Source organism: Leopardus geoffroyi, chromosome E1, assembly GCF_018350155.1.
Source record: "Leopardus geoffroyi isolate Oge1 chromosome E1, O.geoffroyi_Oge1_pat1.0, whole genome shotgun sequence".
NCBI classification, from domain to species: Eukaryota; Metazoa; Chordata; class Mammalia; order Carnivora; family Felidae; genus Leopardus; species Leopardus geoffroyi.
This window is the reverse complement of record NC_059330.1, coordinates 21,997,113-22,140,815: the sequence shown is the minus strand read 5'-3', so window position 1 is coordinate 22,140,815 and position 143,703 is coordinate 21,997,113.

Below are 143,703 nucleotides of genomic sequence, written 5' to 3'. Positions count from 1 at the left end.
TGTTTTTTTTTTTTCCTTTTCCAAGAGAAGCTGAAAATCTGATGCTTATGGAAACCCAGATTTTCACATTTGACAACCAATTCAAAAATTGAAAAGCTCTGCGTGAATACAGTGTGTAGACCTTATTTGGATCCCGATTCAAACAAACCACCTGTAAAAAGACATTTTGAGACAATTAGGGACATTTAAATACAAATGAGGCACTAGCTGCTAATAAGGAGTTATTCTTCATTTTGTTAGGGTGATAAAGCTTGCGTGGCTCTGTTTTTAAAACGTCTTTATCTGCTAGAGAGATGTACCGAAGTATTTATGGGCGAAATAACAACGTGATGTCTGAATTTGCTTTAAAATACTTCAGAAAATACAATGTGTGTGGGAGATAGATGACGAGGGATAGACAACGTGGTGATCGTTACTGAGCTGAGGCTGGGTGATGGGTTCATGTGGGTTCATTGTTCTAGTATCTGCTTTGGGGTATGTCCTTTAAGAACAAACACTCTGTTTGGGCTGGACAAAATCTGCTGATGGGCTGCATGGGCCTTAGACCACCATTTTTCAACCTCTAGTTTGGGACTTTCTGCCAAACATAAGACACAGAATATCAGGGCATGAAAAAACCCTAAAGATCACAGAGGTTGGCAAACTACAGCTGGGGGGCCCAATCCAGCATGCCTCCCATTTTTGGGGGGGTCAACAAAGTTTTATTGGACCATGATCGTGTCTATTTTTCTTACATTTATTTATTTATTTTGAGAGTGAGAGGGAGAGAGGAAGGGAGAGAATGAGTGGATGAGGGGCAGAGAGAGAGGGAGAGAGAGAAACCCAAGCACGCTCCACGCCGTCAGCACAGAGCCCCACATGGGGCTCGAGCTCAAGAACCACAAGATCATGACCGAAATCAAGAGTCAGATGCTTAACTGAACCACTCAGGTGCCCCATGCTTTTTTTTTTTTTTATTGTTTTTCAATGTTTATTTGTTTTTGAGACAGAGAGAGACAGAGCATGAATGGGGGAAGGTCAGAGAGAGAGGGAGACGCAGAATCTGAAGCAGGCTCCAGGTTCTGAACTGTCAGCACAGAGCCGGACACGGGGCTCGAACTCACAGACCGTGAGATCATGACCTGAGCCGAAGTCTGACACTCAACTGACTGAGCCACGCAGGCACCATGCCCCATGTTTTTATATTAACTATGACTGCTTTGGTGCTGGGATAGCTGAGTGGAATAAATGAGATGGAAATCCTGTACCTTGGAGAGCCTGAAGTATTTACTGTCTTGTCCTTTACAGAAGAGAGGGGTCTGCAGACCCCCAATCCAGGTCAATAGCCATCCATCCTACACAGGCCCTTGTGCGCCATCTCCCAAGCCCAGGGCTGATGTGGGGCTGGAGTGAAAGTGGACCCTGCTGGGGGAGGGGAGAAGGAGACCCAAGAGACCTGGTCTCAGGGATGGAAGGTCAGTCGGGCAAAATGAAAACTTTGAGCTCCTGAGCCAGACCTGCTGACATTCCAATGTGAACCAAGGGCCACTCTGACTATGAGGCAATGTGGGGCAGGCAGAAAACCTGGGCTTTGGAGCCAGGCAGTTCTCACATCCAATCCTGACCCGTCCCTTAGTGCCATGGCCAAGTCTATGCCTTGGTTTCTTCTGGAAAATAGAAATGTAGTATAAGCTTGTGGTGCAGATTAGAGATGCTGATATTTGCATAGTGCAAACAGTAGGTATTTAATAAATGGTAGGTATTCTTCTTATTATGTCCCTGTGCTGTAATCGTTGAGCTTTTAGACCATAAAGACTCAGCCTTACTAAATTTTATTGTTAACCTGAGATATGTCCTCTAATAAAAGGAAATAAATGCGGATTATAGAGAATTTGCACCACTTTTGTTAAAGGCAAAACAAGATGTTTATCGATCTTTTAAGAGCAAACAAAGGAGAAAATTGTATTCTTTGCACATATAAAAATGCCGTGCCTCTATGTGAGTGAGAAACTCAAGGTTAAGATCAGATGCCAACTGTAAAGAAGGTTTTACATGTGAGCATAGCATGAAGCTATGTTCTGTATGTAACCTCGTTCAGAGGATAGCAGCAGGATTCTGAAAAGCTTCAAGATATATGATAGGGAGGCCATGGTTTAGCCCGGTCTCTCCGGACATTGCCCATGTGGGCATCAGCACACCTAGGGTTGTTATGGAGATAAATGCAAAAAACTATCCAGTGTAAAGTATCTAGCATGGTGCCTGGCTTTGTTAGGGGCTCACCAGATTTTAATTCCACCGGTCCATCCATCCTTCCATCATCCCTTGTTAGTCTGCCTTCTGTTTGCCCCAATCCCAGATGCCCTGCATTTGGCCTGTGTGGTTCATAGTTTGGTTTGCTGGCTATGGATCCTCTATTCGTGTCTTTTTAGATCATGTTTTCCAAACTTGACTATAAATACAGATTCTTATTCAGTAGCTCGGAGAAACAAGCTCCCGGGTGATGCTACATCTTTGTCACACATCAATATCAAGGGTGTCGATGTAGATCAGGGTCTCGGCCTTGGCACCTCTGACTTTTTGAGCCGGGTAACTCTTTGTTATGGGTCTGTCCTCTGCTTTGTAGGGTGTTTAACAGCATCCTTGGCCTTTGCTCACTAGTAAAGTGATCACTCCCCAGGCTGTGACAACCAAAAGTGTCTCTAGACATTGCCAGAGGTTCCTTGGGGGAAAAAAAATCATCCCCCCCCCCCAGTTGAGAACCACTGGTGTAGAGAATAATTTATTCCCTGCCACGGCAGGGTTCATGCCATTCTCTACAAATAGCCCCATCAATTGCGGTGTGCGGTCCGACATTTAGCACCACGGTTCCGATGACAATGACGATGGTGGCGATGGTGGTGATGATCATGACAGTGAAGATGGCTTCAAAGATTCCTCAAGCCCAGACCTGTTCTTCGCTTTCTCACCTCCTTAAGGCCCCAAAGGTCCTGCTTACTTTCATCATGCCGTCTCTTTCCCGGAATAACCACCAGTGCGTCTCCGAATGCTATCCTTTCGACTCTACGTGATGCTGTCGCTGCCATGACCTGCACAGAAGGGCAGGTGTTCTTACCTTTGCTCTGCAGATGAGAGAACTCTTCGGCGGGAAGAGAACTGTCCAGGGTCACAGGACATCTTGGAGCCAGAGCTGGGGTGCTACCTGAGATGTCATCGCTGTCCCCGCAGGAGGTAGGTTGAATCATTCTTCCCTGGAGCATGAAAGGTTGTCCCCTTTCCTCCTCGTCCCCACGGTCAAGGGTCACCGGAATAGTCATGGGTGGCAATTATGGAACATCGCTGAACGTATTTTACAAGTAATTATTCTGCTATTCTTTCACGACGATACCTCGGTGGTCATACAGATGAGGAAACCGAGGCACAGAGAGAGTTAAGCAACTTCCCCAAGGTCACAGAGCTGGTAAGCGTAAGAGGCAGTACTCAAACCCAGGCAGTGTGGCTCCAGAGCCCACATGCTATATTGCCAGTTGAGACTCGGAGATAACACCTGAAGTCTTGCCTCCGACGCTGTCATTTTGCCGCAGGGAGTTACCGAAATGAGGGTCACCAGTTGCCAGAGACACCCAGGGTGAGACCTCCCTGCCTGCGTGTGGCTGCCGCTGTACCCAGACCGCACCTTAAAATATCGGGGCACCTTCCGCCACTCCTGCCTGGCAGGAGACAGCCCCTCCGCGCCAGTCTTCAAAGCTTACTCAGGTGCTGTGACTGAGTGACAGATGTACAAGCTTGTTAGCCTTGTAATGAATGTCCCAGCCTCCTCTGGTGGGAGCCAGCCTGCCCAAGGATGATGGGGAACGGAGGGAGGCAGAGGAGCCTCCTTCAAAAGACTTCAGTCATTGTCAGAAAGCGAAGAGAACACACCTGTGCGGGCTGACAGAGCGAGAACACCAGCTGGCTGTGGGGTTTCCGCTAAAGAGAGGGAACAAAGCAAACGAGCATCCGAGTTTGACTTCGAACTTGAATCCCGGCTCAGCCATTTCATAGCTGTGTGACTTTGAGCAAATGATTTGACCTCTCTGAGCCTCAGTTTCTTGGTCAGTAAAGTGGGGGTGCTAACACCCAGCTGAAGCCCTGCTGTAAAGATTAGAGAAAACCCAGGGGAGGTGCTCAGCAGGGAGGGGTTGTTATAAGGAGACTGAGGCTGTGAAAATCACCTGAGTTGGGCACTGGGCAGTCTGTAATGCTTACTGAGAAAGTTGAAAATCATGTAACGGAGCACTGTTATGTCTGTCTTTTCAAGATCGCCTCCTAGGAGGGGCACCCGGGTGGCTCGGTCGGTTAAGCGTCTGACTCTTGATTTCGGCTCAGGTCATGATCTCCCAGTTCGAGAGTTCAAACCCTGCGTCAAGCCTGCTTAGGATTCTCTCTCTCCCTTCCTCTTTGCCCCTCCACCGCTTGTGTGCTCTGTTTCTCTCTCTCAAAATAGATAAATACACTTAAAAAAGAAAGATCCTCTTGGGGCGCCTGGGTGGCTCAGCCGGTTGAGCGTCCGACTTCGGCTCGGGTCATGATCTTGTGGTTCATGGGTTCGAGCCCCGTGTCGGGCTCTGTGCTGACAGCTCAGAGCCTGGAGCCTCCTTCGGATTCTGTGTCTCCCTCTCTCTCTCTACCCCTCCCCTGCTCACACTCGCTGTCTTTCAAAAATAAATAAACATTAAAAAAATAAAAAAATAAAAAAGATCCCCTTCTTGGGGACATAGTTTTCTACCTTTCCTTTGGAGAACCTCCTTCTTCCACCCCATGGGGTGCTGTTAGGACTGCCAATCCCAGCACTGCGATTCCCATTTAAACCTCAGAGTGGGCACACTCCTGGCTACAGACAATGGCTGAGAGGTGAGCACGTGCCCAAGCCAGGTATCAGAGTCTACCCCCTGGGATTTTATATACAGACAGTAGGGGACAAAGCTCTTTCCCTGTCTTCTGAGATTACTCAACTGCGTTTATTTAAGCCTAGAAATACCTGAGGCATGGCTCCTACCCCCACATCTCTGTCCTGCCTACCCCGCCCCATGGGGAGGCCCGTGTCCAGGACGAGAGGGTTGCGGACAGAGGCACACGTAAGAGAGAGAATGCTGACCTGGTGATTTCATGTACAAAGCCCCCGGCCCCGTCCAAGCTTCTCCCACTAAATAGAATCCCCTCTTAGCTCCAGCTCTCTTGGGTTGGGTCTTTGTAACTTCCAACCGCGAAACCTGGCTACTAAAAACGAAGCATTCCGAGAGACTTGGGGTGAGCTGTAGTGGGCATCCCGCTAAAGGTGTCAGGGTCCAGAGTCAGGAAAGGCTGTCTTGGGATTGATTTGCCATCCCAGTGTTCTTTTGCATGTCCTTTTATCTTGGAAGGTTTTACAGCCTCTTGTTGCATTGCAGGGAGCGGTAGGTAGTCAAGGCTAGAGTTCCGTACCTACATAGGCCCCGTTCCATCGGGCCTTATCTGCAGACACCGGATGTTGGGCAGGACGCATACGGTCTGAGTTGTAACCCGGTGCTGAACATCCGCAGATTCCAGACTCGGATGCGGGCTTCCGAGGGCACTTGGGCAATGCATCTGCACAAGACGCCGGGAACAGGAACAATAGTCACGAAGTGTGGCTAAGACAGAAGCTGACTGTTCCAGGCCTGTCGGAAGGACAGGCGAGCGAAGTGATGTGTGGGGCTCGTAGAATGCCCCTGGGTGCCTGGGGCGGGTTCCGTCGGAGGGACCGTTACCACACAAACGTGGCATCACTTGGAGGAAGAAACTCTGCTTTGGATTCAGAGCAAAGTCAGTGGGGGTGGCTTTCGGAAAATTTGGAGGTGCTGGGACATTGATATATTAATAAAGAAAGGGAAAGGGGAAGATGCTCTCTTTTCCCACTACTTGCCGGGCATCATAGCAGGTACCTCATAAACATCATCTCAGGACAACCTTGTAAGAACCACCCCGGGCCTCAGACCCTCAGCCAGGATTGTAAAGCAGTGTAGCTCCTTTATTATTTTTTTTAATTTTTAAAGTTTACTTATTTTGAGAGAGAGAAAGAGAGAGAGAGAGAGAGAGGGAACCAGTGGCGGAGGGACAGAGAGAAAGGGAGACAGAGGATCGGAAGTGGGTTCTGTGCTGACAGCAGAGAGCCCAGTGCGGGGCTCGAACCCACGAACCGTGAGATCATGACCTGAGCCGAAGTCGTACGACTAACCGACTGAGCCACCCAGGCGCCCCTGGGGCAACCACTTCAGAAAATAGTCTGGCAGCTCCTCAAATGGTTAAACAGAGAGTTACCCTATGATACAGCACTCCCAATCCCAGATACACACCCAAGAGGAACGAAAACACACGTCCACGCACAGATTCGTATACACACGCCCGTCCTGTGCCCTTCACGGAGGCTCCAAAATGGAAACAACCCAAATGTTCATCGCCTGATGAAGGGGTAAATAAGATGTGCCACAAACGGGATATCATTAGGCAAGAGGAGGACTGGAGTGCTGGCATCTGCCACAACATGAGTAAACCTCGAAAACGTGATGCTCGAGCAAAGGAGCCAAAGACCACATATCGCACGCTTCCGTCGTGTGAGACGTCTACAGCAGGCAGATCCATGGAGTCAGAAAGTAGATTAGTGGCTGCCTAGCGCTGGGGCTGGGGAGGCAGAGTGGATGGCTAAGGGGTGTGGGGGGATTTTTTGGGGGGGGGAGGTAATAAAAATGTTCTAAAATTAATCATGGTAATGGATGCACCCTCTGTGAATACACTAAAAGCCCTTGAATTGTACGCTTTAAAAGGGTGAATCGTGTGGTTGTGGATGATACCTCAATAAAGCTGTTAAAAGAGTTGAAAGTGTTTTCCTTAGGGAAGTGAGAAATGGAGGTAGAAATGGGGCCGGGGCTGCTGTTTTTCATAAAAGTCTTGTGTAATGACGTGAGGCGTAAGCTATGAGCACGTATAGCTTAGAATAAAATAAAAGCGAAACGAAAAATCATACACTGATCCTAAAAAAAAAAAAAAAAAAGAAGGAATCACCCTTGCTGTATCATTGTTTCCACTTTCCAGTGTCAGGAGCCGAGATTCCTGGAGGGAAAAATAATTTTACTCGTGGTCAAATGCTAATAAGGGGAGGAGCCAGAGTTAGAATTCATGTTACTTTGGTTTCTACTGCTGAACCGTTGCTGGGGGCTGGGGTAGGAAGAGTGAGCGGAGTGCTGCTCTGGAAAGTGGTTCTTTCTGGAGGATTCTGCCCGGCCACGGATGCCTGAGGCTGACCGCAGGCCTCCCGTCTGGATGAAAGGCTCTGTACCTCCAAGGGGGGTGTAAAAAAGGCGGCCTGATGGGGACTCCATTTCACCTCGTTTCAAACGCCCCCTTTCTGATTTCTGTTGCTACCACATTTCTGGCCTCAGTGGGGGACACTCTGGCCTTCCGTGACACTCTGGCCCTTACCGGACCAATGGCCCTTCTCTTTACACTCCAGAGCAGAGCCAAGGAGAGAGCAGATGACCTTTAATAAAGGCTATAGGGGGTCTTGACTTGAGAGGGTGGAAACAGGGTGACAAGGAGGCAGATTCAGCTGCTGGAATTTGAGCAAAGTCACTCCATTGTTCTGAGCCTCAGTTTTCTCATCTGTATAAGGGGGACAAGAATGCTCAGGTTTTAGGATCAGGAAGTCTTAACAAAGAGCTTGGGTAAAGCACCTGTGTGGTTGTGGGCACCTGATTTCCTTACGTCCTTATGCTTGTAGAGCTGGATCCTGGGGGCAAGAGGTGGAGGGGGGGTCAGGGTGTTTCCACATTTTGGTCCCTATGCTTGTCCGCTTCACATGCCCAACCCCGCTCTTGGAGGAGTAGCTCCTGTCATTTCCCAGAAACAGTTTGGATTCCATCTTGCCTGGGGTGGAGTGAGGGCCCTCTGGAGCTGCTGGCTCCTGCCGCTAAGTACTCACATTTACGGGGGGGACACCACACATGGCTGCATCTACCCCTCCCCAAGACGGAGGTCCCAAGACGCAGGGTGCAGGCTCGCCCGCCAGTCCTTCCCTACTGGCCAGGACTGCACGTACCTTGCAGGCGACACTCAAGAAATAGATTCAAGGATGGGAAGTAGAATGTCAAAGCTGAAAGAAATCTCAGAGGACATGCAATCCAGTAATTCTCAGTTTATTTTTAACCTCAAAACCCTTTCTTCAAAGGGAAAGTTTATGCAGAGTCCTAGTCTATATATAGATAAAAGCTGAGCTGTTCTGACCACGGTGATGTGGGCCGGTCCTCTCCGGGCTTGTGTCTCTTCTTTCCAGCCATCTCTGTGGAACCCTTACAACTGCAGGGAGCAGAGTTCGATGCCCACCGATGCCCTGTCAACTGTCCATTTCACAGATGGGAAACCCAAGACTCAGAAAGGAGAAGTGGGTTGGATCTTGCTGAGTGTCACAGAGAGCCCAGTGCCGCTTTGCAGCTGGGATTCCAGCTCTCAGCCTGGTCCCCCTTGCGTGCAAATCTCCCAGAACCCCCGGCTTCCAGTGTGGCTGGAGAGCTGCAGGTGTTTGTAAATGCCTTTTGCTCTCCAGCGGTGCCGACTGCCCTGGATTCACACAGAGCAGCAATGCTATCACGATCGCGTTCATCATTCGCTGGGGGAGGCATGGGGGCGGAGGAGAGAGGCAGAGGTTTGGGAACCTGCCAGAAGAAGTCAGGCTTTATTATCATCATAATAAACCGACACGACTCCCACCTCCTCAAAGGAGCAATTTCTCCCAGGTTTAAGGGATCTGTTGCATGCCCATTGTCTTTAATCCCTTCTTCCTTCCTGCCTGCCTTCCTACCTTTTCTTACTCAGCCATTCACCAACACAAGATGTCATGGGTCTTTGGTTATTTTGTTGTTTCTTTTTTTTTTTTTTTTTTAGCTGATTTATTTATTTTAGAGGTGAGGAGGGGCAGAGAGAGAGGGAGAGAGAATCCCCAAGCAGGCTCCACGTGGTCAGGGCAGAGCCCGACGCGGGGCTCAGTCCCACGAACCGTGAGATCATGACCTGAGCCGAAATCAAGAGTGGGATGCTTAACCCACTGAGCCACCCAGGTGCCCTGTCGTTTCTTGATTTCAAAGGGGGCTGCTGTGTCCCAGTCCCTGGGCACAGAGTCGACCAGTTATAAAAGACGCAGACCCAGCCTTCCAGAAGCATCCAACCTAGACCCACAGAGAGACAGGGGAACAGTTGGTGATGCTCTTCTGTGCTAGGTACTCCAAAGCAAGGCAGCGGGAATGCTTGACCATCCATTATTGCTACGGTGACCACATCTTCCCAGTCCCCAAAACGGGACAAGGTCTGCCAAGAACTGGTCTGCCAAGAACTCATAATGCCTTAGGAGACAATAGGAGATAGAATATATGAAATTGTGAGAGTCACCAAAACTCTGTGCTGTTTGGGTACTTTAATTATAACATCGGTCTAAATTTACTGGACATCAGAGTTATATGTATGGTGAGTTTATTTCCGGGGCATGCTCAGATACAGCTGATGCCTTGACGTTTTGATCAGATACCACTAAGAGTCTGTTTTTGTTTTCCACCTTAATAAAAATTTGGGAAGATGTCACCCTTTTCTAAGACAAATGGAATTGAATTTTGTCTTTCCAGTGAATGCCATGAACTTGTGACAGTTGTTTTGTGATTCTGAAAGCCGGATACAGTTGTCCCTCCTGGGGAGTAGGGTTCTGTATGGGTGTCTAGCTCCCTCTTTGCTGAGCCAGGAAGTTCCCTGAGAACAGGAACGGAGTCTTTATTTATCTTTATTTTTCTATCCCTTCCAGTGCCCAGGACAGTCCTTAGAATGAGGTAGGGCTTAACCAGGGCTTGTTGAATTGAATTATTGAGTAGACAGGCTTGCGATGGGAAATAAACAAACAAAAGAACCGACCCCCCTGTGATTCAGTACCGCTCAACCTGTCACTCGCGGGCAAAATTCCCAGCTCCCTCAGATGGATTGATGGAAGGGAGCACACAGACATAGGGAGCACCCCACTGGGCACACACAATCTCACTCACTCCTCCCTGCATCCCTCGGCAGGAAGTGCTCTTACTATGTTGTCACAGATGAGGAAACAGGCTCGGGGAGGTCCAGCCTCCCCTGCAAGGAAGCAGAGAGCTGGGCTGGGGGCCATGGCTTGCCTGTCCCCAGTGGGTGCTTTTCCTACCAGACGGTGCTGTCTGGGTCAATGTTGCTATGACTCCTCATGTCCTCTAGCCACTTGCGGTTCCTGGAAACAGCCTGCACCCCCCTGACTTCCTGATCAGGTGAAAACAGTGGCTCTGGACACCACAGCTGCTATGACCTCTGTAGGGGTGGCTTATTTCCTTATTGGTCCCAAGTTTCTGAAAGATAGCAAACATCAAGATCGGACTGAAAGCCAAGGTCAGCCAGCAAGACCTCTTTCACGGGAAAAATGCTTTCAGTTGCAGGAGGGGATTTTGTTCCTGCATCCTCCTGCCCATGTGTCGCATCTGGCACCTAGTGTGTCCTCAGTTCCTGTTTTGTCGAGTGATGACGGAATGGGTAGAATGACTGAATTGTCTTGGCTTAGGCCTTTCTCAGCTCTTCTCTGAGAATGCCTAATCTCACAGCAACCCCAAAGGCCAAAACGAAAGAAAATGGGAAGAAAGAAAGGAAGGACGGATGGAAGGAGGCAAGAGGGGGAGGAAGAAGAGGAAAAAGACCAGCGTCCTCTCTTTCCTCTGTCCTCCCCTCCACGTACACATTTTCTGGGAATAAATATGGCTGCCCAGTGCTACTCAAAGTGTGGTCCATGGGCCAGCAGCACCAGCCTCACTGGGAAGCCTGCTAGAAAAGCAGTCTCAGGCTCCACCTCATGCCTAAGGGTGCACAAAATGAGTGCGCACTCAGCAAGGTCTTCAGGAGATGTGCGTGCACGTTAACTGCCGAGAAGCACTGGGCCCCCGGAACCTTGTCTATTCCTTTACGAGGGGGGTGGGTGGGTTTCTTCCACATCATGGGAAAGGCACTGGAGAGGGTTTTCATGCAAGGACTTTAGGAATGGAGAGAGAAAACAGCGTGGCAGGAGACCAATAGTGATTATTACCTTCATGGCTAAAGTTGATTGAGCATTTACTGCTGCGTGCCGGACATTTGACACTCATGAGCTCATTTTATCCCCACATCAGCCCTCTCGGGGGTCCCTCATCCCTTATTCCCATTTCAGAGATGAGGAAACCCAGACTGGGGTGATGAACAGCCTGCCGGGATCACACAGGGAGACTTGAGTTCCCACTGTGACTCAGCTCCCCTTTGTTCTGTGACCTTGGCCAAACGACTTTGATCTCCAGGCCAGGCTGCTCCCTGCTTTCAGACCGGAGGGACGGCACAACGCCCAGAGCCTCCTAGGAAGCCGGCAAGGGGAGGAATAGCAAATACACAAGCCTGCAAGGTCCTTTGGAGCTGTGATGCCCTACTTCCAATGCACTAGAATCATTTAACTGATAAACATGGAAGCAATGTCAACATGGCAATAAATTGCCTCGCTATCCAGCTAGGCCTTTGTGTGGTGTTCAAAAGAAACTAATTAAAAGAATTTTTCTTTAAAGTATATTTGACCCAGACGTTTCCACATCGGGCTAGGAAGCCAATCCAGTTTGAAAACTTGGTGTGAAGCTTGAATTATTAACACACGCCTGAAAAATGGTACTGCGTGTTTGCCTTAGAACATTTTGGGGCTGGGGGGAGGATTAAATGCATCTCTTGAGGATTTGAGCGGGGATACGGCTGGGAGGTGAGGCAAAGCCCGAGAAGCCTGTGAGTGTGTGTGAGCGTGTGTATGCTTGTAAAACATACATCATGAAATGTGGCGCTTTATCGGCACTCCAGCGTTCGGATGCCTGAGACAAATTTTAAAGGGAACTTTTCACAGCTGATACATAAAACATGATCCCCCCCCCCCCAGTCTCCCTCTTTAAACAGCTTTGTTAAATAGTCGGTTGAATGACATCTCCCTTGCTGCAGTGAATCCATTAGGGAATCGTATTCATATGGGGACTTTCATCTGATCATCTACAACCCCTTAGAGAACGTCAGTCCGTTCAGCCTTCTGGTACCCTCGTGAGAACTCTGCGAACATGTCCTAGCTGATCTCTGCTCCCTCGATGCTGTGACAGTATTCTCCATGAGAAGTGGACTTGGAAGGACCAGCTTCCCGGCTAGTGCCTTCCAGGACAGCCGGCCCAGGGCCGCTCTGTCTCCTGCTGGCCAGGCTGCTGGGACCCGGGGGGACCGGGACTGAGATGGGGCCTGCTACGTCTCCTGCCATCACCCTCGCTCACTACTCCACTGTTCATCGAGCTGACAGGCTGACGTGGAAACTCCAACAAGCTGGCGGCCAAATAACGATGGTAATAACGCGAGTAGCTGACGTGTCTTGCTTAAATGTGCGGTAGGCGCCGTGTGAAACACGTGACATGGGGTGGCCCGGTGAAGCCTTGCGAGCCTTCCAGCATTACCCCACAGCACTGATGAGGACAGTGAGGTCTAGAGAGGTTAAATGACAGGCTTTGTCTGCTTCATTCCTCCCTCGTAGCCACCATTTTGATAGACCAAAGGGCACCAGAGTTAAAGGGGGCATTGACAGAGGGAGAGGATGGAACGTGATGTGTTGCATGTGTGGATATGTATGTATATGCAACGTGTGCCTTCAGTAAATGCCTCCAGTCTCGCTTCCTTTCATTCGGCATTGAGGCAGAAATAATGCTCTTTTCTTCTCTTTAAAATCATCTGTGGGGCGCCTGGGTGGCGCAGTCGGTTAAGCGTCCGACTTCAGCCAGGTCACGATCTCGCGGTCCGTGAGTTCGAGCCCCGCGTCAGGCTCTGGGCTGATGGCTCAGAGCCTGGAGCCTGTTTTGGATTCTGTGTCTCCCTCTCTCTCTGCCCCTCCCCCATTCATGCTCTGTCTCTCTATGTCCCAAAAATAAATAAACGTTGAAAAAAAAAATTAAAAAAAATAAAATAAAATCATCTGTACCTGGTTATGTGAAGCAGCTAGCGTGGTGGCCAAAAACACAATGGATGGTCAATGGTGTTCTTTCTCTTTTCTATTTACAGCCCACGCCTATGTGCTGACACTCTCTGATTTCATGAATCAATACATTTCTTGAACTCATACCGGAAGGAGAATCCTGAAAATATGGATTGGGCAGGACCATTGCAGTCATCAGTGCAAACATGGCTAACCTTATCAGCAGAAACCGTGAAAAGCTGAGTAGGGTATCTAGGAAGTAGAGGGGCCTATTAGGTAGTGTGGAACAAACAGAGTGGTGGGTGGGCAGCAGAGTGGTGAAAATGGGGACCAATCTACTATTTTGCCGGGGGAAGGCTGGCCCGGCTGACACTGAGAAGAATCATCACTCATGGCCCCAGGCTACCATGTACTGTTGTGCAGGCTGTGCACTGCAGAACTCCAGGGGGTGCTATTCTCACCCACCATCCAGGGAATGGCAGCCCTGAGCAGTGCACAGTCTGGCTATCGGCCTTGCAGGGACCGTTTACTGAGCCTTGATGAGGATAAAACCATGCAATGTGGGGAGGTAGAGAAAACACAGGTCAAAAATTGGGACTGGTTTGAGTTAAGGGGCTCAAGGAGGGGTTTTTAAGCTACGCCTTGCTGGTTAAGCAGAATCTCAACAAGTGGCAAAGAGGGAAGGGGAAAGTCCAGGTGGGTCTCTCTTATTCATCCCTCGAGACTGATCTCCTACCTCTCTGCTCTGGGATGACTTCTGACACCTCCCTTTTTCTCCTCCAGCACTGGGCTTTCTGTATCCTAACCTTTACCACACCTTTCTGAAACGGTTCATTCACAAGTCGGCCAACTCCCATGGTACCCCCACGACACCGTGAGCTCCTCAAACACGAACTACAGCCCTAGCATGAGTGTTCAGGCACACAGTAGATCCTGGCACATAGTAGGTGTGGAGTGAACCAAGTAACAAATATATGCATGAGGGAAACTCGTGCAGAAGAGATGACAACAGAGGCGGGGCGGGGGGTCAGTGTGCAGCTAAGAGATGCCGATGTCCTCAGCAGGGGCTGTGGACCAGGGTGAGAAAGGGCAGACCTTGGGGGCCACTCAGCCACGAGGCAGCGGGGAGAGTCAAAAGGAAGCTGAGTGATGCGAGCCACCCAGTGTGGAGTGGGGGCCTCGGCTTATGAACCTGACACACAGCCCGGGGCTCGGAGCCAGGGGACACGCTCCTGCCCGGCGCCCTGAGCCTCATTTGAAGGCTGATGATTTTTTAACGGCATCTGTTCCCCCAAGGGTCAGGATTCAGGATGTGCCTCTCTCCAACAGGGCAGAGAAGTGGCTTCAAGACAAACAGCTTTTATCAGATTGAAAAATTAATGTGTGAAGCAAGGCCAATGCTGCCGGGCATTGGCGGGCACAGAGAGGCCACAGACCCAGTGATGTTTGATGACTGACTGGCAGACAAAGCAGACAGTCCTCCAGGGCCAAAGGCAGGGCCTCCCTGCTCTCCAGCTGCTGCTTGGAAGGCCCCTTCCCGAGCCTCAGGATGAGCCCTGAGAGGCACCGACGGCCTGCTCTCCTCCTTCTCACTGTGGGAAATCAGAGCCTCCGGGCGATACTCCTCTCATGGCATCTGCCCTCTCTGTACCTAAAATCCCATTCACCCGTCCTCAGCAGAATCCTATAGACGGTGGGAAAAGCAGGCATTGGGAAGTAGACACATCTTTGTTCTTGCCAATTCCTGGCTGTGTGACCAGAGGCAAGTCACTTAACCTCTCTGAGTGCCTGTCACAAAGGAATAATGAGCTTTCCTCATAGAACTGTGCGGATTCAGTGAGCTACTGTCCATCAGTCAAATGCCTGGCACATAGCGAGTTCCCAGTAAAAGACAGCCGTTGTAAACGGTTCTAGCCTCTTGTCTACTCCGGACCTAGCTCAGCCCTGCTGTCTGCTGCCCGGGATGCCGCCTGCCCCCCCCCCCCCAACCTCCACGTCTTTCCAGGTCTAGCCAGAGGGGCTACTTACTCCCCGAGCCCTGAAATGCCTCTCCGTGTGAGGAGCGCCCCCTCCCAAGGTCTGAACACTCCAGCCTCTCCTTCTGGCCTCAGTGATCTACGCTGGATCCCGGAGTAACTAGTGGCTGAGAGCGTGAGTTCTGGAGTCAGATGGGCTTTCTGATTTCTCAGTGCCTCAGTTTCCTCATCCGTGCACTGGTAGAGTTGCATGAAGGCCTGTGAGACCCGGCCTCTCGGTCTGCAGGAGCAGGCAGAGGGCTGTGTGGTCCGGGAACGGTGGGTGCCTGCCTGTTGTGGGCACACAGTGAAGTCCCTCCTTTCTCGGAGACCCAGGCCGAGGGGCCGGGCGGGGCCACCCAAGCCCGCAGGAGGGGCGTGGGGCCGCATCTGTCTGGTGTCTGGTGTGGTCTCTTGACCCCACCCCCACCTCCGAGGTCCTCAGAGAGGCAGGAACCAGTTAGAGACGCCCGACTGGCCATTGCCTCCTTGTCTCAGCTTCCCCTCTGCTTTTCACATCCCCATGGGCCTCTCCTGAGGAAGGCCTGCTTTCCAGCTCCAAGGCCCTATCCAGGCGTCAGGAACAGCTTGCTTCGCATCCCTCTGGATCAGTCAGCGGCTTTCTCTCCTCCCGTCTCGGGAAGAACCCTCCAGATGCTCTATAGCCTCCTTTGCCCGCAGTATCGCTCTCGCCTGTTATCTCTCGCCCTGGAAGGCTGATGCTTCCCTGAGTCCCGAATCCCCTGCAGGACTGACGGCTCCTTATAGGAGCATTAATCCTCCCGTTAATCCTGTGTGCCTTTCTGAGGGGTGCGAGGTGCTTGGTGGGCTTGATCTTGGCCCTCCTCCCTCCCTGGGATGTGCAGAGGAGGAAGCAAGGGCAGGAGGAGCATCTTCCCATTTCACAATGGGGGAAACCGAGGCAAGAGTCACCTGGACTTTTCCCCTCTGCCGGGCACCCAGGGCTCATCCCAGGAGGGACCCATAGGCCCACTGTCCACCCTGGACCTGCCTCCGCCTCCCTGGCCTCTCTTCCCATCCCCACGGTTTCAGCTTCCAACCCAGAGACCCTTAATTCCTCCCACCAGGCTTCCCCCACTGCCTCTCCTGGCTTCCACCCTGCATTCAGGCAGACTTGGGAAAAGTTCCCCTTCCCCTGTTTGCCGGTCCCCGCATACCTATAAACCGTTTTTTTTTTGTTTGTTTGTTTGTTTGTTTTTGTTTTTTTGTTTTTGGTGCCCCGCCTAATTCTAGTGGTGCTGGAATCAGGGGATCCCACGCATTGGGCAAGAGGCTGCTTAGTACTTTTGTGCTTAGCTAGGGGTGCGATTCTGGGAGCTTCTGAAATGATAGGTCAGTGTGACAGGGCAGGTGCACATGGGACTGTTTCAAAGGGAGCGCCCGAAGCTCTCACAGAATCTCAAAGGGGTCTGTCACTGCCACAAAATTATAATGGAGCCGTTGCACCAGCCTGGGAGTGATGGAGGCCACCTAAACCCACTAAAGAACTGTTTCCTTGTACACAGGTGCACGCAGGGGGAGCCTTGTCCTGTTCAGGGGCCCTGAGGCCTCTGGAAAGGGTGCTCTGTCTGGCTGTTCTGTCCCTTCGACTGCAGCTCCAGACCCACGGCTCCTTCTCATCGCCTGCTCCGAACAGCTGCCATCTGCATTCTTTCGGGGACCAGATGCTGGCCCAAGGGCTGGCTTCTCCCTTGTGAAGTCAGCTTCTCCTTGTCTAGATGCCCTGACACTGAGCCACTTCGGGGCCATTCTCTGAAACCGGCGCTACTCAGAGTGTGGTCCCCGGACGGGCATGTTGAATGGCACTGCCTTAGCCTTTATCCAGACGGTTCCTTTTGTCTACCCGATTGCCCCTGTCCCCTCCATGTCCATCTGCTGGAATCCTATCCATCTTCCAGGGCCCGGCTCCAATGCCACTTCCTCCAGGAAGTCTCCCTGACTGGGAGCAGCCCTTCTGATTGCCCCAGTACCGGCTCCCTCCCTACCCGCCTCCCTCCCTCACAGACAGCACTGCCAGGCTTCCGTGCTTTGGGCATTTTCTGCACCTAGCCTGGCACAAAGGAGGGGCTCAACAAATGCTTGGTGCGTGCTCAGTCACTCTGGGTGAGGAAGATCTCATTCTTTTTTTTTTTTTTTTTATAATTTTTTTTTCAACGTTTATTTATTTTTGGGACAGAGAGAGACAGAGCATGAACGGGGGAGGGGCAGAGAGAGAGGGAGACACAGAATCGGAAACAGGCTCCAGGCTCTGAGCCATCAGCCCAGAGCCTGACGCGGGGCTCGAACTCACGGACCGCGAGATCGTGACCTGGCTGAAGTCGGACGCTTAACCGACTGCGCCACCCAGGCGCCCCAGGAAGATCTCATTCTTACACGGAGCTGTGCATTTCCCCCACAAGTGCGTACGTATCAGGCATTGTGCTGGAGACAGAGTAGTGAGAGAGGAGGAGTTGTCACCCGCACAGAACTCAAGGAAGAGGAACAGACGTGAAGACAGGCCACGGAGTGAGGAATCACTTCCCTTGGGGGGCGGAGTGGGGGGGGGAGGGTATCCTGAGAGCACACTGTGGAGATCAGGAAGGATTGCCCCCCAGGAAGTAGGGTCTAGGTGAGCGAGAGGTGGGGTCGGCCGGGACCCCTGAGGAGGAACCGACGTGCGGGCCATCAGGGAGGGCATGTGGGCCGTGTGGGAGCAAGCCGTGTTCTGGAAGTCAAGGCATTTCCATGTGGCGGAAGCAAGGCACGGGCCGGGTAGCAGGCAGGGCAGGTCACGGAGGCCTGGCAAGTCAGGGTAGAAAACTTGGACGTCGTCGTAAGGGCAGACGATGGGGGGCCGCCCTAGTTACTCTGCCGGTGTAACAAATTACACCAAAGTGTAGTAGTGTAAGACAGCTCTTTATTATGTCACGGGTTCTGTGGCTCGGGGAGTTGGGTCAGGGCACAGCAGGGATGACTTTTCTCTGCTCCCACGTCTGGGGCCTCAGCTGGAAAACTCAAAGGCCAGGGCTGGAATCTGCCTGGTGCTTCACGCTGGCAGTCACCCTGGGGGCCTCAGTTTCTCTCCACGTGGACCTGTCCATGTGGGCTGCTGGCTGAAAGTGGCTGGCAGGGTGGACTTGAGTCGAGGCCTTGGTCCTTCTGCGTGGCCTCAGGTCCGTGCCTGGGGTTCCCCTACTGTGTGTTGCTGCCTGTCCCGACTCCCTCCTCCTGCAGATGCTGGCTGACAGCCACCTCCCCTGGGAAGCCCTCCCTGATCTCCCTGGGTAGGGCTGTCCACTGGCTGGCTATGCCTGCAGTCATCTGCCTGCCCTGTCTCCCCTGCTAGCCTGGGACCGCCTTGAGTACTACATCTCACGCCTGTCTGATTCCCCACTGGCTGGTATACAGAAGGTACTCGATAAATGTTTGCTGACTTGTCAATGACACATGAGAAGGTTGCTCCGGCCGTTTCCTGGCAGGGATCGAGTGGCCTTGGCTCTTTGGATTATCTTTGCTGAGTCTGCCTTTTAAAGCTGCATTCTGCCGGCCTCCTTTCTAAGCTCGCTTTTGTCTCCCCACTCGCCCCTGTCCCTTCCATGTCCGTCTGCTGGAATCCCATCCATAATCATATCCATAATACGCATACCTGTTACGGGGCCTCCTTCCTTACCACACGCTTCCATTCCTGTCCCCTTCCACCCACTCTCTGCAAAGCAACTGGAGCGACTCTATCGGATGGAGGCCAGATCACGGCCCTGCCCAGCTCAGAACCTTCCAGGAGCTCCCACTGTAAGCGAAGTCCACACTCCTTACCACAGTTTCCGGCACGGGGATGCGGGCTTCCTTTCTACCTGAACGGGTCAGCTCCTTCCCACCTCAGGACTTTGCCTTTGCTGTTCCCTCTGCTTTGGAGACCTTTCCTTCAAGTCTTTACTTGGCTGTTGCTCCTTATCACTGGGGGACCTCAGCTCAGATGCCACTTCTTTGGACTTCCTGGAAGCCCTTGGCTTAAATGGTGTCCTCACCCCGGTCACTCTCTCTTCTGGCACCTTTTCGATTTTCTTCAGAGCCATTAGTGTCTGAAAGAGTCTGGTCTGTCTATGTTTACCTCGGCACTGTTGGTCTCCACTGGAGCGCAAGCTTGCTTGGGGCGGGGTCTTATCTTATTGATGGCTAGACACAGCATTCAGAACAGGGCGGACATGTAAATATTTGCTGACCAAAAGGAATGCAGACCCATTTTACAGATGGGAACATCGAGGCCAAAGCAGCCTTCTGGCTGAGGAGTCTGTGGCTCTGGGCCTCCAGCCCTGTTCACGTCTCCCTGCTGGGGCTCCCCTCCTTTCCTTCCCACCCACCCACCCTTCCTTCCTGGCAATGCTAGGAGCACTCCTTCTTCATGCAGGGAGCACTCCTTCCTCCTCTCCTCAGCAGCCCTGGGCTGGGAAGAGTTGATGAGCCAGAGAACACAGGCAGGCAGCCACAGAACTGTTCCAAGAAGTGAGAGAGATCCTGGTCCAGGGGGAGAATTCAGCTCCCAGCCTTGGGGAGAGGTGAAAAACAGGCGGTTGTCTCAGCCAGCGTGGAGCGGGAGGGAGGCTCCTCTCCCGGGGTTATTGATGGATCAGATGCAGAACTACAGATTATGCTCTGTGCGGGCTCCTGTGCCAGCCCAGTGCAGAGTCGCTGGGCCCCGGGAGGAAAGAGGCTCGCCAAGGAGCGGTTGGCTCGCCTGCTTGCTCGCTCCCACCCCGGGATTTATGGAGCTGCCCTTGAGCGGGAGGCTCTGACGGGAGATCTATCGGCCTGCTTATCTGCCGGGAGTGGGCCCTCCGATGAATCTGAGCAGCTACTGTTGCAGCCACCGGGCGGGAGGCAGGAGATCTACAACCCTCTCTCCTGGCCCCAATCCCTCTACTCTCCTGCCCACGGGCCGACAACCACTTAGCCGGGACAGAAAGGCCCCGACCTGCCAGGTCCCTGGATGGTAATAATAGCCGGTGGCTAAAAAGGATGGCCTAGCCCGTTCTCTCCCGCCGAGCTTCTGGGAGGACGGCTGGCGTCCGACTGTCTGGGGTGGCTCTGGGTAGCTGGACACTCCTGACGACAAATCCCGTGCTGAACCCTACGTGGCACTCCAGGCCCCGGAGAAGTGATGGGGCTGGGGACTGGTGTCCTGGGGGCTCTGCCGTCTCTTGGAGGCTCCCAGCAGCCCCAAGAGGGGAGCCCTCTGAGCCAGCTCTCAGAGAGGCAGGAGCTGAGACTCAGAGGGGAGCAAGGGGCCCCACGGATGGGCACCACATGTGATACGCTGCCTATTTGCTTTTTATAATCGTCCTAAGGGGCGGACATTGGGGCTGCATCTTAGAGATTAGGAACCTGAGCCTCAATGAGAAAGCAGCAGGGAGAAGGAAGGACAGGACGGCCGCGTCCTGCATCCTCCTGCGTGAAGACATGTGATTAAGTTCTGTGCGTGGGCCTTGCCATCATCACTGCGAGCCCGGGAGGTAGGTAGGTCCTACTGTCCCGATGGGATCAATGACACACTGGGGTCAGGGAGGCCTGGTAGCAGGAGGGGCCGGATGGAGCCAGTCTTTCCTGGTCTCCCGCCAGACAGAGATGCTTTTTTGGGGGACAACGGAATCACTTTCCGGCTCAACATCAGAGATAAGCCAGTGGGGGCGGAGCCATGGTCTTCACGTTAAAGATCAGGGCCCAGGACCCCATCCTCACCTGTCCTCCAGTGAGGGCCAGCACAGAGCCAGCAGGAGGCCTCCTTGGGATTCCTGCCCACACCCCCAACCCCCTCTGGAGCCTGTCAGGCTGGCTCCTCCCCTCCTCCCAGCCCAGCCAGCCCTGGGAGACTTCCGGTAAAGGCACTTTGATCACAGAAACCCTGGGGAGCTGAAGTGAGTGGGAAAGAGAGAGAGCATGTATGTGAGAGATTTACATCCAAAGCCAGATCAGAGATTCCCGTTCCGCTGCAGTTACACGGGGACTTGTCCCTGTCGGCGGCAGTGACCAGGCAGATAGAGCAGGAGTGGCAAGGCGTGAGCCTGTCATTAGGAGAAGTAATTGGGCTGCTGGGCAGGTCTCCCACGGCCTGGCTGTCATCCCTCTGACAAAGTCATCACTTTTTGGGTGGAGAACCAAACCTCCCCTTTATGCCAACTCATTAGAATCGGGGCACATCAGAGCCAGCAAGCCCTTAGAGATCATCCCCTTGTTACAGGTGGGGAAACTGAGGCTTGGGAGAGAGCAACGTGCCCAGGTCACCCAGTTTACCTGAGGCAGCGCTGAGGATCTGGAGCTCTGGGCAGTGTTTTTTCCATGAAGTTCAGAGAAGTAGTTAAGAGCACAAGCTTTGGAGCCAGGTAGGGCCCAATCCCAGGCTTGCTGCTGTGTGGCTCGGGGAAAGTATCCCAATGTCTCTGTTTCCTCCCAGGATACATATGGATGGGGACTGCTGTTACCGTTGGTGGTGGTGGTGGGAGCCAGAAGACGGGGGGGTGGTGTGGAGCGAATGGAGGGCAGGGTGTGCAGGCAGAGTTTGGCACATGCAGCAGTTTCCTCCCAGAGCCACGGGCCCCGATTTAGGGACTTCTTGGCCGTGCTGAGCTCCTCGGGGCAATCAGATACTCCCACTTAATGCTCGCTACAACCCTATGAGCTGAGGGGAACCATCCCCATTCTGCAGATGAAAAGAGAAAACTCAGGTGCAGAAAGAGTACGCATCCTGCCCCGTTACTCAGTTGGTAAGAGGCAGGACAGGATTCGAGCCCTGGTCTCTTTGGTTCTTTCCATTCGGCCAATGGCATCTGAGGCCAGCCTCACTTTCTGGGAGTGCAGTGCTTGCAGGGCACGGGATGGGCAGGCTGACCGCCTTTAGAACCTTCTAGGAGGTTCTGCCCTGGCCTGGATGGGGCCCCCATTCCCAGGGCTCCCTCCGAGGCTAAGCCATATCCTGCTTCATCCAACAGAGGGAGCCAGCGGCCCGGTTGTCTGGCTGCCACAGGGCCCACCTGTCCTGCCTTGTTTCCCTGGAGACAAGTGGGGTTGCCAGGCACAACCACCCCCTTTCCACTCCCCCACCCACCGGCCCCGGGCTTGGTCCTGAGAGAGGACAGTCTCCTTTCTTCCCCTGCCCCCGCCCACACTGTTGATGTTCTTGACTTAGGCTAGCTCCGCGGTTCTGACTGGGGAATAATAAAAAACAGGATGGCGTTTCATAGTAAATTACTTTAATTTTTATGGTGCTGTGTGCATTTCCTGACGAAGTAACTCTATTTAGCTTCCAAGTGGAATGTTTTCTTTGGGTGTTTCGGTTCTTCATCCCCCCAGACCCCTGCTTTATCCCTTCGTGCCGTCACCTCATGCCTGCTTCCACCCTTGTGACTTGATTACAGCCTCAGAGAGGGAGGTGGGAACCACTGAATTCCCCGCCAGCGTTACTGTGAGCAAACTGGGCCCCCTGTATGCCAGGCAGGTGGCGGCGGAACCCTTGGAACAAGGCAGAGTCCACACCCCAGGGCTGCAGGGAGGCCGTGAGCTCAGCTCAAATTGGAGGGGCACCCATTTTGAGAGCAAGCAAATGCTTGCGGGCCAGCCTTCAGAGCTGCGCCCCAAACTGCCCTTCCCTAATGCCAAGGCAAAGGGGGGGGTGTCGTGCCTCCCACTCTGCCCCTCAGGCTGCCCTTTTGAGGGCATCTCATCTCTTTTACCCTCAAAGCGAATATTTGTTGGGAAGGAGGTCCCTTTGTGGCCATCTTTGAGGTTCTCGGTGACTTGACTCGTATCGGAAGGCTGGGGTTGTGGAAGTGTGCCCTCTCATAAAATACTAGCACATTTAAAAATCTGCTGGGGTGGGTGGAAAGGAGGTGGAGCTTCAAAGCCCCCAGGGATATCGTGGGCCCCATACCCATGATCTAGCTGCACCCCTCCATTCCCCATGGCCAGGGAGCTAATGCTGTTTGCGGAGCATTAGGTGAGGCGTCTTAAGCCCACATTACGCTAAGCACACCAGCCTCGGCAGACCCCGGGAGCTTGTTAGCAATGCAGACACTCCGGCCCCACCCTGGATTTGCTGCATTAGAGTCTGCTGGATAACGAGATCTCCAGGTGACCACACGCACGCCAGAGTTTGCCAAGCCACGCTTAGAATCTCCACCAGCCCCGTTTCATGGAGGCAGACACTGGAGCCGGAAGGGTAAGTGGCCAGTGCAGGTGATGCTGTGGTTAAATCACGGGGTTGGGAATCAGACTTGGATCCTTTGGAGGATGGGTGGGAATTCAACAGGAGCAATGAGGGAGAAGGGCATTTGAGGACAAGGGATGGCTTGTCGCGGAGCTCCGGAAGCACATTGAAGTTACTTGGAAAGAGGCAGTGGGGAACCATGGGAGACGTGGGAACAGAGAGAGGTAGGCCCTGCAAAGCAAGAGAGGCCCCCAGGAGAGGCAAGAGGTGTTTGGGGGCCATGGGGCTGAGACACATCCTTGACCTTTCCTTGAGGGTCCTGGCTACAGCTCTGCTTCTCATACAGCTCTGGTCTCATATGTGGCTGATGGGCTGAATTCTCCAGCCCAGTGTGGAGTTGAGGGACAGGTGGGGAGGCTTCCAGGGTCTGGAACTGCAAGGGTTCAGGGGGGACACATCAAGTACCGTGGAAGCATCAGCTTCTCCAAAGCAGAAGCCTGACGTGCTTGTCCCAAGGGTCAGCTCAAACAGGGCCACTGCCCCTCTCCTGAACCTTCCTCCCAGGACCAGGAGGAGAGACTGGGCTGGGGGGAGGTAAAGTCCAGAGGAAGTTTCCAGTGAGATTTTCAAATGCTAGAGACTCATGGGATACTGGAGGCCTAGCTATGGTCAAGCTAAGGTTGTTTTTCCCTCTAGCAAAGCGTTAGCATTAAGACGGTAGGGAGTTCACGGAGAAAGGTTTGGCTCTGGCTGCCTCAACTTATTTGTCAATGGGCTGCAGGTTAGAAGGACAGCTGATTTTATCTGCCATTTCCTTCTGCCTTTGCTCCCCACATCACTTTGGAGGGGTGATGTTGGGGCTCCTGGAAATGGAGTCTATAGGTTTCTGGAGATTAGGCTATTGATAAGATTGCCCTTTTCTGGTAATTTACTAAGATATTTGTAAATAGATGGAGATGTAGGTCCTGCAGGACTATGATCTCTAGCACACGTCTCCCATCTGGGGCTGGGGGGGGGGGGGGATGCGGCCTGTCAGCTTGCTTTATGCTCCCTCATCACTTGTCACCCAGCGGCCACCATCCTCTCATGCGCCCCTCCTCGGCCCCCATCTTCTGGGGAGCTCATTTTCTTCTTTTTTTTTTTTTTTTAATTTTTTTTAAAAAATGTTTTTATTTATTTTTGAGACAGAGAGAGACAGAGCATGAGCAGGGGAGGGGCAGAGAAAGAGAGGGAGACACAGAATCTGAAGCAGGCTCCAGGCTCCGAGCTGTCAGCACAGAGCCTGACGCGGGGCTCGAACTCATGGAGTGTGAGATCATGACCTGAGCTGAAGTCGGACGCTCAACCGACTGAGCCACCCAGGCGCCCCTGGGGAGCTCATTTTCTATGCTCTCACTTCTCCCTGTTTCTAGAAGCTTCTTGTCCTCTTGCTGTGCCTTGTTCCCTTCCCTCAAGGCCTCCTCTTTTTGACCCAGAGCCATAAATCCCGAATTGGTGGGTACCGGGGTAATGGTGGGTGTCATGGGATGGGGCCACTCTGAGCTGTTCTCCAGGCCCCATTGGGGTTCAGGGGCCAGTCCGTCTTTCAGTGTGGGCCAGCCTGAGTGGAAGGAGTCCTGGCCGGTGGGTCCCCACTCCCAACACACAGGGTGACCTTGTCACCTGCTTCATAGGATTAAACCAGTCAATGCCCCAAGTGCTTAGAAACAGCTTAACAAACAACAGCTATTCTCTGGGCCTCAGTTTCCCCATCTGTAAAACCAAGGGGGGTTTGTGGTATGCGAGTTCTGCCGATTTCTCTCCCTTTGTGGAATTTCAGCAGTCATATGCAAGATTCATAAATAAATGGATAAATAAATAAATAACCTCTTATTTATGCGGCGTTGAATAGTTTTCAAAGTGCTTTCTCATCCATTAATTATCTCAGTCGAGCCTCATGCAGGCCGTGGGAAGCAGGCAGCCCAGGGATTATTCCTGCCGTTTTCAGAGGAGGAACGACAGCTTCCGAGAGGCAAAGTGACTTGTCCAAGGTCATGCTATTATTTGATGTCAAGATGAGAAGAGGTGGAAAAAGACAAGCTGAAAGAGAAAAGAAGGCATGTGGTGGTGGGGGTCTGGGTGGTGGGGAGCAGAAATAAAAATGGGTGAGAGAAAGAAGGATTTGCCAAAGGCAACCTCAGGGCTTTGGGGTTTCTCCTCCTGCTTTGGGGCTCCTCAAATATCTGACTTCCAGGCCATTTTCTTCTCTGACTATGACTAGATCAGTGGCTGGGGCTCAGTCTAACCTTTGGCTAAGAATTAGTAAAATCTTGGTCAGTATTAATACAGGTATGGTGCTCACATTAAGGGAGGTGATGATCTCCTCTGTGTGAGAACCTGGTGTCCACTCCCAGGCTCTGCACTTTGAGGTGGACTTCGACAAATTGGAGGTGAGTGGTGAAGAGTCTGAACACTGACCCATCCGGAGGAAAAGGCTGGGGAGTTCCAACACCGTCTCCACATATTAGAAAGAACCTAGATTTGGCTCTAGGAGGCCCCAGAGGGCAGAAGCAGGACTGGTGGGTGGATGGGACCAGGAGTAGTTTCAATTGCAAGGAGGGCGAGAACTGGCTAATCTCTGCTGTGAAACGGTCCTGACCACCCACCTTGCCCCCAGATATACTGAAGTTCAAGTCTCCTTGGTTTACCCCTTTCCCGTCCTCTCCCCTCCATGAAGCCCTTCCCAGGCTGCAGGTGTGGGGTGGGACCTTGCCCTTGTCACTCTTTCTGGGGACTGAGCTCCCTGAGGGCTGGGTGGGGTACGGGGAGGGGGGTCCCTGCTTTGGGTGTAGGCTACAGTTGAGGCTGCTGGCCTCTCTGAACAGCATTCTTTCAGGGCTCTGTGCAGGGAAGGCCGATGGGAAACAGGGCTTATTTCTGACAACAGCACCAGGCTGGTGGGGGCTTGAAACACTCTCCCCAGGCCTGGTGCAGCTGTTTGTCGAAGAGGCCCTGGCCTCCGGGACCAATGTGGGGGGAGGAGGGGCAGCGGGGGTCAGGGTGCGGTGTGTGGGTGGGGGTGCTGGGACCCTGGAAGGAGGTAGGGAAGGAGACCTGCGGGTCTGCCCCCCCCCCCCCCCCCCCCCCCGCCGGGCATCCTCTGTGCAGGACCAGGCTGAGCCTGGAGCCTGCTGCCCTCTGAGCCAAGCACTTATCCTCAGATGGAATGAAAACAAGGCAGTTATCATGGGTGCTGGGGAACCCTGAGCTCCCCCTTGGAGACCACACCGACTGGGGGCAGGGATGGATCTTTAAGAGAGAGGGAACAAGCCGAGTAAAGAAGCCCCAGCGTGTCCGTGGTAATCAGCCTCTGTTCCGCTCTCTCAGCTGGGGTCCGGGCTGCCTCATGGGGAGATCATTGCCCTCTAAGAAGCTTTATTGCTCCTGCTGCCTGTTCTCAGGGGCTGGGACACAGGGCCCATTGCCTGAACGGTGATCTGTGGTGCCTCCACCTCCCCCCACGCTCCCACCCTGCAAGGGCAGGTGATCTCCAGAAGCATCCTCTCTCTGATCCAATTTTTCTCTGTCTCTTTGTATTTCTCTCTTATTTTCCCACACCTTCCCACCTCAGCCATCGCTCTGGAGGCTCCCCATTTCTCCTCCCCTGCTCTTAGCCCCATGGCATGAGGACCGCAGGAGGCAGGGGTAGGACTGAGCAGGAAGGAGTAGGAAGATGGGGTGCAGCTCGGTGCTCAGGACTGGTGTCTTGCTCCCCCTCACCCAGGGGCCTGGCTCAGATTTAGTAGATAAAAATACAGGGTGGCCAGTTAATGTGAAGTTCATATAAACAAAAAATTAAAAAAAAATTTTTTTTTTTTTTGGAATAAGTATGTCCCATGCAGAATTTGGGATGCACTTATACTAAAATTTCAATTGTTGTTTATCTGAAATGCAGACTAACCCAGGGCTCGGTCTTTTGTCTGGTAGCCCCAGTCTTGACTGCTCCTTCCTATTGCCTCTGGAAGGGCCTTTGAGCATCTCCCTGGCTGTGGGGGGAACAGTCCTAAATCCTAGTCCTAACCATTGATAATTAGGAACAAAGGCCCCATCTCCCAACAAGGGACAGTCAGTGATAACCGATGGCCTTTAGGAAGCTTCAGGGTAGCCTCTGGCAATCAGGGATTGTTGTCAACATTGCGAACAATACGTGTGTATAAACCTGTACCCATCGGGTTTAGTGCTGCCAGGGTGACCTAGAGAGGCTGGTGGCTATACAGCTGTCCTGGGCTGAGGCTTCTCGACTCCTCACAGGGCTCTTCTCGCCCCATGCATTTCTCAAAGCAGCATTTAGCAGCCACATGTCACTTGGGAAAGGGTGAGAGCAGGTGCAGTGGCCAGGGCCAAGAAGAAAGGGGACCCCGCCTGGGATCGACCCAGGCTCACATTCTGGCCCTCGAAGCTTCCCTCCCTCCATCTGCCCACTCCTTACCCCCCTGCCCATCACAAGCCCCACACAGTTGAGGAACATCCTCTCTAGAGGGCTTCCCAGTGGAATCATTGGCTGCTGTGAAATTAATTTCAAACTGAGAGACACAGATCTGGAGGCTGCAGGTGGAAACTCATGCAAATGACTTTGGGGGGGCGTTGGGGGGGCTTGGTTCAACTTCTGCTCCTGTGATGGTGCCTTCGGGCTGCTGAGCCCAGAGTCCAGAGGATAGGAGGTGCTAATCCATTCTGTGCAAAGCTGGTATCCAGCCCTATGCCCTGTGCTTTGAGACAGGCTTTGACAAAGTGGAGGTGCGTGGGGAAGAGTCTGAACTCTGAGCCTTCTGGAGCCAATGGTAAAGCTGGACTTGGGGGAAAAATGGCTGAGGGGGTTCAACACCTTCTTCACATGTTAGAAAAAAGTTGGGTTTGTTCTGGGAGGCCTTGGGGGCAGAAACAGGACTAGAAGGTCCCAGGGGCAAAGCCATGGGCCCTTATCTGCACGGGCAGGGGGAGAGGCTGTGGTTCCAATCTCAGTTTTTCTGAGTGACCCTGTTTAAGTCACTTGCCCTTTCTGAACGTCAGGGTCCCAACTGTATCATTATGTGGTGCTCTAGATTATACCCAAGGCTCCTGCCAATGCAGGATCGAGGTGAGTCTAACCTGTGGTTGATTCCACAGCCAGCGAGCTGAAGTCAGAGGTCATGCCTCATTCTGCTTGGTGCGTCCCCTACCCTCTAGCTTGCTTAATAAAGACGTGTTCGTTGTTGGGAGAGAAAGAGGGAGGAGGGAGATGTACTCATCCAAAGCACAGCTCAAAGTCCTCTCCTCCATGAAGGCCTTCAGATTGCTCTCAAGGATGAGTCCTTTCTTATTTTGCTACACGAGGAACTCAAGCTTTACTTTGACCTGTGTATCCCTCAGGCCGGGTGCCTGTCAAAGCAGCAGCCAGGGCCTTATTGACTGTCCTGACTGACGAGGCCCCAGTGTCTGCTTGCAGGAGCTTCAGTCTTTCCCCAACATGCCTGATCTTCATCCCATGCTCCTTCTCCTCGCCAGTAATTCTCTCTCATTTGTGTCCTACCTTGTAGCTACTCTTGCTTTAAGACTCCGCTCAAATGTCTTCGTAAATCCTTCTAACCCCTCCCCGTGTTCACAGCACCAGCCACTTAGTTACTTCCCTCAGATGCCCCTCCCACTTAGTTACTTCCCTCAGATGCCCCAAGGGAGGGAGCTCCACGTAAGGAAGGTGGGGGTGTGTGTGTCTCCCATTCAGCCTGGGGCTCCTCCAGGACCAGGACACCACATTCAGCCCCCGGGGGCGCACCCGTGGGACACGCTACGGTTCTCAGCCTGCACGGCTCAGCTTTGACGCCGCCTCTGCACAGAGACCTCCCTGCCCACCCATTTCAAGAAGATTCTCCGGTTCTCTTACAGCGCCCTGTTTATTTGCTGCATGGGGAGTCAGGATCAGTAATTTAAATAAAAAAGCATTCTGGATGCCTCTGTTTTCAACTTCCAGCTCCAGAGTGCCAGTCTGTCTTGGCCAGAGCTGCATCTCTAGCACCTAGGACAGGGCCATCTACTCCTTCCCTGGGCCGGTAGCTATCCTCCCTTCTGGTGGCCACCCTGTGGTTATCCTTCAGGGAGGCTTTTGCTCTCTCCGTCTGTGTGGCTCAGCAGATCCGACCTCTTTCCCGGCTACAGAGCCAGACCCACAGCGCACTCCTGGCCCATCAGAACATTCCTCTCTCTGACTGGGGCTGGGCACCATGCCAAGCCACTCCAGGGACACCCAATCCCAGGACACTTGCTGCCAACGTGATAGAATAGAAGCCTGTTGCTGCCAGTGGGAAAGTCTGTCTGGGAACGATGTCTGCAGAGAGGGAAGAGATGGAGAAACAAGGATTTCTGGCAACGTTGTTGGAGCGCCTGGATCTCCATGTGCCTGAAGCTACCTCTAGACTTTCCAGCTACATGCCCATAAGTTGTCTTTTGTGCTTAAGCTGATTTGAATTGTCATGTATTATTACAACTAGAATAGTCTTTGCTTGTGCAGATTGTAAAAGTATCTTAAATCAACCTTTTGTTCTCATCCAGCATCTAACGGGCCCGGCTTGCAGTAGGCACTCAATAAACATTTTGAGCGAATCAATGACTGCAAGCTCTTTAAAGGGATGAAATTTACTTTAACAGTTTTTCCTCTTTCTATGCAGACAAATGTTCAGTATACATTATGCATGCCATGAATGTTATTTGATCCCAGTTGGATAAGATTCATCTCCCTTTATCTTCCTCCTCCTCTATTAACGTCCTGTTAATAGAATTCCTGCCTCTCGCCCCCACCTCCTTTATGGCTCCTGTGTTCTCCTTCTCTCCTTCTTCTTTCAGTTAATAATCGCGATGATTTGTAATCTGTTGTCCAGAATAGGTCTGCATCCTAGGTCTCAAAATAATGTGGGGAAAAAGTGAATACTAACAAATAAAAATCATAGGTGTTGCATACACAAGGGCTGATGGAGGGGTTCACCCACCAGGTTGCTCACACAGGCTGCTCAGTTTCACATTCCTCTCCAGGGAGGGAGAGGAACCAGAGCACCTAGAGAACTTCCCCCTGGTGCTGGCTCCCTGCTCATTTCCTTGGGAAGTAGGACATGATATCTTGGAAGCAGTAATGGTGCTGAGGGTCCTCTTGTCTTCCTTGGGTTCTAGTGTTAGAAGTAGACTAGCCATGAAAAAGGGAACTTGATATCATCAAAAATTTCAAGCACATAGGAAAGTAGAGATAATAATATAATAAGCCACCATATTCTCATCAACCAGCCTCAGTGAACTCACGGACAATCTTATTTCATCGCTACACCCACTCCTGCCCTCCCTCCCACCCCCCGATTACTTTGAAACATATGGGAATATTTTAATACTCATTTCCGGATGATAAACACTCTTTTAAAACCATAACCACTATCATGCTGTGGCAGCTTGTTATACTGGAGTATAACCCCCAATGAGGCATGCCTTTCGGTGATTACACCCTTGTGAAGACTTCCTTCTACATGCACCTAGGCTTGACCATGTGACCCTCTTGGCCAATGGGAAAATGACAAGCATTGTGCAAGGCAGAAGCTCAGAAAGCCCTTGTAGGGGCGCCTGGGTGGCTCAGTCGGTTAAGTGGCTGACTTCTGCTCAGGTCATGATCTTGCGGTCCGTGAGGGCTGTGAGTTCGAGCCCCGCATCGGGCTCTGTGCTGACAGCTCAGAGCCTGGAGCCTGTTTCAGATTCTGTGTCTCCCTCTCTCTGACCCTCCCCTGTTCATGCTCTGTCTCTCTCTGTCTCAAAAATAAATAAATGTTAAAAAAAAATTAAAAAAAAAAAAAAAAGAAAGCCCTTGTCCATTGGGCTTTCCCTTTCTTGCCACTTGCTGCAAATGTTTCTGCCACATGTAAAGAGCCCAAAGCCTCCTTGAGAATGAGAGACCACAGGGAGCTGGCAATAGAGAGGCACAACTGTTCTTGTTGAGTTGGCACATGAATGATCCAACCACACTGTGCAGGACAGACACGGGCCATGCCCATTGGCATCTACCCAAACCAGTGACTCACAGAATCACAAGAAAATAAGACAGTTGTTGATCTAAGCCATTGAGTGTTGGGGTGGCTTGTTACCTGGCAAGAACTGATTGATGCACATGCAAAAAAATGAACATTAAGTTCTTAATTTTATCAACTACATAATCGGTGCTGAAATTTCTTAAACTTATTTTTGGTTAGGGGGCACCTGGGTGGCTCCAGTCGGTTAAGCATCCAACTTTGGCCCAGGTCATGATCTCACGGTTCATGAGTTCGAGCCCCGTGTTGGGCTCTGTGCTGACAGCTCAGAGCCTGGAGCCTGACTCAGATTCTTTGTCTCCCTCTCTCTCTGCCCCTCCCCCACTCATGCTCTATCTCTCTCTGTCTCTCAAAAATAAATAAACGTTAAAAAAATTTTTTAATAAAAAAATATAAAAACCCTTATTTTTGGTTTACCCTTTGTTTATCTTTTATCAGGATCCAGGAAGGTTGACATATTTTGATTGACTGATACGTCCTCTTGCGTCTTGAAGTCTATAATTTCCACTTTCAATACATATATATTTTGTTCTCTTGGAATTTATTTTTCAAAGAAACCAGGTCCTTCGTCCCATAGACTTGCAAAATCTTAATTTGCTTAATGCTATGGTGCCATTTAGTGTGTTCTGCTGTCCCTAAATTTCCTGGAAACTGGCAGTTGGTTAGATCCGGAGGCTTGATCAGATCAGGCTTGGTTTATTTTGCTGTCCTGTTCTTCTGCGGGAGGGGTCGATATCTAGGTGTCTTTGGATCACATGACCCTTTCCCAGATCGACAATCCTATTAGTTTTCCCAGAAGATATCACACTCATTCACCCTGTTTGTCAGTCATAATATTTCTATGAAGATATATTTCTCCTCATAAAGTGTTTGGTTACCAATGGTACCACTTGTATAAGAAAAGGTAGGGTAAATGTTTGATTCTTTTCCCTTTATTTCAGTTTTCTAAAGAATGAGCTTATTTCCTTGACATCCCCTGGGGTGGCCAATGAGGTTTATTTTATTTTTTGGAGTATCATTATAAACTCATGGATTTAAAACATTTTCGTGTATTTTAATACAGTATATTGTCCTTACTGGTGCTTAAGTTGCATCAGCTTTGACCAGCAGGAGGCTATTCAAGTTGGCTCCCAAGTCATTTTGACACAAAGCCCGTAATCTTTGATAATGTTTGATAGCTTCCTTGTTTCTAGTAAAAAGATGTTCTGGCTTATCTTGTACTTTTTCCTGTGCTGGCCTCAGAATTAGCCTTTTCTCCAAGGATATTCGGTTTCCTTTTGACATAGTTTATGTATGATATTTCATAAGCAGGAAAAGCTTGGATGAGAGTTTCTTTTTTTTCCTCTCCCCTTAGAACAGAAAGGCCAGAAATCTTGGAGGTCAAGTTGCTTGGCACATGTAGGTGGCTTTCCCCGAGATAAGTCTGGAAAATTCTACCAGGTAAGAGTGTATCATTCTTGTGTTTGCAAAAAGCAATTGTCAAGAGAAATGACAATTTTTGCTGATCCACTGACTTCCATAATAAAGAAGAAACCTTACCTTGTAAACAAAGGAACAAAAGAGCTATTTCAGATCTGGTTGATTCTAAGAAGGGGAGGCTCTCAGAAGCAAGACTTGAGGCCTGAGTCCTGACTGGGGGCCTGGGATGGCATGTTCACAGCCAACTTGGAGAGTCTGAGCTGCACTGTGGGAGGCACTTACAAATCCTGGGTGGTTTGCTGGGGGCGGCTGGGTGGCTTCGTGGGTCGGGCGTCCGACTTCGGTTCAGGTCATGATCTCGCGGTCCGTGAGTTCGAGCCCCGCGTCGGGCTCTGTGCTGATGGCTCGGAGCCTGGAGCCTGCTTTGGATTCTGTGTCTCCCTCTCTTTCTCTGCCTTTCCCCCTCTCATGCTCTCTCTCTCTCTCTCTCTCTCTCTCTCTCTCTCTCTCTCTGTTTCTCTCTCTTGAAAATAAAGAAACATTAAGAAAAAAAAATTCTGGGCAGTTGCTTTGCTAAGGCCTGCTTTCTCATCTGAGGACTAGAGATTAACTACTTCCAAACACATTTTGTGGGTGCGATGAGTAGGTCATATAGAGACTTATGCGGCTCAGCCTGCCATCTCTCTTGCTTTCTTCATTCTTGAATCCCTCTATGCCCCCAGACTTTTTCCATCAGGTTCTGCCCCAAACACTAAGGAGTGTCCAGAACCTGCCACTTCTCTCAGGGAACAGATTGTGAGAGAGAGGCCGAGGGACAGTGGGACACCTTCGCCCAGAGGCTCTGGGTCCACTCAGCTCACACAGTCCTGTGTGGAGGTCCAGAAGGGTCTGATGTATGTTCCTGCTGGGACATGGGCTGTTTGGGGGCCTCCCTGACCTCCTACTCTCTGTTTCGGAAAGTTTATTTATTTATTTTGAGACAGAGAGAGAGAGAGAGAGAGCACCGGCATGAGCTGGGGAGGGGCAGAGAGAGAGGGAGAGAAAGAATCCCAAACAGGTTCCACATTGTCAGTGCAGAGCCCAACATGGGGCTCAAATTCACAAGCTGTGAGATCACAACCTGAGCCCAAAACAAGAGTCAGACACTTACTTAACCAATTGAGCCACACAGGCGGCCCCTACCTCCTATTCTTGATGATGATGAAGAAATTGATGATACCAGCAATAGCAATTATAGATAACAGTGAGCACTTTGCATATGCTGGGTTCTGTTCTAAGTATTATGTACTTGTTTCTGTTTGTTCGAGCCACCATCCACTCTTCTTTGGCAAGAGCTTCCTAACTGGGTTCTCTGCCTTTGCCCTTGCTGCTCGACACTCTATTTTTCACGAGAAAGAGCCTTTTCAAAAATTTTATTAAAAAAAAATTTTAATGTCTTTATTTATTTTTGAGAGACAGAGACAGAGACAGAGTATGAGCAGGGGAGGGGCAGAGACGGAGACACCGAATCCGAAGCAGGCTCCAGGCTCTGAGCTGTCAGCAGAGAGCCCGACGCGGGGCTTGAACTCATGAACCTCAAGATCGTGACCTGAGCCGAAGTAGGATGCTTAACTGACTGAGCTACCCAGGCGCCCCCAGAAACATTTAAAACATTAATCAGATCATGTCACTCCTCAATGAGTGACTTTCAATGTCTTCTTGCCTTACTCTAAATAAAAGATAAAGCACATGCCGTGCTTTCCCAGCCCCTCATCATCTGGTCCCTCACTACTTCTCTGAGCTCTTTTTACCCTTTCCCCTCCCCTGGAGCCACACTGGCACCCTGGCTATCCTTCAGCTCTGGCAAGCACACTCTGGTCTCTGAGTCTCCACCCATGCTGTTCCCTCCACGTGCAATGTTCCCCTCCCTGCCCTCCTCTCTCATTCCTCCAGGTCTCTGCTCAAACACCAACTCCTCGGTGAGCTTCACCTTCCCTGGCCGTTCTGTATAAAATAGCCCCTTTGTGCTGTCACTGTCTAGCCCCTTGTCTCTTGGCATTTCCACCACCTACTGGATTATATATTTTACTCGTTGTTACTGCCTCTGTGCCTACATTGCAAACCTCATGAAAATACGAATTTTTATGCACATAAGTCAGCGACAGGTACATGATAGATGAGCAATAAATATTTCTTCATTGAATAATTAAGTGAATTAAGTGAATAATTAAGTGAATATTCACTCACTTAATAATCTCATAACTTTTGAGTTTAGGTTGGTATACTATTATTTTTCCATTTTTACAGATGAGGAAGACAAAGAGAAGCTATAACCTACCTTATCCAGCAACCAACAATTTCCTTAAGATCACATAACAAGTGGGGCATCTGGGTGGCTCAGTCGGTTGAATGTCCGACTCTTGATTTTGGCCCAGTTTTGTGGGATCGAGCGCTGTGGACAGACTCCGTACTGAGCGTGGAGTCTGCTTGAGGTTCTCTCTCTCTCTCTCTCTCTCTCTCTCTCTTTCTCTCTCTGCACCCCCCCCCCAGCTCGCAGGTGTGTGCTCTCTCTCTCTAAAATAAAAAATGTTTAAAGATCACATAAACAAGTAAGTGGAAAGACGGACTTGGCTGATCAGGCTGGCAAAGGGACACCGATATCCCATGTCTGCCTCTCTGCCCTGGGCTTCACGCTGGGCAAAGCAGAAGGAAACCTGGACACTTGACCTCCAATGCCCGAGCAGGTGGTTCCGGTTCCATTGTATGCTGCCTCCCTGGCCACCCTGAGCCTGCTAGGGCTGCCCCAGCCGGCTTCTCCAGCCCTGCAGAGACCCACTTGCTTCAGCCTGACAACCAAAGACTCCATCAAGGGAAGATGAGAGGTACCCAAAGGGGAGAGGAGGCAGCCTTGGTCACTTCTTTGCTCTGAAAAATTTCCCATCTTCATCCCAGGGACCCGAGATGCACGGGGACGGAGGGAGGGAGGGTCTGTGGCGGGATGGTTTGACTGCACACCCTCGGTGCTGCTATCATAACAGAGCTCAGTCAACATGGCCTCGTTGATGCTTTTTTTTTTTTTTTTTTTGGCTTTTTGTTTTCACTTTCTAAAATGTATTTTTTAAATTTACACACAGAAAAGTTTGCTCTTTGTAGCCTACAGCTCTATTTGGGTTTTGACAAATGCAAAGTGTCACATCTCCACCATTGCAATCATGACACAGAGGACTTTAGTTACTCCCAAATTCCTGTGTGCTGTCCTCCCAAGGTCAGCCTCTCCCCGAGAGCCTCTGTCTGGCAATTGTTGATAGGCTATCCATCCCTATAGTTCCGTTTCCAGAAAGTCATAGAAATGGAAGCACATAGCACACAGGCTTTTGGACCAGGCTTCTCTCACTTACCAAAATGCATCTGAGATTCATCTGTGACATTGCTGCCTGTATCAATAGCACATTGTCTTTTATTGCTGAGTGGTATTCCATTGTATGGATACACTCCACTTTGTCCATTCACTCAATGGAGGGAGGCATTCACTCCGTTTCTGGTTCTGGTGATTACTAACAAAGCCGCTCTACCGTTCATATGTAGGTTTCTGGGTGAACGTGAGTTTTCTTTTTCTTGGGCAAGTTCCTGGTAGTAGGATTACTAGGTCATGTGATAAGTGTATGTTTAACTTGTTAAGAAACTGCCAAGATGTCCCCAGGGTGGCTGTGTATTTTGTACAAATGCTCCAATCCTCGCCAGCATTCATGTCAGTTTAAAACATTTTTTTTTAGCCATGCTAGCAGGTGCATTTTGGCATATGACCAGTGATGCGGAACATCTCTTTACAGGCTTCTTTGCCATCCCTCGATCTTCTTTAATGAGGTGTCCAAATGCCCCTTTATCAAAGTTGTTGCTAAATTGTCATGCAATCTAACAACTTGGATCCATCACCCGAGGGGTCTGGGGGAGGGCATTGTTTTCAGGTCTCTCCATCCAGAACCTTTGCCATATGTTGAAAAGGCGGGTGGGTGGGTGGGGGTGGTGGGTGTTATCCAGAACTAAGAACCACAGCAGCTCTATTCTATTTTTAGTAGCTGTGAAAATTCTTCAAGGCTATCTAGTTCAATCTTACTTCTCTGCTCTTCAGAAATAAGAAAACAGAGGCCTAAAGAGAAGAAGCTTTTGCCCAGATCCTACAACGGGAAGGTTCCTGACTGGATCAAGATTGTAGATCAACTAATTTCATTGCTAGACGTCCCAAGCTCTCTGCTCTGTCGACCTTTGGTGTTATGAGAGATGCTGAAGATATATATGTGGTCCCACCCCTGGGAAGGTTCTGGGAACAATGGAAACAATGCAGGATGATTCTAGGAAGACACATGTGGATGTGCATCTCCGGGTTGCTGATGTTTTGGAGGAAATGGAGACAAAAGGTGGAATTGGTTGAGGCCGGCTTCCTGGAAGAAGGGAGCTCTGGGCGCCAGTTTGGAAGGGAAGCTCAAAGCCCGTGTGTCTGTCGCTGTGGCTGTGTGTATCTCAGTCTCGTACGGGGTTGTGTATACTGGGTGTGCTCACAATGTACAAGGGACAGTGGTCCATACGAGCAGCTGTAAGGCTCAAAGCGAGTTTCTGCTTGGAATGCTTTTGTGGTGAGTTTTCAGTTCTTGTTTATGTCTTATCACTCCCATCTCCGTGGCCTCAGGTGGGGAGCACCTAGGTGACCCCCCCTTGCCATCCAAACTGCAGCTGCCAGCACTTAAATCCAGTGAGCAGTGAGCTTCTCGGATTTGCTTCTAGTTGAAATCAATATTTGCTGAGAAGGATGCATCTTAATTTCAGCGGCCAGTTCTCCGGGCGAGAATTGCTCTGAAACAAACCTCCAAACCCACAGACTTAATGCGTGCTAGTTCAGTTGTTTAGTAAATCTTTCTGCACAGAGAAAAACCCATTAGCTGACAGGGGCAGGGATGGGGTGGGGATGTGGGAGGGAGCACAAAGACCCAAGTGAAGCCTCAGCAGCAGATACTGGACCAAGAGCACAGGGGACCCGAGTGAGGCGTCCACCATGTCCCTGGGCCCAGTCCAGGACTTCCCTAGCCTGCCGCAAGCCGGGAGGCACAGCCAGTGTGTCACCACCAGAATGAATGGGATATGGAATGAGACCCCTTTCCCCAGTGCCTGCCTGGGGAAGTGTTTTCTAATTGCCAACTGTCCTGTTCTAAATCTACAAGGAGGCTATTGATTTTTCTTTTCAGCAGGATGGGGGGAAAGCAATCATTTACCCCAGAACACAGGCTTTAATGAATCCGTGAAACATAGGAGGTCACCCTGATTACATCTTCCCCCTGACAGCCCTGGATGGCTCCTCGCGAGCCACTCGGAAAACTTCCTGAATGAGAAGCTTTTCCAAATCCAGGTCCCTCCCTGCTCCTCTCGCTCTGCTGAGTCAGGGTGCGGCTCAGAGCTTTCTACCTGGAAGGCAGGAGGCCTCAGTTTAGGCCCCCAGCCTTGGACACATTGTGGAGAGAGGCAGCTGGAGCCAGAGGGATCAGCTGTGGGCTCCAGTGTTGCATCCCCAGAACCAGCGTCCAGCTTTGCCAAATTCCATTTGCGTGTCTAGGTGGCTGGGTTAAACTCCTGGAGCCTCAGTTTCCTCAAGAATCTCTTATAGGGCAGGGGTGCCTGGGTGGCTCAGTCGGTTAAGTGTCCGACTTTGGCTCGGGTCGTGATCTCACAACTCGTGAGTTCAAGCTCTGCTTTGGACTCTGTGCTGACAGCTCAGAGCCTGAAACCTGTTTCGGATTCTGTGTCTCCCTCTCTCTCTGCTCCTCCCCTGCTCATGCTCTGTCTCTTTCTCTCGCTCTTTCAAAAATAAATAAACATAAAAAAAATTTTTTTAATATTACAAAATGAGAATCCCTATAGGGCAGAATTGCTGTCAGGATACAAGTTCACATATTTAAAATATCAGGCATATGGGGTGCCAGTCAGTTAAGCGCCCGACTTCGGCTCAGGTCATGATCTCACGGCTCGTGAGTTCAAACCCCACGTTGGGCTCTGTGCTGACAGCTCGGAGCCTGGACCCTGCTTCGGATTCTGTGTCTCTGTCTCTCTCTGCTCCTCCCCTGCTTGTGCTCATGCTCTGTCTCTCTCTCAAGAATAAATAAACATTAAAAAATAAATAAATAAAATACCAGGCATATAGTGGTAGGCAAGACAAGGTGGCAATAATGACCACTTGGCATCCCAGTTTATCCTCTCTGTGTAATGGGTTGAATTTTATTTGTTTCACAATGATTTGAGAACAGAGAAGGAAAGGATGAACCTCCCACGGCCTGGAAACCATCCAGAAACAGTGGTATGGGGGATCAGAAATGAACATCAGCAGTGGGGTGTCTGGGTGGCTCAGTTGAGCATCTGATTCTTGGTTTTGGCTCAGGTCATGATCTCACGGTTCATGGGATCGAGCCCCGTGTCAGGCTCTGTGCTGAGGATCCCTGCTTGGGATTCTCTCTTTCTCTCTCTCTCTCAAAATAAATAAAGTTAAAAAAAAAAAAAAACAACGAAGGAACTGAGCAGATAGGAACAAGATCTGCAGGCAACGGTGTGGAAAACAAGTTCCTTGGCCTCAGAAGGGTCTGGTACTGGACCCCTGGCTGCAAATGAGGACCTACACGTTTAGATTGTCTCCTAATCTTCCAGAGAGGGCAACCGAAACTCACAGGAACAGCACCTTGTCTGGGGTCAGCAGCCAGCTGGTAACCGTGCGTCTCAAACCCAGGGCTACAGGTGCCAGGTCCCCAGCCCTTTCTGCATTGGTAGGTTCTCGCCTTCACCTGCCTCTTTTTGAAGTTGGTCCAGGCCATCCAATAGTGGGCAGGAGGCTGCCTGAGTCTGGAATGGGAGATGGAAGCTGAGGTGGTGTTGATGAAGAGGGAGGAGGGAGCAGGGAGGAAGAGGTATTTTTACCTTGAATTATTTTTATTAAATGTCACAACAGCTTCACAGCACTTGGGATCCAACTAGACAAATCAATGAAAATAATTATAGTGAACATCCTGCCTTTCCACTTCCCTCCTCCTTCCACCCCCGCGGCTCCCTCGGACTAACAGAGAGGATGGCTAACTCAGCTCTGCACTTTGCCCAGGGGGTGCAGGGGCAGCAGCCCCTCTGACCTCTGCCTTCTTTTTGCTTTACCTGCAGACAGCTCAGCCTGACTCAAGGCTCGAATCTTGGAGAGACGAGCAGCTCCTGCAGCAGTAGGAAAAAATGAGCCAGAGGCCAGAGAGAGACAAGCAACTCTTACAGGGACTTAGACACTGAGAAGAGGGCTTTTATTCTTAGTACCCATTTATGGCTTAGGAATAAATCTTCTAGGAAGATTTATATTTCTAGTTAGGTGACAAGATTAGTCAAAACCACATGAATGAAACCTGTAGGAATTCTCCAACCAGCTCCCCATACATCCACCCTCGCATCCATACATCTACCTAACCATCCATCCTTCCCCCATTCATCCGTCCAACCATCCAACTATCCATTCATCCAACCGTCCATCCATCCATCCACCCACCCATCCATCTATCCACTCACCCATCCATCCACCCACCCATCCACCCATCCACTCATCTGCCCATCCATCCATCCATCCATCCATCCATCCACTTACCCATCCATCCACCCACCCATCCACCCATCCACTCATCTGCCCATCCATCCATCCATCCATCCATCCATCCATCCACACACCCACCCACCCACCCCTCTATCTATTCACTCACCCATCCACACATCCATCCAACCATCTACTTACCCATCCACCCACCCATTCATCCACTCATCCACTGATCAATCGATCCATCCATTCATCCACCCACCCACCAACCCACCAACACATCCATCCATCCATCCATCCATCCATCCATCCATCCATCAATCCATCCACCCATCCATCCACCCATTCACCCATCTACTCACCCATCCACCCATTCACTCATCCACCCACCCACCCATCTATTCATCCATCTATCCATACACACATACATACATACATCCACCCACCTATCCACTCATCCGCCCACCCACCCACTCATCTACACATTTACCCAACCACCCACCTATCCACCTATCCACTCATCTATCCATCCATCCACCCATTCACTCATCCACTCCATCCATCCACTCATCCATCCATCCATCCACCCATCCACCCATCCACTCCATCTGTTCATCCATCCTATCCATTCACCAACCCACTCATCCATCCATCTATCTGCCCACCCATTCACCCATCTATCAATCCACCCACCCACCCATCAATCCCCCAACCATCTATGCATCTGTCCATCCATCCATCCACCCATCCATCCTTTTTCAAACATTTAATGATCATTTACTGAGAATCTACAGAAAATGACTTTGTAGTGGAATGGGCTTCAAATTCTCACTCTGCCATTTTGGAATTTGTTATGTGTGTTGGACATTTTCCATTTGCTCTCCAGATGCACTCTCCCTGCCTGTGCCCAGGGAGGTCGATCTGCATGGACTGCATCAGTGGGTTCCCTTGCCCCTGGCCTCTAGGTGAGTTCATACCATGGAGAGCACCAGTGGGAGATGAGAAGGAGGGAGGAGAGCAAAGTTAGGGTATTTAATTCTCCATCTATCTCCCTCAAGTAATGGTCAGAGGTCCTGACAGGTGGTTCTCTCTACACAGCCCTTTCTATCCTTGGTTTCTGGGTATCTTTTCTTCAGGTAAAGTCACCTATTGTTATCTGCCCTCAGGTACTTTCATACCCCTTGCCATTTTCCTATGCTATGTTCAAGCCTTTGAAAATAGCCTTTTTATTAAACTTTCCTCAGGTTACTCAGTTTTAGTTGGCCATTGGCTTCCTACTGGGACCCAAACTGATACAGATATACTGTGTGACCCTGAGTAAATTATTTTATCTCTTTGAGTCTCATTTTCTCCATGAGTGAAGTGGGAGTATAAAATCTGCTTTGAAGGAGTGTTGTGAGGCTCAGGGAAGATAAGGGACTTGCCCAAGTTTGTATGGCTGTTTAAGCGACAGAGGAGAAGCGAAAACTGAGATATTGAGACAAAAGCCCAATCTCCTCATTATCTCCTAGGATCTGAGTGGTGGCTCTGGACATTGTAGGGTCAGAGGCAATGGAGGGTCACATTTGTGGATCCTGCTGGACAAGTTGGCATTGGTACCTTGAACTCATCACTCAGGTGGTGGCTTGAAGTCCTAAGAAGGGGAGGCAGTTAGCCTTCTTCTTCTCACTGCTGCAGGGAAAGTCTGTCTGAGAGCCTGAGCTGTCAATTCTATTCATTGGCAGCATTTGAGAAAAGGATGTCCTGGTGCTGGCTGACAAGGTCAAGAAGTACTGTCAAATTTCCTTCTTGACTGAGCAGATGGTAAAATAAAGGGGAGCTGGTATTTGTTGAGAGACCTCCATGTGCCAGGCACTTTACAAATAAATTCTCCCACTTATAATTTACAAATAAACTATCCCAGCAGTATATGAGGTAGGAATTCTCATCCTTAGATTTCAGGTGAGGAAACTAAGGCATAAAAAGATTAAACCTCCTTCATCCAGTAAGGGGTGGGGTAGGTGAGGGACAACTCAAGCCCAGTCTGTCTACCTGCATGGCCTCCATTCTTTCTACAAAGCTAGGATAAACAGAAGGAAACAATAACCTATTTTATTTGCTCAGCAACTTATATTTCTTTTTGCATTTTCTGGGCCTTGGCCCATCAATTATCCCTTCCTTCTCTCCTGCTTCTTCAAACCTGCACTCTTCCTTGGCTCCTTCTCCTCAACCTAAGATTATGTGTAAGTCTCCTGTGTCCTTGAAATGTGTGTTGCTCATCCCTGATTTCTCTACCTGTCACCTCTCTTTCTTGTCCCTACCCTACTTCCTCACCTGCTGCAGCCAGCCTTCTGTCCCCCTCAAGCCCTGTCCAGCAAAGGCCACCAGTGACTTGCTGGCTGCCAATTTTAACAGGAACTATAGAGTTTCGTTTTCTCCAGCTTCATTCGTTCAACAAATGTTGTTGAGTCCCTACTATGTGACAGGCATGATTCTAGGTACTAGGGACAAAATGGTGAACAGAACAGAAAACCAAATCCCTGCCATTTTGGAGCTTACATTCTAGTGGGTTGGGGTGACAGGTAACAAGCAGGTATCTCAACTCATGTGGCTCTATCCCTCTCACCTGACTGTGTAACTCCCTGACCAATTTTTCTGGGTCTTAGGTGAGAGCTTTCCCTGTTATTCCTTTTCCCACCTGTGGAAGCCAACCTGCCCCTGGGCTCTGTTCTCAGACCCAACATGCCTCACTCAGTCCCTCCTTGGCTTCAACTAACTGAACCCCCACGATTCTTGAATCCCTGACCCAGCCTGGCCATTGCTTCTGTGTCCCAGATGCGTTTATCTGCAGCTGCCTTCTTCTTTCTTCTTCTTCTTCCTCCCTTCCTCCTCCTCCATCTTCTCCTTCTTCTTTTTTTAAATGTTTATTTGTCTGGGGGAGGGAAGGACAGAGAGAAAGAGGGAGACAGAGAATCCCAAGCAGGCTCCATGCTCAGCACAGAGCCTGGCACAGGGCTCGATCTCATGACTGTGAGACCATGACTTGAGCCAAAATCTACATTGGATGTTTAACCAACTAAGCCACCGGTGCCCTTATCCACAGCCTTCTTGACTGTTCCACGTGGGTGCCTCACCTCCAGCACCCCTTCTTGACCACAACATATCCTTAACTGGATATTGCCTTTCTCCTCCCTATTCCACTCCTTTCCCCATATTCCCAGGCATGCAGGCAGGACTCCCGGTCTTCATCTCCCTGCTGCTGCTCTTCCTAAGACCCAGTGTCTCCCATGCCGAGTCCCCCCCACCCGCACCTCACTTCATCACTCATGTGGATCACTGCAGCCATCTCCCCAAGCAATCTCTGTCTCTGTTCTCACCTTTGCTGCACCAGCCCTCCAGGGGCTTGGTCTATCGTACACATCTGGTTATGAGAGTTGCCTGTCAGAATTCCCCAGGGGCCTCCAGGTGCTTCTAGACACTAACTCATATTTCTAGCTTCATCTACCATGCCCTCACCTGGAACCTAGCAGTTCCAAACCCCTAACTGTCCCCCAGATCCCTTAGTGTTTCCACAACTCTGTGGAACTTTGTTCTAGTGGCTTCTCTGCCCTGGGACCTCTCCCCTGACTGTGCCTGATAAACACCTTCTTTTCCTCTAACATCTCACTTGAAGACCAGCTGGTTTAACAGGCCTTGCTCAGGCTTCTGGGGGTGGGGGGATTATTAGCTCCCTCTTTCACAGTTCTGAAACCCTGTGTTCCTACCTCTATTCACATCCCAAACCTCAGTTGGTGCTAGGCATTGTGCTGGATACGTTTTCTAATTCCAGTCCTCAAGGTAACTCCAGGGGGTAGTGAGTCTTCTTCCCATCTGTAGGTGAGACAGCTGAGGCCAAGGGAGGTTAAGCAGTTTGCCCAAGATGTTGGAGCGCCCAAGGGCTGGAGGCAAAGCTGGAACCCAGGCCTTTGGGATTTAGAGCCCCTCAGCCAAGTAGCTTTTCCTTTAACAATGCATCATGCTCTCTTGTTCTCCCTCCCACCCCCCCACCCGCCAACTGTATTCCTCAAGAGCAAAGGCCATGCCTTTCTTTCCTTCCTCTTCTCCATCCCCACCACCTGGCATGGTGCTTGGCATGTGACAGGAACCCGCGCCGCGTGTGTTGAAAGAGCGTGTGCACATCCAAATAAGGGACCACAAATGCCTTCCCTGCCACAATTTCAAGGAGTCCCCCCAGCAATCCTGAAAATGGCCACTAACCTCTTCCTTTCACAGCTCAGGGAAGCCGAAGCCTGGAAGAAAGTCCTATAGCCAATAAGAGGGGGAAAGCCAGGGCTCCATCTTTTCCTATTTCTCTGGATTGGAGAAATCCCACACTTAGAGCTTCAAGGTTGGGCTAGGACAGTTCCGGGAGCGACGTGCCAAGACACAAAAAGTTCTCTGGGTAGATGAAGTGTTGTTTCCAGAGCTAATAAAGCCAAGGTTCTTACTGCACTCTCCAAGGGAGAGAAATTAAGAGTGAGGCTATAGCCCTCATTGGCTCCAGGTGAACAGAGAGCCCAGGGTCAGTCCCGCTGGGGTGTGATTTGCCCCCACCAATATCCACTGAGTGCTGATGGTGTGCATGGCACTGTTCTAGGCCTGGCCAAGTTGCTGAGTTAATACCGCTGCCTGATTGTAACATCAAGGGAAATGAACTCTTCAAAAAAAAAAAAAAAAAAAAAAAAAAAGCAAGCAAAATATGCTGCTGCAAGTAGGGGGAAAAAGGATCATTGTGGATGCATATTAAGTATATCTGACACTGTGTATAATATATTTTCAATGCCAGGCAACTTGTTAGGTTCCTAATATGTGTATTCTGGGATGTTTGCAAATATGTTACAGAGCTGCAAACAGCTCTGCAGGCATGCTGGAGAGGCTGCTCACATTTTAAGCTGATGTTATCTGTGGCTTTTAAACCCTTTACTGCCCCGGTTCACTCAGGCCTGGTGTGGCGGCGTCCAGAGCACCCCGTCTCACCGGCATCCTTTTGGCCACTGGGGGACAGAATGTCAATGGACCCGTCAGCTCAGCCCAGCTCCCAATGGAGGATACAGGCCCACTGTCAGGATGTCCTAAAACCCTGGAGGGCTTGGACTTCGGGGCCCTTTCCAGAGTATCAAGTCCTATTGCCCATTTTACAGCAGGGTAAACTGAGGCCCAGATAGGAAAGGCACTTGCTTAAAGTCATTGGTGCAAAGGGATGGCAGAAATAGACTAGATCCCAGTCACCCAGAGCATTCCTAGACATTCTGTTTGGTGGTCAGGGTTTAGGAAAGAGGCTGCAACGGTCTCAAGAACCATTGCATTTTTGGCAGAGGCCAGAACCAGGTATCAGGGAATGAAGGAGGAGACAGCATCCATTTTTCAGGTCTCTGAGAAGAATAAAAGCCCCTGTCCTTGTCCTCATTCTCCTCCTCGCACCTTGCCTTCCAGAGCAAAAGGTGCAGGCCCTAGCCATCAGCCACAGGGCCTGCTGGGATGAGAACTGGAAGCCTGGTGGGGGCAGGACTGGCCTTAGCTCCTCTCTCTGGCTGGCTTGCTGTCCTCTGGCCTAAGGAACAGCGAGAGCCTGGAGAACTCACCCCAGTAAAGGAAATCCCCACTCGACTTGTTTTTCATAATCTGCCTGCAGATCTTGCCTGGTTCACCCGGTGGGTCATTTTAATTTTCCAGAAGCTTTTCGACTTCCCTTGGATCCTTAATCAGATAAGGGGATCTGTGTATGCTTGTGTGCGTGCGCGCACGCGCGTGTGCGCGCACGCATGTCTGGGCTCACTCGGCTCTCCTCCCCCACTTTGCCCTCCCTCTCTCCCTCCCGTAAGCGAGCTCTCTGTCTTTCCCTCTGTCTCCATAATCACTTCCCATCTCTTCCAGAATGCTTAATGGAGTCTGGAGATGGGAGGAAGGGCGAGTTCATTTCCAAACGGGGAGCCAGCCCTCACCCCTCTTCTCCTCGTTTCCCTTGTCTGTTTCCCTGTTATTCTGGAGGACGATGGGGCAAAGTGTTTTCTCCGAGGAAGGACAGGAACTTCTTCCCCCCTCCCCTCTGCTCCCCTCGGGAAGGGTGCTTCTGCCACCCCCTGGGCTTGTCGCTGGGTTCCCACAGTGCCGCCTGAGCCCTGGGCTGCCCGCCGTCTCCCGCCGGCTCCGGCGGAGGGGAACATAACACGCGAAGATGCATAATTGGACGAGGAGGGATGCCGGTGGCTGGCGGGTGCGTGGCAGTGCCCAGGGAGAGAGAGCCCGACAGGACGCCTCTAATAGCTTATCTTCTAATACTTGTTGTTTGGAGCTGTTGTCTTCCCCTCCGAGCCTGTCTGCCCGGCCAAGCGCGGCGCGGCTGGTGTCAGCAGCCTCCTCCTGCCGAGCCAGCTAAGCTCCCCTCTGCCGTGGAGAGCCCAGCATCCCTCCTGTTAGTGGGCATTTTTCTCAGTCTGTGAGGGGGTGGTGGTGGAGGGGCTCCGGGGGGAGGTGCGGGATCAGCTCAGCACAGCTGGAGGAAGGGGAGTGAAGGGGACCCAGTGCTTTCTTGGCAGATCCTTTCCTGGACCCCCTCTGTCTTTGTCCCACTGTGTCTGGTGTGGTGCTTGGCACACAGTAAGCACTTAATAAACGTTTGTGGTTCTGAACTAAATTATCTGCCGACGGCATTGGGCTGGGACAGATCTCTCCAGGTCCTTTGTAGCCCTCAGGGCTATGACTCTGATACAGGATAGATGCATATCTCCAGAGAGCACGTGTACTGTGCTGGGCACTTTGGGGAACGTGGGGTGTTGAAGGCACCTGCTTGTCTCAGGAGCTCACCTCACAGGTGGAATCAAAGGTGAGAGTGCCGGGAGCTGTTCAGCATGGATTGGCACTTTCCCTGTGTCTTCCAGAACGAGACGATACTCACATTCTAAGGGCCCTTGGAGAATCATCTTACCTTACCCCACTGTTTACCAAGTAAGTATGGGAAGAAGCCCTTGGATGATTTGCCAACAGCCCCCCATCCATCAGAAAGAGTTAAGAGGCAAACTCAGGTTGCATGACTCCCTGTACAGTGCTCCCTCTATAAAAGTAGGTTGCAGAAGAGTTAAGACCCGGGCGCGGGAGACGTAATCATGCTACAAAGCTGGGTCAGGTGTAGGTGGGTACTTGGGACCCACATGAAGTGCCCTAAGGATTCAATACAAGAAGACACATCCCAGCGTTTACGGCCTTTGATCTTTAATGGTTTCTCTGTTCCTTTGTTCATTCATTCATTCATTCACTCAATGAATATTTAATTAGCACCTTCTCTATGCCAAGCACAAAGAGTTAACTAGACTGAGTCGGCACAGGACAGGAGCTTAGTTCTGATTCCAGGTTGGCTATTCTAGGTTCCCCACCCTGGCTCTCTGCCTTTCCAGCCTTGCTTTCTGAGGATCCTGCCTGCCTGCTGGGTAATGTTGCCTCTCTCAGCAACTGGAGGCCTTCTTCTGAGCCCAGATGGGCAGAATTTCTTCTCTGGCCTGTCCCTGCTTCATGGATGGAGCCCAGGCCCTCTGCCTGTGGTGGAGCGTATCCCGGTTGCACATTCAGTATGTACCCACCTCCCCACCCTCCAGTGATGCTACGCATGTGCCCTGGGCTATCTCTGTCCCCAGGGAGAAGGGAATGTGAGGGAAGTCAGACAAACTGCTGGACAGTCTCTGACCTTGGACCCTGACTCTTGCCACCTTTGTGATCAATGGCCTGCCTGGTATTTCTATCGGGAAGCCCCTTCCTCCGGGATAAGGGCTCTTCTAGGAGGGGAAGGGCTGTTCCCACAGCTGTCTGCCAACTTCTTGCTGCCATAGTGCCCTCTCTCCTCACCTGCCCAGAACTCCTCCTTTGGCCTGCTCCTGCTGGTCGGCCTAGACCTCCTCCCACTGAGACTGCGATGCTGTTTGTTCTCTGATTGCAGCCATCAATGGTCTGGCCCACAAGTCTGTGACCCAGAGCCAGTGGGGCAAAGCTATATATATCCCCAGGAATCTTCACGCATGCCTGCAATGCTAAGTCCCAGGTGAACAGGCAGGAAGAAGTGGACTGACACTTAGCAAGTCAAGAAATACCTTCCTGTCTCTGAGCTGAGGCCGAGTCCATGGTCACCCTGGAGAGTGGTCAGACACTGGCCGATAGCTTGATCTCTGCCTGGGAGTCCGGGGTGGGCTGGAGTCTTCAGCTGCCTGTTTTGGGGCCATGGGCAAAGGTGCCTGGGGGGTAATAGGCAGACCTATTAGCATTATCTCTCCCCAGCCTCCCTCTCCTCTGTCCCGTGTTCCCTCTGCATCCATTATTGGCAGGTGAAAGTGGAAAATAACCCGGCTCTTAGGGGAACGCAGGTCTCTGCTCCTTTCTCTGGCTGCTAATGGAACCAGCATTTGTCCCCAGCCCTGTGTGGCTGCCCTGACCTTTGAGACTGGGGGTGGAGACCAACCCCAGGGAAAGGATTCTGCTCAGTTGTGTTTCCTGGGGGGGGGGGGGGGGGCACAGGGCTGACATCATGCAGGGAGCGTAGGGAAACAGCAATTGATTTGGAGGTGGAGCCTTGAATAGAATAATCACAGACTTCATTTACTGAGCGCCTCCTGTGGGTCCGGCAAAATGCAAGTTGTTCTGGTTGCATTATCTCATTTAATCTTCTCACCAACCCTGGGAGATAGGTAGGGCTTGCTATCATCTCCCGTTGTGGTGACTGAGGCTCGGAGAGGTTAAGTAACTTGCTTGTAGTCACACAGCTAGAAAGAGGCAGGGCTGGGATCTGGACCAGGACTTCCTGACTCCAAAGTTCTTTCCTCAGGCTGTGGGACAGTTCTGGGAGGTCACAGTGTGCCGTAACTCCTAACACGCCTGGAACCTGATTCTGCCTCGGATGGGTGAGGAAAACAGACAAGAGAGCTGCCTACCAAATGGGTCCTTATTTCCCAGGGAAGAGGCTTCCTAGGGCCACCTGAGCCATCAGAGCCGGAGACACATTGGGACCCTGGTTGAAGGACCACATGGGTCATGCTCAGGAACTCAGGAGCGTGTATCACACCTTTTGAATGGTCTTTAAAGTCTCTTTTGCCTTTTGTTTCTGGTGGTTCTATACAAGTTGTGTGTCTGTGTCTTCTTCCTTTGGCTGGGTTGACCACCTGTGTTGGGCTCAAGAAATCCACCTTTGGAAAGACCCGGGGATGAGCCCCATGTCGAATGGGTGAGGTGAGATAAGACTGGATGCGTACGTCCTTAGAGGTGGAGAGTGGAAGTTCCAGGGCCAGCCGGAGCATGACAGAGGAAGGGGAGGAGGGTGCATGGGGGAGCAGCCTGTGGCTGTGCTGTCCTGCAGAGAGCGCAAGGCCAGCTTGGCACCACAGGAAGCTTGGCAGGGGCTCAGAGAGGCTGCTTGAAGGGGCTTTGTGGGCACAGCACCCTGCTCAATAAATTCTTGGAGCAAGAGTGAACGGGCTCCCCCCAGAGGACTCACGATTCTCACCCGGGAGCACCCCTTGCATAAAAAGGAAACAAACGAATGGTTGTTGAGCATCTGCTCTGTATCAGGCACCCTGCTAAGGCATGCTGACAAGGGCCATCTCAGCCGCGCTGGGGTTTTTGCAAAGCAGGATGTTCAAGCCTCCTTGTGGGGAAGCGGCACCGATGCCCCCAAGAAGAGCCCCACTGCCTGGAGTGGGGTAGAGCGACTGGCAGCGAGGAGCAGGCTGATACCTCCTGTATCCTCCCTCTGGTCCCCGTGCATGGGCCTTGGAGGCTCTGCGGAACTGCAGGGAGACCACGGGCTCTGGGGCCCTGGACCTGTGCTCCATGTCCTGGCTGTCCCCCTCGCTGCCTTGCTGTGTGGTCTTAGACAAGCCATGCCCCCCCGCCGGAGCCGGGTGTCTGATTCTGCAAGGCGATGGGGGTCCCGGAAGGGCTCAGGGCCTTCCCGGGTCCTTCCCTGCATCTCAGTTCTCCTCTGTGTTTTCCTCTCCTCACTACCAGGCTGTTGATCACGTGGGATGTGTGACCCCTGCCTCCACCACGTTCTGGCTCTGGGACATTGGGCACATTGTTAACCTCTGTGAAGCCTCCACTTCCTCCTCCGTAAATGAATACCCACTCCCGGGGGCGCTGTTTGAAGACTAGATGAGATAATGCATGTACCCACGGAAACAGCCCAGGTCAGTGCCTGGTGCAAGGGGGAGGTGCTCAGAAGAGGCCCAGCTCATGTTTCTTTGTCCTTCTCCCCCCTTCGTCCACACCTCCATCATTGTCTGGGATCTGGACAGGGATCCCTGCTATCTCCTCTCTCAGCTCCCCGACAGGGACAGAGCCAGCCCCAGCAGACAGTGGACAGATGGGCCACCAGACCTGTCCTATTCCCTCGGAAGAAACCCCTCTGCTTCTGCTCTGCCTCGCTTTTTCCAACCATCGGTGTGTTTTACCCACTTTAAATTCCACTGTCATTTGGTCTGATCTCGGCCGACCCCATCTCCTGGAGCAGGGGCAGAGGACTGTTTGTCTCTGAGTTCTAGGAAGGGGAAGGAGGATGGCCAAGGACAAAACAGTATGGATGGGCCTAGAATACCAATCATATCCAGCCCAGGAAATGGTCCTGGGGCAGGCGTCGGTACAGGAGCAGAGGGGCTGGGAGGGGCTGGCTGGCCATGAAAGGCTGGGAGGTGGGTAGGTGGGACCAGACTATCTCTGAGTAACATTCTTGGGTCCTCTGGCCTGATGACCAAAGTCGCCTGACTCCTTCAGTGACCTTTCTTCCTCCTTCACCTCAGCCTCGCCACCCCCAAGGGTCCCAGACTTATAATTCAGGATTCCCTACAAACTCTGTCACCAACGGACGTCCACTGCTCAGACACCTCAGGGCACAGCTCGACAGCCTGCGGGTGTTCAGGCTGGGGGTCAGCAGGTGCAAGGCCTGGAGATCAGGAGTGGCCGAACTGTACAGTGGAAAGAGCTTCCAACAGACACCTGGGTTCTGGTGCCAGCTCTGACGTTAGTTAGTTCCCTGGATGACACAGGGAGAGTCACTGCCCCTCTCGGGGCTTCAGTTTCCCCATCTATGAAATGGGAGAGTCGGGTTTGTTGATTCCTGAAGGACTTTCAGCTCTATTTATCTATGTCTCTGAACTTCTCAGAGGCCTCAGGCTATGGCCATGGTGGGGATGCCTACGTTCCCAGCTGTCTCAAGACGCCCTTCCTCCTCCTGGAACCCCAAGACCCTTCTCTGTAGAGTAGGATCGTTACCCTTTGTCTTCTGCCCTGCCCCCTTCTTTCTCCAGCGCCCCCTTCCCCTTCTCTCATCTTTGTGAGTGTCTAGCTGTGGAAGGCGCTGTGTAGACCCTGGGGCGTGGGTGTGGACACAAAGGAGGGCACGGAGCTCACCTCAGGGGCACTCATCCCGGTGAAGGCGGATCCGTGCGCGGGTAACCACAGCACAGTTTGGGAGGAGGGATATATGCTGGACTAGAGGCCACGGAGGAAGTGAGAGGTCTGGAGGGACGCCGTTGGGAATCTTCATGGAAGAGGCAACAGAAGTGAGTTTTGAAGGATGAGCAAGAAAAGTCCCTGCTAATGAGGGAGAGAGAGTAAGGGCATCTGGGCGTGACAGCGAGCATGCCCAAAACAAAGCAGGGAGGTCTTCGGGACATGAGGCATGTTTACGGAAGGAGGTTCTAGGTGGTTGGGGAGTAGATGGTGTCCAGTGTGGGGAAGTGTGGAAATCTGAGCTACAATGAGCCAGTAGGGAGGATCTGGCCCCTATCAGGGAGGACTCTGGACTTTATCCATTGTTTTTGAGCCACGTGTCTATGAATAATAATGGTGATAATAATAGCTAGCACACACAGCCCTCATTCTATTTCAGAGGCTGTCCTAAGCATTCGGTACACGTCCCCTTTTATCCTCCCTCAACCCCTATGAGGTCTATGCACATCCCCATTTTCCAGATGAGGAAACTGAGGCACGGAGCGGTTACGTTATTGCCGAAGGTTATGCAGTTGAAAGTGACAGGGATTCAAATCCAGTTAGCCTGGCTCCAGAGCCTGTGCTCCAAGCCACCAAAGGGGGGTGGGGTGCATCACCGGAGGGTGCCAGCTGCCCCAGGGTGGAGGGTTTCCTCACCAGGCTGGGCACCCCCTCCCTGGCTGGACCACTCCTCCCTGCTTACCCACTCCCTTGGGCAGACAGGTGAGGGATGGCAGCCAGGAGCCCGGGTTTGGGGGGGAGCATCTGTGCCCAGTTCTGAACATCTGCCTCCATTTTGATCTGATTACTCTCATCTTCTCTCTGCTGGCAGGAGACAGCACCTGCTTTCCATGGTCTTAATTAAGCTGCGTTTTTGTTTCTATTTACTTAGCACCAGGATGGGAAGAAGTGTCTCCAGTGCACAAATGAGGAGTGGCAGGTGAAGAGATGGGGTAGTGTTTGAGAAGCCTCACGTTTTTGAGCCACGGAGAGCCTTGGCCACTGACAGGTTACGCCTGCCACCCCCAACCTTCCAGAACTCCCCACTGCCTACCTGCTCTAGCCAGGCAGGTCCACACTCCCTGATGGGTCAGTCAAGCCTTTCCTGGATTTCAGCCGGAGTTTGAATTCTACCTTCGCTATTTAGTAGCTCTGAGACCTTGGCTAAGCTACTTAAACTTATGGAACCTCTGTTTCCTCATCTGTCCCTAATACTTGCCTCTCACGATTGTGCTATAAGTGATATTCTATTAAGCCGCTAACCTTAAGCACTTTCTCCATGCTGTGATGTTCCCCAGGCCTCTGTGAGGTCTGTAGCATTAGCATCCCCATTTTCCAGATGAGGAAACTGAGGCACAGAGAGGTGAAGTTATTTGCCTTAGGCCAAGTGGCAAAGGCTTCCCATTCACTGGTCTCTCCTTCTGTCTGGGCCATCCTTCCACACTTACCCTGCCCTTCATCCAAACGACACTCCTTGCTGCCCCCATTCCCAGCTGCAAAGGCTTCGCTCACATGGTCCCCTCCGCCTGGCTCCACGCTTTGCTTTAAGGTCTGTCTTTTTAAAAAATTTTTTTTTCAACGTTTATTTATTTTTGGGACAGAGAGAGACAGAGCATGAACGGGGGAGGGTCAGAGAGAGAGGGAGACACAGAATCTGAAACAGGCTCCAGGCTCTGAGCCATCAGCCCAGAGCCTGATGCGGGGCTCGAACTCACGGACCGCGAGATCGTGACCTGGCTGAAGTCGGACGCTTAACCGACTGCGCCACCCAGGCGCCCCATAAGGTCTGTCTTTAATGCTGCCCCCTTCAGAGAGCCTTTCCTGATTTGTTAACAGAACCGAATTTCATTCCCTGCTCTGAACTTGTATCTTCCTTGGGTTTTAATTTTTTTAATGTTTTGTTTTTTTTTTTTTTACTTGGGGTGGGGAGGGGCAGAGAGAGGGAGACACAGAATCCGAAACAGGCTCCAGGCTCTGAGTTGTCAGCACAGAGCGGGACACGGGGCTCAAACTCACAACCACGAGATCATAACCTGAGCTGAAGTCGGACGCTCAACTGACTGAGCCACCCAGGCACCTCCTTTTTTTGAAATTAAAAAAAAAAAATCCTTGGGTTTTAAATCCAAGGGTTTGGGCTCAAACCCCAGCCCTGCTACCTAACTGCAGGTGTGACCATAGGTGAGTCACCTGGTTCAGATCCTACCCTCACCTTTGACTGGCTGTGGGGCCTCGGGTGGTTTATTTAAGAGAGCCTCTGTTTCCTCTCTGTTATTGTGAGTAGAAATACTCGCCAAGTACCCAGCACCATTAGAGACAGCGCCTGGATTCTGGAGCCAGACTGCTTGGGCTCAAATCCCAGCTCGGCCTCTGAGTATCCGAATGACCTTGGCAAAGTTGCTCAACCTTTCTGTGCTTCCGTTTTTCCATCTGTGACATGGAGATGTTGGTAATGACACCCAACCCACGGTGCTGGTGTGAGGGTTACGGGAGATAACATGTGCAGAACGTTTAGAAAAATGCCTGGCACTTAGTGAGAGCCCAGTAAGCACTGGATGCTCCGTTATCTCAGGATTGCTTAGGGATTAATTGAGACTGTGAAAGTGCTTTGTAAATTTCCGTGCTCTGGACCAACACAAAGTATCGATCTTTTTCCTTCTGCCTTGGACTTCTGCCATTTGTGCTTGGCCTCATCCCTCTCAAGGGGCAGGGATCAAGCCCCATGGTTTGTGTCCCTCCAGAGGCTTTGTGCTAAGCCCTGTGCTGCGTAGGCGTGAATCAGGTGCCCTGCCTCAGTTTCCCTGAGAGCCGCAGCAGCAGCCTCCCTGGGAGCTGAGGTGAGCAGTGAGCCGGCTGTTCGGGGGCTCCCTGTCTGGCATTGCTGAGGGTGTGTGCAGTGCGCCAGCCTGCCCGAGGGATGGGGAGGGTCCTCTGCAGAGTCCAGGCGGCCTGGAGGGAGGCAGGAGGAAGGTTTCTGGACACCCGCCCCTCCTGCTCTGGCTTGCCAGGAATCCAACCTTTCCAGGGGTCCAGAGACCTCCCACTTGGCCCCTCCAGGGCAGGGGCAGGTGCTCTGGGGAGGCAGCGGAAGGAGAGGAGGGTGCAGGAGAGAGGGTCCCTCCCCCCTTCCCCCATTGACACTTACTCTCCCAACAGGTCAGTGAGCTAGGGAGCTGACTCAGAGAATTACAGAGGTGCGGCAGCAGCAGCTGAGCGCTGGGCCAGCCCGTCAGTCAGCCGCCAGGGGGCTAACCTGCTAACCTGGTGGGATGGGCCACTTGTCATGGAGGCTGAGGGCAGGGTGGTGGCCCCGGTGGTCACCTGTTCCTGGGAGGCAAGTGTGCTCACATGGCAATGGCACATGCTGCTCTTGGGGAGGCCTGCACCTCGGGGTTCAAATCCCAGCTCTGGGTTTGATGCCTTTGACTCTCTGAGCCTCAACTTCCTTATCTGTAAAATGGGTGCAGTCACAATGCCTATTTACTTACTTACTTTGTTTATTTATTTATAAGTTTATTTATTTATTTTGACAAACACAGGGAGGGAGAGAGAGAGAGAGAGAGAGAGAGAGAGAGAGAGAGAGAGAGAACAAGCAGGGGAGGGTCTGAGAGAAGGAGAGACAGCATCCCAAGCAGGCTCTGCACCATCAATGCAGAGTCCAATGCAGGGCTTGAACCCACAAACCATGAGATCATGACCTGAGCCAAGATCAAGAGTCGGACACTTAACCGACCACGCCACCCAGGTGTCCCCACAGTTGCCTACTTTATAAGGCCCTTCGAAGGATTTTCACAGACTAGCATGGAAAGCACTAGCCGGTGCGTGGGGCACAGTGAGTACTCCGTATGCCTAGTACTCTGATTGAGAGATTCTAGATAAGGTGCTCCTATCCAAAGTGGCCCAGATAGGTGATTCAGATTCCCTGGGAATCTGTTTCCATCTGGGTAGATGGCACGGAGATGTGCTGCAGGAGATTCTCACTTTGTCCTCACAATTTTTTCACAGTGTGTGAGGCTGGGCACCAGTGCTGAAACCAGGTTAAGACAACTTGAACAAGACACAGCCCCTCCCTCCCTCAAGGAGCTCACCATCCCTAAGTCTGGTGGGTAGGGAATGTGGAACTATGGGGATTAATGGAGAAGCCAAGGGAGTGGGCATGGAAGGGCAGACAGAGGGAGAAACCATCTCTGACAGGGCCCGGGGGCATCTTTGAAGGGGCGACATATGTGGGGCTCGGGCTAGGGCAAGGGCACGCCCAAAGTGGATGGGGTGATCCGGGAGTGGAGAGAGGGTGAAGTCTGCAGTCTTCCCAGGTCACACCATGGAGCGCTTGAATACCGACCCTAGGACTGAGGCAGTTATTCCCCCAGCAGCATCTGAGACCATCTGATGTGCCCACCTCATACCAGGAAGTAGGGCGCTGGCTCAATGCATATTGCATCGTAAGGGACATATGTGCCTGGTTTGCAAAACTTGATGCAAAGGAGATGTTGGGTGAGGGCGGCTTCCTTACACTCAGCAAGGATTCTCCATGCCACAAAAGGCTGTGTAGCAAAGTTCTTTACAGAACAAATTTTCTTGGTGTCTTCTTTTTTTAAAGGACATATACTTGATGTGATGGGGCACCTGGGTGGCTCAGCCAGTTAAGCGTCCGACTCTTGGTTTCAACTCAGGTCATGATTTCACAGTTCATGGGTTCAAGCCCTACGTCGGGCTCTGTGCTGGCAACGTGGAGCCTGCTTGGGATTCTCTCTCTCCCTGTCTTTCTCTGCCCCTTCCCTGCTGTCTCTCTGTTTCTCTCAAAATAAATAAATAAATAAACTTAAAAAAAAAAACACATATACTTAGTACGAAAGGTGTGGCAGATCTCTCTGCGTTGAGCTCCTGCCTGGTCATAATTTCTTTGTTTAAAAGATTTTTAAATCGTGGCTGCTACGTGACATAGAACTTATCACCTGAGCCACTTTTAAGCATATAGTTTACTAGTGTTAAGTACATTCCCATTGTTGGGAAACCAATTTCCAGAACATTTTCATCTTGTAAAACTGAAACTCTATATCCTTAAAAATTTTCCATGTCTCCCTTCCCTGCCCACCCGCCTGTGGCAACTACCATTCTTTTTTAATTTTTTTTAAACATTTATTTATTATTAAGAGACAGAGCATGAGCAGGGGAGGGGCAGAGAGAGAGGCAGACACAGAATCTGAAGCAGGCACCAGGCTCCGAGCTGTCAGCACAGAGCCCGATGTGGGGCTCGAACTCACAAACCACGAGATCATGACCTGAGCGGAAGTCGGACACTTAACTGACTGACTGAGCCACCCAGGTGCCCCTGGCGACTACTATTCTATCTGGTCTCTATGAATATGACTGCCCCAGGTCCCTCCTAGAAGTGGAATCGTCTGACCTTTCATGACTGGCTTATCTCACTCAACATAACGTCTTCAAGGTACATCCGTGTTGTAGCGTGTGCTAGAACCTCCTTCCTTCTAAGGTTGAGTAACACTCCATTGTACAGATGTAGCACATTTTGTTCATCCATCGGTCTGTTGATGAACCCTCGGTTTGCTTCTACCTCTTGGCTCTTGTCAGTGGTGCTGCCGTGAACACGAGGGTACAAATACTGTTTGAGTTTTTGCTTTGTCATTCTTTCATGTCTATACCCAGAAGTGGAATCACTGAATCATACTGTAATTCTATTTTTAATCTCTTAATGAACTGCCATACTATTTCTGGCCATAGACTCTTAGGCTGGACAGGAAGCTCAGAAGCCACACACTCCTGCTTATGGACAGGGAAATGAGAGCCCAGCCTCAGGCCCTTCTTTCTGCCTCTCATGTGTATTGGTGGCCCAGTCAAGATTAGAACATGGGGTTCTCAGTGTGTGCCTCTGTTTACCTTAAGGGCAGCTCTGGGAACACCTCACTGAGGCATGGCATTCTTTTTTTTTAAATATTTTTTTAAAATTTATTTTTGAGATGGTGGGGGAGGAGCAGAGAGAGAAGGGAACAGAGGATCCCAAGCAGGCTCTGTGCTGACAGCAGAGAACCCAATGCAGGGCTCGAACTCATGAATGGTGAGATCATGACCTGAGCTGAAGTCAGACAGAGCTGAAGCTGGATGCTCGACCGACTGAGCCACCCAGGCGCCCCGGAAGCATGATAATTCTGTACATGGGGACTCAAGAGCTCAGAGAGGCAGGGACTCCTGAAGCCACCTGGCCAGCTGGGCAGGTGGGTGGGCAGCCTCCCTGCCCCGTGCGTTCTAGCTGCTCAGGGCTCTGGGAACCTTTCCCATTCTGAGCTTTAGGTCTGGAGGCAGGGCCCTCCCCTCTGGTCTCCAAAGCCCCAGCGGGATGGGGTTGGATGGTGTGCAAAGAACACGACACAGAGATCCTAGACCTTGCTATGTGACCCCAGATGAATCATTCTCTTTTTTGTGGACCTCAATTCACCCTCCCGTACAGTTGAGAAGGGGCAGAGGGTCTCTCCGGACCCTTGTAGCTTTGCTCTTCCCCATCCAAGGAAGCCTCAGTTCCTGGGGTGTGTTCACTGTCTCCCCTGGTGGAGGCAGGACCAGGGCTTCCCAAGATCCCAGGGTGTCTACTTTACAGGGGGGCAGAGAAAGGCCCTGGGGATAAGGGGCACTGCAGAGAGGGTGGATCAGAACGCAGACATCCAGGATCCCCAGAAAGGAGCACCCACACCTTTCCTCATGTCCTCTCCATGACCAGGAAGGCATGGGGTGCCCCAGCCCCTGCTGAGCCTGTGCTGTTTGCCCCTAAGAGTCAACATTGCTGAGGACCAAGGGGACAGCTGCCCCCAAGGGCCTTCATCCTCCAGCTCCTGGGAAGAGCCTGTGCTCTTAGGGTCAGCCTGTCACCCTGAGCTCATTAGGGATGCATAAGGTTCAATATGTGAGTGAGACTAAGAGACGGCCGGGTCTATAATAAACTTCCCCTCCCGCCCCAGCTGGCCAGCACTGTGGAAACATTAGGTGGTGGCCAATATCACTTATTTATTACTGAGCACTTAGGCAGCTGTTCTGGGCTTCTGCCCAGAGTGCCCTCCTCCCTTTTCCCATCCAGCCGGCCCCTCTTCTTACCCAGGCCGCCCCCTCTCTGCTCTGGCCAATTCTGTCCTGAGCTGGTCCTGCCATCTGAGGGTCCAGCACAAAGGGCAAGCCCATCACAGCCACACAGAGGCGCGTCATCATCACCCCAACATGCCAGCCAAGGAAACTGCCTCTCAGAGAGCGTGAGAGACTCATTCAAGGGCACACAGTTGGTGAGTGGCAGAGCTAGGACTGGACCCCAGTCAAGTTCATCGAATGACCTGAGTCCTGGTGCCGCCTCCCAGTCTGCTTGGAGCTGCACTGGGGAGGAGAAGGGGGAATTGGGTTCCAGCAACGTCACTGACCAAATGCGGCGGGGGGGGGGGGGGGCTGCTTTAGAAGTCAGCCTTGCTCATGGGTGATGGAGACCGCAGGCGCAGTCTGGGATTCCAGGACAGGCTCTGTTCTTGATGGCTGTGTGGCCTTGGACCTAACACTCAGCTTCTCTGAGCTGCTGCCATGCCATCCTTCAATGGGGGGTCAAAACCGTGGGAAGCACCCGCCTAGTGAGGCGGTTAGCCCTATGCCATGAAGGGGTGGGGCCGAGGAGCCCTTGCTGCTGGTGGTTACTGTTTTACCTTTTCCTGGCAGAGCATGGTGCTCTTAGGAGAAGAGAGAAACTGGAGAGCTGGAACCTTCTGAAGAAAGACCTGACCCCCACCCTGCAAATTCCAGAAATGTGTAGCCTCTGCCGCCTCTCACCCCAGCCAGAGGGAACAATCAGCCCCTCCCTTCCACTGTCTTATAGTCAATTGAGGTCAGAGCTGGAGGAGACTGAGGGACCTACTTGTCTAGCCGCAGAGGCCCAGAGAGGGAAAAGGGCCAGTGCAAGGTCACACAGCAATCAGTGGAGGAGTGTGGTCCCTGCTGGCCAGTTCCAGGCCCCTTGCCTGTGCTGCGGATCTGTACACATCTTGACTTTCTCCCTGGGTGAACATTTGCAGCAGGGTCACCAGCAGAGTTCCTCGATGCCCTGTGAGGTAGGGTGGGAAGACAGCAGGGAGGGACGGAAGAGGCTTCCAAAGGCCCAGAGAGCTGGCCTTGCTCACCCGATGGATGGGAGAGGCCCTGCCATTCACCGTGTGTTTAGGAGTGCGCTCAGGGCCAGGGCCACGAGTGGGAGACTCGGATCATGGTGAAGTGATTATCCTGTATCCAACCATCTCCTGGTTCCCATTTTCCAGTTGAGAAAGCTGAGGCTTAGTGAGGTTAAATGGTTTCCCAAAGGCCACACCGTTTTGATGCTGCTTGGAACCCAGCTCTAACAGCCTCCAGAGTCCACAACCTTCTCCTAGGACCACGTTACCTCCCACGCGTCCTTTCAGGCAGGCCCAGGCCCGGGATTCAGGTTCTGTCTCCTTCTGGCACCTGCTGCTCTTCTGGGCGGGGCTGTGCTGTGCCTTATCTCAGTTACCACTTGCCCTGTGGGCTCTGGTCAGAGCCTGGCCACACTGGCACCGGGCTGCCCCCGGTGAGTGGTGACGTCAGACTTAGTACATTGTCATGCCATTGCTGCCCCCGGGGCTGCGTCAGCAGCTGCCTGGCTGAATAATTCATCGAACCTTGTTTACTCTTCCTGGCTGTTAGTGGCTCTCAAAACCCCACCACCGCCTCCTCCCAGGTCCAGCTGCCCTGGCCTCCACCCCCCTCTCCAATTTGGCCACTGGAAAGCTGCTCCAGGCCCAGGCCGTGTGCATTGGCCATGAATTATTCAGGCCTCATTTGGCTGGAGCAGGGGCGGATATTGGGGCTGGAGGAGAGTCTGGGCCATGCAGTTCATCCCATTTGGGGCCACGTGGAAGGCGCACGTGGCAAACAGAGATATCTCCGTTCCCATCTCTATCTGAGCCAAAACCCAAGTGCTGTTGGATCCAGAGTCATCTGCCAGGTTGCTGGCCCCGGGGAGCAGTGCGCTTCCGTGACAGGTCCCCAAGCTTGAAGCACAGAGACCCGCACACAGCTCACTGTCAGTCTTCCGGGCTGTGGGTGGATTTGCCAGGACTACACCCATCAGCAAGGGGATGGCGTGTTCTGTCAGAGGGGCCAAGAACACAGCTCAGGAGTCCAACAGCCTCGCTGTAAATCCTGACCCATCTATCTTGCAGCTGAGTGACCATGAGCAAGCTACTTAACCTTCCTGTGCTCGGGGTTTTCATCTGTCCAATGGGGCTAAGAGTGGTGCCCACCCACAGCTCGCGGTGCAGGGTGGACAAGACTGTACCTCTAACACACCGGAACGTATCGCATGTTCCACCAAACAACACCCCGTGTTGTCATTGCTTGGCTGTTTGTTTGTCTTTCCCACCATCCTGAGAACTTTCTGCAAAAAGGTACTGGGTTGTGTTTTCCTCAGCCAGAAAAAAGAGTTCTTTTCTCCAAAAACTAGTCCTGAGGTGGCTCCTAGTAGATGCTTGGTAAACGCTTGCTGAATGGATGAATAAATGAATGAGGGAGAAATTGCTCTCCAGAGATGCAGTGGGTTGATTTATGAAGCAGCGAGTAAGCTCCTTATTGCCAGGACTGTTGCGCTGGGTCACAATTCACCAGGCATTTCACAGCGAGGATAGATGCCCTGGTTAGAAAGGTGCTTTCTAAAGCTCCTCCCCTCTCATTAAGCCGCAGTGGCTGTAGGATTTAATGAATACGTATGGGTTGTAGGAGTTGGTGGTGGTGCGGGATGATGATGATGGTGACGAGGAGGATGATGGTAGTGATCATGGCGATAAAAAGGATAAATCCGATGACGTGAGGGGGGGTGAAGAAGACGGAAGACACAGCTGACCCACTGGTCCAGCCTGTCACAAACTGGGCTCCTCACAGGCAAGGAATGATGGCTTCTCCTCTGTATTCCTGGCGCCTGACACTCACTGGGCGCTCAGTAGAAGTCTACTATGTGGGTGAGTGTCCTCAGCCCTCAGACAATCAGGCAGACTCAGGACTTACCTCTTCTCAATCCAGCATACAGACTCCTCAGTCTGCCCCCACTCAGCTCCTGTGGCCCTTCTACCTAGTCCTTTGCCTCAGTTTTCCCAACCATAAAAACGGATCTCTTGAGTTGCTCATCTAAACTGACTAGTCCTGGCCCCGCTGGGCCCACCTGGCTGGACCCCTTGGCCATCAGGCTTCTGGCAGCCACAAACATGGGGATACCACAGCCACAATGTGGAGCGCTGCTGAACTATTTTGGTATTTCTGTTGCTTTCAGAAAGACAGCTTCCAGGATTCAAGACCAGGTGGTACTGGTCTTTTTTTGGAGGCGCTAATTAATAATTTAACTTCATATAATGATAATTTTATCTTGTTGCAGTTTGTGGATTTATGATTATCTCATCCGTTCGATGTCTGGTGCTCAGCATGGAGCGTCTCTCCCGCTGTCTACCAGAGTGTGCTTCTGGGAGAATTTCCCCGCGGGGAGAGGGACCGCGAGAGGCACCTGCATGGAAGGTCTCCCAAACCCATTTCCTCGGCCTGGCTCCTGGCGTCTGTGGGGTTGGACAGCTTTCTGGAATCTCTCAAGGGCTGTCTTGCCTGGGAACAGAGTGGGGAGCCAGTGACCTTTCGGCTCCGCTCATCTTGGTTTCTGTGGAAATGGGTATCAAGAGGAAGCCCAGGGTCAGCCTGTCGCAACGGGAAGAGCCATGAGGGTTGGGCACCAGAGCTCCCCGACTGCCTTTCCTGCTGGCAGGGAACAGTTGAGGATAAACCGAAAGAGGCATTTGTGGCCATGGGAATCCCACCTGAATGGAAGCAAAACTCAGCCTCAGGGTCTCCCTGTCAGCTGGGTGACACTGGCATCCTATTGTCCAGAAGTGAGCTTGGCTTAGATTCACCTCACCTGGAAGATGGCAGAGCTAGGACCAGTGCTAAGGAGCAGTGAGGCTATACCAGGAGACAGGGGCCAGACTCTGGGAGGGCCACTGATGACATCATCTGCAGGGTTGGAAGTCAGGTTGGTCTCTAGGAGCTTCAGTTGATTCTCCTGTGATACTAGGGAGAGTGCTCTCGGCGGATGGCAGAAGCAGTGTCCTCCCGTCTGTCCACCTGGGGTCTCAGTTTCCTTCCACCCAAAGCTGGGCTGGGGACCGTGCTCCAGGTTGGCCTCAGTCCATGCTAATGAGATGTGAGTGCTCCAGACCAGATTGGCTGTGGCATCAAAGTGTGTGGGGACCCTCCTGACAGCTTGAGAAGGCCCCCAGCAACTCTGGGTAGCTTGAGCTCCAGGCTGGGATGTTTTCCCAGAAACCGTACCTGTCACTTCTCATTATAGCTGGTGCCCATGGTACCTGCCAGGGGGCTGTGGGGCATAACTGGCTGTGTTCTTCCCCAGAGCTCCAGGGAGGCCGGTGCCAGGTCTGGTGGGGTCTCTGGGGCTTCCGGAAGCTTCCTCGGTGCCAGGATCAGGTCGTGCCCATTCCAGATCCCCTTGGCCGTGGCTCAAGTGTAAGATCTCACAAGGACCTCACATGCTCAGAATGACATATGACCTTTCTTTGTTTTGACTTCTCTGTCCAGGGCCTGCGACAGTTTGTGTTCAGACAAATCTCCACTGTGACACAAGCTTTCTCCCCCAGATGCTTAGAATTCAAGAACCTTAGAAGGTCAGAAATGATTAGCAAATGCAGGGGGTTTTATTTTTAGCATTTGTTTTGGGTTTGCTTTAAAAATTGTCCAAATAATACATCTGTAAATCAAAAAAAAAAAATTATAAATACCAAGGGCTTATAATAAAAAAAAGCACAATCTTTCCCCTTCCTACCTCTACTTTTGCTTTTTATGGGGACAGTACATTTTTAGCTCTTTTAGCATCCTGTTTGCTGGGTGCCTTCATATTTTTAAGTAATACGCGGACAATGCTGTTTCTTGCTTTATCAGTATTAGACACCATTTATTGACTTCCTGCTATCGGAGGCATTTCAGATGATTTTGCTCTGATACCCACCTCACTTTTGCCCCTTCCTATACAGGAATAGTAGGGTATAACTATACTCTTCTAAAAGTACAGTACTTTAAAATTTTTTAATGTTTATTTTGAGAAAGAGAAAGATAAAGTGGGGGGAAGGGCAGAGTGAGAAGGGGACAGAGGATCCAAAGCAGGCTGTGTGTTGACAGGGGAGAGCCTGATGCGGGGCTTGAACTCACAAACTGTGAGATCATGACCTGAGCTGAAGTCAGATGCTTAACCTATTGAGCCACCCAGGCGCCCCTAAAAGTGCAGTCCTTTTAGTCAGTATAGTTACACTGGACTTTCAGTTAAATCTAGAACCTCATGATGATCGTGTAAAGATGGCTCACTTGAGAGACAAGCAATGAATTATGAGTTTATTTTCTTTCTCATACTTTTTTTTTTCTGTTGTGGCAAAGAAAGTTGGTGTTCCTCTGATATCTATCTGTTCCATATATGTCTCCATTTCCTTTCCAGGTAGGTAGAGGTCATGTGCCTAGAGCTCTCCCTTTGGGCTAGGGCAGTGAAGGGGCTGTCTGCCTCTTCCATCTGTCTGTCTCTTCCCTAGTGAGCAGACTGTGTAGGCCAGGAGTTCCATGGGGTTCTCCAAAGGGAGGACTGGCTGGCCAGTATGCAATGTGATGTGGGAAATAAATTCTTACTGTCTATCACTAACACCTGGTACTAACTACCTGGAAAAATATACCCAGAGGTAATAAGCATCTCACACTTTCAATTGCATTGTTTTCTTACATTTTTCTAAATGGTGTATCACATCTGCTATTCCATTGTTGTCACTATTTTGTTCACAAGCATTGTCTTATATCAGTTCATCTATCAATCCCTCCTGTTTCCCTGGATTCTTCTCTTTTGGAGCACTGAATTTCCTGTTTCAATCTGGCCTATTACTTTGTAGGTCTGCTGCAAAGCTTTTTCTTTCTTTTTTTTTAATATTTTTTTCAACGTTTAGTTTTGAGAGACAGAGAGAGGCAGAGCATGAGTGGGGGAGGGGCAGGGAGAGAGGGAGACACAGAATTTGAAGCAGGCTCCAGGGTCTGAGCTGTCAGCACAGAGCCAGACGTGGGGCTTGAACCCACAAACCATAAGATCATGACCTGGGCCAAAGTCAGACACTCAACCGACTGAGCCACCCAGGTGCCCTTGCAAAGCTTTTATCCTTGGAATTTCCTCTGCCAGCCAACTGTGCTGAATCTTCTGTTTCCTAGGTTCTATTTTTTTTAAGTTTATGTATTATTTGAGACAGCGAGCAAGTGGGAGAGGGTCAGAGAGAGAGAGGGAGAGAGAGAGAGTCCCAAGCAGGCTCTACACTGTCAGTACAGAGCCCGATGCGGGGCTCAAAAACTCATGAACCATGAGATCATGACCTGAGCTGAAGTTGGACACTTAACTGGCTGAGCCACCCAGATTCCCTAGATTCTATTAAAAAAAATTTTTTTTTAATGTTTATTTATTTTTGAGAGAGAGAGAGAGAGACAGCGTGCGTGCGCACGAATGGGGAAAGGGCAGAGAGAGATGGAGACACAGAATCTGAAGCAGGCTCCAGGCTCTGAGCTGTCAGCATAGAACCCAACATGGGGCTCGAACTCACGAACTGTGAGATCGTGACCTGGGCTGAAGTCGGATGCTTAACTGACTGAGCCATCCAGGAGCCCCCCTAGATTCTATTTTTTAGATTTACTTTCCACTTTGGCTGGAGAGCACATCATCTGGTAGCGTACTAAGTAAAAGGGTGTGCCAAGTGAATTTTCTGAATCCTTCTATAGCTAAAAAATATTTACATTCAACTTATATCTTAATTATGTGTCTAGGTCTAGAATTCTATATTAAAAACAACTTCTTCCAAAACATTTAAAAGACATTGCCTTACTATTATGTAGTATGCAGTGTTCCTCTTGAGAAGCCTTGTAGCCATCCTGATTCATGTTCCTTCCTATGAAACCTGTTTTTTTCTAGCTGAAAACTTTTAGTATCATCTCTTTGACCATAGTTTCTGACATTTCACAACAGTATGCCTTGGGGTGGATCTATGTATCGTTCTGGGTACTCCGTAAGCCCTTTGATCTGGAGGCTGCTACCTTTTGGTGCGGGGAAACACACATGAATTATTTCTTTGGTAATTCCCTTCCTTCCATTTTCTCTATTAACTGGGTATCAGCTCCTAGGTTGATAGCTGCATAGGTTAACCATGACCACAATAATGCTACATAACAAACCAACCCAAAACTCTATGGCTTAAAACAAAATTATTTATTCTCAGGGATCTGTGGCTGGGAGTCACTGATTTAGGCTGAATTGGTTGAGTGGCTGTGTTGGCTGTGCTTCTCCTTCAACTGGGAGTAAGCTAGGGGGTGGCTGATCTAGGACGGGGTTGGCTGGTGGAATGTAGTTCTGCTCTAAATGGGTCTCACCCACACTGTGAGACCAGTGGGCTAGTCCAAGAATGTTCTTGGCCTGGTGATGGCAAAGAAGCAAGAGCCCAACCCCATAAGAGCTTTCAAGCCTTTGGTCACACCCCCCACCACTAATGGCCCACAGCAAATCAGACGGCAGCACCCCAAAATCAAGAGACCCCTTTAGTGGAGCAAACTGCCCAGTCACATGGCAAAAGGTCCGAATATTGGGCTGAGCAAAGAATTAGGGCAATCAGTGTAATCTATCATAGTCCATTACATCATGTATTTCTACATCTATGGCATACTGACCTACTTCCTAGAAGATTTGGTTGACCCTGTTTTATAATACATGCTGTGTGTTTTATTTCACATTTTTAAATTTTCTAGAGCTCTTTCCTGCTGTCTAATTTTTTCTTTTTCACAGTATTCTATTCCTATTTTATGAATGAAATATATTTTTTATCTCAGAATATGTGTTGATCTGTAAACTTCTTACATTTAGAAAATGACTCACAATTCCTTACATTATTTCTTTTCCCCTCTGCGTCATCCACCTGCCTTTGTTGGGCTTGATCTCCACCTTAGAGGTAAGAGCTCATAGCATGAGCTCTTGAATGTGGACTTGGAGGCTGACTGCCCGGACCTATAGCTCGATTCCTTGGCTTACTATTCCTTAGTACTTACTAGTACTACCCAAGTACTAGATGACTGTACTTGGGCTTGGCTTCTTTCTTCCTCAGAGTCCTCATCTATAAAATGGGAACAGAAATAGTAGCCTACATCAAGAATTATTGGGAGCATTAGAGAAGTCAACACATGGAAAGCACCTGGAAGCATCCAACCCTAGCACCTGGCACAAAACCTTAGTTACCTATTGTCCATGGTAGGATCTCTTCTCAAATAAATGTGCGGTACTAAAAAGCAGATTTTGGCAGTTTTATGTTTAGTGTTGAAGTCTGTGGAAAGGTGGACTTCAATGTAGAGTACTGGATAGGGTTCCTGCTCTTGCCATTGGACATCACATTGGCATTTTCAACTTGTTTTTTTGTACTCATAGCAAATGAGCTATTTGCTCATTTTTTTCCCCAATAAAGGGGGCAGCAGTGAGGACTCCTCTGACTTATGGGGGCAAGGAACCTGGGGTTCCCAGTGATTTCTGTTTAGATTTCCATGTAATCCCCCTGTTTCCAGCTTCGGTGATCAGTCTCACATCTGTGTGGCTGGTACTCAAGCCCCGGCGGCGGGGGTCGGGGGTGGGGTTGCTATAATTTTAGGAGGTCCTAGGAAAGAAAGAAAGAAAGATGATAAAGCCATCTTTAACTAGACGTCAAGGCTACACTTTCACACTGTTTGAGCTGCAGAACTTCTCATTTGGTGAAACTTTCCATGACAGCCCATATGTAAAGCAGGGGAAAGTAGACCTGCCCTGTGTTGAGCGAGTGGGGCCTAGAGACCCCCATTACTCTCTCCACACCAGTATCCCTCCTGGACACTGGCTCTCCAGCACTCACTTTGAAAGCGCTAAGACACAACCATCCTTGCCCTCAGTTTACAGATGACAGAACCCAGGCTAAGAGAGCAAAATGTCTGGAACTTGGCCTCTAACCCTGAGTTCAATGTTGTCCTGCCCACGCTTTGTTAACTTCTGCATAGAGGGTATGTGGTTGATTTCCATTTCACTGTTTTAAAAAAGTTAAGGACATAGTCTAAGCTTCCTCCCCACAACCTCCTTCAGGGTCCAGCATCTCTGACTCCATTTTGACATTCTATTTTCATCCCTGCCACCTCTGGGAATGATGACAAGGGGCCTGGAATTGCTACCTGCCAGGAACAGTAGCTCTACTTTTTAACCTTTTATCTGTCCTAAAATGTTCTATTCCTGTAAGGTGGCCTCCACCAGCATCTGTCATCTGAACTCCTGCTCGTCCTTTTTGGGCACCTACATCCCAGCCAATAGTGCCTCTATACCCACATTCCTGCACATCTGAAGAGCCTCCCAGGTCCTAGATTCTTTTTTTTAAATTTTTTTTTTTAATTTACATCCAAATTAGTTGGTATATAGTGCAACAATGATTTCAGGAGTAGATTCCTTAATGCCCCTTACCCATTTAGACCATCCCCCCTCCCACAACCCCTCCGATAACCCTCTGTTTGTTCTCCATATTTAAGAGTCTCTTATGTTTCGTCCCCCTCCCTGTTTTCATATTATTTTTGCTTCCCTTCCCTTATGTTCATCTGTTTTTCTCTTAAAGTCCTCATATGAGTGAAGTCATATGATATTTGTCTTTCTCTAATTTTGCTTAGCATAATACCCTCTGGTTCCATCCGTGTAGTTGCAAATGGCAAGACTTCATTCTTTTTGATTGCTGAGTAATACTCCATTGTATATATATACCACGTGTTCTTCATTCATCCATCGATGGACATTTGGGCTCTTTCCATACTGTGGCTATTGTTGATAGTGCTGCTATAAATATGGGGGTGCATGTGTCCCTTTGAAACAGCACACCTGTATCCTGTGGATAAATGCCTAGTAGTGCAATTGCTGGGTCATAAGGTAGTTCTATTTTTAGTTTTTTGAGGAACCTCCATACTGTTTTCCAGAGTGACTGCACCAGCTTGCATTCCTACCAATAATGCAAAAGATATTCTCTTTCTTCGCATCCTTGCCAACATCTGTTGTTGCCTGAGTTGTTAATATTAGCCATTCTGACAGGTGTAAGGTGGTATCTGATTGTGGTTTTGATTTTATTTCCCTGGTGATGAGTGATGTTGAGCATTTTTTCATGTGTCGGTTGGCCATCTGGATGTCTTCTTTGGAGAAGTCATGTCTTTTACCCATTTCTTCCCTGGGTTATTTGTTTTTTGGGTGTTGAGTTTGGTAAGTTCTTTATAAATTTTGGATATTGACCCTTTATCTGATATGACATTTGCAAATGTCTTCTCCCATTCTGTCAGTTTGCTGATTGTCCAGGTCTTGGATTCTAACAGCCAGACAATCGAGAAAACCCCTATCCTTCTGTTGCTCTGTCTCTCCAGAAAATTCTATTTTCTTTCAAATTTCAGCATGAATGTTGCCTTTTTGGAGAAGTCTTGCCTTGAGTAAGTCTCTCGAGCTTCATTTATTCTTCTGTAAATTAGGTGCATGGGGCATGCCTTCCTGGGTTTAGGGGAAGCTCAAATATACTCATGTGCAACTTGGCACAGTGGTGGTCATACACACACACAGAATGGCCCAGCCAATGTTAGCTATTATTATTGTATGTGCATCTATTGTAAAAATGTTCCATTCTGTCTTTTGGTTTATGTCTAATTTCTCCACTAGATGGGTGGGTCTCAACTCCAACTGCACATTAGAATCACCTGGGGGGCTTTTTAAAAACATGGTTGCCTGGGCCCCATTGCACATCAATTGACTATGAATCTCTGGGGATGGGACCCAGGTGCCAGTGTTTTAAAAGACCCCCAGGCCAGGATTCTATCAGATAACCAGGGTTGAGAATGCTGAGTTAGCCCAGGAGCTGCCTAAGAGCAAAGACAAGGCACTGTCCATTTTTAAATCTGTGATATTGTGATTTATACTAAAACATAGATATTTGGTCTTTGTCCCATTTCTGGCACAGAGCCCCTAAAACCCTTGGAATTTCCTAAATGACTAGAGCATAAAAGTGTCTTTTTTACGTGAATGAGGTGACTTTTGGAAAGCCCCTAAATCACTTAAGGAGGGGGGCTGGCTACCAGAGGAGCCAACCCTGTGATTAGAAGGTTGAAACTTTGGGTCCCTCCCTGACTTCTGCAGAAGGGAGAGGGGAGGGGACTGGAGATAGTGTGCAATTGCCAATGGGCAATGATTTAATCCACTGTGCTCATGTGTTGAAGTTTCCATAAAAACCAAAAAGATGGATTCTGAGAGCTTCCAGGCTGGTGAAGATGTGGAGATGCAGGGAGAATGGCATGCTCAGAGAGCATGGAAGTTTCACACCCTTTCTGTGGACGTTGTCCTAGTGCATCCTAGTGTCCTAGACCTGGCTGGCTGACCAGGGCTCCAGGACAAGGCCCAGGGTGGCTGTGCACCCGAGGGAAGGGGTTCTGCTCCCAGGTCTGGGGATCAACTTATCTCACAAAATGCTTTCATCAGATCTCATCGCAATCCCATGAGTAGACACTATTATTCCTTCTTCCTATTGCCCTATTGGACAGAGGGAGAAAACTGTGGCCCAGAGACATTGTGACTTGTGCCCTCCCCTCACTGTCTCCCATTCATAGAGCTGTAGAGGCAGACCAGGGCCCTGTGTCTACTGACACCCAGTCCTGTACTTGGGGTGAGGCTCAGAGCCACCCACACTGTCTTCTGGGAGTGAGTCATGCAGGAGGGAGGCAGAGGAGTGGAAAGCCCCCTCTGAGAAGGTGGCTCCAGGGCTGAGGTTCCTCCTGGGGAGGTGGTCTGGGGAAGCTTGGGCAGTAGTAGAACTCTGTGTGTGTGTGTGTGTGTGTGTGTGTGTGTGTGTGTGGTGCCGCTCTGTGTGTGGCTGTGCTTTTGTCCTTCTTGCTGTGTGTGGTGTGTGTGGCTGAGCATGTGTCCTGCTGCCAGTGCTGTGTGTCACATGTGCTGCCACATGGCTGGTGTGTCTGTTGTTGCATGATGGGTGTGTGCCGCAACTTGAGGAGCTCCCCAGAACCCGCTCCTGGCCGTCAGGAGACCAGCTCCCCAGCTGGGAGTTCAGGGGCTCAAATGGCTGCCTCTCCCGAAGGCAGGGCATGGAGGGGAAAGTCCTCTCTCCAAACGTGAGCTCCAAGCCACTGCCCCCACCACAGTGGCTTCTTTCTAGAGAAGAAGAAGCAGGCAATGTGCAAAGGAGGCTGCCTGTGGCTTTCCCTGTCTAGCCCCCACTCACTGCCTTGCCCCCGCTGAGCCTTCTCATCTGCCAAGGCTCGCTTCTGCAGGAAATTTCCCTGGGCACCTTACTCCCGACTGTGTGTTAATTGCTTAGTCTCCAGCCTCCCCATCCACCTCAGAACTGGGGACAGGGTGACCTTGTCACGTAACTTTACCCCTGTTTGAACAGGAGGTGGGAGAGGCTGAGCAGGGGAGTGGGCTGTGGGGTGCCTGGGTCAGGACTATGGCCACTGCAGGGAGGACAGCAGATAGGAGAGGCTCGATACCCGATCTTTTCCTTCTTCCACTCCTGCATCGGAATGCACAGAGGACTCATTTCAGGACTTGAAGGTCCTTGAAAAGAGACAACTCCCCAGTTTCCCAGACACCTGGAGAGGATGTGCCAAGCCTGTTTTAGGTCGGGGGGGGGGGTCTTTTCCAGGGGACTGTATGACGTGGAGGGGTGGTGACACCTGCTTGGAAACAAGGGAATGGTTTACATTGGCCAAGACCTCTTCCTCATTTTGCCTCTCATTAGTGACATCATGGCTCCCTATCCTCTCTCTTGAATGTGACTATCCTTTCTCTCCAAACTCCCAAATTGGCCACTCCCCATAATAGTTCCCTGCTGCTCATGTCTTCAGGCCTGGTATCTACAGGGAAAAACAGCTTCCTCCCATATCCTTGACTGTTCTCTTATTGTGCTGAAGTTGAACTGAGACACAAAGGCAAGAATTCTTTCTATCAAGGGCACATGGTTTTAATTCTAGTTCTGACCCTGTGACCATCTGGCTGAGTGACCCTGGGCACGTCATTGCTCCCCTCTGTGTTTTGGTTTCTTTACCAATAAAAGAATCAAAGACTTTGCCAACATCCCATGCTCTATCACAGTGTCTCACAGTGGGGCTCCAGAGTTCTCCTGTACAGGGATCCAGGCCTCTGGGGCCATCCAACCTCACGGTAAAGGAACTTCCTCCAAGAGAGTTTCAGGGATAATCAGAGGCCCTGGTGGTGACGGGGGGCCATGGTGGGGGAGGAGACAGGTTCCTGACCTCAATCACCATCTCCCAGGATCAGCCAGATGACCATGGTGGGAACATCAGAGTGACCAACACAGAACTTATCAGAAGTGGAGAGGTGCACAGGCCAGGGCAGGGCCCACCAGACCGTGAGTCCCTGAAGGCACGTTTGGTCCATCTTTGTCTCTCTAGTTCTTAACATCCTGTCTCCTCAGAGCTGATGCTCAGTGCATATTTGCTAAATAGATGAATAATTGAATAGAGGTGAGACTATAAAGTTGGCTAGGTGGCCAACTGAAGGGAGAGGAGATCTTGGGTTGCTGGCTTGAGTGGAAGGAAGGAGAAGAATTAGGGGGAAAATGATAAGTTAGGATGAGGCTAGGTTATGCTGTGGTAACAAGCTTAAAGCAACACAAGTTTATTTCTCACTCCTGCATATGGATCTAGGGGCTGGCAGCTCGTATATAGACTTTTCTCATGCTTGAGTCATGCACTTAGTATGACACAGTAGCCATCATCTTGGACATCACTAGTCACTGTGTCACAGAGAAGAGAGCTTTGAGGTCTCATGCTAGCGATTAGTAGCCTGAACGTGACACTTTCATTCACATCCCATAGGCCAGAACCAGTCACATGGTTACTTTTATTCATGCCTCATTGGCCAGAACTAGTCACATGATACTTCCAACAATGGAGGACCAGGAAATGTAATCCTACCATGTGCCTGGAAGACACAGAGAAACATTTGATGAATAGCACTAATAAGAGCCATTAAAGAGTTAGCCATGGAGAGCCAGAAGGAGAGGGGTGCAGTTGACATTCCAGATCTTCTCTGACCCATATCCTGGAGTGCCAAGGCCATGGATGATGTCCTTTTAAGATCGTAACATCATAAACTGTCTCCTGAAAGTGACAGGGAGAAAGCTGGCTGCACATGAATTGAACTGAGCACCAGCTATATGCCAGGCTGTGCTGAATGCTGGAAATAGGATGGACATGGCCTTTACCCTGATGGAGCCAAAAACTATATAAGAAAGAGTAAGGCATGAAATAGCATAAGGATTTGAAATCCTAGATCCAAGGTGGAGGCTGACCAGCTAAGGAAAGAAGAGGCAGCATGGTCTGTAGCTGTACTTGGTGGTTTCTGCATTTACTCTTATTGCCTGAAGGTTGGGGCTGCCCATATGAAGTCATAGGTCAGTGCAATTACATGGTGCCTAGTTTCTTCACCCACGGCCCTCAAAGATTAAGAGCCTCTGTAAATGGAGCCATTTCTGGGGGAGAAGCAAGGACTTACTCTAAAGTCTTAAAATGCATGAAGATTGTCTTAGTAATATGCTCCTAGGAAAGGGAATGTTTCATTTTGATTACATTTTACAGACATCTTCCTGGTGACTTTGTGCTGGGCCATCCTTGTTCTGGAGTCCTAATCCAATCAGAAAAAAAGACAAAAATAAAAGAGAGAGAGAGAGAGAGAGAGAGAGAGAGAGAGAGACAAGAATATTGAGAATACTGGACCCCTTGGTTTGGGCAAAATGGATTTGCTTTTCAATCATCTGGAGGGTAATCCTTCCCTCACCAAATTTGACTTTCTGCAATTTGGCTCAAACTGGGAAAATCAAAGTCATGGAGTATTAAAACTTGAGTTTGTACAAAATTTACCCATCAGAAAAAGGGAGATGAAGGGAGGAATTACACTTACATGCTTGCTATCTTCAGAATGAACCCCAAGTCCTTAGCTTGGATTGAAAGACCATCATGGAATGTCTTCACCCCGTCTTTTCCTCTAGCTTCCCCTTCCCTTAGACACCCACATGCACCCCATACTCTAGTTCTAGGCTGCGTTTCTTACACCTACCGAAACATAGCTCATGCCTCAGTGCCTTTGCACTCACTGTTTTCCTCTGTGTGGGATGCTCTCCCAGTCACCTACTTGGAAAATTCCTCCTCCTCTTTGTGGTCATGGCTCAAGTGTCTCTTTCTCTGTTGGCACCTGTCTAAGTCTCTCCCTTATTCACTGTGTGGTCTCCTTTTTGTCACTACTGTGTTTTGTACAAATTCCCATCACAGTCCTTATTGTACCAAAAAACCGTTGTTTCTAGGCAGGTCTCTCCTACTAGGCTGTAGAATCTTTGAAGGAAGTGATGGTATCTTATTTGTTTCTCTGTACTGAGGGTAAGGCCTAGCACACAGCACTCAATAATAGCACTCAATAATAAATTGAGTGAATGAATGAATAAATGAATGAATGAATTTGGAGAGCATCTGAAAAGGTACCTAGTGTAAACTCTCACTCAAAACCAGAAATTCTTCTATAGCAGGGTCAACAAACTACAGCCTGTGGACTGGATCTTGCCAGGTGCTTGTTCGTGTGAATAAAGTTTTATTGGAACACAGCTATGTCCTTTTGTAGATATATTCCCATGGCTACTTTGGTATGACAGCAAGAGCTGAGTGGTTGGGATCGTACGATTCTCAAAGCCTACAGCATTTTCTATCTGGCTCTTTGCAGAAAAGTTTCCCTACCCCTGGTCTATAGCACTGGTTCTTGATCTTTTTTGGACTAGAGATACTTTTGAGAATCTGATAAAAATCCTGAATACATGCACATAGACAGAACATTTTGCGTTCAGTTTCATGAGGACCAATGCCCCCTTGAATTCCACCCATCAATCCCTTAAGTATCCATGGACACAGGGTTAGGATTCTGTTGTAAGGATTTCTTACCTCTGATGCTGGAGGTAAGAAAGCAGTGGAAGCATGGTCCATGGTTGTTGGGGGAAGATATAGGAGCAAAAGCCAAATCTCTCAAAAATCAAAACTAAAAAGAAATTAAATGCACTGCCCTAAGGCATCCTTGACATACAGTTGGCCATCGTGTGTATGGTATCTTCAGTCCCAGAAAACTCACTACCATGCCTCATATTGTGCTGTTGCAGGAGCACACAGTTCGGGATGAAAGCTCATCCTCACACTCAGCTGGGCTCTTGTAACTAGAACCCAGTGCATGTTGAGGCCATGGTCTAATGGGCATAAGCTCATTTTCTCAGCTGACGAGGAGAGGCAAGGAGAAACCAGAATTCTGCTCGCCCCGATCTTCCCAAGGTTGAGGCACAGAAAGGAGGGGCAGGGAAGAGGAGCCAGGACCATTACAATTGATCAAATGCAGTCTTGCTTTCTTGAAAACAAGGGGTGACAGGGAGAATGTGTGTGTCTGGGAGTTAATGAAGTCATGAGCAATAGGAGTTAGGCCTCTGGGAAGCAAATCGAGGGCCAAACGAGCTCATTTTTTTAGCAGAATTATTAAATTAGTAGATGAAAGAAACACATTAGACATTATGAATCTTGCTTTTAGCAGAGCCCTTGATAGAGGGTTGCGCAGATGCTTGCGAAATTCATTCCATGCAGGGCTCGAAGGCAGCTGGAATCGCTGGGCTCCCCAGTGGGAGGGCTGGGGTGAAGCTGATGTTTAATGAACTTCTGGGCCAGGTACTGTCTTGGGGGCTTTAGGTCTACAACCCCATCCAATCCCCACAGCACTCAGGGAGGAAGGGGTGACTTTCCTCATTTCGGAAGGGAAGGGGAGCTCAAAGGGGCAAAGTGTCAAGCCTCAGCTTGCATGGGGTCAGCAGGTGAGCCTGTGCTTGAATCCTGGTCTACCTCAGTCCAAACCCAGAGCTTTTGCCCCGGGGGTAAGAGATACCTCCCTGCCAGAAGTGCTTGCGTGCCTTGGAAATGGAGCAAAGGACCATGGAAACGAGTCAGGTGGGAGGGGTGGAGCCAGTAGGGAGGGCTGGGAGCCCCAGCTGGTGCTGAGTCAGGACTAGACTGGCCCTTCTAGCAGGCCTGGTTTTCCCTGCTGCATTTGCAAAGGTATGGCACAGGGATAAGCATTCAGAGAAGGGCAAGGGTGTGTAATCCATGTTGTGGGGAATGGTTGAGTGAACAAACAGGGCTGTGTCATTTGCTCATGATATTCAAAGGCCGGTCCTGGAGACTGCTGTGGCCTCCTAGGGTTGAGCTGGGTCAGCGATATGTCACAGGAGGCAAGGACAGCTTTCTAACAAGAAGAAGTGTCCAACCTTATAAGGAATGAGCTCCTCAACCCTGGAGACATTCCAAGAGCTGGCATAGAACGGGAGGAGGGTCTGATTCCAGGGAAGATAAGAGATCGGCCAAAGTCTCTCCAAACACTACAATTCTCTATCTTCTGAAGTCAAGCATGAGGAAGGATATTCCAAGAGCAAAGCTCCCCTGCAGGATTTGGGGAGTGGAGTGAGACAATCTGTATTTGTCTCTGAGATCTGCTAGTGACCAACCACATGTTTGAACACAGAAGGGAGGGACTTAGTGACTCCTGGAGTCTCCCTTTAGTCTGAGGATTCCTCCTAGGCAATGGGATGACTGACAGGCCTTCCCAAATCCTTCCAGCATAAGAGGGGGGCACCCTTAACTTCTACAGAACCTAACAGAGAAAACCAGACCCATCAAAAATACAGAGAAGAGGGAAGGCAAGGGAGGAGGTGATGAGAAGGGGCATTGGTTAAACTCACCTGCCTACAAACCTTTCCAGAAGTCCTAGTGCATGCCAGAATCTAAGACCAATAAGAAATGAGCCATGGAGGGCCTATGGTGCAGTGGGCGAAGTAAAGCATGCCCCTGGTCTCTCTCATGCAAACCAGACACAGTCAAAGGCCTCAAAAGAAGACAAAGAGATGGGTTTGCTCAGAGCAACAAGCAACCACTTCTACCTGGGACATTTCTAAAGGTGTTACTGAAGAACGGAACTTTGTAACATGGAGGGGAATTTGGCTGGAGGCAGCGGGAGGAGAAACACTGTAGGGAAGTGAATGGTGAGGGACGGGGGACGGGGAAATGGGGGACAGCTGGGTAGGCGGAAGGGCCAGATTTCCCATAGCTTCGAATGCCAGTCTGAGTCCTTCATGCCAGAGGCAGTGAGGTGCCATTGACACTTTCCATGTAGGAGAGGGTCAAGATCAGAATCATGTGGCTCCTGTGTAAAGGTTGGGATTGGAAGCCAGGAGGCCAGGGAGGGTGTCAGTGTAGAATCCGGGGATGTGGGGAACCTCAAGTCGGTTGCTAAGAGGAGCTGGTGAAGAGTGAAGGTTCTCAGCATGCGTGCCTGTGTAAGCACACCTCCAGGTGAATGTCTACTTCTCTAAGTGTACACATTTGGGAGTGAACATGTTTACATGTGTCTGTTTGCCAGCATGCCTCAGGGTGCATGATTTTTTTTTTTGTCTTGCTGTGGAGGAGTATGCATACTTGCCCCAGGAACCATGAGGCTTTGATCTGCACGTGAAATGTGTGTGTGTGTGTGTGTGTGTGTGTGTGTGTGTGTGTGTGTTTGTGTGCGCCATGTTCAGGCCCTCATCTACCTTAATTCCATCTTCTGCCACCACCCCTTCTAATGACATGGACACTCCGCATAGGACATTGTGGGATGGGTTGTGTCCATCCCCACCCCCACACATCTCCCACTTTTGCCCTTGAGCTCTTAGATTCTGCAGTAACTGCTTTGATCTGCAAGAGCAGTGAACTCCTTCCTGTTTCCTTAGTAGAGGGGTAAGAAGGTGCTGTGAGCAAAGCCTCTGTTACTGGTTGCAGGACAGAAGAGGGCTCCTCCCCACCATGCCAAGCCTGGCCCTACACCATTCCAGACAGGATCTCCCAAATGCTCTGACCTGGGCCAAAGCCACATTGGTCCTGCTGTTCCTGAGACCTGAACCAAGAAGTCTGTTCCCACCTGCTTTGCAGGCAGCCTGGAGAAGTTGTGAGAGACCTCACTCAAGCCACAGAGTCCCAATCCTGGCCCTGCTCTTGACCTACGAGACGACCTTGGACTGGACTTTTTAGCATCAGTTTTCCGATGTAAAACCTGGCCAGGCTCTCACCTGGTGTCCGATCATGGGCTTGGGGTGAAGGTAATGGGATTATCATCCACTATGTTGAAGTGTGTGGGACTTCTGTGGTTGTTCTTGGTTGGGCAAGTCCTTTATCCAGAGGTGTGCTGGTAAATGTTCAACACCTGGCTTCCTGCAAGAAAAAAGCCCTGATCGGCAGTGTCTACCAATTTCTCTGGTGTAAACACTCTTACCATGACTGATTTCAGTCCACTAGCATGAAGCCACGGAACATGGAGATGGAAAGAGATGTGTGCAGTTGGCTCTTGAGAGCTGGTAGGAGCGGCTCCAGCCCCTCCCTGCCTTTATCCAAAACAACCAGCAGCAGCCCAGTCTGAGGAAGCATCTACATCAACATCAGGCGAGAAGCAAAAGGTTCAGCTAGAGTGCCAAGCATTGGGTCTGACTGACAGGTGAGGCTATAAAGTGAAAAGAAGAGCCAGGAAGTTAGGCACTTGGAGGAGAAACAGGTTGGGAAGTGTGACGTGCAAGGAGGGGCAGGTCAGGCGGTTCAGGACAGAAACTGCGTTATGCTGGGTGATGCATGGACAGCCCAACGCGACCAGAATATATTATTGCTGCCTGCTATTCCCGGGCTGGGAGGGGGAGGAGGGTGTACGTGATGATGAGGGAGCTGGGCAAATAGACAGGTGTTCCCTGAGCACCAGGGATGACGTCTGAGCAGGCCGAGCCAGGGAAGGGCAAATCCAATTCTGTAATTGTTGGTGCATCAATTCTGGTGACGGTCCCATGAGGGTGATGCCAAGGGCCCAGGGAGGGGGGAAGCCCTGGCTGACATCATCTGTTATTTCTGGGCCAATTCACAGCTTCATCCAGTGGGAACTTCCTTGAGGACATGAATCACCCCCACCTTCTCATGGCTGCCTCATCTTCCCAAGAAAATAGGGAATCCACCCACGAGGGTGTCCTCTGGAGATGGTGTGGGGAGTGAAGAGAAGAGTGTGATCCTGAAGTCATGTGGACCCAGGTTCAAATCTGACCTCTGCCCCTTGTTAGCTGAAGGGCTTTGGTCAAGCCATTTCACTTATATGATATTCCATTTCTCAAATGGGCTCATAATACCCATGAAGGGTAGAAATGTCATTAGTGAGATGGTAAATGTGAAGGGTCTTGCTCCTTGCAGGTGCTCAGTGAATGTCAAATCTCATTTCCTTCCCCCCTGCCTCTTTTAGAGACTATCCTTGCAGTGGACAGTCTGTGGAAGCTTCCAGAGGGAGATGTAGACTCCCTTTCTGGTCCTTTGCCTGACTTTGTAGTGAGTGGCTCACAGGGGACAGGAGGGAAGTTGCCTTTGGGAGGGTGGAGAGGGTGGTGGGATGACAAAGACTGAGGCCATTCACCCAGGTGCAGGGTCTGGCCTGCTGGGGTGTGAGGAAAGCGTGTTCTTTCCTCACAGAGCCAAGACTTGTCCTTAGTAACTTCTCAGCCAGGCAGGGCTCAGAGGCCAGGAGAGCAGACTGTTGACCTCAGTGGCACAAGGCTCATTTCTCAAGGAAGGTACCTGTTCATCTTACGTGTCAGGTGTCTGCTTGACACCCTCCCTACTCAGTGCCTGGCTGTCTGTATTTCTGGCCTAGCTGTCTGTCCATTAGTCTTCAGGAAAGACTGTTAGACTTGTTCCTGCCTGCTGCATTCATTTCTGCAGAAGTCCGCTCGACTTTCTCTCCGTCTGTCAGTCTGCCTACAATCCACCTTCCCATTGCTCTGATTGCAGCTGACTCTCTTGTACCTGGGCTCCGTTGTATGATGTCTGGGTGACAGAGACAGGTAAATGAGAGTTGGAGAGAGTGACAAACAGGAGTATACATGGGGGAGGGAGCATGTGCACACACAGAGGAGTGACAGTTGGGTTGTCCTCTTTGAGACAGGGCCACTCAAGGTCTCCCCAGCCCCAGAAGGGTGTCCAGAGCACCATCCGTCTCACCCCAAAGCACTGTCTGCCTCCAAGACCTCAGACAGAGGTGTTCCCTGCAGAAGCTCCAGGAAGAGGGGGAGAGGGAGGGACAGTACCCATGGCAACCAATGGAGAGGCCCATTTCAGCTCAAGAAGAACCTTCTTGAACAGTGGAGCTGTCCAACAAACAAAATGGGCTGTTGGTGAGATAGTGGTCTCCCTGTCATTGAAGTTATTTAATTAGGGGCTGACCACCCTGTCAGGGCTGCTATGGTGGGGATTCCCAAGTAAGGGATGGGGTATGACTGGGTGGTCGAGACCGGCCGACATTTAGCACTGATCTTCACAAAGCAGTCTCTATGGTGTCTGGCCAGTAGGAGGTGCTCATGACCAGCAGTGCTGTTGGAAGGAGCTTGGATGAAGTGACCTGAAGGCCCAGTCTCACAGCCTTTGAGCTGGAGAAAGACGAAAGGCCAATTAGTGGCAACAGGTTATGAATAAACAGGAGCTGGGAACTTGGGATGATAAAGAGCTTCCCAGAATAGGAATGTCTCCATCTATCTCCCTCACACTGATTTGCATGGCTCCCGCAGGCCTCCCTCCCCTCTCCTAACTCAATTTCAATTTCAATTTCAATGTCAATAACTTCCTTGGCACGACAAGCAGTCAGGGGTTGCCAGAGTGAATTGGAACATTGAGTTTCAGAGTCTCGGACCAGCTCGTCCGGCCAGTGTCGCCATCCCCTCCCAGGTCTTCCAAGCCCTTCCTGTGCAAATGTCTCATCCTCTGTGCCCTTTGGGGAGACTTATTTTTACCCTCCTTGGCTGTCTGTAAGGTTATTTGAAAAACGATGCACTGCTTTGTTTGACCAAGATGTCCAAACAGCAGTAGCCTGTGGGACATCATGCATCTACGTGATGTGCTGAGAACAGAAGGCTAAAGAATGCTTATCCCCTCTCTCTTGAGACCCCAGCCAAAGGGGAAGCAGATGAGAAGTAGCAGTTCCCATAACGTGGTGAGTGCATTAATGGAGGGGGACAGGGGGTTCTGGGATACAGAAGAGGGGTCTCTGAGCCAAGGTGGAGCAGAGGTGGGTAAGGGAGCGGGAGCAGCTTCCTGGAAGAGGCAGAATGAGAGGGACTTCAGAAGGACCCTTGGGTAGCAGGCTACCAAGTTCTTTCCCTCATGGGTCATTGATGGCTGGAATGTCACAGCTCCCTTTACATAAGTCATAACAACTCTTGGCCCTGCAGAGTGTTGGCAGTGGTCAGATCCTCCAGAAAGGGAGGCTGTGGTATGGAGGGGTAAGAAGGAGGTAAAAGGGATGCAGGGAGATAACGTGTGCGGGAGGTGGGGCCCAAAGTGCTGGAGGGGCCATGGGAGTGCATGGTGGCCAAAGCCCAGGCGTGTCGGTCTGTGGGCTGAGGCAGTAGTGTGGCCCATCAGGGAGCACCATTTGGACTTGGTGTAGTCATACAGGAGAAAGGGCCCAGAGGGAGTGGAGCAAAGGTGTCGGGAGGCCAGGAGGCACAGGGGCACCATCTAGAATGCTCGGGTTCAGAGACGCGACAGAGGGGCTGAGTCAGGAGTAGCCCTGGAGCGTGAAGATGAACAGGTGGTAAGGCAGGTGACGTCGGTTCTGCCAGTTTGACATCCCTGCCCAGCACCAATTGGGGGTCATCCGTAGCCACCACCATGGGAAGCCACAGTTCATGGAGTCAGACCGAAAGGGGCCAGGGCAACTTTGCCAGGAGGCCACCACGAGCAGGACCTTGACCCCTCTCCTCCTCCCTTCTTCTCCCCACCTGCACTGTGGAGAATTCTAATGAAACACAACTCCCCACCACACCACTACCAGGAGTGGGGGCTGCTAGGGCAGCACGCCTCTGCCGTAGACGGGATGTGGGCGCTGCCTCCAGCTGTCTGTCCACAGCTTTGGACCAGCAGAGAAGAGCCCCAGGAGGAGACAGCCCTGGGCAAGATTGACTAATGCTCACAGGCCAAGGGGGTCTGCTTGCAAGACTGTGCAAACCAGGAGAAGCAAAGTCCTCTCCAGAAGTGCCCCAAACCTCTTGGCTCCTGGGGACCCTCCAGCCACCAGGCTGTGAACATTTGCAGAGGCTAAACCATCCTTGGGGCCCCTCTGGGTCCTCCTCTTTGTACATCTTTGGGGAGTTGGGAGAGGCAGTGGGGGAGGGGATAGCCGGGAAGGAGGCGAGCCACGTGGAATGAAGTCACTGAGGATGATGCAGTTTCCCTTGTGTTGCTGGGGACCTTTAAGCAAAGTCCTGCCATTTTCAGGGCCCCATTCAACTCCTCAGTAAGATGAAGGGAAGAGAGGGGTGCCTGGGTGGCTCATTCGGTTAAGCATCCGACTTCGGCTCAGGTCATGATCTTGTGGTTTGTGGATTTGAGCCACGCATCAGGCTCTGTGCTGACAGCTCAGAACCTGGAGACTGTTTCAGATTCTGTGTCTCCCTCTCTCTCTGCCCCTCCTCTGCTCTCTCTCTCAAACATAAACCTTACCAAAAAAAAAAAAAAAAAAAAAAGATCAGGGGCTTACAAAGAGGGTTCCTCAGAAGACTATTGTAAGATGTGCTGGGGAAAAGTCTGGAAGAATGGATTGTCCATCTTCCGGACTTAGAAAACTCTTCCATTCGCTTTTCAGTTACATGTCGGTTGGTTTCCCAGACCTTGACTTCCTTTGTCCTCAGCCCATATTATTATTCCCTGGTGGGTTCTCTCAAGGAAAAGGTGGGCAGGGAGAGCTCCTGAATGGGACCGGTAGAGCTCTAGAACTTTGTCTCATCAGGTGTTTCCCATACATTCTCGACAGCCTTGTTTTCTCAAACTGTCCATTTTCATCCCAAGGAAGGAATGGGCCCCGTGACGGAGTTTGGAAAATAGAGGACTACTTGTTCTTCTGCAAGATTCTCTCCAGTTCTGAAAGCCTAAGCATATAAAGAACCTAGAACTTCTTTTCTCTAATGTAGGGAGAAGGGAGAGAAAATGACGTTTTAAAGCTCTTACTAGGTGCCCGGTTCTGCGTCACCTTTTTGATCACACAGCTCCACTGTGGTGTGGGTATGCACTCCCCCAATGGGGGGTAGGGACCCGCTCAAAGGAGAGGGGGAGGCTCCCCCCACCCCCAGCCCACCTTGTGCTGGAAGGTGAGAAAGCCTTGCTTGAAGGTGTGAATGGAGGTCAAAGCTCCCTTTCCTGCAGTTTCAGGCTGTCTTCCTGTACTACCACATTCAAGGGCATTCCCTGCCCACCCTGCTTTTAGGAAAGGCCATTGGGGAACATTATGGGGTGAGGACAAGGGATGCCAGGGGCTTGGAGAAGCCCCTACGTATAACTGAAAATGCTGACTCCTAAGAGTTAAGATCCACTTAGGGCTGACCCTGCACAGAAGTATGGAGCTGGCTATGAGACTCTGTGTGGTATAGTGGAAAGGAGCTAGACAGATGAGGGTTCAAATCCTGCCACAAGCAAACACTCTTAACTAACACAGCTTAACTGAGGTCTATATAAACTGACCTCTGTCTACTCACCCTGTCAATCCTGCCAGCAGCAGCCTGCTTATTTGGAACTACCTGGCAGGTAAGACGATTCCTTTCTCATTTGCCCATGTCATGTGTGTTCCCAAACCTGTTTATGTCAGTTGTACAGATAATTTAATCAAGCATGGCATAAGTCAATTAAATATGAGTGCAGAAAAGAGTTATGTTGCCATGGTAATTAATTTAATGCTTTGGGCAGGTTGCTAAAAAGTTGCTGTTGAATTTGGTGTGGGTAGGACTCTAAAAGATTGGGAGAAAAAGAAACCCCATATGAGGAGGTTTGTGTACGTTGATTGCCTTGCAAGGAATCAAAACCCGGAATCTCTTGGGGGGTATTCATGTGGTCTCCATTACATGTGATCTCCGGAAGCCAATTCACCTTCCTGAACTTCATTTTTCTTGGCTTTAAAATAAGTATAATAGCTCCTGCCTCGCAGAGTGTTATAAGGAACAAAGGAGCCACATGAGGTCCCCTTCTTATCCTTTGTTCACTTCTGGATGATTCCCTGGTCTTTTTCCTGCCATGACAGCTTTCTCCCATCCGGTGTTTTTGGGACATCATCTCAAAGTTTGCAGCTGAACTAATTGGACTGTGATTAGAATTTAAGGCATGGACCCTCCCTAAGAGTGACATCATTAATGAGGAAAAGCCTCATTTCGAGGAACTGTATGGGGTGAAGCCTGGCAGGGTGACATTCTGGGATGGAATCTGCATGGTGTTCCTACAGTCCAGGTGAGGGTGTGTGTATTTGTGCTGAGGTGCGACCTGGCCATCTTTTTTTTTTTTTAATGTTTATTTATTCTTGAGAGAGAGAGAGAGAGAGAGAGAGAGAGAGAGAGACAGAGCACAACCAGGGGAGGGGCAGGGGGAGGGAGACCCAGAATCCGAAGCAGGCTCCAGGCTCTGAGCTGTCAGCACAGCTGATGTGGGGCTTGAACCCATGAACTGTGAGATCACGACCTGAGCCCAAGTCAAATGCTTAACCGACTGAGCCACCATGCGCCCCTTGGCCATCTTTATACCCTCGCTGTGATGCCCCAGCTTCTCTGACTCATCCACCTGGGGCTCAACTCAGCCTCAGACTCTGGAGCAACCAGGGGAAGAAGGAAGTTGAGGCTGGTCAGCGGAGTTTGGGCACTGCTCAGCTCAGACCTCTCGGGTCCTGCCTCTTGTCCAGTACCTCAGAGTCAGGGAGAGGTGTGACTCCCCAACACTTGCACCCCTGATGGGCTCCTGCTGGCCTTCCCAGGGATGGAGGTTCCACCTGTGGCTGGGTTCAGCGCCTCCTTGGCTGCCCAGGTGTCTACAAGCACCTGTCATTTGATGCCTCGTGCTCCCAAATCCTGGCCCAAGAAACCCAAGAGAGTCCTCCAAAGGGATCAGAATGTGCGCTAATTCCCATTCTGAGGGCCTGACCCTGCCTCTGCTGTTGCCACTGCTGGCTTCCCAGCGCACAGTTCATTGGCCTCAAGGCTCTGCCAGTTGGTTCATCCCCCAACTCAGCTGGATTGGCCCCAGCTGGAGCCCCAAGGCTGCGGGGGATGTTTCAGCAGCACTTCTCCTGCCAGGAAGCCAGTACCATATGTGCTCCTGGATGTCTAGAGCCCAGAAGAGGCGGGAAGGTCTCTGTGTGTGGAGACAGGGCTGTGATGCACTAGAGGGGACAAAGGAGGTGGCAGACAGACAGTAAGTCTCTTCTCTTCTGTGTTGGCTTCTGCATTACGGACAGAGTCAAGAAGACCTGTGGTCATTCATCACTGATGAGTGTGAAATCTTAGGGTGCTCTCTGAGTCCTCGTGAGCCTCTGTTTCTCCATCTGTAAAATGGGGCTGATGGTTGCATCATCTGTTTGTTGAGAATAATGTCAATCAGGTAATGTCTGTAAAGACCTTCTTTTCCCCTATGTGACCTGTTCTTGTCAAAGAAGCTAAGGAAACATTGAGAAAAGCGAGAGCTCTGCTGTATCCTACTGGTCCAAGAATGGGCAGCTCTGGACCACCGGAGTGACGCCAGATTGTCCCTCCCATCCGGGCAGTGAATTCCCTGCCTGCCCTGGGCACACAAGTCTAAGAGTTGCCTCCTTGGCTCCTGGCTTGCCGATCTTGACAGATTTTTCAGAGCTAGAGCAGAGAATACATTTTCCCTTTGGCAAAACTGAGGCCTTGAGAGCAAACAACTTGTTCAAGGCCACGCAGCAGGCCAGGGGCAGGGGTGGGACAGGTTCTCAGAATCCCGACTCCCAGGTGCAGAGCTGGGTGTCCCTCTGCCAGCATGCTGGCCAGCCCCTCTGCATCCTGATATGGGATGGTCATGCAGCGGTGAGGCCACCTGGGCTCCACAGGGGCAGCCTGGTGGTGGTGGTGCTGGGCCATCCCGCCCTTTCTCCAGGGCTGTGCTGTGGTGGCTGTCAGAGCCCTGACTGTAGCTACTCGGGTAGAACTATGCTCTTCCCACGGACCCCTGAGCTCCTTGGGGTGTTTCTCAGGGAAATAATCCTTCCAACCCCATTACAGAAGGGAAGAGAAGCAGAACAGGAGGAGGGAAAGAGGGCAGGCACAGGCAAGACCCAGAGCAACCTAGAGACAGAGGGATTCATTCACTCACGTGGGCCCCACATTCATCCAGGATGCACCAGTATCCTGTTAAAATGCCGAAACTCTCCCCTCTTGGCTGCTCAATGGTGACTTCTCAGGGCCTAGGACGGTCCCTCAGGATCTCCTGGATCCAGAAACCCTAAGGTTAATGCTTGGCCTGTAGGGACCTCAGGACCCTGCTCCAGTGCTCATTCTTCAGCATTTCAACAATCATCCTCCTTGATGCAGGCAAACCCCGCGACTGGAAGTATTGGGGGAAATAGGAAGTATTTATCTGTGAAATGCCATGATTCATTCACTCATTTGCTCATTCATTCATTCATTCATTCATTCAGCAAATGTTTGTTGAGCACCTAGTAACTGCCAGGGAAAGGGCTTGGAAGCCGGATGCTGAGCTGTGTAACGTGAGGCCTCTGCTCACAGTCGTGCGGTGGACTGGGAAGTGGGGAGGGGAGTGGACAGCTGTAAACAGAGTGACCGAGAGACGAGGCACGGCAAGGGGAAAATGACGCCCTGGCTTGCAGCAACAGTGAAGGCGGCTGTTAAGCCCATGGGGCGGGGCCTCCGAGGCCGGCTTAGAGCTGTCAAGGTTCTTCAGCTCTGTCCAATTATCCACTAATGACTCACAATGAATAGATTAGGAAGGGGACTGAGGACAAGGACGCTTAATTATCCAGCAGATAAGTGAGGAAACACTGAGCAGCCCGTGACAGGTCTCAGGGAAGGCAGGTGAGGGGAGGGAGGGAGGGAGGGGGCCCAGATCACCCTCTTCTGGAGTACCCATGACCGCTGCTGGGGCTTCTGGGGGGCTGGGCCAGGCCGCCGAGCCTGGGGCACCAGGGACCAGAGAGGAGGAAGGTCAGGACAGTGGGGACTGAGGTGGGGGAGGGGGAGAGGGACGGGGGAGCACGGATGGGTGATACAGACCTCCGGTGCCAAGGTCTCTGCACATGCATTATGTCCCACCGTCAGGACTTGTGCCCCCGCAGCAAGGAGTCAGGTCTGTGGGCTTTGTCTTCTGGAGACCGTGGCTCTGGCGCTTTCTTGAGGGTGCTCTTGTTCCAGCCTGGGCAGGATGCTGTCCCCGCTGTCCCCTCTAGTTCCACCTGCTCCCCGACATCTGGGTCCACACCTTGCTCTTGTCTCCCGGAGGAGGAGGAATTCTGTGCAGCTTCATCCAGAATGACCACAAGCCATATCTCTGCCCCAGAGGCCAAGGTTCACTGTCTGTGTCACCCTTTGTTCATGTTCTCTTGTGTGATAATCCCAGGGATGCTGGGCCAGGCCATGAGGTGCTCCTTTCCCATGAGGCCCCAGAGGAAAATGGGGCTCAGGTGACTTGATTTGCCCAAGGCCTCAGAGGTGGCCCGCCAGAGTCGGAGCTTGAACCCAGGTCTGTCTGCTTCTGCCCAGCCTTCTCTTCAGAGCTTGATACTGATTTGTCTGTCAGGCCTGAGGCTGTGGAGAAGGAGCTTACCCGGAGCTCCTGGCCAATGTAAGTTGACCTGACTACCTGATTCCCCATCTCTGGTCCTCCCCCTCCAGCCTCACTATACTCATCTTGTGAGAAACCTTCTGGCTCCCCATGGTGCTGTTCCGAAGTGCCCATGATGCACCCTGAGCGATGTTCTCCAGCCCCCCAGGGACACTCTCTCTCCTGCTACCTCAGCGTCCCCTGCCTCTGTTACATGCCTGGTACCCTCTGGAGGCACAGGTACCCAGGACAGGTGCTGTCATCTCATTTTGGCCGTGTGTGCTTCAGACCCTGCCTCCACAGACTTCCCATCCCTCAGGTACACAGCCCTTCCCACCTTCTGCCTTGCTCAGATTACAGGGGTCACTGCAGCCTGATTGCTTAGACAATTGGGAGACATGGGCCGACCCCAGGGAGAATGGCCCTGAACAAAGGGTGTGAAGGGGTGGCAGTTGAAGGTGCATGTTCGTCACATTCTGGGCCGAGTTTCATTCCTGCCAGGAAATTCCTGAAGGAGACAAGGCTTTATATATATTTTGACTCTTGTCCCGGGATAAGAATGGAAGGGTGCTGCATGTCTAGAGTGTACCAAGCACTTGGCAGACCTTCCCTTCCTTATTCTTACAACCCTCCCGTAAGTGGGTGTTTCGAGCTTGCACACGAGAAAGCCAGGGCTTGGGAATGTAAGGTGACTTAACTAAGGTCAGCTAGTTCGTACAGGAGCTGGGGTTTGAACAGAGGGTTCTTGGACTCCAAAGTCGACGTCCTTTCATCCATTTAATAGAGTGTACGAGAAGCAACCTGGAAATTCAGGGGTTGGGCGAGGTGGACTTGAGCCAAATGCACCACCCTGCCCTTGTGTGGGGCTGCCGGGGAGGGGTCCTGGCAAATGATGTGACCGACCTTACAGTGCTTTCTGAAGTTTCACACGCTCTCAGTTAATGCCCACAGCCACTAGTCCTCAGACCCTGTGTACCTGGTCCCCTGGTAGAAACACATCTCTTGTCCTTCGGTACTAACTCTCCTGAGTGTCCAGGTCTTGACCTCTGGCCTGGGTCTGTGAGGCGCAAGCCCTGCCTGGGAGTCTTGTCTGGCACCTTGGGACCTGGGACACAGGGCCTGAGGGGCTGATAGTTTCCACAGAACCCCAGAGGACAGATGCATCAATATTACCATCAGTTGTAGCTCTGTCTCCTAGCCACACAGGTGATCGAAAATGACAAGCAGAGGAGGGACGCAGACCCAGCCTCCGCACGGTGCCGACGCTCATGCAAAGAGCCGCCCTAGGAAGTGGGACACTCCAGAGGTGAATCGTGACCCCAAGAAGCCTGCTCCTTCTCCTCTTCCTGTTAACCTGCTCCGGGTACCCAAGATAGGAAGTGGCCAGTACAGCAGATTAGACCTTCCAGAAGGACCTCATGTCTCCCCTGGTTGTCCAGGTTCGGGATATCTTGCTAGCCTGTGTAGAAGCACTTCCCCCTTGCCCTGAGTTCCACCCCCTCTTCCATTCCAGCAGCAAATCTGAGATGCCTTCTCTCAGGGGATGGCAGGCCCTTTGAGCTTAGGATGCTGGGTGAGGGTCTTCTCTTGCTTTTTTGTTTGTTTGTTTGTTTGTTTGTTTGTTTGTTTTTCTGCTTCACTGAGCTTTGAATGCCAAGGCAGGAGCACATGGCAGAAAGGGCTCTTCTCTCTTTTTCCTTTCTAAGCCCCTTGGCTGGGGGTCTGACACCCTGAGTGGTTGGTTGGGGTGGGGTGGCATTTGGAGCTCCTGTGTTCTGTTTGGTTGTCTGCCTAAAATCCCCGGGCTGGTGTGGGTGTTATGGGCCATGGAGACGGTGCTGGTGGGAAAGTAGGAGGGAAGGAGGGGGATGTGTGATGTCTATGAAAGCAGGACATGCCTTCTCCACCTGCAGTGGCTCAGCCTGTGGTGTGCCCGGGAGCCGTTCTCTGCCCAGCAGCCAGAGGGAGCTTTCCAGAACCCCAATCTGACCATTGCCACTTCTTTGGTCAAAATCCTTCAACGGCTCCCCATCTCCCACCAGACTGAGCTCAGGTGAATGGCTTCAAGGCCCTTGGTGAAAGGGTGGAGTAAAGGAGGCACAGGCCTGAGAGCCACCCCAGGCTCTTCTCTGTGCCCCGCCATCTTCCTCCCCTACCTCCTGACTTCTCCCCTTGATCTGACTCCTCAGCAATCATTCAGGACTCCCCATGCCATCTTTTCTGGGATGCCCTCCAAGCCCTCTGAAGGTCAGGTGTGTCCCTATCACCCTCTCTGACAGTGACACACTCATCCACTGAGTGTCCCTTGCCCCATGTCTCCTGCTAGATGCTGAACCTTAAGAAAGCAGGGATGCACCTTGCTCAGAATGGCAGCCCTCATGTCTAGCCTCTTGGTCCTCTAAATGTGGTCCACAGACCGGCAGCATCAGCATCAGCTGAGACCTTGTTAGAAATGCACAATCTCAGACCTCACCCATCACCTATATTTAAACGCTACCTGCATTTAAATCAGATACAGGTGATTTGAGTGCACATTAAACTTGGAAAAATTCTGAGCTAGCCAGGGTCTGGCCCAGAATAGATGCCCATTTCTTTTCTGTCTTTCTTCTTTTTTTTTTTTTTTTTTTTTTTTTTTTTTTTTTTTTTTACTTTTTAATGTTTATTTATTTATGAGAGAGAGAGAGAGAGAGCGAGCAGGGGAAGGACAGAGAGAGAGGGAGACACAGAATCTGAAGCAGGCTCCAGGCTCTGAGCTGTCAGCACAGAGCCAAAAGCAGGGCTCAAACTCAGACTGGGAGATCATGACCCGAGCCGAAGTTGGATGCTTACTGACTGAGCCACCCGGGTGCCCCCCATTCACTATTTCTTGAGTAAATGAAGAAATGCACGAGATCTGTAGGGAGTGACATGACAGCTATAGGCCTCTGCCTGAAACAAGACTGTGGACCCTGGAATAGCTTGGAGTGAGGGTGTCAGCTACAGCACTCACAAACCGAATGCCCAGCTCACACACTTTGTTTATTTTTTATTTTTTTAATGTTTATTCATTTTTGAGAGAGAGAGAGAGAGAGAGAGCGCGCTTGAGTGGGGGAGGAACAGAGAGAGTGGGAGACACAGAATCCAAAGCAGGGTCCAGGCTCTGAGCTGTCAGCACAGAGCCCGACGCGGGGCTCGAACTCACAGACTGCAAGATCATGACCTGAGCTGAAGTCAGACCCTCAACCAACTGAACCACCCAGGCGCCCCAGCTCATGCACTTTAAAATACATTGTTTTGCTGAGGGACACCTGGGTGGCTCAGTCAGTCAAGTGTTGGACTCTTGGTTTCAGCTCAGCTCATGATCTCGAAGTTCTTGAGATCCATCCCTGCATTGGGCTCTGTGCTGGTGGCACAGAGCCTACTTGGGATGCTTTCTTCCCCTCTCTGCCTCTCCCTCTTTCAGAAAATAAATAAACCTTAAAAAATAAAATACATTGTTTTGTTGAAACCTTATGATAATTGGATCATCATCCCTTGTTTATTGATGTGGATACAGAGGTGTAGAGAGACTCCTTACATACCCCATGTTTGTGTCCCCCACAAATTCATGTGTTGGAACCCTAACTCCCCATGGTGATGATATTAGGAGGTGGGGCCCTTAGGAAGTGGTAAGGTCATGAGGGTGGAGCCATCACAAATGGATTAAGTGCCCTTACAAGAAGAGACAGGCGAGCAAGCTTCCTTCACCATGTGCGGTGCAGGAAGGCAGCCATCTACCAACCGGAAACGGGCCCTCACCCGACAAGGATCTGTCAGCACCCTGATCTTGGACTTGCCAGCCTCCAGAACCATGAGAAATCAATGTTTGGTGTTTAAGTCACTCAGTCTATGGTTTTGCTATAGCAGCCCAGACTGACTAGGATGCTTGTCCAAGGTCACAGAGCAGTAAAGGGCAAAGCTGGGGTCCCAGCTTCAGCCTGACTACTTTCTGCTGGAGGAGTGAGAACAGAGGTGGGGGTGGGGTGGGGAAAGGATGTGCTATGCAAGGCCTTGCTGGGCGAGGCCCAAGGATTAGCTCACTTCAGGATGGAACTAAAACCTGCCTCCCATAAGAAGGGGCATATGGGGGGAGACTTTGGGCAGAGGCCTGAGTGGGTTTGAATTGTGGCTGAAATCCCAGCTTCTACTCTGGGGGCCTCTGGCTCCCTCCGCCTGGCTGGGACTTGCTCTGTTTTCTTGGTGGTGCCCTCTCCCCTTCTATGTGGGAAATGTATCCCTCCCGTGGGCTTTTCTGCAGCCCGCACCACCCAGGCCACATTACCCGAGCTCAGCAGAGTCTGGACGCCTTCCCATCCCTTCGGGGCTCAGCCTGGGGCAGCGCCTGAGTTTGCCAATCCCTCCTTCTTCCTCACATCTCTTGCCTTGCCTTGCCTTGGTCTGGAATCCACTCAGCAGTGGAATGTGGAGCGAGGGGACAGGACCTAGTCTAACCCCTGTCCTGTTTCAGATGAGGCGTTCAGGTCCAGAGATGGGAGGAAGTTTCTCAGGGTCCCAGGTTACATGGTGGGTCATGGACAGCGCCAGCCATGGGAGTCCAGACCATTATTGCTGTTTTCCATTGCACCAAGCAGCCTTCTCAGAGCCTATGTAGGAAGTGCACCCACAGGTAACATTTGCCACTTTTATTATTAGCTATTATTTATTGAATACTTACCATCTGCCTGACACTGTGCAAAGCACTTAACATACATAATCACATTTTATCCTCATAATAACCTTATGATTTATTTACTATTCCTACCATTATCATGACCATTCTCATTTTTTAGATAGAGAAACTGAGGTTCTGAGAAGTGAAGTAACTTACCCCAAGGTGCACAACTAAGCAGCGAGGATTTGGAGGCAGTGTTATATGACCCCAAACCCTGCTTTGCTAAACCTCCTCTTTTTTTTTTTTTTTAATTTTTTTCAACGTTTATTTATTTTTGGGACAGAGAGAGACAGAGCATGAACGGGGGAGGGGCAGAGAGAGAAGAAGACACAGAATCGGAAACAGGCTCCAGGCTCTGAGCCATCAGCCCAGAGCCCGACGCGGGGCTCAAACTCACGGACCGCGAGATCGTGACCTGGCTGAAGTCGGACACTTAACCAACTGCGCCACCCAGGCGCCCCTAAACCTCCTCTTAAAAAAACAGAAAAAACATATTTATTTATTTAGAGAGAGAACAAGTGAGCAGGGGAGGGGCACAGAAAGAGAGAGAGAGAGAGAGAGAGAGAGAGAGAGAGAGAGAATCCCAAGCAGGCTCTGCACTGTCAGTGTGGAGCGAACTCAGGGGTTAAACTCATAAACCGTGAGATCATGACCTGAGCCGAAACCAAGAATCAGATGTTCAACCGGCTGAGCCATCCAGGTGCCCCTAACCTTCCCCTTGAGTGGGTTCACCTCAGGCATTCAGACTCATGTCAGTGTGTGGCAGCGAGGGAGGAGTCCTGTGTCTCTCTGAGTGGTGGAGACTTAAGGATCATGGCAGCACTGTCTTATATACATGCAACCTTACAAGCACACACCGTTGGTTTACAAGGTACTCTTACATTCTTCACATAATCTCAGTGGCTACAATAAACCCACAGAGCTGGCAAAGTAGGTATTTTTCCCATTTAAAGAGTTAGGAAAATGGGTTTAATGCCCCAAGGCACACAATTTGTGGGCGGCCAGGTTGTATGTTGACACTATGACCACACACTGTTCCCTGTCTGGACTTAGGATAAATGCAGGGATCCTCAGAGGCACTTAGCATAAACTCACCAGGGTGTTTGCACCCATCAGTGCTTGACCCCTGCCATTTGCAGGACTTCATTTCTGGGGTGAGGCTGGGCCTGGGGAAGACACACCCACCCATAACCCCAGGATTCCTCTGTAGAAAAGGGCCTGGGAGTGTGGGATAAATCCCCCCCAAAAACTTAAGTGGGTTTGTAATGCATGCTGTCAACAGATACTGATGGAGGGAGACATCAGTAAATGTGGGGACTGGTCCAGCTTCTGCTACCAATGAACTATGTGGCCTTGGGCAGGTCCATAGCTCCTCTGAACCTTAGTTCTCTCACCTATAAAGAGGAGGAATATTGCCTATCCTGCAGATCCTTTAGAGATTTTGTGAGCATAGAATGATACAATATAGATGAAAGACCTTCAAGAACAAACCCTGTATTTACAGAATGATGATCTCAGGCATAAAAGCTGAAGCTTGGGACTTGCAGCATGGGGAGGCAACATTTATTGAGCAACTATGAGCATCTCATAGACGTTATCACATACAACCCTCAACACAGCTCTTCAGAGAGGTATTATAGGCTTTTCTGCCACTGATCCTGGCTGAGTAGCTCTTAATAGACTGACCGCCCCACAGATAACAACTGTAAATTCTGAGCAAAATATTAAAAAATAGTTTTCAGAAGGAGAGCGACTCAAAAGCAGACAAATTTCAGAGTCAAGGGGCCGGGGAGATTATGGACACTTGGGAGAAGAGGATGGCACCGAGTGACTTTCTCAGTTTTTGCAAGGTTAGCCTGAGGGCAAGCCCTTGTCCTCCCATGCTGGACGGCTAAAACTTGGAGAGAATCCTGCAGTCATACTGGTTTGAAGACGGAGGGAATAGATTTCAAGGCGACTGTGGCAGGTGGAAAATGAAGGAGGAAACTCAGGAACCAGATAGGGGAACCCCAGATTCTGAGTGTAAACTCTGCCTGAAAATACTGCTGACCCCCTGAATCAATGCATGTATAGGATAGCAGTCAAGTTGCCCAGCAGAGCTTATAAGGAACTGAACAGAAATTTCAGCTGCAATTCATTAAAGGGGTGACAGCTTTGCAGGGGACAGTTCATTCAGGTTACCTACTAAGTTAAATAAAGAAAAGAACCAAATACTCTTCATAACCACATGAAGAATCCAAAGTCTCCACAACTTCATTATCTACAATATCCAGCATACGGTCCAAAATTGTTGATGTAAAAAGCAACAAGAAATGAGATAATCCCATAGGAGATAATCAATGGAGATGAATCCTAAAATGATCTACGGTTTGCAATTAGCAGACAAAGATTTTAAAGCAGCTTTTATAATTGTCCTCAAGGATGTAAAGAAAGTATGCTCACAGGGGCGCCTGGGTGGCGCAGTCGGTTAAGCGTCCGACTTCAGCCAGGTCACGATCTCGCGGCCGTGAGTTCGAGCCCCGCGTCGGGCTCTGGGCTGATGGCTCAGAGCCTGGAGCCTGTTTCCGATTCTGTGTCTCCCTCTCTCTCTGCCCCTCCCCCGTTCATGCTCTGTCTCTCTCTGTCCCAAAAATAAAGGTTGAAAAAAAAAATAAAAAAAATAAAAAATAAAAAAAAAGAAAGTATGCTCGCAATGAATGCAAACATATAACTAATCTCAGCAAAAAACAATAATAATAATAATCTCTACAAAAATGCAAATTTTAGACCTAAAAATATATCTTAAACAAAGAAGCATTGTAATCACCATTTATAAACGTTTATTTATTTTTGAGAGGCAGAGACAGAGACAGAGAATGAGCAGGGAAGGGTCAAAGAGAGAGGGAGACACAGAATCTGAAGCAGGCTCCAGGCTCTGAGCTGTCAGCACAGAGTCTGACATGGGGCTCAAACTCATGAACCGTGAGATCACGACCTGAACCGAAGTCGGGCACTTAACCGACTGCGCCACCCAGGCACCCCTATAATCACCATTTATAAATAAAATACATTCAGGTTCCAAGAGATTAAGTAATTTCCTCAAAGTTGCACTAGCAAGTGATAGTGTTAGAATTTGAATCCTAAGTCTATCTGGTTTTAAAGACTATTTTTTCAGGGGTGCCTGGGTGGCTCAATCAGTTAAGTGTCCAACTTCAGCTCAGGTCATGATCTCACGGTTCGTGGGTTCGAGCCCCGCGTTGGGCTCTGTGCTGACGGCTCAGAGCCTGGAGCCTGCTTCGGATTCGGTGTCTCCCTCTCTCTCTGCCCCTCTCCTGCATGCACTCTGTCTCTCTCTCTTTCTCAAAAATAAATAAACATTAAAAAAGTTTTTTTTTTAAAAAAAGACTATGTTTTTCAACTTCACTAGGTGGGATTTAAAGATTAGTAGGAGTCTGTAGGAAAATGAAAGTGGAATGAGAACTATTCTAAAACTCCACTGAAGTAGGGAACCTTTCTAGAAGACTTTGTTGTTGTTTCCTGAGAACAGTCAAGACAACTGTCATGGTGCTGAATTTTGCCCCCCATCCAAAACTTTTGTGTCTACCAAACAATTTCTGATTATTTGCACCAATGAGTGGAAAGAGAAGTAAAGATAAACCATAGCAGCCCATGCTTTAGAATCTATTTCATTGTGACTTTCAAGACTAATGCAATGCATTGCCCCATCCATTGCCATCTATGGGTTTTGCCTATGTTCTGCATATTTTTTTTTTTTTGTTTCCTTATGGGTGTGGATAGAGAGTGAAGATCTTCATTTATTTATACTACCTTCCTATAACTGAGATATAGTGAAGTTCAATTCCTGTTTGGTGAGTTCAGTAATATGCCTAATATTGTGCATGGTATTGTGGAAGGCTGAGAAACAGGAGACCCAGCACTCGCTCTTCAGGAACGCCCACCTGAAAATGAGCGCAGAGAAGGAGCAGGAACCGGGCCAGCATGTGAGCTCAATGTCTATTGTGTGTTCTTGGAAGACCCAGGTTGGGGCTTCAGAGGAGGATGGAGGACACTGTGAGTTAGGAGCAACCACAAAAGACTTTCTATAAGAGATGGGATATCACCGAGTCTATCAAGGCTAAGCTCAAGAGAGGAAGGGGAAAGATCGTTCCAGGGCATAGTAGGTGCTTAATAGCTATTTATCAAATGAGGGAATAAGTGCAAAATTATTTTCTTCTTGGCTGTTTTTAAGCATCTGTCTTCTAAAATGATTGTTTAAAATATTAAAAACAGGCTATTTTAACACTATTTGTAATAGCTCCAAACTGGAAACTACCCAAATGCCCTTCAACAATAGAGTGGATAAATAAATTATAGTATGTTCACACAATGGAATACTACCTAACAATGAGAAGGGGCACTCAACAATGACATGCAACATTATGGATGAGTTTCAGAATAACAATGTTACATAAAAGAAGGCGTACACCCAGGAGGACATACTGTAGGTTTCCATTTATACAAGGTACAGAAAGAGGCATAGTTAATCTATGGTGTTTGAAGACGGCATGAGGGACTTGGGTGGCAGTGAGTAGAAGAAGCTCAAGGAAGCTTCTCAGGGGCCAGGGAGGTTCTGTTTCTTGGTCTTAATATCGGTTACATAGATGGTTCCGTTGTGAACATCTCATTAGGCTTCACACTTACGATAAGTGCATTTTTCTGTGTGTATGTTATATTTCAACAAAAAGTGAACAAACAAAAACAGGCTATGTTCCCCACCTTGAGTTCCCAGACCCTGGGCTCTCTTGCCCTTTCTCATTGGTATCAGATGCCACGACCTTCTGATGATGATTTTCAAAGAATGGCAGGTGTCACCTCTCCTAAGGCCAGGAGAGAAAAGACAGAGAATCTTTGCCTCCACTTTAATAATTGGGAAACTGAGGCCTGTAGGCAGGAAGTGACTTGTCCTTTGGTCACATAATGAGTCAAGATAAGAAAGAACTTTGGTCTTCTGGGAACTTCCTTGCTGTACCCCAGATAACAGATATCTTATCAGCCAGACCCAGTGGAAGAGACCAAGGATGTCACAAGAAGTCAGTAATGGATGGGAATGTCTGGAGGTCATTCCCACTGCCAATGCCAATGTCATTCCAATGACCCCACTGCCAGATCCAAATAAAGCACCATCTGGAGGGTCCTGGGCCTGCCACCTGCTCTTGCGAAATTTCAGGGAGCCATATCCTCTCTTTGGACCTGGGACCTCAACTGTAAAACTGGAGATTGAACTTGATGATAGTAAGACACCAGTGTCCATTCAACTCTAATATTTCAGGGTCTAGACCCAAGGCATGGCCATCCATGTTCAATTAAGCACAGTCTCTACTATTTGCTACCCTCAGGGGGCTGTGCTGGAGTAGGGTTAAGGAAGGAAGTCCTTAGGACATTTTAGAGCATTCATTTATTCCTTCATTCGTTTGTTCAACATTCATTCCAGAACGCCACACTGGGCTGGAATGCTGTGCTAGGGATGCAAAGGTGAATGGCAAGGTCACTATCTTTGAGGAGCTTACATTCTGGGGAGAGGGATACAGTAAATGGTTGTAAAAAGTGTGACCCGTGTTGCACATGTGGCTAAGTATCAGCTGCTGTGGATGTTCAGAAGACCTGATGCTTGCTCTAGAGATGAGGTTAGGCCTGGGGTGGGAGAGTGGGGCTTGTCAGGGGAGGTGATATTTGAGCTGGACCTGGAAGAAGGGGTAGGTCAGAATGGAGAAATGGAGGTAGAGATCACATCCTTGACACAGAGAACAACATATCTAGAGGCAGAGGAGCAGAAAAGAGAAGGCCTTTCTGTGTGGCCAGAACCTGGTGTGTGGGGGCAGGGTGGGGGGAGAAGGGAGGAGGGGCTTGATCTCTGAATGGGAAAACAACCACTGGAGGGTGGGGGTGGGGCTACAAGTCCCCAATGAGTGTGAGACTGGGGGAGGTGGCAGAGGCCAGGGAGGGGCCCGCTCCTCACATTCTTCTTCTTTGCTTTCCTCCCGCATTTGGATGAGTCTCAGGTTTCTGCCTCACGTCCCAGCCCCCTGAGGCTCTCTGGTCAATAAGCTCTTTAAGGAGCCAAAGAGAGGCAAGATCAATGCAGTTGCCATCGATCTCGCTTCAGTGGCCGATTAGTACCAGGGACTTGGCTGGCCCAGGAGCCCCTCGCTAATGCACCGTGGAACTCAGATTAAACTGGGAGCACCCAGTGGCCCTGGGGAGAGCTTCTGCCCTCCCCATAGTAGCAGAGAGGTCCTCATCCCCATCTTGCTGGGAACTCTTTGCCACCCAGACGAACACCATACACTCCCTAGGCAGACGGCAGGCATCTGATCATGTCACTCCCTTGCTTAAAATCTTCCAGTGTTCCTATTGCCTTTGGGGTCTGTGCAACTCCCTCATAGGGCAAATGTGCCTCTGTGATCTGGCCCTGGCTGCCTCTTCCAGCCTTATCTCATGCACTTTCCCCTCACCCTCTGGACTCGGTCCACAGGACTGCCTTCTTTCTTCCAACTTGCCATCATATTGCTAGGGGTCATCTGTCATTTTTTCCGGAAAGCCTTCCCTGTGCCTCCCCTACCACCACCACCACCACCACCACCGAAAATCTGACTTAAGCACCTTTCCAAGGTTCTCCCTGTACTTTACTGAGCAGAGCAAGGATGAGAATATACTGTAATTGCTGATTTTCTTGTCTCATTCTGGCTGCAGATGGGAATTGCTTGGGAGCTTAAAAAAATACAGATTCAGTTTCAGTCAGTCTGCAATGAGGCTTGAGTGCTGATGTTTTCATCACCCCCTCCAGAAGATCCTATGGCACACCCATGGCTGAGGGTCACTGGATTAGAGACTAAGCTCCAAGAAAGCAGGGGCCACACTGATCAACTTAACCCCTCTGTCCCTGGCACCCAGCCCAGCGGCTGGCACAGTACATGCTCAGTGCATGTTTGCAGAATCTCCTAGCCCCGAGCACCCCCACTGACTGGGACTGCCTTCTCTTCTGCCCTCTGTTGGACAACATCAAGAAGAAAGGGTTAGCTCTTAGAGTTGACCAGCGTCATTTAGGAGACTCTTTTGCAACCCGTCATATCACATTTAATTCTCAGTGTGGTTCTGTGAGGCAGGAGGATGAATAATGAAAATCTCATTTTGCACAGGGGGACCCTGAAACTCAGAGAAGGTAAACGGCCAGGCCTGGGTGCCACAGCTAAAAACAGACAGAGCCAAGATCACACCCTATCTTCTCTCTGATATTTTTTCAGGAGTCTTGCTACCAGGGGCTTTCTTAGGCTACACCAAAGCCTTCTGCGGCCACTGTCCTTGGTCCTTACCCTGTCAGGCCCCCTTCCCTGGTGCGGCCTTCCCACAGTGGAAAGTAGAGGGAGCCTTCCTACAGTCTAGGCAGCCCCCGTTCCCATGGCCTCATGGAGGCAGGGATGCTGGCATAGTGGCCTGAGAGAGCTCCAGCCTGGGAATTGGGAGAACTGGGCTCTAGGTCAGTCTCTGTCTTCCACAAGTATCGTGAACCTGTCTTCTTACAGCCATCCTTGCAAAGTGGGGACTGAGAACACTGAGCCACTAGCCACATATCCAAGTGACCCTCAGCCCTCAAAGCACTGTCAAGGGCATGAGGGGTGCTGTGCAGGAGTATTACATGTAGAACTTGTTGGGCCCAGATATTCACCCCATCCCCTCCCAAGCTTCAGCCTCTGAGCTGGCCTTCCTGTCTTCCCCATCTGCAAAAACATTGGCTCTCTCAGCTTTGCCCACTGTAGCCTGGCAGACTGGCACGGGACACCTCACTGACATGAACCATGGAAGTTTACTCAGACTTAAGAGCTTATGACGTGCAAGATAGAGATAGAGCTGTTTGAACAAGGAGGGGGCATCAGGGTCCCCCCCATCTCTGCTGCTTCCCTGGGGGCTTTGAGGCAAGGGGCCAGAGCCTCTGCCTGACCGGGATGGTGGGAAGTCTTCCCTCCTGCTGCTCTGGAAAGTAGAGAAGCTTCTCTGGAGCACCCATATCTCTGGACACCCCAAGGAAGGATAATACAATGAGTTTGACAGCCCAGGGCCCACAGGGATCCTTCCTTATAGAAATATCCTGGATGGGAGCAGGAGAGCTGGGAGGGGAGGACAAGAAAGAGATGGAGACAGAGGTTGGGAGAGGGCCAATTCCCCCTGTCCTAATCTTGGAGGGGGATGGCAGTGGTAAGGAAACTCAGCCCACTGAGACCCAAGTTGGGGCCAAGACTCCCAGGGCAGGAATGCTAAAGTACAGTGAGAAAATTGAGGTGGATAGGCCCTTGGGCTCCATTGGCCCTGACCCCTCCCCAAATCACATTCAGTACCCTTGGCCTCAGCCTCTCCTGGAGCTATGGTCCCTTGGGTCCTAGAGGAGCAGACACCATTTGGCCTTCAGTATGTTGGATAATCTTTTTTTTAATTAAAAGTAATTTTTTCCCCTGTGATTTCAGGGCACTAAGGGAACCATGCTGGGTACTGCTTCAAAAAGAGGAAATTTTCTGGATAATCTGGGCTTTGACTCTTCTTAGAAAGCCAGAGAGGCTCAGAGATCCAGGCGCCCAGGAAGCCAAGGTCATATGGTCCAATCTCAGAATTCATGTTTTTTTAAAAATATTTTCCCCAATTTTTTTTGGAAGCTCAGATATTCAGAATTTGAATAATTACAGTCTTTGTTATGTTCTCCTCATTGGTCCATGTTTGGTCCTGCTTTTCATTCATTCATTCACGTTAAAAATATAATACTTATTATAAATCCATCACCCAACATAAAAGCTAACACCTTGATAATGGTCACTACTTAATTGTATGACTTCCTCTTGCCCATACCATCTGTCTGCCTTCCTCCATCCAAAATAACCATCATTCGGAATCCAGTATCTGCCGTTCATTTACTTTCTTTCATCATCTTTCTTTCTTCATCTTGCCATCCATTTACTTTCACTTATTCTATTGCATCTAAATATTTTCTAGTTCTTCTGAATTTTTGCTGACCCCACCCACCCCATTTGGGGTGCGTGTAGTCATAAAATACAGGAAATGAGATGTGGGTTGCTCCATTATTTTTAGCTGCAATTAAACTCTGTTACTGAAATCACCTTGGCCTCCAGTGTTCTCTGAAGGTGGGGGGATGAGTGGGGGAGGGAAATTCCCCATCCAGAGAGGCCACTATTTTAGGAAATGACGTGAAGGGTGTGCTTTGCTGGGCAGAATTTAGAAGGGTGGGCTTTCTGGGTGACCCACCTCTCCTTCCAAGCCTTCACTTCATTCATCCCTGTCCAAAGCCTGGAGCCTTGTAAACCAAGTGTACCCTCTACTGACCACCCAGCACTGTTCCCCAGAAGCCCAGGGTCTTGCTGGCCAAAGTTTATTCTCAGTGATTCCAGCCAGTGTCTGCCCTCTGGAGGGCACAGAGCAGGTACCTACTGGGAAACTGCCTGAGATGTAATTATTGGGATGGAGGGCAGCCCTGATGTCATGCCCTGGACTGGCAGCAACCACCCCCCTGGCAGGCCACTTCGCTGCCAGTGTGCTAGCCCCGGGCCCTCTGAGATGTTCATACTGAACCCCCCCTCCCCCCTTGCGGCTCCTCAGGCTGAGAACCAATTTTATCCATGAGTGAGTCTGCATAATCCTCTTCTGGTCCCTGTCCACTGCCTGGGGAGGCAGTGGGGAGGGAAGCTGCCTGGGCCACAGAGGGAGCCAGTCAGGTCTGGCCTCAGCTGCCAGGGCAGCCATCTCTTCTTGGCAGAAAGGTCCAAGCACTCTCCCTGGCTGACGGGTCCTATGTCTCTCATTTTTCCCAAGGGGAAACAGAGGCATTCACTGGCCCGAGGGAGGTCTCTCTGAGGCCACTACCAGGACCCCCACACCCATCAGATTTTTCATCTAAGTGGATCTGACATGGAGCCTTGTGGGGAGCATCTCCCCGGCACCCCCTTCTCCTCCTTAAGGCTGAGGGTTGGGAGAGGGGTGGGGCACTCTGTCCAGAGCTTGAGATGCAGCTGTGGGCCCAGAAGCTGAAGATCCCTCAAGCCAGAAGGGTTTCTAGAGAGAGCCCCACCCTAGATGTATTGATGGGGAAACTAAGGCCCACAGAGAGAAGTCATTCGGTTAAGGTTTCCCAAAACTGATCTGGCAGGGTAACAACCACCCATTGCTCTGACCTCCTATCTTACCAGTTCCTGTCACCTGCTTTGAATCCTGGACCCCCTGTACATGTTCCCTCCTCTGGGGAAGTGTCCTTCACAGAAGTCTGTTATCCTAGAGTGCCCCGGAGCCCACGGGCTAAGCACAGGGGCTGGCATGCCTGGTTTGGGGTTCAAGCCTAACTCCACCTCTCTGTGGAGGCCTCCAACACAGGGCACAACCTCTCCAAGCCTGTTTCTTTACCTGGAAGACAACAGAGGTGCTTCCCATAACGCTAATCATTCAGACTCGTTGTGAAGTTTGAATGAGATGCTGCACTGTGCAACAAGTAGCTGGCGCCCCATAAATAGTCAGGAAATCCTAGTGGTTGTGATTGTCATTGGGGCCGCACTCCTGTTCATCCTTCACAACCCTGCCCAGGCATCCGTTTCCCTGGGAAAGCCTCTCTGCTGGCCTCACACGCAGACTCGATGTCTGGCCCCACTGCTGCAGCTTCAGTCTAGTCATCAATCGCTTTCTCTTGTGGCTGGTTCGCACATTTATCATGGGCAGGAGTGTGAGCTCCTAAGGGGGAAGGGATGTGTCTCATTCTCCGGCGTCTCCTACAGGCAGCAGTGGGGCCAGGGCTGGGCAGATGGCGTCTTAGTGGCAGGTGTGGGATGGGGCTTTCTTGACTTGTTGGTGCCCACCCCCACCAAGCCGGGCTCCTCTCCTGTCCTTTATGCCCCATCTCCCAGTCCAGGATTCGGGTCTGCATTCGGTGGCCTTCGCTGCCCTCTCCTGACCACAGAGGGCAGGACAGTGCAGGGGGCGCAGGGAGGGTGGGCCGGGGAGTTAGGGCTCTACTTCTCACTACATGGCCTTCCTGTATCCCTCCGCGCCTGAGGCCTCGACCCCCCTGAGCCCACTGGGAAACCAGCCCTGCCTGGATCACAGGGGACCAACCCCAGCTCTCTGCCTGGCTGGCTCACCCCAAGCACACCTTCCCGACAGGCAGCCTCTGAGAGTGACCCCTGGGCCACTCCACCACACACAGGTACCAGCTTCGCTCACGTGCTCGCAGTTATCGTCGCCTGCCTTCCTCGGGGAGTGTGACAGATTGAGAGAAGATGGTTCCAGCTAAGAGAGTCCTATAATTATCAACTGCGGATTATTTTAATTAAAATGCTTCGCATCTTCGGCTCTTAATTTCTAAAATGATTATAAATGTTATTATTAAAGAAAAATCCTTGAAGTGAGATCCATAAATCTCAGCCCGGGCTGAGATGACAGGGGAGCTGAGGCAGCAGAGGAGGCTCCGCCTAGGGCTGAGCCTCCAGGGGAAGCAGGGGGGAAGAGAGGAGATGGGAGGGGAGGCAGGCAGGAAGGGAGCAAGGAGGAGCTCCATGAGCACCCTTCCCATCCCACCCTCTGGAACCTTAGCATTTGGGACTGAGAAATCAGACCGGATCCAGGTTTGGAAACTGCCTCTGCTGTTTGCTGTGTGGTTTGGGGCAAGTCAAGTAACTTCTCTGAACTCTGTTTCCCATCTAAACATGCTTTATTTAATCTTTCACATTTCTCGTGGAAAGAATGAGCAAAGTGCCCGTCTGGTAGGGCTATTTTGAGGCAGGTTGATAATGTAAGACGCTTGTCACAGAGAAGATGCAGATTAGAGCTTTCGGTTAACTCTGGCCCCATCCTTAGGAGGGCCCCCGGAACACTCTGTTACTTCCTAGCTCTCTCCCCTGGTGGCCATTGCCCAGGAGAGGTGGCTGTCCTCCCCCTCCAGAATGCTGGGGGGTGGGGGTCTCAGCCAGACACACAGGGCAGGCCCTTCAGATCTCAGCAGTCCCCATCTCAGGGGGGCGGGGGTGGGAGGAAGCCAAGAGGCCAGCCCTCGTGCTCAACACCCAAGGAAACGGAGGCCCAGAGAAGGAAGCTTCTGGCCCAAGGTCACTCCGCAAATTGCTGGTGGGTCATTTTACCATTTTAGCAGATGGCTGAAGCCTGGCTTTCTTGTTTATTTTAAGCCTGTCTTTGTAATGGCTGAGAACAGGTCTCCTGAACCAGGCGGAGATGATGCTGACGTTGACAATGGTGAGGTGAGTGAAGAAAGGGGCTGACTGCAGGGAGAAGGTAAGCACCATCCCGGGGTCAGGGGTCAGGGCGCCTGGCCTCTGCTCCTCCCAGCAGCTCTCCCGCAGGCTGTCGTGACAGCCTTGGGCGGACCCCTCCTCGTCCTGGGTCTTAGCTCTCTCCAGGGGACAATGGGCTTGGTAATCGCCGCCCCCGCTGACCTACCAGGCTGGTGGCGAGGAGCCGATGAGATGACAGATCTGAAAGTGCTTTGTAAGCGGGAAAGCGTGAAGCAAATGTAGGAGATTATTAACATTAATATTAATGAACTGGCTCACAGTTGGCTACTGGCCACCGACAGGACGGAAGGGAAACTTCTCCAGGCTCCGTGGGGTTTGCAGAGGGGCGATTCTTTCCGAGGTGACTCCCCCAAACTCCTGTAGATATGAGTGCTGGAGGAAGAAAACCGCCTGGGGTGATGGGTGCAGGCAGTGCTGGGGCAAGTGCTGCAGAACAGACCCCTGCTCCCTGGCAAGCATAGTGACAGAGAAGCCTGGCTTTGTCACCCAAGGCTGAGCGCTCCTGGGGCTCAGGAGTCACCTGGGCTGAAGGCTGGGCCCCCTTCTCTGGACCAAACTGAAGGCAGAGGAACTTTTATCCCTACTGGGTTCCCATGTTCTGTCCTTCCTAACCAGTACCTTCTTGGGAGAGCGGCCAGGTTGAAGAAATGCGGATGGGGTCAGGCTCCTGTACCCTCTTTCTGGCACATTCTTTCTCCTCCTCCCTCTCCCCATATGCGCACATGTGGTGGGCTTTGCTTCTATTAACATAGCTGTGCACAGAGTTGCTGTGTGTCCTGGGCTAATCCTTCTCCCTCCCTCCCTCCCTCCCCCCCCCCTCCCTTCCTTCCTTCCTTCCTTCCTCCCTTCCTTCCTTCCTTCCTTCATTTCTTCACTCACTAACTCATTCACTCCCTCCCTCCCTCTCTTCCTCCCTTCCTTCCTTCCTTCCCTCACTCACCCATTCACTCACTCCCTCCCTCTCTCCTTCACTCATAGGCTCAGTAAATGTCTAAGATGTGCCAGGCACTGGGATGCCGAGGTGAACGAGACCCTGTCCCTGCCGTTAAAGCTCAAAGGCTGCTGCAGGAGGACAAGTGACCAGAGGTGCAAACAGGCCCCATGCCACCCGCTGGGCTCTGGAGCTACAGGAACACACTGGAGTCTGGGGGTCGGGGGAGCTGTTCAGAAAAGGTTCCTTGGAGGAAGCTGTTCTGAGCTGAGCCTTGAGGGCGGACGTGTGAGGTCCGTACCCCCCGTTACTTAACCTGAATGGAATAGTCCTGTTTCTTGTCTCGCAGAAGAAGGAAGCACAGATCTTCAGGCTTAGAGGAGCTCTACTTTCAGTTCCCCAACAGCCCCGGTTCCTGAAGATGCGGAGTCCTGCATGGCTACTGCCTTCAGGGGGTTGGGATCAGAGCCCAAAGAGGGGGGCCCGAGCCCCAGTCCTGCCTCACACAGACTGCGCTCGCTGCCCTCCATGCCCGAAGGGTGGGACCAGACTGTGAGGACCCCGTGAGGTCATGATTGTGAAGAACATGCTGGAAAGGGCAGAGCAGGTTGTCAGTACTTATTATTTTATTAGTCAGTTACTAGAAGCATTATGATGTGCCCAGCAGGACCAATACCTGTCAGGCACAGCTGAACATCATTTCCGTACGTGTTGATTTATTTTTACCAATCGTCGGGTTTAAGAATGTGAAGATTTACAAGATGCCTGTGTGCTGTGAGTGTGTGTGTGTGTGTGTGAGAGAGAGAGAGAGAGAGAGAGAGAGAGAGGTCTATGTGCTGGCTTTGGTACAGGGACTCCTGTGCCCTGAGGGTCCCATATGCACACTTGTGGACTGTGGTGCACACGCACACGATAATTTCTGCCCCTCAAGTCTACACTCCCGACAACTCACACCACACATCCTGTGAGCACCCTGGCGTAGCCCCAGCTCACACTCCGTTCCCGGGAATCTTTCTCCATTGGCACCTGCGCGAGAGCTAACATTCTGGTGCAGGTACGGACTTCACTGCTCACTTAGAACATTACCCATTGGTGCGAATAACCCCATTAGAAGTGGACTTTGCTGGGACCTAGGACAAAGAGTCCAAATTCTGCACAGCGGAGGGAGAGTATTCTGGCTGGTAGGATTCTGGAAGAATCCAGCATGTTAGCTGGACACCGAAGAGTGATGGGCCTTCCAGGTGGGAGGGACGGCTTGCGTGAAACAGAGGCAGGATAGGGTAGGTTGGGTCTCGGGAAGGGCAGCGTGGCCCAGTAGGGGGAGGATGGAGTGAGGGAGGTTAGCCGTTGTTGGCTGAGTGCCAGCTTTGTACCAGGAGCTGTGCTGGTCATTGCGTCAGCCAGGGGCGCCAGAATGTGGCTGGCCTCAACTGCCAAGAGGTGGGCAGTGTGGCCAAGCCTGGCACAGAGGATGGGGACAACCAGAGCTGGGCTTCTGGAAGTAGACCCACAGGTGTGTATGCGGTGGGACCGGGGGTGGCTGGAGCCAGGGAGGCCTGTGAGGTGGCAGCTGGGGCAGCTGGGGCAAAACATGATGGGGAGGCTGGCAAGGGCTAGGGGGCCAGGACAGGGAGAGAGAGAGGGAATGATGGCATGAGAGCCCAGCTGAGTAGCCTGTAGCCAGGAAGGTGCCTCTAGGGAACAAGAGAGGAAGGACAGCCTGATGGGCTCGGGGGAGACAGCAGGCTTGGTGTCTGGATGTCTGAGCCCTTCATTCCGCCATTTTGCCTGCAGAGAGTGCAGCATTGATGAGAAGCATCACTCAAGGAGACCTACTGTGTGCTATACGTGGGACCCACCAGAAGCCCATTTCACAGGCATAGTGATAGAGGCCGAAGGATATGTGTGCCAGGCCAGAATCATAGGTGAGGACTCAGGTCCAACAACACAACCAACATTGGACTGGTCTCCCCACTCCACCTGGCCTTTGGCTGGGGCCGACCACCCTCCTGTGCCCTCCCCACCAGTTACGTGCCTGGCTCAGGTCATGATCTCACACTCCGTGAGTTCGAGCCCCGCGTCGGGCTCTGTGCTGACAGCTCGGAGCCTGGAGCCTGCTTCGGATTCTGTGTCTCCCTCTCTCTCTGACCCTCCCCCACTCACACTCTGTCTGTCTGTCTGTCTCTCTCTCTCTCAAAAATAAATAAACACTAAAAAAAACCAGAAGGACATTGGTCCAGTGCAGCACAGCCCATGTGTGACTAGAAGAAGATAACCCCAGACGGAGGATCCCCAACGCCCTCATTCTGCCCCACTCTGTGACCAAGGAGGTGACTGGTCATTTCCTGCCACTCCTGTAGAGGGCGCAGCACGGGGTGGGAGGGGACAGCATGAGAAGGTGTAAACACTCCTATCTTTGGTGTCTAACAGACCCAGGTGACCTTTGGCAGCAGCTTCCTGTCACACTTATGAGAAAATCGGAACTTCTAGAGCGTCCAAGGCCCTGCCTGCTCTGGCTCTGCCTCTATCCCTACCTTGCCTCCTGCGGTGCCCTCGCCTGCACAGATCCCAGCTATACTGACCCCGACCCCAAGTTCTTTCCCTGTGCAAGGCCTTTGCATATGCCGTCTCCTCTTCCTGGGATACCCTTCCTCCACTTCTGGATGGTTCCTCTTCATCCTTCGGGCTGCACTTGTGGCTATTCTGACCCTGCCGCGAGGATACAGACCAGCTCTGTCTGGCACACCTTTGCCTCACAGGTGCTCACCTGCGGCCTGGGAGCCAGCTGAGGTCCACCCTAAGCACCTGTTGACAAATCATTGAATCTAAGCTCCCTGCACCTTCTATTTCTTCATTTGCAAGCTGGGGATAGTAACATCTATGTCACAGGGTTGCTGTGAGGGCAAAGCGGCAAAGGATTTGCATGAGGTGAGCACTGGGTCGATACCAGCTGCTATTCATATGAGTACTCATTCTCGGGTTGAACTCAGCTGGAGCACTCACACATCTTGGAGACCCGCAACACTTGAGACCCAGAGGTGTGGCCAAGACTAGCTTCTAGGCAGGTGGCCATCGGTGCTGCCTCCGGCTCCTTCCTGGTCCCTCCTTGCCTCCTGCTGACCATGGGACATCACGTGGCCGCTCCTTGCCTCAGCATTTCTAGAGTGATCAGGACATTGGAGGGAACCAGCAAGGTGTGGGGAGATACATCCCAGGAGAACTGGGATGGGCCCTCCTCCCTCTAATTGGCCATTCTGGGCCCATCGTCTGCCTTCTCGATGCCCATCCCACTTGCCCTTCGGCTGACTTCCCTCCCTTACTAAGGACATTTGCATGAGCAGAGCATCTCCAGCGACTGCCTTCTCGCCACCTGCTCCTGCGGCTCTCTCCCCACCTGAAGCCATAAATACATATGCAAAGGCCAGTATATTAATTTGTGTTTGAGCACGGAGCTGGGGACGCCGCCGAGAAGGGGGATTAGGCGGTGGCAGTGGTGGGAGGCAACAGATGGCTTGATTGCTTTTACCTGTTGCTAATTTGTTAGGCTACAATTCCTCATTTGTGTTTAATTGTGCCCAGACTCAGAGACGGCAGGGCACCGGGCAGTGGATGGTCCTCAGGTGCTTGCGTGGGGCGAGGGGCCAGGTAGCCTGCCTGGGAATTAGATGCCAGAGTCTGGAAATGTGTGGCTCGCCCTCTCTCTTGATTAGACTGTGGTCCCTGTCCCTAGGCATCGGGACCCTCTGAGCATATGCAGCAACGGAGAGGGAGCTGAGTTGAAGGCAGCACGCTTGGCCCTTCCGTTAATTGGCTGTGTGACCTTGGGCGGGTCACTGAACATCTCTGGGCCCCATTTGCTTGACTGGGAAATGAGCATACTCACACGTGCCCTATCCACGTTGCAGGGTTGCTGCGAGCGTGAACAGAGATAATAGATCTGGGAGCACTTTGACATGCGTAGTGCTCTGTAATAGGGGGGCATTATTTGCTAGCAGAGCGGTTAAGAGCTCGGATTCTGGAGTCAGTCAGGCCTGGACTGAATTCTGACTCTGCCACTTGTAACCATGAGGCCTTGGGGGAGACACCTAAGCTTTCTGTGCCTGTTTCCTCACCTAGGCAGCGAGTGGTGATTGTTCCTGCCTCTGGGGCTTCTGGGAGGAGCACTGGTTCAGGCCAGGCTCTGCCCGGCTCTCCCAGAACACAGCCTATCCCTACAGGGTGTTATTGGACTGCTGCTGTCCCTTCAAGCCTCAGATTACGTGTCTCCTGTTCTGTGCACCTGCTCTGATGGGGCCCCTGCCACAGTCCGTGTCCGCTCCTTGGTGTCACCTTCCTGGTGGAAGTCTGGTCACTTCTTCCCCATCAGCTGCTGTCTAATGGGGCACCAACTATCTGGAGCCTGTGGGCTGGGCACTGGGAGGGCATCCCATGAGCAAACATGGCCGTTTGAAAGCATCTTCTGGAGAAGAGAAGAACCACCATCTTCCCAAAATGGGGAGCTTGGGGACCATCGGGGGGGGGGAGGTTCCTTTTACATCAGGTCCTCTAAGTGGTCCTGGCTCCCACCAAAATCTGGGCCCCTTTCTCCAGCCATCCTGCTGATCATTTGGGCCCCAGGCACATTGCCAGGAAAATGCCTTTCACTTCCATGAGCTAGAATGTGTCTCTATTGCTTGTATTTTAAGAGTCTGGCTGATACACCCCGGTACCTTATACACACCTTAATGACAGCATGCAGGGACTTTCTCTTAAGGAACCTTTTCAGTGTTTGCCTCCATGACTCCCTGGCTATGTGACCTTAGGCAAATCCTTTTGTTTCTCTGAGCCTCAGTTTCTTTTTCTGTATAATGGGGGGGGGGGTAGAGAGCCTCCCTGGATTACTCTGAGTATGAGATGCCACGATATAGGTAAAGCACACAGCTCGTGGTCAGGCACATAGGTGACACTCAGTGATAACTGACTGATCATTACCAGTGATAGACAGTGAGTGATAGACCTTTCTAAAGCAAGGCAGAAAACAAGGCTTACAAGTCTGTCAGGAAAGCAGCCTTTTGAGAAACTTGCTCAAGGGGTTATTGACTGGGAATCATCGCATCTCTCTTTGGCCTTTGAATTTCTCTCAGGGAAATGTGCAATTATTAGAAGAGGTAAGTTGATGGAGGCAGTGGAAGGTGGCAGAATGCTCCCTTGGGCCAAGTGGTGAGGAGAAGCCAGCGTCCTGGCTGGGGGGGGGGAGGGAGGGGGGAAGGGAGGAAGCAGGGTGGGCTGGGCTCCTTGATGTTCCTGTGGAGGGGGTGGAAGAGTGAGGAGGTGGGAGGAAAAGGGAGGGAGGAGGAGGGGGAGGAAGAGTGAGGAGATGGGAACATGGGGGAGGGAAGAGGAGGGAGGGGGGAAGGAAGAGATAGAGAGGTGGGGGAGGGGAGGAAGAGACAGGAGGAAGAGTGAAGGGGAGGGGAGGGGGGAGACTGAGGAGGGAAGTGGGGGGAGGGTGAAGAGGTGGGGGAAGGGGAGAGAGGGATAAAGATTCTGCCTTCCCTTTCCATCCCTCCCCCTTTCCATGGCATCTGCCCCTCTCGTCTTACATTTGGTTCTACATCCGAACATAGTGCCCTCCCCAAATAATGCCCCCATCCACCCCCACCTCTGAGGTGCACTGTGGGAAGCACACATGGAATGTTTCGGGAGTTCGTCCCCTTGAGCAGCAGCCCGGAGAGAGGGCCGTCCTGCCCATTTCTCTCTGGTACTTCCTCCTTCCTAGGCAGGGGCAACAGGGAGTGCACCGAACAAGGGCAAACCCGCTTGGAAGGCCGAGTCTCTGAGGTCCCAGCTGGTGACTTTGGGCAAGTTACAAACCTCTCTGCTCCTCTTGCCTTGCAACACGCACGATCCTAATAGACCCGTAACACCCACCTCCCAGGAGGTCCTGTGTGCGAAGTATGCAGCGCAGCGGCAGGTGCAGTGGGGCCAGGTCACATGGGCAGCGGCTGCCCGCCCTCCAGCCTGACACAGGCTCCCTTCGCTGCCCGGCGGCAGCCTCTCCGTATCCCTGGCAGTTATGTGAAGCCAACTCAGGGCTACAGAGCTTGCTCACATAAGCCAGCTGGACTGAGGGGTGTGCTGTTTGGGATGTTATTGAATCTTTCTCATGACCGCCAAGATTCCACCCTTGACCTTTTAACAAAAGTGCTCTGCCCAGACTCCCTCCTCTACAGCCAAGGAACCAGGGAAGGAAAGAAAGGAGCCCCTACTTGGGACCAGGTGCAGTGCCAGAGGCTCTGTGTCCCTCATTCATCTGATCCTCGCCATGGCCCTTTGGGGCTGGTGGTAGTGTATTCTGTTGTAGGTGAGAACGCTGAGGTTTGGTGAAGTTAAGCGACGTGTCCAATGGCACATGGCTAGTGGGGTGGGGGTTGGAACCCTCACTGCCCTCCTTGCAATCACTCTGGCTCCCCTCTTGCTCACCTCCTGGGATTTTCATGGCCTGCCATAGCTTTAGACTTTCCCATCCCTTGTGACTCAGAAAACACAGAATTCTATGATATCGCGACTCTTGTGGATTCTAAGGCAACCTCCCCCCTCATACCATTTCCTCCCAGTTTGTTCTATTCCTTATATATTAATAGTAGCCTAGATGGCGGTGAAAAATAAAACAGACCTATAAGAAACAATGCAGGGTGGAGGGCCATGGGTATGGCCCTGGGTTATCAGGAGGTGTTGCAGAACCCGTGGGGGTGCTGCCTTAACCTCAACCCCAACCCGCTAGTGTCTACCGTGATGTGGCTGTTCTCCGAAACCCAGCAACCAGTTGCTTAGACAGTGGTGTTGGATTTTTATCAGAACCTTGTGGGGAAAGTCGGTGATGGGGAAAGAGAGAGCTTGCTGGCAGCTGGGGAAGACCACAAATGATGACCCATTTGACGTCATCTGTTTCAAGAGAAGAAGACAGTTCTCAAAGGAAGGAAGACCCCAGGGCAAGACAGGACTCCCCCCCCCCATCCCCTGTCACCCCCTCATCTCAGGACCTCTCAAACTGCATGCAGATTCTAAAAGGCAACATCTGGGTTAGGGCTGAGCATTTATGGGACTGTGCCTATTCTGTGGGAGTTGATGCGTGTTTAATTTCGGCACTCCAGTGCTTCATGCCAAAGTTTCCATCAGCTCGTGGAGAAGTGAGAAAACATGAGTGAGGCTTTCAAAAAGCTAAATGTATTCAGTTTCAACAGGATTGTCCTTTTTTATGGGATTATATCTTTCTTTTCCTGGTGTTAAAATACCATCTCCTCTATGAAACAATGGGGATAGTAGACTTTATTTCTTGAGTATCTATACCTGGCTAAGTACAAAACTGGCAATTCTATGTTGAATCCTCCAATTTTCTCTTTAAAAATTTTGCTGAACTACAAAATCCCAAAGTCTGAGGACCACTGGTTGTACTTTGTCAGTTATCATTTATATCAACTCTCTTCTCAATCTTGGGACAATTTTTTTTTCTGCTTAGCACAGACATTCTTTGAAATTCAAATACCTCAACCCTGTGCTTAAATTTAATAACCTGTTTTTGTTTTTGTTTTTTTGATCTATAGGGTAACAGGTAGTATATTCCACATGCACCATAACTTGGAGAAGAAGATATTTTCCTTTACAAGATTGTGTCTCCTTTCTTTATTTCTCTAAATTAAAAAAAATGTTTATTTATTTAAGAAAGATGGGGAGAAAGAACGTGTATGCATGAGGCTCAGAGAGAGAGAGAGAGAGAGAGAGAGAGAGAGAGAATCCTGAGCAGGCCCGCACTATCAGCACAGAGGGGCTTAAACTCACAAACTGTGAGATCATGACTGGAGCCCAAATCAAGAATTGGACGCTTAACCAACTGAGCCACCCAGGTGCCCCTCTTTGCTTTTCTGTATGTGTTACTATGACTTGGTTTGAAGAATGTTCCTTCCTATAAAAAGACCCCATAGGCCGGATGCAGTGGTGGGAGTTTAAGGAGGGTGTGGAAGGGTGGAAGAGACAGACGATGAACCTTGAGGTCTCTTAAGACCTTTAGGTAAGAGCAAAAGCTCAAATCATAGGTGAGAGGCTTCCAAGTTCCTAGACCCAGAAAGGGCAATACCAAGAACCAAGTTCAAAGGGCAAAGTGGGGAGAACATGTCAGGGAGATCATAATGTTAGATGCTAAAAGAATCTGTTAGAGAATTCGGTGGAGAATGAGATGTGCAAGGAGTCCCCAAGCATGACGGTCAACAATCAGAGTTGGTGCTCTGTGCATTAGTTGGTGGATGGTACAAGGCGAGTGGCCCACGTGCAGAGACCGCATATGTCCCTACTTGGCAGGAGTTAGACTGTGCGTGTCCCCGGAGCAGGTGTCCTTGTCTGTTATTAACACCGCTGCAGGAGACAAAGCAGGAGATGGCACGTGATTGGTGATTCTTGCATTGTCACAACTACTATTAGTTATGCAGAGTAAAGGACCTACTTCCTTCTTCCCATTGACAGAATTTTGCTGGGGGAGCTCCATTTTTTCATGCTCCACTTTTTCTCCCCCACCCCTACTAATGCCCCTACAGGGAAGAGGAGTGGCAACGTGATATGCCAAGTTCTGGACTCTCTTAGGATCATGAGAAAGCGGGCAAGATGCTGCACCCGGTGCAGCGTGCCCTCTGGTACTTGGTGCTTCCTCGTGGATGCACATGACACAGGCCCCTCGTTCTGTGTTTCATATGGAGACTGCAAGCAGACAAGGCAGGCCTCAAAGACTCGGGCGTGGCTTTGTCCTCTGGACCCCAAATTGAGCGGCTGAGTTACACCCACTTCCAGACTCAGGGGAAGGAAATAGAAGGAGGTCAGACTGCCAGGCCTCAACCATGTTCCCCAAGTCAGTTGTCGCAGAAACACCGGCACTGGGAGTTACTGAGTAGTGGCACACAGACAGTAATAAAATAATCTTCTGATCTCCATTCTGCTCATGTCTCCTGGCTTTAAATACCAGCTATATGCTGACGATCCTCGAATCCCTTTCTCGGCTCTGGATCTTTGTATCCGGCAGTCTACTTGGCATCTCCTAAGGCCATCTACCAGGCATGCCATTCTTTGTGCGGCCTCAGGGAGCTGCTGATCCTCTCTTTCCAGACCTGCTGTCCTGCAGTGGGTCCCATCTCTGAGAATGGCAGGGCCCTTCCTCTGGTTTCCCGGGTGAAAGACCGTGGTGTCACTGGTGACTTTTCTCTTCCTCTCAGCCTACCTCCAGTCAGCTGGCAAATTGTGTCAGCTCAGCATCTCAAATACGTCCAGAATCCAACCACTTGGCTCCATCCCTACTCTGCCCCTCCAAATCTAGTCTGTGTCACAGGTCCCTAGGGAGCCCCCTGACTTCTTTCTTCTACCCTTGCCTCTGCTCCCCACACCATGGGTCATTCTTGATCAGAGTGGTTCTGTGAACCTGAGGGTCACATCATGTCACTAATCTGCACCAAACCTTTTAATGCCCCTTAATGACACTCTCTCTCTCTCTCTCTCTCTCTCTCTCACACACACACACACACACACACACACACACACTTTCCTATGACTTACAAGACCCAACAAAATCTGGCTCCCCCTTACCTCTCTGACTTTGTCTTCTATTACTTTTTTCCTCGTTTTCTCACACACTGGCCTCCTGGCTAGTCCTTGAGTGGGCCTGTCACTGTCCTACCTCAGGGCCTTTGCACACACAGTTGCCTTTTTCTGAAAAGCTCTCCCCCTCAGTACCCATGTAGTGAGCTCCCTCACTCCCATCAAGTCTTTACTCGTGAGGTCTTTCTGACTGCTTTCTCTGAGATCTCAGCCCTGTAGCATTTTATATCTCCCTTTCCTGCTTTATTGTTTTTTTTTTCCCTCTGTCAGTTTTCTATATCTAACATTTTATACACTTTACTGTCGTGTATATTGTCTGTCTCCCCAGCAAGAACAGAGGTGCCTTGAAGAGTTTTAGATATTTTGTTCACTGGTCCTTATTAGAGTTCTGGGCATAGTAGCTGCCCCATGAATATCTGTTGGAAAACAGTGAGTCAATGAAGCACATGGAAAGGTGCTCGGCATCATTAGTCCTTGAGGAAATGCAAATCAAAACCACAAGACACTGCTTCATACGGCTAGAATGGTTATTACAAAAAAGACCTACAATAACAGGGGCTGGCAAGCATGGGAATAAGAAGGAACCCTCTTCTGCTGGTTGTGCCGATTTGCACACGAGCTTGACAGTTTCTTTAAAAGCTAACCATCAACTTCCCATGTGACCTAGTGATTTTACTCCTAGGTGTCTACACAAAAGAAACAAAGACAGTATTCACACAAAGACTTGCATGCAAATGTTCACAGCAACGGTCTTTGCAAATCCCCCCAAATGGAAACTACCCAAATGTCCATCAGCAGGTGCATGGCTGAACAAAATGCCGCATATCCATTCTATGGAATAGTAGCCGGCCATCAAAAGGAGTGAACTACTGGGGTGCCTGGGTGGCTCAGTCGGTTAAGAGTCCGACTTCAGCTCAGGTCATGATCTCACGGTCGGTGGGTTCGAGCCTCGTGTCAGGCTCTGTGCTGAACACTTGCTCAGAGCCTGGAGTCTGCTTCGGATTCTGTGTCTCCCTATCTCTCTCTAACCCTCCCCCACTAGTGCTCTCTCAAAAATAAATGTAAAAAAAAAAGAAAAAGAAAAAGGAGTGAACTACTGATACAATGAGGATGAACCCCAGAAACATGCAAAATAAAACAGCCAGACACAAAAGACAGTGTGTTGTATGATCCCATGTCATTTCATGTCCAAAAAGGCATATCCAGAGAGAGAGAATGCAGATTAGTGGCTGCCTATGGATGGGGTGGGATGGGTTAATTGTAAATGGGTAGGAAGGATCTCATGGGGTGATAAAAATGTGTAAGACTGGATTGTTGGGGGTGGTTGCATAGCTTGGTACATTTATGAAAAAATCATTGAATTTAATGATTAAACACTTAAAATGGGTGAATCGTATGGTATGTAAGTTGTACAGGCACAACTCAGAGGTATGAGGGTTTGGTCCCAGACCACCTCAGTTAAGCGGATATTGTGGGGTGCCTGAGTGGCTCAGTTGGGTGAGCACCCGACTTCGGCTTGGATCATGCTCTTGTGGTTCGTGAGTTCGAGCCCTGTATCAGGCTGACGGCTGTGAGCCCATCAGTGTGGAGTCCGCTTCAGATCCTCGGTCTCCTCTGTCTACCCTCCTCCACTTGTGCATCATAACGAAGTGATTCAAATGAGTTTTTTTCTTCCCAGTGCACATAAAAAGTGATATTTACACTTTTCTATAGTCTATCAAGTGTGCGATAGCATTGTGTCTAAAAAAACCCTGATGTCTATACCTTAATTAAAAAATACTTTATTGCTAAAAACTGCTAACCATCATCCAAGCTTTCACTGAGTTGTAATCACTGATCACAGATCACCATAACCAGTATAATAATAAAGCAGAGTTTGAAATGCTGCAGGAGTTACCAAAATGTGATGCAGAGACACGAAGCAAGCAAACGCTATCAGAAAAATGATGCCAGACTTGCCTGACGTGGGGTTGCCACAAACCTTCAGTTGTAAAAAACACAATTATCTGCAAAGCGCAAATAAGTGAGGTGCCTGTACCTCAATTATGCTGTTTTGAAAAATGAACGAGTGGATGCTCCCCTGTGCATAGCTACCTGAGTCAGGAATCCTGGGGAGGTGAGGGGCTGGGGACCAGGCCAGGACCTCGGCCTCTCCGGTCCCTTCCATCCGGCCTCCAGCCAATGTGGGTTGGAGGACCTCTCTGCTCACAGAGTGGGAGCAGAATGGGGACGGGAAGGAGCTTCACACACCCTTGCTGCTAATGGGGCCCTGCGGGCCTCAAGTTCATGGCGGCCTCAGGAGCCAGGCCTGCTATGGAGTCTGAGGAGGGAGGGAGGGCAGAGCGGAAGCAGATGGGGAGGGGGCCCAGAAAGGAAGATCTGGAGTCAGCAAAGCCTTCGGAGAAACAGAAGGGCAGCCAAGGGAAGAAATAAAAGCTGTGGAGACTTTTGAGGCTGCCAAAGAGAATAAGAAGGGCGTTTTACAAATATATCAGGGGAAAAGGGATCCTTGAGAGCTGCCTGGCCCATTAATAAATGAGAAGGGAAATAAAATTAATGATGATGATAAAAATGGCTGAGCTGCTGAAGTGCTTTGTAAAATTGGTCCTTAACAAGGAAAGGGAAAAAAAAATCCAAGGGACGGGCAATTAGAAAGGGACAGAAGCCTTGTCAATATAGTTGATGAAAGGTAGGAAAGAGAATACTTAGAAAAATTGGATAATACCTACCCAGTTCACATCACTGTGTCCGGATATAGGCCTTGGGGGCTGAAGGGATTTGCTGATGAGATTATTAAACCCTTGGCAGGTGTTTTAATTTTATATATACATATATGTTAAAAAAATTTTTTTTTGAGGAGGGAGGCGGAATCAATGGAAATTCAAGAGCTTGGGAAAAAGAGGGAGGAAAGAGAAGTACCACGTGTGGAACGCATTCACAGGGCCTGGCTCTGTGCCATACGCTGTTGCATCATTAAATCTCCCAGCAGCACCAGCTGCATCTGTGATTAGCACTCTTTACAGGCAAGGAAACTGAGACCCAGCGGGTTTCTGTGACTCTCCAAGATTACTCAACTAGCAAATGGTAGTAGCAGAATTTGAACCCACGTTTTTCTGACTCCAAAGAGGGTTCCTTTGCTCTCTACCAGCTGCTGATTCTAACTCTCAAGATCTGATTCTACATGCCAGAGAGAAAGGACACTCACCTGCCAGAGACCTCCTGCCAGTCATAGCCCTCTGTCCTCAAGCTGCGGGATTCTGATGACAATGACAGAGAGGGGGCTGTCTGATTCTAATTTTGAGGTGTTTAGAGAGGGTTTTATTCCTATGTTGAAGAGAAAGAAATGGGGCAGAGGTTGAAGAATGTGGGCCCAGGGGCATGAGGTGTCAGAGTCATCAGGGATGTATAGGTTCCTAGAGTCCAAAGTCCACACCACACTATGGGAAACCGAGGCCTGTAGGGGGAGGAGGGGTACTTTCCCAAGGTGAGAGCAGGAGTTGGAGCCATAGCCAGGACTGTTGACTTGAGGTTCAAGGCTATGTTTTCTGCACCTCTTGGCCTAAGCTTGTTATTTGCCCTTGTCCCTTGTCCCTGACTTCTGTCCCGTGGCATCCAAAGACTGGCCTTGAATTTGATTCTCAGCTTTAGCTTTATCTTCTACTCTCTGCTGTTGTGCCATAACCTGTGGTTCACATCAGTGTCTTCTTGAACCTCACATCTTGTCTCTGTTGCTGTTTTGTTGCCCTGATGTCAAGGGCAGGTGGTGGGGATGATGGTAGGAGAAGCCTGTAGGACTTGTCTCTTTCCTGTCCCACCGAGGTCCTGTCATTCTGGAGTCCTGTGCACAGTGTGATGGGGACCCACCTGGCCCTGATTCTTACTCATCTAAACTTTGCTATGGCTTCATCTAATGTAGAGTTCACTTCCCTGTTTCTTGACTTTGGGCTTCACCACATGACAGTCAATGAGATGTTAGCCATGCGGCGGAGCAAGAACTTGAAAGGTACTTGTGTGGTTGGGTGTCTTCTCTTGCAGCTCTGCCCCTGCCATGAGATGAACATGCTCCAGCTCTCCCACTGCTTCAGGGTGGATGAGAGACACTTGGAGCAGAGTCACCCCAGCCAACTCCCAGTCTTTCAGGGAGAAGCCAAGCTTTCCCTGGTAGAAAATTGCCGGAATGAATCCAGACCTGTCACACGTCAGCTGACCTGAATATCCTTGAGAACAAATGCTTATTATGGCACGCCACTAGGATTTTGTGGTTGTTTGTTAGGCAGCCACGGCTAACTGATACATGGTTGTTCTACACAATGTACTTTGCTAGATCTACAATTCCTATCTAAAATCTCCTTTTACCTTAATTTATTAAAAGTAAAAACAAATTGTTAAGTACCTACTGTGTGCCCACTTCCAAGTTAGGCATAATGTACTTAGAAGTTTTGGTTACTGCTTTCAAGGAGCTAGCCTAGGGGAGACGGTGGGGCAGGGGGGGAGGTAAACAGATGGTTACAAAATATGATGTAAATGAGAGCTTTCTGGAGGAAAAAGATCTCTCTGTGGAGTCTGGGAGAAGGAAGACGAAGAAGAAAGTTTCTCAAGGCACAAAGTGCAGCATGCCTGAAGGCACAAGGCTGTGAAGCAAGCTGCACATGTGTGGAACCCAAGCTCCTCTTTGTGCTGGAATGTTAATCCCAGAATGGAGAGGCAGGCAGAGCCCGGGTCCAGCTCTGACATTTTACAAGTCCCTGACCAAATGTTTTTATAAAACAAGGCATCAACAATGGCAATGTACTGCCAGATGATGAAGTCCAGGGGTACTCCATTAAATTAAAAAGTGGCACAAGATGTGATAAAACTCAAAGAAACTCAAAGGGAATAAAAGACTCCGGGTACCACTGCAGATGCAATAAACCAAACAGCATAATCCAGGAATGCCAACGGCACAGAGGTAATTACGCACCGACACCTGCTCCTGAAAGTCAGGCTGGGGTCTGGGAGGCCGGGCTGAGGGCTGCTGAGTTGGACGGTACCCGAGCACTGCCCTCACCTCATCATACCCAGACCCCTCCTGAGATGCAGACCCTTCAGCTCCTCCAGCCTCACTTCCCCCTAGGACCCCTAGTTTCTGTGGGTCCTGCTTTCTGCAGGGGGAGGTGGCTGGGGGTGGTGGGGAGGGGAAGGTGAGCAGCCTCCCTGGCCATATGGTGCTGAACATGCCTCCCCCTCAAGGCCTAGCCCCTCCTTCTAGCACTCTCCTTCTAGGAGTGGGGGAGCCAAGCCCAAGAGTGTGTGATTTCAGAGTTAATCTGTCTACACTAATTAAATATTGACGGCTGTTAAATATTCATGGGGCGTTTTAGCTGGCAGGTTTGATGTCTCCAGGCCCTGCCGGCTGCTGGTGGGCATTTCTGGCTGGTCACTTTGTGCTTCTGACTGCTCTTCCTCACCCAGAGGTTTCTGGCTGCTGCAATGGGTGGCCCGGTAGGAAACTCTCTGCCCCTGGGTCTCAGGGAACCTCTCCTCCAGGCCTGGGGCTCCTTATTAGCTAGCTGGTGTGGAATTTGGGGGGCTGCAGCTTTGGGTTTGGGACTTGGTGGGAGCTGAGCCACCAGTGTAGACAGATGCCACAGAGGGAATCTGGCCTGGGGTGTGGGAAAGAGGCTTGACTCAGGTGTCACCTAGAGGCCGGGTGTGTCCTCCAGTGGGGACTTCTGGGGGTGTCCTTCCTTCAGGCTGAGCTCTGAGGGAGGCACTAGAAGAAAGCCAGCCACCAGACAGTATCCCTGATCCCTGTGAGAGCCCGGTCTGGTGAGAGGAGACAGTCTTGCAAAGGGCAGTTATGACCCTGAGGGAGTGTGACCATGGAGAGGTGAGGAAGGGGCTCTTGTGCAGGAGTCCCAGGAGGACACCAACCAGACTGGGGGTCGGGGCCATTGAGGCAGGCTTCACAAAACGTGACTTAAAGCAGAAGCCTGAGAGACAAGTGGGAACCAGGCAAGTCAGTGCAGCAGGGTCTGTGTGGAAGACGTCCCGTCAAGAGCAGGGCTTGGGTGAAGGCCCAGAGACCAGCGACAGGTCTGGAGGTCACAAGGCAGGGGGAGTGCAGGGAGAGGTTAGGGAGGGGAGGGGGGGGTCAGCGGTCTGTGGGAATGAGGTCGCGTGGAGTCAGAGAGCAGGCCTCAGGGAGGCTGGGCAGCGACAGGAAATACCCTGAGATGGGTCTAGCATTTCCTAGCCCCTGAATTCCTGAGTTCGTGAAGGGCGTCTGGTCTCCAGGCCAAGGAGGCCGGTTCCGTCTGACACTTGCCAGTGGGTCAGCACCTCGCCATAGGCAGATGGCTCCCTGTGGCCAAGAGGAGGTATTCTGGGTCCTCTCTGCCCCCACCTTCCCCCCAGGCTACAGGGCCTGTCACTGACCTCAGACACCTCTGTGTAACTCCCTACCTCAAGGCAGGGCCGGGGTGTCTGAGAGGGCTGCTTCCTTCCTGTGTGTGTGCTTGCAGCTGTGCAGTGTCCGGGGGTCCAGGGAGGTATGATCCGAGTGACAACGTGTGTCAGCTCTTCCTCAGCTGGGAGGTCATGCTCCTATTGTGCTGGGCCTCTCAGGCTGGGTCTCCAAGTCTAGGGCCCTGAGGCTGGGTCCCTGTGGTTGAAGCCCTGAGGCCTCCCGCACCAACGACTTGCAGACTTGCAAAAGGCATTGACCTTTGGGCCCAAAGGAATCTGCAACTTTGAAGTGCTTCCCTTCAGGTAATCCCAGAGACAGCAATACCACAGCAGCAGCCTGAACTTGTTTGCTTAAGCACTTGGCTGCATTCTTCCGTTTAATCCTCACCCAACCCTACCATCCAGGTAGTTCTGTGAGCCACGTTTCACAGAGAAGGACACAGGAGGGTCCGAGAGGTTGAGGAGCTGTCCAGGGTCACACAGAAAGGGTGGAACCGGCATCTGAAGTCAGGTGGGCTAAGCGGAGACCTCACCTTCAGTTCTACATCAGTGTTTCTCAGCCCCCCCCCCCCCCCCCCGCCCACCAGACATAACTCCCCGGGGAGCCCAGTAACATGTAGACTCTGAGCCCCTCTTGGCTCCACTGAAGCAGAATCCCCAGGGAAGGGCCTGGGAGGTGGATCGGGCCAGGTAGGGCTTCCGCTGTGCTGTCGCCTGTGGGCTGGAGCGCTCCTCCCCCTGGACCTGGATGGGGAGGGGCTGGTGGAGATTAGGATCATGAGTTAGGATCATGACCGCCTTAATGTTGAGCAAAACGCTCTTTACGATGCCAGCCTGATTCAGAGCTGCTAATAGAACGGGAAAGGGTTTGTGTTCCCCCTTGGGCCGGAGCTATAAAGCAGAGGCCGTTAAGTACTGGGCTGCCCTGATAGTGGCAGCAGCAGCAGCAGAAACCAAAGCTGGGGACAAGGGGAAGGAGGGACTCTGGGGTGTGACGTGGGGCTCAGTGCTTGGCGACCCACCCCCCTCTGATGGAAACAGAATCAGAAAAATCTGTGCTGGAATCGTCCCTCACTCGCTGCGCGGCCTTGGGTAAGCAATGGATTGTCTCTGAGCCTCAATATTCCTGTCTGCAAAATGGGCTGATAATAGGACTCACCCAACAGTGTTGTTGTCAGCATCAGGTGAGATGTGGGAAGTGCACCATGCCAGCAGCAGCTAACTCTGACATACCACTTCTTCCGTGCCAATCACTGTTCTACGTGGTTTACATATATAAGCTCCTTTTACCCTCACAACAGCCCTTCCCGGCTGGTGTTACCACTGTCCTCTGTTTCCAGGTGTGAAACATGGAGATATTCCGTGCACCTGCCTGTGGTCCCACAGGTAGGAGGTGGTGAAGCTGAGCCCAATGTATTGGACTCCAGGGTTCATCCTTTTAACCCATCATAGGTGTCCCAAAGGGTGAGTCTCCCAACTTTCCCTCTCCCAAACGCTGGAGACACTTGCTGTTCTGTTTTGGACAAAGATGCCTCTTCCGTGGATGGTCGTCCCATCAGGAAAGCCCACTGGACTGAAAAACGGATATCTCCTCTGTCGACTCGGGGCTCCTCTGCAGAGGACGTTCCCTAGCTCGCTACTCCTTTTGCTCGACATCCCACACTATTACCGAGCACGTATCATGTGCCCTGCCCTGTGGACACACAGCGGGCACTAGCTGTGACTGTTGTGAGACCATAACTGGGGAACAAAGTGCGGCCACAAATAAGAAGCGAAGCAAGATAGAAAGTATCTCAGTGTGTGGCAACTGCTGTGGGGAAGAATAAAGCAGAAAAGGAAGGCTAGAGGGGGTGGTGGGGGTGACTGGCTGGGCAGGTGCACTTGAACAATGACCTGAGCAGGTGAGCCACGTGGGTGTGGGGGGAGAGGGTGCCAGCCTGACGGAACACCAGGAACCAAGCCGGCAAGCAGGAGACGGAGGAGGGCCATGTGGCTGAGGGAAGAGAGTTGGAGAGCGGGTCGGAGAGAAAGTGGTGCAGGGAGCCGGTCATGAAGGGTCCCGACAGCCATGGTGAGGTCTTTGACTTGTGTCAGAGAGGTGGAGGCCACCGGGGGAATTGAATTCCTATTCTCTTCTTGAGGAGGGCCAAGACCTTGCTACTCTTGCCTGAACAGGGCTGCCCTGGTTGCCATGAGGAATAGACTGTGGGGACGGGGAGGACACAGGGGAGCACTCAGCAGGTCCAGCTGACGGATGACGGTGGCTTACGCCATGGTGTTAGCGTCTGAGACGGTAAGGAGTGCTCGGATGATGACACACGGTATTCTGAAGGTAGAACCTGGTAGAATCTGTATTTGCTGACAGATTGGATGTAGGATGGTAAGGGAGGAGTAAGTCCAAGGGTTCAGGCTGGGGCAGCCAGAGGGATGAGTAGTCATTTGCTCCAATGGGGAAAGAGTGAGGTTTGGTGCAGAGGTGGGGACATGTCAGGAGCTCAGATGGGAAGGTCCAAATGGCTAATTAATTAGATCTCCAATTGGAGGTTCAGGTAGGCAATTGGGATACACACCTGAATTTGAGGAGATGTCCGACTACAGATATAAATCTGGGAGTTATCAGCATAGAGATGGTATTTAAAATTACCACACTGGATGAGATCACCCAGAAAGAATGGGTGGAAAAGAGTGGAGGTCTGAGGACAGAGCCTGGGAACAGGAATATTTATAGGGCAGAGAGAAGCCGAGGAGGCAGCAAGAGAGACTGGGGCTCTGTCACCGCAGCCCCCAGGACCAAGAGGGGACCCCTGGCTCCAGAGCGGGTTATCCCAGATTCCCTGGCTTTCCAAGTACCTGCTCGGCACTTTCGGCAGGCCTTTCCTGTCCTCTAGTGGTCATGATTGGGAACGCACCCAACGGAGCTAGAGAGCTAGGCCACCTTTCTGGGTTCCTCCTGGGTGGTTTCACTCATTCATTCAGGAGGCAAATTTTATTAAGCACCTACTGTGTGCTGGGCACTGACCAGTGCAGAAGAGAACCAAATGATTTCTTGGAAGAAAAGGCATACAAACACAATTGTAAGACGGTGGCTCTTCACTGCGGGTGGTTTGGGTAATGCCTGGAAACATTTTTTCAATGCATTTTTTCAATGCATTTCAATGCATTTTTCAAAGCATTTTTCACTGCTAGGTGGGGGTGGGTAGATTGCTACTGGCGTCTAGTGGGTAGAGGCCAAGGATGCTGCAGACGATTTTATAATGCGCAGAGTATCCTCTTACAACAAAGAATTATCTAATGTCGATAAATGCCAAGATCGAGAAGCCCTGATCCAATACAACATGTCCAGTGCTATAGCAGATGTATTAACCAGAACGTTTGGTTGCAGAGAAGAGAGTAATTAAACCTGTCTTTGGAGGAAAGGAAGGGTTCACTTCACAGAGACTGAGAGGTTTCAGCTTGTCTTGTAGGATGAGTAGGGCTTCGCCAAGTAGGAAGACGAGAGATTAGAAAATAGATCATAGAAATATGTTCAGATCGTGTCACAGAAGAGTCTAGAATGGCCACAGGCTGAGGTGTGCCCGGGACTGCCCCGCTGATGTAAGATGTTCCAGCACAGCTGTTCAGAGAGCCATCTTCCAGTGGGACGAGAGCGTATCTGGTCATCCTAGACTCAGAGGCTCAATATGGCTGGAGTGGTGTCTGGGGGAGACAGGAGCTAGGTCATGAGGGCCTAGTGAGGTCAGGCGGAGGGGTTGGGTTTTAGCAGAGTGCAACGGGGACTCACTGGTGCTTGCAGGCAGGAGTCTTTCCTCAAGAGAGCAGGGTGGAGATTGCCATAAACATCCAGAGTAGATAGGAAGAGAGTCTGATCATGGAGAGTGACAATGACCCTCCCTTCTCATGTGCCCCTGAGAATCCCAGTCTTGGGTGAGGGTTGGAAAGAACAGGGCCAAGTGCTCCACACGGGGATAAGGACAAATGAAAACACTCCCAGCACAAGGCCCGGGGCCCCCGGTCATTTGGCTTCCTGACTTGGGCAGTTTCTTCCTCCTTACGTGTCCCACGCAGAGATGCTGATTGGGTTAACGCAAAAGCAGGGGTCAGGGAAGTTGGTGTCAGCCTGAACTCTGCCGCTGATAAGCCAGGGGACCTGTCACAGCTCTTTCTGGTTTGTTTTTTCCATCTGCAGCAGGAAGGGGCGGGCAGAGCCTCCCTACGACCCTTCCAGTTCTCAACTTCTATACTCTTGTGCATTCTACTCCTGAGCCCCTCTGAGAGGTGGATTCTGCAGCCAGACAGACCCAAGTCTGGAACTTTGCTTTCTGATCAACTGGTGGGACCGCCTCCCCTTCTAGGCCTGAGGTCTTTAATGAAATGAGGACAAGTCTATCCACTTGGAGAAGGCAGCCCTTTAAGCTGTGTATCATCAGGCACTCTGCTGGGGCACCCTGAGGGCCACACACTTGGAATCTATGGCTGTGAACTCCCAGGATGCTGTCCTTCTGAGGTCTGTGCCCTACCCAGTGGTTCCAGGTTCCTGTCTGCCCAACCGTGTTTCTGGAGAGTGGGTAAACAGGTTTTGCCACAGGAAAATCAGAAAGGGCACAGCCCCAAGAGCCATCAGAGAGAACACTGTCTTGCTATTTACAGATGGCTTAACTCGAGTGAGCAGAGATGACAGCAGACGGGGCCCAGGCAGGACCCAGTAGGCAAGGGTTTTCTATCCAGACAGACTCCCATCCATGTAGGGCAATCCACCGCTCACAGGCTGGACGGAATGGCTGGATCGTCCCACCAATAGCACTGGGATTCCAAGGGGGAATTCATTCAGCAAGTTTCTGGCTGAGCATGTGGGGAGGAGAACATGGGCATTCTGACTCCTGTTCAGTGCTGTTTCTGGGACATCTATTCTGACACCTTGTCTTTGATAGAGGAGGACGCTGGCACCTACAGGGACACACAGATTGGCCACAGGTCATCTAGCTACTGAGTGAAATACGTGGGGCCGTATCCGACTGTCTCACGAGCGTCTTCTGCCTCCAGCTGGGCAAAGGGGTAGTGACGTCCTTATTTCAGAAATTGGTTGTGTGCCTGTGTGTCTCTCTCTATGTACGTCACCAACAACATCACAGAAAACCTTCTTCCATTATAAAAACACAAAGAGAATTTAGAAAATAAAGCAAAATTGAAACAAAAATGATCCCACTGCCCAAGCACTTTTGGCTACATTTACTTCCTTAGCTTTTCCTATATATAATTCTTTTTCTTCTCCCTTCACATAGTTGAGTTCATATTGACTCTACGATTTCATGCCCTGATTTCACTCACACTGTCATAAGTATTTTCCATGTTGTTACACGCTCTTCATAAGTGCCATTTTGAAAGCTGCAAGCTCACTGGACCAACTCCTGATTGTTGGACATTTAGGCTGTTTCAGATCTTTCACTGCTACACCTAATGCTTCAGAGAGCAGCTTTGTGTAAGACAGCTTTGAATATTTGGGATAATTTTATTGGGCTGGAACTTTATGGAGAATACTGATAATATGTATACCAGATGCTCCTGTGGTTGGCTTTCTCATGGCTGGACCAGACTTGCGGGTTGCATGCAGAAAGCTAACAGGTCCCCTCTCCTCTTTCTGCAGCCTTTCCTAAAGTTTGTGTTGATTTTTTATTCTCATTACTCCCTCGAGACCTATAAGTTATTTCGTAAGACCCTTCTGTTAAAACCTGTCACATTAACAAGGATACTCTCTGTTGAAAGTGAAGGGAAAAAAATTACATCGTAAACTATATTGGTAAAAAATGGACTCTATTGGTTTAAGAAACTGAAAAGCTGTTGGCTTCAGGTATAGCTGGATCCGGGTGCTTAGGCAGTGTGGTCAGGACCTGGTTTTTCGTTGCTTCTTGGCTCAGTTCTGTTGTTAATTCCATCTTCAGACCTTGCATGCTGGCATCGGCTTCAGCCTGCCTGTTTCTAGGCCCGCAAGATAGAGCAAGATTTTCTCCCTGGTAGCTCCTAGTTAAGCTCTCAAATTCACTTTGATTGGACTAGCTTAGGCTGCTTGCTCCCTGCTGCACTCATCACTGTCATTAGAGATATGCCCTGACCTTAAGCCTAGTGGACATGGATGACAGGCTTTGTGGGACTGGGGTCGGCTCCACTTGTCCCAGAGCCCATAGATTAGGAGAGATGGTCCCTGCAAGGCACGCTTGGGGCATTGATTATCACAAGAAAAGAGTGGATGCTGGGGTGGAGAACGTGAAACAATAGATGCCACTCTGGGGGACTGAAACTTATCTCAGAAGCACAGCATTTTGGACCTGAAGCATCCTACAAACACATCTCCCTACGATCCCTGACAAAGAGGATCCCGTGTTACAACTTCTATGAGAGATAGCCGTTCCAATTCTGTCTGCATACCTCTAATGATAGGGAGCTCACCACTGTGCAGACTAACTCACTCCACCCTGGCATAGCTGTGACCGTAAGAGAATTAATCTTCCTTTACGCTGAGCGTTCAAATCTGCGTATCCACGTAACCACACACGGTCCCACCTGAAAGACCCTCAGATATGTAAAGACTGACATCACAGCCTCCTGGGGTCTTTTCTTCTCTCCACGAAACAGCCCCTGGACTTTGTTGTATGTGACTTGGTTTCGTATCTTTTTACAATTGGTTGGCTTCCTCAGATTTGTTAACCCGTATAGAGTCAAGAAGTGACCATGAGGCTCAAGATTGAGGCAAATCCACAAATCCACGGCTCCTCGAGAAGACTTTGGTAGGACAGCCAAGTCTCCTCTTTAAACAGTTGCCCAGATGCAGGGAGAGTTGGTTCCAACACAAGTTGTTGCTTCCCTGTGGTTTGTGTGAATTGCTCTTTTAGCCAAATTCAGGGCTCTGAAAGCGAAAGTAAAAAACCCAACCGTGCATTACTTAAAAGGATATGTATGACATTTAATTTTTTTTAATGTTTATGTATGTTGACAGAGAGAGAGAGAGAGAGAGAGAGAGAGCTCATGAGTGGGGGAGGGGCAAAGACAGGGGGAGACTCAGAATCCGAAGCAGGCTCCAGGCTCTGAGCTGTCAGCACAAAGCCTGACATGGGGCTCGAACTCACAGACCATGAGATCATGACCTCAGCTGAAGTCGGATGCTCAACCGACTGAGCCAACCAGGTGCCCCAGAAATATATGACATTTAACTGAAGGGATCCTTTTCTAGGGAGGGCACTCGATGTGCCAGCCATAGAGAAATGGCGCCTACTGTTTGGTTGACTATGTGAGCCTCCCACAAACTCCCTTTTCTACCACTCCTTTTTCTGGTGCTCAGAGCTGGCCTCTGCTCCTGGGACAGCATCCAGCACCTTATGGACCCAGGAGATCATAGCACAGGTAGCAGATGGGTGGATCATCTTGTCTTGGCAACCCTGCAGCATTTTGCACAACTCTGCTTCCTTTTTGTAACCCTAGAGGACTACCATTCAAGATAGTCATGACCCTTCTCTGTTGAGCAGCCTCAAGCTTATGATACCCCCATCCCTCCAATCACCAAAAGCAAGCAAGGAGTTGGCGAAATCATCGATTGGCTGAATTCAATCAACATCAGAGCTGGGGGGCTACTGTTTCAATTCTCTCTGCCATCTGAGTGGGTTGGGGTAATGCTTGCTGCTGTAACAAGTAAGCCCCAAATTGTACATTGGTTTGGATGTGATGGGGTTATTTCTTCCCCCTGTTATAGGACTGATGGATGATTGGGTCAGCAAGAGGCCGTCCTTCATGTCGGCTCTGAGCCCCAGGCTGCTGGATGTTTTGCCGCCTTCAACTAAAGGCTTCCAAGAGGACCCAAAGGGGTGTCTCCATGTCAACTTGCCAGAAAGGAGTGCCATGTAAGTTGTATATGAGGGCAGAACTTGATCACAAGACCACACGTGACTGCAGGAGAGACTGGAAATACAGTCAACGTGTGGGCAAAGAGGAAGAACTAGATTTTGGTGACCAGAAAGCAGTCTGTGGCACACAATCCCAATCCAAATTATGAGCCTGGACCATTTAAAATGGAAGCTGAGGAAATGAGTACCGATCCACAGGGGAAGAGTGGCTGGGCAGGCAGGCAATCCTTGTTGCAGGTAATCTCCCTCTGAGACACCGCTCCAGCCATCTCCCACATGGAGAGATCTAGCACCCTTGACGGACCATGACCCATCCCCAGGACAAAGGCAGGGGACCTGATTTGCGCACGAGCCCCAGAGACTTCTTGAGTCTTGCTTTTCTCACACACACTATGCACGATTTAAAGGTATCATGATAGCATCACCTGGACAAATTTTGAAGCTTCGGCTGAACCACTTGGGATGTCTGAAGGCTTGTCGGGCAAGAGAAACTGACTTGTAACTTGAGGCAGGTGGAAACTCAGGGATGGATTTCTGATAACACGGTGTGATGGATGTATATAGCATTTCCTCACTTCTCTTAACAACTCTTCGGCTGCCATGGCTCTGTCTTGTCGGCTCACTCCACATCAACATTCCTTTTGAAAGGATCATCTCAGACTCAAGTATCTTTTACAGACTCTCAGCCTGCTCAGTTGGCTGTAATTATTGCCTCAATGATCAGGTTGAAGTTCCACTTTTCGTTGCACGACAGATGACCTGTATAAGAGGGACCGTTTTCCCTGGCAGCACCCTCCCAACCCGCTTACTGGCACCGCAGTCCAACATGACTCCTCAGACTCTCCAGATGCTCCTGACCTAGCTGGCTTCCCTCAACCCATCTCTGGAAAGGGCCGTCCTTCAGGGAGCCCTGCTCTGCTCAGATGACAGTAAGAGAGGATTGTGTTCTAGGCTTGTGGCTATGTTTATGTCACTTTGCACGCTTACTGGTCACACACAAGGTGCACCACGGGCAGGGCAGGACATCTCAGCAGACAGAGGGACTTTTTTCTGAAGTCACAAAGTTCACGTTCATGTGTGCTGGTAATCACACCATTTCACCAAGCCCTTCTTTTCTTATTATCACGTAAGAACCTCTTGATTTATATCCTTGTTTCCCTTCTTAAAACTCCCAGCCCTCCATCATACACACACACACACACACACACACACACACACACACACACGTTTCTAAATGCCAAGCTGTACATTGTGAAGCCCAACTCTATGTTGAATTATAATAATGCCCACACCTTTCAAAATATCAGCATTCAAATGCCAACTTGTGGCTACTTGCTCTCGTGATTTCTCATTGATGACTTTCTATATAACACATGTCTGTTTATATTTATCTGAGCCAGGGGACTGCACTGCTGATTACTTTTTCCACTTTACTAAATTTATTAACAATGGTTTACACATCCTGCACATTCAGGAAACCAGCAACAAGGTGATTTCACTTGGGGTTCCATGTCTCCTTTTAATATGGTTGGATCTTATCCAAGCATCCTTTTCAGAAAGAACACTCCACAATGAGTAAGATGTGGACTATGTAAAGTAAGAATCCTTTCCTATTTAAAGGGCTTTCAGAATAATCCTCTTCATACATCATACAACACAACAAGAACATCTTTACCTGGGGCAAATGGCCCTAAATGGTTTAGTGAGGGAGGTGTGTGGTGTGGAGAATGGGGCAAAGGGGGCATTTGAGGGCAAAAGACAGTGACAGGAAATGGTAGGGTTGAGCTGGCACTGGGAAGCCTGCCCTGGGTCCCATGAAAGAATTATCCCAGACTCTTCAGGCCCTGCAGGTCTGGTGGAATAGAGAAACACACACAGACACACACACACACACACACAGACACACACACACACACACACACACACACACACACACACACACGATCTATATGGACACTGCCTGTACAATGTTAGTCCCTCTACATGGAACATTCCTTCTTCTTCCACTTCTTTTTTTTTAATGTTTATTTAACTTTTAGAGAGAGGGAGAGACAGAGTGTGAGCAGAGGAGGGGCAGAGGAGGGGGGTGCACAGAATCCGAAGCAGGCTCCAGGCTCTGAACTGTCAACACAGATCCCAACATGGGGCTCCAACCCACGAATGGCAAGATCATGACCTGAGCTGAAGTTGGACGTTTAACTGGCTGAGCCATCAGGTGCCCTCTCTTCTTCCACTTCTGCCCAACGTGTGAATTATCTTAATCCTGAAGGTGAAGATCTATGTTACCATCCACATCCCGCTCTCTCTGCACTCAACACCCTACCTACACTTCTTCTGTCATTTGTCACACTTGATTGTACTATCGGTGTCATGTGTTTGTCTGTTGGCCTATTTTCCCTTTGAACATAGGCTTTTGGAGGCAATAAGCATTTCTTCTACATCTTAATATCCTTCATGTCTGCCATGTGGTCAGTACTCCACGAATGTTGAATGAATGGCTAAAATTAGTATCCAGCTTGTTATAAAACCTTAATAAACATTACAATCCAGGTGATTTTTTCCATCCAGAGTCTCTCCTTTATCAATATCCAGGAAGACACTTGATATGCATACTAATGATGACCATGCATGCTTCATAGAAATGTTCCAGAACCTACCAACCCCCCACATTTGTCATTTGTGATGGCATCATGTTATTCCACTGTGTTAACACATTTCATTTTGCTTGGTCAGCCTCCCTCTTCTTTGGCCTTCGGGTTGTTGACAATTTCTAGTTATTATGGGTAATGCTGCTCTAGACATGTTTTTCTTTCTTTTTGGGCTAATACCATGGGGTTTGTTACCAAAGAGAGAATTACTGGGTCAGAGAATATAAACAGTGGCTCAGCTTTCATTCATGTTGCCTGATTGCTTATGTAAATTGGTCCAGTGTTTCTAGAAAGCAATGCTGAAGGATGTGCTTCCACTGGCTGCCAATCTTGGGTTTTCTCATATTTATTTTTGCGGCTCTAATAGGCATGTAATGGGACCTGAAAGTTGGTTGGGTCTAAATTTTATTTCATAGCTGGCGAGATCGCACATGTTTCCACATGGTGATTTACTACCTCCATTTCCCGGTGTGATTCTGTTCATCTCCTTTGACCACTTATCAGGGGGAATCACATAGCCGCCCATCCATTATCTGTTTTGGGCAGTAAGCAGACCTGGGAAGGAGAATGTGACAGACATAATGGATGCCGCTGATTTCCTTTTAATATTTATTTTTATTACATTGTGGTGTAAAAATTTTCATTCTTATATATTTCAACCCATCCATCAGAGCCCCGACGGTATCTGTTTCTTCAATAGCTGGGAATTTATCTCCTCATCGGTTGCAGCGGGGATGGCGATGCTGGTCCCTTGTCTCCAGGTTTGTCACAGATTAACGGTACGAGACAACTGAACTTGACAGGCGTGCTGTATGAATTCAAATGAACTCTCCCCTGGCCCGTTAGCCAACTGTCCCAGCGATGTTTATTAAATAACAATTTCTTTCCCCAATGTGCTCTTTTGCTGGCCTAGCGTTAGTTTTACTAGGGTCCAAAATCATCTCCGGAATCTCTTCTACTGAACTTTGCTGCTTTCAATTCAGCACAGGACGGTTGCAGTGATTGACAATTCACATCTTAATCGCTCAGGAGGGATCAGCTATCACTGCCATTAAAAGACGAATCCTTCAATGGTTCTTTACCCGGAAGAATAAGCGTCCCACACTTGGAGCTATCGAATTCTATTAGAGGACTTACGGAGATTTACATTGGTATTGCATTCACTCTATATATTGACTCTGGGACAGAGCATATGTACTTAGGGATTACAATTAGACCACAGCTGGAAAGCTCCCCAAAGACTTCGGAGCTTTAGACAAAGGGAAGACTCAAGTTTCCTTCAAATAAGCCTGACCTGGGAAGTGTCCCAAAGGGTCAGTTGGTCCCAAAGCTGATCATTTGGAGTAATGTACTTTTTCTGTAGCCTACCCTGCCCCTGACCCCAGGACAGTGATCTGCACATACCCAGAACAAGAAGACCAAGAAGGAATCTTGGCTATACCCTATGAATCCTACTGTAAAGGTGTTGGTAGTGGGTAGTTGGGTTGGGTGGGGTGGAAATAGAGGATCCATAGCCCCTCCACTCAGTCTGGAGTCATGGAATGTGAGTCCCATTATTTTAGCACCAGTTTTTTCCAGTTCTTCTGCCCAAGTGTCTTTCAGTTACACTCTCCTGGCAAAGCCCTCAGATTGAATCGATCTACCTGTACACATTCTCTTCCATCACCCCTGGGCTATTGAGGACACCTGAAGGAAGATCACACAACCCCCACATCGATGCTGCGCAAAACTCATGGTCTCCAAGCTCAGCAATGCTGGTGATCCTTCTCTGCTTCTGTGGTTTGCATTCTCTCCTTCAATTCATCTTTCTCTCTCCTCCCTGTTCCACTGAGCATAATGTCCTTGCTCAGATGTGGATCTATTCCTCCTGGAGCTCTCCTGTTCCTGCCTTAGCAGGGACCTCATTCTCCTTATTATACCCTCTCTGTCCTGGGTCCTCAAACTTGCCTTCTCTATTGCCTTTTCCCTCTCAATGCTTGAACATACTCTCTTCATTGTTTAGGTGTTTTGGGACTTGAACGCTCTTCTCAGAGCCAACATGGCAAACAGACAATGGGTAAACAATAAGAAACTACAGAAACTATTTTTTATCAACGTCACTAATGGCTTCCTTATTTCTTAAATTTTTTTTAATGTTTATTTATTTTTGAGAGAGACAGAGACAGAATGCAAGTGGGTTGGGGCAGAGAGAGAGGGAGGCACAGAATCTGAAGCAGGCTCCAGGCTCTGAGCTGTCATCACAGAGCCCGACGTGGGGCTTGAATGCATGAACTGTGAGATCATGACCTGAGCCAAAGTCAGACGTTTAACGAACTGAGCCACCCAGGTGCCCCTCATCTTTTATTTATTTATTTATTTATTTATTTATTTATTTATTTATTTTTAGAGAGAGAGAGCGGAAGGGGCAAAGAGAGAGGGAGAGGGAGAGGGAGAGAGGAAGAATCCCAAGTAGGCTCCACACTATCAGCATGGAGCCTGATGTAGGGCTTGAAACTATGAACCATGAGATCATGACCTGAGCCGAAACTAAGAGTTTCAGATGCTGAACTGACTGAGCCAACCAGGCACCCCACCCCTAGTTCTCATCTTACTGATATGACAATGCTATTCTCTCCTTCCTGAAACATGTTCTTTCTCTGACTCGGGGACAGCCTACTCTCTTGGCTTCCCACCCACTTAAGTGGCCTTTCCTTCTCAGTCTCATCTTTTGGCTTCTCTCCCTCTGCCTGGTCCTCCAATGTTGGTGTTTCTTGGGGTACTATGTATGCGTTTGATTCGCCTCACTTGACACTCTGTTTCTTGGCCACCGCTTCCATTCTTGTGGCTCCAGTGGCCCTCTGTCTCTGTGTGGATGATTTTCCAGTTACATCTGCAGGCCTGTGACACCTCTTTGCTGAATTTTAGGTTTCTACTATGAGCCCTGGAACTGGAATGTCTGTGTATTGAACTGTCTCTGCCCCTTAGTGTGTGTGTGACCTCGGACAGGTTACTTGATATCTGTGCCTCCGTGTCCCCCTCCTAGGGTCCTAGTGAGGGTTAAATTATTATTATGAACAGCCAGCTGTTTGCTGAATGTCATACCCTTCAGGTGACCCAAAGACATATTGAATGTGACCTGCCCAAATCTAACTCACCATGTTCACTTAGCCTCCAAAATCTTCATCTCCCTATGTGCTCCTTTCTTTTTGGTGGAAGTCCCCAGACATCCTGGACTGCCCTGCTATCTTCATCCTTATGGCCAGCCAATCACCAGACCCATGCATCTACCTCCTAAACATCTCTCCTCTTCCTGTTACCCATGTCCCGTGCCCACACCCTTACTCTGGCCACCATCATCTCTCACTTAGGTATGATGCATGAACTCTTCAGTGGGTCCCCATTGCTCTGAAAATCCAAACCTCTTGGCATGGCTCACAAGTTCCTACCTGGCCTAGTGGTGCTCATTTATCTTTCCGTGCTATCACCACCTTCCAGCATCCAGCCGCTCTAAATGTATTCCCTTTTCTTGCACTCACTGTGACCTCCAGCATTTTTACCTGCTGTTCCCTCTGCCTGAAAGTCTTTCAACCACATCCCCTTTTTCTGCATTACTAACTACTCATCTTTGGGGCTTTGTATTAAAAGCCATATCCCCCCGGGGTGCCTGGTTGGCTCAGTTGGTTTAGCATCCGACCTTGGCTCAGGTCATGATCTTGTGGTTCATGAGTTCAAGCCCATGTTGGGCTCTGTGCTTATAGCTCAGAGCCTGGAGCCTGCTTCAGATTCTGTGTCTCGCCCTCTCTCTCTGCCCCTTCCCCACTTGTGCTCTGTCTCTCTCTCTCTTAAAAATAAACATTAAAAAACTTAAAAAAAGCCATATCCTCCAGGTAGCTTCTCTGACCTCCTTGTGGGAAGAGATGCATAGTCCTTTATGCTCCTACAGCACCCTGTACTTCACCCATCATTGGGCCCCCTTCACACTAGTCTGTTTAGAAGACCATATTCCCCTTTAAGGATCATGACACTCTTGTTCTCTCCTGTATGTCCAGTGTTTGGCGTCTGGTAGGTGTTTCACAGTATTCGTACTCCATAAATATTTACTGAATAGATATATCGTTCCACCCTGTGACAATACGCATGCTCTATCTATCCAAGTTCTTCAGTACCTTCCGCTTCTCATCACCTGGTTCTGGATATCAGAATCCTTCTCTTTTGCCCATTCTCCTCTAAATAATTCCCAGTACTTGCCATTGAGAAGCTCAGTGTAATGGTGGAGGTGTACAAGGAAGTGGGTAATGACAATGTGGCTAACACAACATGATTGGTGCGTATGAGAATCAGTGATGTGAGTTGGAGGCAGAGGAGGGGATGGGTAAACATTTCCTGGAAGAATTGACTCTGAGCTGAGTTTTTACATGTATTTATTTATTTATTTATGTTTAATATAGTTTATTGTCAAATAAACCATCACTCATCCCAACAAGTTCCCTCCTCAATGCCCATGAGTTTGTTTGTTTGTTTGTTTGTTTAAAGGAAGATCTGGACAGCAATGGAGGAGAGGAGAGATGCTCATGTATTATTACTCATACTCTTCTGTGTGCCAAAAAGTAGGTAAGCAGAGACAGCCCTTACGCCTACTTCCACTGACAGTTTTCACACTTCCCATCAGCTCCATTTCACTGAAAGACTGTGATGCACCCCTGGGATACTGAACACTGCACCCTTTTCTCAAAGGCCCTTCAATGTCGTCCCTCGTCTAAATAAACCTGGCTTATCCTGCAGGGCAAACGCTGTATCACTGATGCTACTAATGTCCAGTGCATGCCTGTCTTCACCCATGATTTCCCCAGACGAGGGGACGGACGTGGAGGAGGTGAACTGTTTGGAGGAGGTTGCGCAGAGCTAATTAGAAGCACAGCCAGGAGTCAGCTCCAAGGACCTGCTCTTTTTACCACAACCTGCTGTCTGCTACATTTTTAAACACACGTGTATGAGAGAGTGATGTTGCTAAAGGATGGGGGTGGGGTACCGAGGGGCAAAAACCCAAATCTTGAACTTGAACTTGAACAGTTAGCCTTCCAAGATAGATTCTTCCTGAAACATATCACTTACTAGGAAACAAAGACACTTATTCAATAAGAAAAGACAGAAACATTTTGCCTTCCATATCCTAAGACCGCTGTTCAATGAAGTTAGAAATAAATCTCACAAACAAGAAGGGGTTATCCAGTCACGTAGAAGTTAGCACTCCTAAATAAATCCCCAGAAAGAGAAGCAATTCAGAATAGAGTATTTAAAGAACAAAGATATAAACACAGCATAACATATAAATTTATGGGATGCTGCCAGGCTGGTACTTAGAGGAGAAAGTATTGCTCGTGATGGCCTCTATTAGTGAGAAAGAAGAAAAACCGGGAATTAAGTCTCTACCTAAATAACCCAGAAGGGGTACAAATTATCAAGTGAAAGGGAAGTGGGAAGAGTAATAAACCCCAAAACAGAAATGAATACAACAGAGACATAAAATTGAATTTGAAGCACAAGCGAAGATGGTGACTTCCAAGCCTGGCAATTCATCAGAATTACCTGGGATGCTTGTTTGAACCATGAATGTTCCAGCTGGAGCTCAGACCTACTGAATCAGATGCATGAGGGGGTGGAGGGGCTGGAATCTGTATTTCTGACAAATTCCCTTCCTGACTGTTATGCACCCACCACACTCACCTTTATATCCTCTGGTGTTGAGAGCCATTGTCTATACCGATTCTCTCATGAGACTAACCCCCATCCTCTCTTCCCTGCACATGGTGGGAATAGCTAGGTCACAAGGGGACCCCAGCCTCTAGACATATCTGATTAGTCTAAGAGTGGATACTTGACCATGCTGGGCCAGTGTATCCTTTCTCTGGGACTTTTAGATTTGGAGCCTGGAGACTCGCACAGCCTCCCTCTCATGCTCTGGATTGTTATCTATGAAGCAATAAGCTTCCTGAAACCATATCTCCTACCCTGTAGAGTAGAAAAGGGGAGGTAGCTGGTCTTTAGAGAGAGAGGGTTGAAGGCAACATAGAGAGAGAAACATAGATGCTAGAGAAACATAGATGCTAGAGAAACACAGATGCCAGAAGAAAGCCCAGTGTGATGCACGCCCTTGCTTCTTTTTGTTCTAAGACCCAACTGCTTCTTGCCCTTGAATTCCAAGAGTGTTCCTGGGCACTTATATTGCTTTCCCTTCATGTGTAAGTTGGCTTGAGCAGGATTCTTGTCCCATGCATCAAAGGAAGCATAGCTAATTCACGAGTATACTTAGTTCCTTTCTCCCCAGGCATGGGCTCCTAATGTTATCATACTCATCCTTCCAAAAAAGAAGTAAGAACATACTTACAGGAGTCATACCTTCTGTATCTTGGTGACAATGATGCCTTTTGGGTCCTGGTGTGATCGAGGTCTGTCATAAATCAGACTCTACTTTCTTCTCCGTGACATATACCTTCCTGCTTCTCAAGGTCAAATCTGATTGTGCAGCCAAGTAGCCATGGATATGGGTGCAATTTACAGCAGTATGGGCAAGGAAAATTGGAAAATTGTGTAACAAGTCATAAACCATTGAGCCTATATTCATAATTTTTTAAAAATGGAGAAAATACACCTAGTATTAGGTACTATCAAAGGAGTCATCACCAAATATTCAAGAATATATGCTGAATATCTCATTCAAGCTGAGGACAGTGTTACGTTTGGGTATTCTTTTTTTTTTTTTTTTTTTAAGTTTATTTTTCAGTGAGAGCAGGGGAGGGGCAGAGAGAGGGAGAGAGAGATTCCCAAGCAGGCTCTGTACTATCAGTGCAGATGTGAGGCTAGAACTCATGAACTGTGAGATCACGACCCAAGCCAAAATCAAGAGTTGGACCCTTAACTGACTGAGCTACCCGGGTGCCCCAAGTTCAGGTATTCTGAGACAAGTAGCCTGTGGTCACTTCCCACGGGGTACGACTGGTGGAGGAGGAGACATACAGGTAAATGAACAGAAGGAGTGTGGAGGTTGGGACTCAACTCTAACTACTGAAGCTGTCAGAGAAGGCTGCCTGGAAGTCATTTGTGCCGTCTTCATGAATGAGTTCACAGGCAGATCAGGTGGCAGGAAAGCGTGTGGAAAGGCACAGCACGGCACTTAGTCATCGGGGTCACCGGAGACTGGAGGGTCTGTTGGGGAGCAGTGGAGATGAGGCAGGTGGGACAGCTGGAGACCAGATTTCTGGGCCTCCTTGTCCTTGGATGGGACCACATGAATGACTTTGGCGAGTGAGACATGAGTAGACGTGACAAATGTTATTTCTGGGTCAAGCATCTAATTGCTGGGGTAAGAGCCCATAGAGTTCTCATTCCTTCTTTCCTGATAACTGTCAGTGTTCCAGATGGTGACTGCTCCAAGTGCCTGGAGGTGGGGATGGGACAGACGTTGGAAGCCCCCTGATGGAGATGTAGCATGAACAAATAGTAGGCCACTGTTCTATTTAAGCACTGAGATTTGGATTGCCTCATACCACAGCATACCCTAGCCTGTCTTGACTGATCAAACTGACCCATTGTCCATCCCCAAGTGGGGGCTGTGTGGTGGGACAATGGCAGAGGAGGCTGGGCCTCGGCCTACACCAGTGGAGGACATGGAGGCCTGGGGGCCCTCAAGCGGGCAGCCTAGGGAATGGCCGCCAGCGTCACCCACATCTTGTTGCCCATGTGACTGGTGCTCTTGACCCTTCCCCGCCAGCCAACCAGTTGCTCCTTGAAGTAGGGCGAAATTCTGAGTGTGATGATGAAGAGTGACAAGAAAAGGCCTGGAGAAAGTATACACGGGGAAAAACCTTGACTTAGAAACAAGCACATGAACTTTGAAAATGCAAATCGTCTCCCAGCTAAATGAATAGAATCAGTCCAATAAATGGCACGCACAAATTTTGAAAAGTGTGATTGAAGGAAAAGGGTCAGAGGAAACAATGAATAATGGCAAGACAACAAAATGTAGTGGCGGAAAACGGACTTCAGAGTCACAGACCTGCCTTCAGACCCCACTTTTGATATTTGCAACATAACCTCCCCACACTCACGCATCCATTCATCTTCTTCTTTTTTTTTTTTAAGTTTTATTTATTTTGAGAGAGAGAGAGCACATTCATGGGAGGGCAGAAAGGAGGGAGAGAGAGAGAATCACAAGCAGACTCCCCACTGTCAGTGCAGAGCCCGATATGGGGCTCGAACTCATGAACTGTGAGATCATGACTTGAGCTGAAACCAAGAGTCGGGCGCTCGACAGACTAAGCCATCCAGGTGCCCCCCTTCATCTTGTTTACCCAGTAAATGTTGACTGCCTTCTGGGTGCCGAGTACCATGCCAGGTCCTGGGGCCCAGTGCCTCTGAGCCTTTGAGACACTGACTGTGCCCTACGTGGAACCTGTAGTCCAGGGGTACCCACACAAGAATGTGGGCTCCCTATCTATGCTGCAGGAAATCCACTCACCTGACAGGGGTTGCGAGCATGGGGCTCGTGTACAAGCCACCTTGCAGTGTAGACAGCTGCTCAGAGATGCTAAACCAATGGTGACTAAGACCATTAAAATGTCAGAGACCAGTAATAGACCACAGGATGCTGTAGTAGAAAAAAACTCTTCCGTTCAATAATCACTGGAGATCCATGCATTATTTAGAGTTTACAGGGAGGCACTTTGTAACATCTGAAGTTACAATGGAAACTGAAAGGTAATTATGGCTCTAGACTCTTCATTCCAAAACACTTCCTCTTAAGCCCACACATGGGAGTCTCAAAGTTCTATTCTAGATGATTTGGCCTTATAGCATGGGGCCGACAGAGGAGGATTAGGAAGGGGGGCGGTGACCCATCAGGCCTCCCTTGGTCTTTGGTCTTTTGGCCTGGCACACTGGGCTACCTGGTGTGCCCACAGCCGGCTGTCTACTCCCTCTCCCATTGCTGAATGTGGTAGGACACAGTGTATACACAGTATACACAGAATGTAGAAGAAATGTCCTGGGGAGATAGACCTGCCGTGTGTCTAATTACATTTTATTTTTAGGAGAGGAAATAGTGTGGAAGGAACATGGGTTTCAGAGTCATGGAGATTTGGAGTCAAATTCAGCTTTGTGATCTTGGCAGGTTAAGTAATCTTTCTAAGCCTTGACTTTCCTCACTTTGCAATGGACTGATAATGAGAGCAATTATGAGGGTACTCACACACACACACATCCAGATGTATATATACATAAATATATAAGTATGAATATTTACATACATACATTTATACAAAATACATATTCAAGTATGTTTATGTATACATGTAGATATATGTATACACACATACACACACACACACACACACGGCCTAGCACAGTGCCAAATTTTTGTCTCGAAATTAATGTAAATCTGTCCATTTGAAACCATACTATCCATTTTTGGCATTCTGTTAAGAAGACAGCCAGTAAGGAGGCTTCTGGGGCACCTACTAACCAAAGCCAAACATTCTGAGCAGAGTTCTCAAACCCAGCTCACCCTTGGGATCATCTAGGATGTGCATTAAAATGCTGATTTCCAGGCTGACCCACGGGGATTTCGAGAATGGTATGTGATAGGGCAGTGGAAGCTATAGTTTTACTGGTTCTGCCAGGACTCCTGACGAAGGGCTGGCCCTGGGACCCACAGACCTACAGTGGGGCCAGGTCTCTTGTGTGTCCTGATGAAACGCGGTGTGCTCCTCAGAAGGGCCGAGGACCTGACTCATCAGTGGCCACCTTCATTTTCTCCACTGACTGGGATCCCTCCTCCCAGAGATTGACTTCAGTTTCATCCTGCATTCCTCTGCCCCTTCCCCTTGCTTCTGACAAGGGAGGAGGCAGAGGAAGAAGAGCTAAGATTGACTGAGAGCCCAGTGCAGGCTGGGTCTGGGGCTAAGGGCTTCATTCACGTTATCCCATTTAATCCTCAAAGTACGACAATGTCTAATGGCATTTGGGATAAGGATACTAAGGGCCAGAGAGTCTAAGTAGCTGGCTTTCATGGAAACACATGAATCTGAATCTAGGATTTTATGGTTCCAAAAAGTAGGCTCTTCTAGACATCATGAGTGACAGGCAACTTACATTTCAAATTAGGTCTTCTGTTTGCTCAGGGAAGAAGGGGTCAGGACATAAAACGGAGATTAATCAATAGTATCTTATATTAAGTCAGGTGGACAATGACCTGCTTACCTTCATTCTCATAGTTATCCTCTTAGGTAGATACTATTATTTCCTCCATTTTACAGGTGGCTGAGGGCTCCAGAGGTTGAGCAATTTTACTAAAGGGCACAGAGCTGGCATATGGTGGTCCAGGAGGTCTGGCTCCTGAGCCTATGATCTCAGTCACTGTGATGCCTCTTAACCAAAATGGTGGCCTCCAAGGTGGAGAAGAGATAGAGGGGTTTAATAGTACTTAAGAGAGAGAATTGCCAAGATTTAGTGACTGGGGCTGGTGAGGAAGGGGAAGGAGTCAAGGAAGGGTGACAGCTAGGTTCTGAGTGGGTAACCAATGGACCCAGCCTCTTTCATCTATAAGAGGGAATAAGGATGGAAAAATGGTTCATTAAGTTCGGGACATATTCATTTTGATATGCCTGTGAGATCACCAAGACAAATTAGTATGGATTCAGGAAATAATCATAATTCATCCATCCATTTAACACATTTTAAAAAGTTATTTTAGAGGGAGAGAGAGAGAGCTCAAGCAGGGGAGAGGGGCAGAGGGAGAGGGGTAGAATTCTAAGTAGGCTCCACACTCAGTGTGATGCAGGGCTCTATCCCATGACCCCAGGATCATGATCTGAGCCAAAATCAAGAGTCGGATGTTCAACAAACTGAGCCATCCAGGCATCCCTAACAAATATTTATTTGGTGTTTAATTTGACAGTGTTGTGGGCCAGGCCCTGGTCATGCATGGACTAGGTGGCCTGGAACAATTTCCAGACTAAAGCTCCTGGCAACAGACCCCATCTCACCATGTTTATTTCTGATACCTACACGAGATACTAGATACTAGACACACTAGAGAGTGTCTTGTTCCATCCTTCAAAATTTCCACTCACATCAGTCATCAGTTACCAATCACAAATGACAATGTCTGTGGCTAGAATGACATTTTCACTACTCAAAGCCACAGATGGGTGACCACCATTGTGTCGCAGGGAACTTCATGCTAACTCAGGGTTTCTGCGTCACAGGGGAACAGTTGGGTAAGACTTGACCATTCTTGTCTTGTTGTCCATCTTTTCCTCTTGCCAAGACCAGTGCCAGAGATAAGAAAGGTGAGGTGACTGCACTTCTGGAGCTGTCAGCCTGCAGAAGGGATGGAGACACAGCTCTGACAAGGGGAGGAGGTAAGCTGCTTTGCAAAGAGATGGTTATGTGGAGTTGAGGCTGATTAAAGAAATTTGCAAACCCACTGGGCTTGTTTATCCAGTTGTGCTGCCAGTGATGCCTATCCTGGTGTGGTGAGGAGGAAGCCACACCCATGAGGTCTGT